Source organism: Schistocerca serialis, chromosome 7, assembly GCF_023864345.2.
Source record: "Schistocerca serialis cubense isolate TAMUIC-IGC-003099 chromosome 7, iqSchSeri2.2, whole genome shotgun sequence".
NCBI lineage: Eukaryota > Metazoa > Arthropoda > Insecta > Orthoptera > Acrididae > Schistocerca > Schistocerca serialis.
Genome location: NC_064644.1, coordinates 406336813 through 406480991, shown reverse-complemented (window position 1 = coordinate 406480991; position 144179 = coordinate 406336813).

The following is a 144179-nucleotide window of genomic DNA, read 5'->3' as shown; positions in this document are numbered from 1 at the left end:
CTTTTCACGTTCTGTTTGTTAAGTATTATTCAAATCTGTTGTTTTAAAAGCCATCAGTTCCGTTAAACTTAGGTTTCTCTAAGTGCCGTGGAATGACCACAAAATTCCAACTGGAGGTATTTTATTATTCAAGACTTGAAATATTTGGTAGACGAACGTGTAAACACCATTTTCAGCTGAATAACCATTCGGGAATCCTAACTGAGATATGCTAAGTAAGTAGTTTTTACTGAAATGTGAGACTGCTTTCGAATACATAACTTTTTGCAATATTTTGGAAAAAGATGTCAGTAAGGAAATTGGATGATGATTGTTTAAGTCATTTTTGTCGCCATTGTTATGACGAGATTTAACAACTTCACAGTTCAACCTCTCTGGAAAAGTCTGTGGCTTACTTGCCTTTTTGTTGGGATTTTCTACTCTTAAAACACAGTATTCTGTTGTCATTAATAAGCCTCACTGCTTTGTATGAACCTGCCGTTGGGGAGTAAGGCGTATTATTTATTGTCATTACTTGCTCGTCATGATCAGATAGTCGATTAAATACTGAGTACATATTAACTGTTTTAATCTAAACACAGTTTATAAAAATGTTATCAATATCTTTACAACAACACGACACTGGTCTAGGCAATCACGGAAGTAGTTCCGTATTTACCATGCCAACATCGCTCATTTTTCACACATGCTGCACTGTTTCGCCAAAAACATTGTTATTTATTAGCTGAAAAAGTCTTTTCAAAATCGGTCTTTGCTTTCGTACATTTCTCACCATTAGTATTGGTTTCATCCCATGAACTTGAAGTAATGATGATATCTGGTGAATTTTGCTTGGAGTAACATTATTGTTCTAAAATTGCTTTAAATTTCTTTAGTAAACACAAAGTTTTTTATAGTATAATGTAGAAATTAGTCTCTCTGGAAGTCCTGCCTGGCTTGTTGATGGCTGGCGATGGTATTGGTTGTTCTGGGAGTGAAGTTCATGGATACTTTTTTTTCTGAATCCTGTAGGTCTTTTTCTAATATGCAAGCTATGTTTGAATCATCTGATTTGCTATTTACAGAAAAGCCGTTCACTGATTGCCATACAAAGTCGTAGAGTAGTAGGTATGGAATTTTGAAAGGCGTTTCGTTAAAAATAACCAATCTTGCTGTTGAGTAGACGGAACGATTTTACCTAATTTGCCTCTCATTCTCGTCTCGAGGACACGTAGAAAATCAGGAGACAACATTTATGTCGTTTTTTTAATGTTATAATTTAATTTGATCACATAATACACTCCTGGGCATTAAAATTGCTACACCACGATTTGCTACAGGCGCGAAATTTAACCGACAGGAAGAAAATGGTGTGATATGCAAATGATTAGCTTTCAGAGCATTCACACAAGGTTGGCGCCGGAAGCGACACCTACAACGTGCTGACATGAGGAAAGTTTCCAACCGATTTCTCATACACAAACAGCATTTGACTGGCGTTGCCTGGTGAAACGTTGTTGTGATGCCTCCTGTAAGGAGGAGAAATGCGTACCATCACGTTTCCTACTTTGATAAAAATCGGATTATAGCCTATCACGATTGCGGTTTATCGTATTGTGACATTGCTGCTCTCGTTGGTCGACATCCAATGACTGTTAGCAGAATGTGGAATCGGTGGGTTCAGGAGGGTAATACGGAACGCTGTGCTGGATCCCAACGGCCTCGTATCACTAGCAGTCGAGATGACAGGCATCTTATCCGCATGACTGTAACGGATCGTGCAGCCACGTCTCGATCCCTGAGTCAGCAGATGGGGACGTTTGCAAGACAACAACCATCTCCACGAACAGTTCGACGACGTTTGCAGCAGCATGGACTATCAGCTCAGAGACCACGGCTGCGGTTACCCTTGACGCTGCGTCACAGACAGGAGCGCCTGCGATGGTGTACTCAACGACGAACCTCGGTGCACGAATGGCAAAACGTCATTTTCTCAGATCCAGGTGTTGTTTACAGCATCATGACGGTCGCATCCGTGCTTGGCGACATCGCGGTGAACGCGCATTGGAAGAGTGTATTCGTCATCGCCATACTGGCGTATCACCCGGCGTGATGGTATTTGGTGCCTTTGGTTACACGTCTCGGTCACCTCTTGTTCGCATTGACGGCACTCTGAACAGCGGACGTTACATTTCAGATGTGTTACGACCTGTGGCTTTACCCTTATTTCGATCCCTGCGAAACCCTACATCTCAGTGTTATACACTCCTGGAAATGGAAAAAAGAACACATTGACACCGGTGTGTCAGACCCACCATACTTGCTCCGGACACTGCGAGAGGGCTGTACAAGCAATGATCACACGCACGGCACAGCGGACACACCAGGAACCGCGGTGTTGGCCGTCGAATGGCGCTAGCTGCGCAGCATTTGTGCACCGCCGCCGTCAGTGTCAGCCAGTTTTCCGTGGCATACGGAGCTCCATCGCAGTCTTTAACACTGGTAGCATGCCGCGACAGCGTGGACGTGAACCGTATGTGCAGTTGACGGACTTTGAGCGAGGGCGTATAGTGGGCATGCGGGAGGCCGGGTGGACGTACCGCCGAATTGCTCAACACGTGGGGCGTGAGGTCTCCACAGTACATCGATGTTGTCGCCAGTGGTCGGCGGAAGGTGCACGTGCCCGTCGACCTGGGACCGGACCGCAGCGACGCACGGATCCACGCCGAGACCGTAGGATCCTACGCAGTGCCGTAGGGGACCGCACCGCCACTTCCCAGCAAATTAGGGACACTGTTGCTCCTGGGGTATCGGCGAGGACCATTCGCAACCGTCCCCATGAAGCTGGGCTACGGTCCCGCACACCGTTAGGCCGTCTTCCGCTCACGCCCCAACATCGTGCAGCCCGCCTCCAGTGGTGTCGCGACAGGCGTGAATGGAGGGACGAATGGAGACGTGTCGTCTTCAGCGATGAGAGTCGCTTCTGCCTTGGTGCCAATGATGGTCGTATGCGTGTTTGGCGCCGTGCAGGTGAGCGCCACAATCAGGACTGCATACGACCGAGGCACACAGGGCCAACACCCGGCATCATGGTGTGGGGAGCGATCTCCTACACTGGCCGTACACCACTGGTGATCGTCGAGGGGACACTGAATAGTGTACGGTACATCCAAACCGTCATCGAACCCATCGTTCTACCATTCCTAGATCGGCAAGGGAACTTGCTGTTCCAACAGGACAATGCACGTCCGCATGTATCCCGTGCCACCCAACGTGTTCCAGAAGGTGTAAGTCAACTACCCTGGCCAGCAAGATCTCCGGATCTGTCCCCCATTGAGCATGTTTGGGACTGGATGAAGCGTCGTCTCACGCGGTCTGCACGTCCAGCACGAACGCTGGTCCAACTGAGGCGCCAGGTGGAAATGGCATGGCAAGCCGTTCCACAGGACTACATCCAGCATCTCTACGATCGTCTCCATGGGAGAATAGCAGCCTGCATTGCTGCGAAAGGTGGATATACACTGTACTAGTGCCGACATTGTGCATGCTCTGTTGCCTGTGTCTATGTGCCTGTGGTTCTGTCAATGTGATCATGTGATGTATCTGACCCCAGGAATGTGTCAATAAAGTTTCCCCTTCCTGGGACAATGAATTCACGGTGTTCTTATTTCAATTTCCAGGAGTGTATCTTTTTAATCCCAGCACCTCGTTTTTTGTGTTTTCATTCTTACTATTCCCTTACATCCTGGCATTAATGGCAGTCTTATGTCACACCCTCCGTATCATTCACTCTCCAGTTCAGATCCTCGCCTTCGCTACTTGCGCCATGGTAAGATACTGGTATCATATTCACGAGGACGACAGCTCAAATACCCGTCTGGTCATCCAGTCTAAAGTTTTTTGTGGCTACTCTTAATCGCTTAATAGTGCGTACAGACTTGCTAGCCGAGCGACTCGTCACACGCTGCCCAGCAAGTTGCTCGCGCCGGCCGAAGTGGCTGAGCGGTTCTAGGCGCTACTGTCTGGAGCTGCGCGACCGCTACGGTCGCAGGTTCGAATCCTGCCTTGGGCATGGCTGTGTGTGATGTCCTTAGGTTAGTTAGATTTAAGTAGTTCTAAGTTCTAGGGGACTGATGACCTCAGATGTTAAGTCCCATAGTGCTCAGAGCCATTTGAACCACGTTGCTCGCAAGTCTCTGCGTTGTTCGCGAGCGACTCTAATTAGGCTGTTCAGTGTGAGACGCATGCTACAAGACTTGCTGTCGATTTTTCCAGACAACACCAAGGTGCTCTAAGGCTCATTGTAGACGGTGGGTGCCCTTAAGCTTGTGCAGGCTCTCGAGCAATAAGGCTGACAGGATGTTCAGTCGAAGATTTCTACCTGGGCGTCTCTTGCATCTCTCGCGGGAATATTGCACCTCTACATCTACATCTGAATCATACCCTGCAGCCCACGTAACGGTGTGTGATAGGGGGTACTTATGATACCGCTAACCTATTTCCCCTTCCCTGTTCCAGCTGCGAATGGCGCGTGGGACGAATGATTGTCGGTAAACCTCTGTATTAGTTCTAATTTCTCGAATTTTCTCGTCGTGGTCATTTCACGTGATGTATGTGGGAGGAAGTAATATGTTTCCCGACTCTTTCTAGTAAGTGCTCTCTCGAATTTCCAAGAACAAACCTCTCTGTGACGCACAACGCCTCTTTCGTAATTTCTGCCAATGGAGTTCGTTGACCATCTCTGTAGCGCTGTCGCGACGACTAAACGATCCCGTGTCTTCTCTTCTACCTGTCCTAGCAAGTAAAAATCCCATATTGATGAACAATACTCAAAAATCGGTCGAGCATATGCCTTGTAACTCACTTCCTTGGCGGATGAGTTACATTTCATTAAGGATCTTCCTATGTATCTCTGTCTGGCATCTGATTTTACTACTATTTGCTTGACGTGGTCATTCAACAAGGTCGGTCTGGATAGTTACTACTAGACATTTTACGGTAGATACTGGTTCCAGTAATTTGTTAGCAACAGTGTAAATGTACAGTACTGAATTTCTTTCCCTATATACTCGCGGTATGTTATATTTATTTACGGTCAGGGTCAACTGTCGCAGCCTCCACCATTCCTCAACCCTCTGCAGGTCAATCTACAAATCGATACTGTCTTCTGGCGTCACTACATTCTTGTATAAAATCGTATCATCTGTGAACAGATTTAAAGAGCTTCTGATGTTTTGTATTATATCATTTACATTAACTGTAAACAGTAGTGATTCTGTCGAACTTATTTGGGGTATTCGGGAAATTACCTTTACATCTGTCGATTTTGTTCCGTTAAAAGCGGCGTGTTGAGCAATTGCGGAATGGTCCCTCAATGATACGGCCGTCAACACTACATTTTGTTATAGAAGCTGTAACTGATATGTTTCATTGCTTGATGAAAAAACTAGATTAGGTCACGTTTTATTAGCTGTTCTAGCAGATGATATGACATGATTTAGACTGTTCTGTTTATCAAATTCTTCCGCATTCTGATGTGTGCCGTGTGCCCTGACGATACAAGGCACAGCCACACACAGAGCGGGCACCACACGTCAAGGCCAGGGTGCAGAGTGGAACAATATGCTTAGACAACTCAGAAGGCACACGTAATAGATACACAGAAAGAGAGATCCCTTATCATTTAGCTACAATATAGCAGGTCAGCAACTGGAAGCAGTTAATTCCATAAATTATCTGGGAGTACGCATTAGGAATGATTTAAAATGGAATGATCATATAAAGTTGATCGTCGGTAAAGCAGATGCCAGACTGAGATTCATTCGAAGAATCCTAAGGAAATACAATCCGAAAACAAAGGACGTAGGTTACAGTACGCTTGTTCACCCACTGCTTGAATACTGCTCACCAGAAAGAAATCCGGGGACATCAGATCCGGTGAACGTGCGGCCCACGGTATGGTGCTTCGACGACCAATCCACCTGTCATGAAATACGCCATTCAATACCGCTTCAACCGCACGCGAGATATGTGCCGGACATCCATCATGTTGGAAGTACATAGCCATACTGTCATGCAGTGAAACATCTTGTAGTAACATCGGTAAAACATTACGTAGGAAATCAGCATACATTGCACCATTTAGATTGACATCGATAAAATGGGGGCCAATTATCCTTCCTCCCATAATGCAGCACCATACATTAACCCGACGAGGTCGCTGATGTTCCACTTGTCACAGCCATCGTGGATTTTTCTCTGGCCAATAGTGCACATTATGCCGGTTTACGTTACCGCTGTTGGTGAAGGACGCTTCATCGCTAAATAGAAAGCGTGCAAAAAAATCTGTCATCGTCCCGTCATTTCTCTTGTGTCCAGTGACAGAACTGTACACGACGTTCAAAGTCGTCGCCATGCAATTCCTGGTGCATAGAAATATGGTGCGAGTGCAATCGATGTTGATATAGCATTCTCAACACCGACGTTTTTGAGACTCCCGATTCTCGCGCAGTTTGTCTGGTACTGATGTGCGGACTAGCCGCGACAGCAGCTAAAACACCTACTTAGGCATCATCATTTGTTGCAGGTCGTGGTTGACGTTTCACATGTGGTTGAACACTTCCTGTTTCCTTAAATAACGTAACTATCCGGCGAATGGTCCGGACACTTGGATGGTGTCGTCCAGGATACCGAGCAGCATACATAGCACACGCCCGTTGGACATTTTGATCACAATAGCCATACATCAACACGATATCGACCTTTTCTGCAGTTGGTAAACGGTCCATTTTAACACGGCTAATGTATCACGAAGCAAATACCGACCGCACTGAAGGAATATTACGTGATACCACGTACTTATACGTTTGTGACTATTACAGCGCCATCTATCACAAAGCGAAAAAAGTGGTCCAACTAAAACTTTCATATTTCTTTACGTACTACACGAATATGGAATAAAAATGGGGGTTCCTATTTAAAAAACCGCAGTTGATATCCGTTTGACCTATGGCAGCGCCATCTAGCAGGCCAACCATAGCGCCATCTGGTTTTCCCCTTTAAGCTAGACGAGTTTCGTTCTTTGTAGTTTTTTCGTTTGACGCATATTTCGTGAGATATTTGGCCCGGTCACTATCAATGGACCACCCTGTGTAGTTTCATATTCCTTGTAATGACTACTTTGCCAGGATAGGTGCATGTGAATATTGGCAAGTGCTAAAACCGTGGCTGACGGTATTATTAACGAGAAGGTCTTTGTGCCGGAAAGATGGTTCAGGGACGATTTGTACGAGTCTGAGGACGATGCGGATAGCGACAAATCCCAAGACAAATAAAGATCCTGAATATGTTACGGAACCCAAACGCACTTCAAAAGTCGTTGCTAATCTGGTAAGTGTGAATACTTTATTTAAGCGTGTAAACATTGTCGTGTTCCTTACGTGAATGGGAGATATGATATTGCGTGGAGAATTTGACAGAGCACTGAAAGATCTAAGGCGAAAAAAGGCCCCAGGAGTAGACAACATTCCATTAGAACTACTGATAGCCTAGTGAGAGCCAGCCATGATAATACTCTTCCCTCTGATAAGCAAGATGTATGACACTATATACGAGAGCATCTCAACGATTTATTTGATTAAGAAACAAAGGAATTACAGACCTTGGCTGTGAGCGAGAGGTGATTGAAGTCAATGGAGGAAGTTGAAAATTTGTGCTGGACAAAGATTCAAACCTGGGTCACCTGACTACTAGGCAGATTCTCTGACCACTGAACCATCCGGACTCTGTTTATTAGTTTGTTAGTTACATGTCCCACGGATCATTTTGCACAATAAATCGTAATGATGTGGAACGAGTCATTTGACATTCCCATCGCAAATTAATTTGTACGTATGGTTACATTCTGTACATTTAAAAGTTTTTTTTTCTTCAAAAAGAAAAAAATATATAAAGATTTGAGTTAGTAGTTCCTGCTCTACCACCTTTTACACATTACATTAACAGAAATTTCACTTTGCTGTCTGTCAGACGTTTTGTATCACTGGGTAAATGATAAAAAAATTTTGTTTCAGCTTTGTGCTCCTCCTTTGGGCCAGAGACAGCCATAATTTGATGTAATGAATGCCATTTTCCTTGTGTTATTGTAATTACGTATGTCATTGTCCATTTTGAACTGTAGTGGATTATTTACAACAAACTTCATGAGGAAATAAATATACTCTCAAGCAGCAGTCAGAATACCCGACCCCTTAACCAGATGTTTACAAGATGATTGTGGGTGAGCGTCCATGTCATTCTCACAATGAAAACTTTCTTTCATAAAGATGGGTTACCTCAGAACGTTAGTCCATATGGCATTATTGAAGAAAATATGCAAAATATGTCAACTTACTTATTTGTCTCTCCCTAAGATTTGCAATAATTCTGAGTGCAAATGTGGCTGAACTAAGTCGTTTTTGGAGTTCCAAAATGTGCTTTTTCCAATATAAATCGTCATCAATATGGATCTCCAAGAATTTTTAAGTTTCCATCCTACCTATTGTTTCCTCACCATGTGTTATACTTATCATTGGTGTAGTACTTCTAGATATGCAGAACTGAATATGTTGTGTCTTTTTAAAGCTGAGGGTGAGACCATTTGCAGAAAACCAATCAACGATACTTTTAAGAAATTTGTTTACCATTTCTTCCGTTTCAGTATATGTGCTTGGACTAATTACAATCTAAGTTACTGTCTGAAAAAAGAACTAGTTCTGCTTGTTGGATACTAGATGGAAGGTCGTTTGCATATGTGAGGAACGATAGTGGACCTAAGACTGAACTTTGGGGAACCCCATATGTGATTTCTCCCTAGTCAGAATTATGTGCCTGGAGAATATTGCTTGAATCATTAATTACAACTTTCTGCATTCTTTTGGTTAGCTGTGACATTATCCATTGGTTGGCTATACCATCAATCCCATAAAACGTCAATTTAACTAGGATAATGCTGCGATTCACACAGTCAGATGCCTTACAGAGGTTGCAGAAAATACTAACCGGCGTTATTTTAGTATTTAATGCTTGTATAGTTGGTGAGTGAACATATAAATGACATTCTAAATAGTGCAACCCTTCTGAAGTCCAAATTGTAATTTGGTGCCGATATTATTATTGCTGAGGTGAGATAGTATTCTAGAATACAACATATTCTCAAACATTTTGGAGAATGACGTCAGCAGTGAAACAGGTCGGTAGTTATTGACATCTTTCTCATCATCTCTCTTAAATAGAAGCTTAAAAACTGCATATTTCAGTCTGGAAAAATGCCTTGAGTTAGTGATGTTTCAGATAAGTCTGGGCTTTGTACATGGGAACAGATTTTTAGTACTCTATTGGAAAAACCTTCAAAACCAGATGAGCTTTTGTTTTTGAGAGTATGTATAATTTTCTTAATTTGAGAAAAAGAAGTTGGTGATACATTCTATGACTGAATTTTAAGAAAGTTACGTTTTCAACATACTGCAGTGATTTTGCTCTTGAAGTGTTTGTCCCTATGCTTTCTACTATGGTTTGATACAGGTTTGTTATCTGTGACTTATCATTTATAGCTCTTCCATTCAGTTCAATAGTGACGATTTCTTGGTCTTTTATGAGAAGTATTGATTTCTGACATTATGTGCATGTTCCTTGATTCTTTAATAACTTTTCTTATTAATTTTGAGTAATTTTTGTAGCGTGCAACTACTGCAGTATCCCTACTTGTTCTTGCCGAAAGGTATATTCCCCTTTTCCTTTCAAAGATACTTTACTCCCTCTAGTGACTCATGGCTTTTTACATGCCCGTTAATTGTCCTTTCTGATTACCTTATGCGGAAAGCTATTTTAAAATGATGATGGAACAGATTAAATTTTATGTTAACATTTGGTTCATTATAAGTTACATCCCAGGCCATCTCCAGTAACTGTTCTTAAAAACATTTGTCTTGCAGTCATTAATTATTCTAACTGATTTCCACTGAGTAGTATCCGTACTGTAAGGCGATATGTTATTTATCCTAACTAACTGTGCATCATGATCAGAGAGAGCATTTATTACTGGGAAAACAGTTATTTTCTTACTATGAGCTTCATCAAAGGAAATATTATCAGTTAGGGTCTGACTGTCTTCATCTACACGTGTTGGAAAGTTAATTACTGAAACCAAATTTTTGGATCCAAATAAAGGTACCGGATCACTTTTCTTATCAGAATCCTTTAGGAAATCTACACTGAAGTCAGCACAGGCTGTTAATAACTTGTTGCTGTCTGGCATATAGTACAGCAAGGAATCCAGATTACTCATAAATAGTTCAAAATTTCCCAGTGGGGTTCTATATACAGTTACAATTAAATGTGAACTATTTTTCAAAATTAATTCACAAGCACACACTTGTATGTGCTGATCGCTACAAAATGTGCTTGTCTCAAGGTTTTTTAACTAGTTTTCTGTCTTAAAGTATGTAACAACTCCTTTTCCCACGTTATTTCTGCATGAAAAAGCTGCAATATTGTAATCTTTTGTATACAACTTATGCACCCCTGTCGTTATGTGGTGCTGACAGGTGCAGGATGTGTGTCTTTTCAGAGCTCTCTAAATTTTCCAAACAAACTCAGAAGCTCATCTCATTGCAACTGCATGGACTACTCTAATACGCCTCCCGTCAGACGCAATTTCTCAACTTATCCACACCCTACAAATGTAGTGCACCTTGCCCAGTATCCTCATTACTCGCCCCATTTCGCCGATTCCCATAAGAGTTCGAACCTGATGTGCATCTACACTGAAGAGACCTTGAATAAGTATTCAAGTATTCAGTTTCTTGCTTTGCACAACAAGAAACGGTTTTCTCGTTTTAACGAGCATCATTTCGTTATTAGTGACCCTCCAAATTCTGGACGACCTTCAGGGTTTGCTGAAGATCGTTTAAACGCGTTAAACCACAACGATCAACGTCAGCGTTCTTGAGAACTGGCAAATGTGATTAAATGTGATCATTCCACCTCTGTGTGACACCTGCATGCAATGGGGAAGGTTCAAAAAACGGATGTATGGGTCCGGCAAGCTCTGAGCAAAAATCACTGAAATCAATGGGTGGCCATATGTGGAGCTCATCAACTGACGTGTGGACAACACCGACGATTTCTACCCTGTATCGTTACTAGTGACTCGAAATGGTGTCTTTATGCTGATATAAGGAAACGAAAGGAACGGCTGAGTCCAAACAAAGCAGCAACTCCCCGAACAAAACTCTCTGTGCATCTACAAAAGACAATATTATGCTAGTGTGGTGTACCACGAGTAGCTTCCCCAAGGTGTAGACGTCACTGCTTACATTTATTGTCAACAAATGAGACGTCTTGCAGATGGAATCCAAGAACAACGACCAGCAAGATTGCGTGAAGTAATGCTGTTCCATGACAAAGCCCACTCGCATTCTACTAGACTGACAAAAACACTATCGAGGTTCTGGGTTTGGAGGTCATTGCACGCCCACCTTATTCACCTGATCTTACACACCCAGATTTTCACCTTTTCCGCTCTCTGCGGAACAGTCTTCAAGAAACTTCCTTTGTGGATGAAAATGCTCCCCATACATGGGTCGGCGAGCTTTTCGCCCCAATACCATGTGATTTCTACAGTCGGGGAACCGCAAAGTTACACCAGCGTTTGTTGACTTGTAGATAGTGAAGAAGAATATATTATGGTTGACTAAGTCTCTGTTATGTTTATTAAACTTATGGAAAAACGCTACGAACTTATGCACCAACCCAATAAACTCACTGCGGTGCTCTAGCATATGATGCAATTAAATTATCATACCTACTACAGTTTTTTCCCCGCCTATGAAATGTGGAAGGTTTAAGAGTGACACCCTGTGCTATTATACTGGCGGCAAAAAAAGTAAAAATCACAGCACGAGGAAGGAGCTGAACGACATAAACGAAAATTAGTAGACATATATCTACGTCTGAAAGATGATTATTAACACCGAGCGAGGTGGCGCAGTGGTCATAGCACACTGGACTCGTATTCGGGAGGACGGCGGTTCAATCCTGTGTCCGGCCATCCTGATTTAGGTTTTCCGTGATTTCCCTAAATCGCTTCAGGCAAATACTGCGATGGTTCCTTTGAAAGGGCACGGCCGACTTCCTTCCCCATCCTTCCCTAATCCAATGAGACCGATGACCTCGCTGTTTGGTCTCTTCCACCAAATCAACCAACCAACCAAAGATGATTGTTCATATTTCGCGACAGTAGCATAAGAGAGATGTTGGTTGCATTAAATACACGTTGTAAGGGTCGTGAGTGTTAGCTACCTTTCAGATTGGATCTGGTGAGTTGGTGTTATCCAGGAATGGCATTATGATGACAAAGACACCATTATAAACACATCACTGAGTTTGAATAAGGTATCGTAATATGACTACTGAAGAAGCAAGTTCCTTCCGCGATATTACAGAAATAATTGGCAGAATGTAGACACTGTACAAGATTTCTGGCAGCTTTGGTCGTGAGAAGGCACATTCGCAATAAGATCGAGCTCCAGACGGCCATGTGGGACCACCAAGAGGGCAGACTATCGTGTTCGGTTCTAGGAACTACAGTCTGGAACCGCGCGACCGCTACGGTGGCAGGTTCGAATCTTGCCTCGGGCATGGATGTGTGTGATGTCCTTAGGTTAGTTCGGTCTAAGTAGTTCTAGGGGACTGATGACCTCAGAGGTTAAGTCCCATAGTGCTCAGAGCCATTTGAACCATTTATCGTGTTCGGCGTATTGCCCTGACGCATCGTACTGCCCTTGCAGCAGCAATTGGAGCAGCAGTTGGCACAGCATTGACACAATGAACTGTTAAAAATCGATTAATTCATGGGCAGCTCCGAGTCAGACGCGCTGTACCGTGCGTTCCTCTGAGCCCATACCACCGCCGTTTGCAACTTCAATGGTGTCAAGCGAGAGTTCATTCGAAGGCAGGGCGGAGGTCTGTTGTGTTTTCTGATGAAAGCTTGTTCTGCCTCCGTGCCAGAGATGGCTGTGTGTTGGTTAGGTCTGCATGCTAAACACGCTGAACCTACGCCTTGTGTTATGGTTTGCGGTACGATTTCGTATGACTCCAGGAGCACTCATGTGGTTTTCCCACACACCCTGACGACAAATTTGTATCCAGTCTGGTTCTGCTGCCATTCATGAACAACATTCCAGGGTGTGTTTTCCAACTGGATAATGTTCGTCCACGTAACGCGTTGTAACCTAACTTGCTCTACAGAGTGTCAACATGTGGCGTTGGCCTGCTGGAGCACCACATTTGTCTCCAGTACGACACATATGGGACATCATCGGACAACTCCATCCACAATCAGCACCAACTGTCTCCCTATTTATACATCTACATTTATACTACGCAAGCCACCCAACGGTGTGTGGCGGAGGACACTTTACGTCCCACTGTCATAACCTCCCTTTCATGTTCCAGTCGCGTATGGTTTTTGGGAAGAACGACTGCCGGAAAGCCTCCGTGCGCGCTCGATTCTCTCTAATTTACATTCGTGATCTCCTTGGGAGGTACAAGTAGGGGGAAGCAATATATTCGATACCTCATCCAGAAACGCACTCTCTCGAAACCTGGACAGCAAACTACACCGCGATGCGGTGCGTCTCTCTTGCAGAGTCTGCCACTTGAGTTTGCTAAACATCTCCGTAATGCTATCACGCTCACCAAATACCCCTGTGACGAAACGCGCTGCTCTTCTTTGGATCTTCTCTATCTCCTCTGTCAACCCGACCTGGTACGGATCCCACACTGATGAGCAATTCTCAAGTATAGGTCGAACGAGTGTTTTGTATGCCACCTCCTTTGTTGATGTACTACATTTTCTAAGGACTCTCCCAATGAATCTCAACCTGGCACGTGCCTTGGCAACAATTAATTTTATATGATCATTCCACTTCAAATCGTTCCGTACGCATGCTCCCAGACATTTTACAGAAGTAACTGCTACCAGTGTTTGTTCCGCTATCATACAATAAAGGATCCTTCTTTCTATGTATTCGCGATACATTACATTTGCTTATGTTAAGGGTCAGTTGCCACTCCCTGGACCAAGTGCCTATCCGATTCAGATCTTCCTGCATTTCGCTGCAATTTTCTAATGCTGCAACTTCTCTGTATACTACAGCATCATCCGCGAAAACCCGCATGGAACTTCCGACATTATCTACTAGAGCATATATATATACTGTGAAAAGCAATGGTCCCATAACACTCCCCTGTGGCACGCCAGAGGTTACTTTAACGTCTGTAGACGTCTCTCCATTGAGAACAACACGGTGTGTTCTGTTTGCTAAAAACTCTTCAATCCATCCACACAGCTGGTCTGATATTCCGTAGGCTCTTACTTTGTTTATCAGGCGACAATGCGGAACTGTATCGAACGCCTTCCGGAAGGCAAGGAAAATGGCATCTACCTGGGAGCCTGTATCTAATATTTTCTGGGTCTCATGAACAAATAAAGCGAGTTGGGTCTCACACGATCGCTGTTTCCGGAATCCATGTTGATTCCTACAGAGTAGATTCTGGGTTTCCAGAAATGACATGATACGCGAGCAAAAAACATGTTCTAAAATTCTACAACAGATCGATGTGAGAGATATAAGCCTATAGTTTTGCGCATCTGCTCGACGACCCTTCTTGAAAACTGGAACTACCTGTGCTCTTTTCCAATCATTTGGAACCTTCCGTTCCTCTAGAGACTTGCGGTACACGGCTGTTCGGAGGGGGGCAAGTTCTTTCGCGTACTCTGTGTAGAATCGAACTGGTATCCCGTCATGTCCTGTGGACTTCCCTCTGTTGAGTAATTTCAGTTGCTTTTCCATTCCTTGGACACTTATTTCGATGTCAGCCTCCTTACGCTAACTTTGACATCGTTTAGCTTCTGTTTGTCTGAGAGGTTTTGGCTGCGTTTAAACTTGCAGTGAAGCTCTCTTTGCCTTCGCAGTAGTTTCCTAACTTTGTTGTTGAACCACGGTGGGTTTTTCCCGTCCCTCACAGTTTTACTCGGCACGTACCTGTCTAAAACGCATTTCACGATTGCCTTGAACTTTTTCCATAAACACTCAACATTGTCAGTGTCAGAAAAGAAATGACAAAGACATCATTATAGCCGGCCGGGGTGGCCGTGCGGTTCCAGGCGCTACAGTCTGGAACCGCGTGACCGCTACGGTCGCAGGTTCGAATCCTGCCTCGGGCATGGATGTGTGTGATGTCCTTAGGTTAGTTAGGTTTAAGTAGTTCTAAGTTCTATGGGACTGATGACATTAGAAGTTAAGTCCCATAGTGCTCAGAGCCATTTAAACACCATTATAAACACATCACTGCGTTTGAATAAGAAAGTCTTATAGGTCTACCGAAGACGCATGTTCGTTCCGCGATATTACAGAAAGAATTGGCAGAATGTAGACACTGTACACGATTTCTGGCAGCTGTGGTCATGAGAAGGTACGGTCGCAATAAGATCGGGCTCCAGACGGTCATGTGGTACTACCAAGAGGTTCAAATGGTTCAAATGGCTCTGAGCACTATGGGACTCAACTGCTGAGGTCATTAGTCCCCTAGAACTTAGAACTAGTTAAACCTAACTAACCTAAGGACATCACAAACATCCATGCCCGAGGCAGGATTCGAACCTGCGACCGTAGCGGTCTTGCGGTTCCAGACTGCAGCGCCTTTAACCGCACGGCCACTTCGGCCGGCACTACCAAGAGGGCAGACTACTGTATTAGGCGTATGGCTCTGGCGCATCGTACTTCCCCTGCAGCGGGAATTGGAGCAGCAGTTGGCACCACATTGATACTTCATGGGCAGTTCCAAGTCAGGCGCCTTGTACGATGTGTTCCACTGAGCCCAAACCACACCCGTTTGCGAGAGGTCATTGGAAGGCAGGGCGGAGGTCTGTTGTGTTTTCTGATGAAAGCTTCTTGTGCCTCAGTGCCTGACGTTGCCGTGTGTCGGTTAGGTCTGCATGCTAAACGGGCTGGACCTACAGGTTGTGTTATGGTCTGCGGAGCGATTTCGTGTGACACCAGGAGCCCTCTTCTGGTTTTCCCACACACCTTGACGACAAATTCGTGTCCAGTCTGGTGCTGCTGCCATTCATGAACAACAAATGATTCAAATGGCTCTAAGCACTATGGGACTTAACATCTGAGGTCATCAGTTCCCTAGACTTATAGCCACTTAAACCCAAGTAACCTAAGGACACCACACACAGCCATGCCCGAGGCAGGATTCGAACCTGCGACAGTAGCAGCAGCGCGGTTCCGGATTGAAGCACCTATAACCGGTCGGTCACAGTGGCCGGCCATGAACAACATTGCACGGTTCGTTTTCCAACTGCCTTACAGGAGGTATCGTCGTGCCCGCACAACTGTCTACAAAACCATAGAAAACACTGAACTTACAACAACATCAGGAGACAAGAAGAATCGCATTCCAGTGAAGAGTGTTGCAGCCAACGCCCTCGTCGATGGACTCTGTGTATTTCTTGAATGTTCTCTTAATTTTAGCTTGGATATAAACGACACTTTCTCACATGGAAATGGGTGGTTTACCGTTGCCATAGTAAGAGGTGGTAGCGGAGTTCCTAGTGTACCAGGTCTTGAAAGTTTTAATGATAGAAATGTAATTGCCTATACTACCTATTATATGTTTGAAATTGGTAATAAAGATTTTGGTAAATCAGCTTACGACTCAACCTCTCCACATGTCTTGTATACTCGTAGCAAAAATTAATCAAAATGAGTCTGTATTTATTTGGGTTAAAGGTAAAGATGTATGTGAATATGTAAAATTTGTAGCTGATTGTACTGTATATTTCCATAAATAAAGATCTGTATCGTCAGCAACTAACCGGACAAGGGTACACCTAGAACCGGAGGCTCAAGGATGCAACAGTTTTGTTATGTAAACAGTCTTATCGCTTCGCTACTGTCTACAAAACCATAGAAAACATTGAACTTACAACAACATCAGGGGACAAGAAGAATCGCATTCTAGTGAAGAGTGTTGCAGCCAACGCCCTCGTCGATGGACCCTGCGTATTTCTTGGATGTTCTCTTAATTTTAGCTTGGATATAAACCACACTTTCTCACATGGAAATGGGTGGTTTACCGTTGCCATAGTAATAGGTGGTAGCGGAGTTCCTAGTGTACCTGGTCTTGAAAGTTTTAATGATAGAGATGTAATTGCCTATCGTACCTATCATATGTGTGAAATTGGTAATAAAGATTTTGGTAAATCACCTTATGACTCATGTTCGCCCACGCAACACGTTGTAACCTAATTTGCTGTATAGAGTGTCAAGATGTGGCGTTGCCCTGCTGTATCACCACATTTGTCCCCAGTCGGGCAGATATGGGACATCATCCGACAACTCCAGCGTCATCCATAATCAGCATCAAGTGTCTCCGTATTGGCTGACCAAGAGCAACAGACATGGAGCTCCATCCCAAAAACTGACGTTCGGCACCTGCACAACAGAATGTATGCATGTCTACACGCTTGCATTCAACATTCTGGCAGTTACACTGGTTATTAATGTAGGAGCATTTGACATTTGAAATGGGTTATCTCGTGTTTACATTAACCTATGATCTTACAGTGTTAATCTCTTCAATGTGTTACCTAGACAAATGTATTCTCGAAATTTTGTTACTCTACATTAATTATTTTTTGTGCTGCGGCATTTTTTTACCTTGGTGTATTTTATTCGCCCCGAGAATACCTGGATAGGCTGAGGTTCGGGGTAGTCCATTTGTAAGAAGCACGTGCGAGGTTCTGGGAACAGGTGTCGGGACTGTCCCTCCGGCTGCTGGGCGCGAGTAGCGGTACCAATTTGGCGGCGCGTCTATCGCCGGCGCGCACGGCGCGGCTCCGCTGCAGCGCACAGGTGCCGCGCCGCTGCCGCCGCGAGCGGCAAACCGGTCCCCGTCTCCAGGCGCAGCCTCGGCAGGTAGGCTTGCGTCACCGGCCGCCGCCTGCCGCAGTTCCGCGAATGATTTGCATCTGCAGCAGGCGAGCGCGTGCCGTGCGGGGCACTCGCGAGGTGGCCCGGTCCACGGCGGCACAGCCGGCGGCGGGGACCAAACACCCTTCCCAACTATTCCCCACTGGGATCCCCACCGCCGCATTACCATCTTACCGGTCTGCTCGCCCACTTGTCAGGAACATGGACTTAAATAGCTCTAAGAAAAAAAAGAGCCTCACCTGAAAGGAACTACCCGAATGGAATGGCGGAAATCGGTTTATGTGATGAACATCCACAGACTAAAAAATGAGTTCAATTTCATAAAAATTGTATAATTTTAGATTAAAACTGTGTCCCGGACCGAGACTCAAACTCGGGACCTTTGCCTTTTGCGACAAAGGTCCCTAGTTCGAGTCTCGGTCCTGCACACAGTTTTAATCTGCCAAGAAGTTTCATATCAGCGCACACTCCGCTGCAGAGTTAAAATCTCATTCTGGAAACATCCCCCAGGCTGTGGCTAAGCCATGTCACCACATATCCTTTCTTTCAGGAGCGCTAGTTCTGCAAGGTTCGCGGGAGAGCCTCTGTAAAGTTTGGAAGGTAGGAGACGATGTACTGGCAGAAGTAAAGCTGTGAGGACGGGGCGTGAGTCGTGCTTGGATAGCTCAGTTGGTAGAGCACTTGCCCGCCAAAGGCAAAGGTCCCGAGTTCGAGTCTCGGTCCGCCGCACAGTTTTAATCTGCCACGAAGTTTCATATCAGCGCACACTCCGCTGCAGAGTGAAAATGTCATTCTGGATGTATAATTTTAATTAATATTGTGTTTGTACTGGTTGCTGGTGAGGAGGAAAGTTAGTTATTAGTATTTTATTAATTATCTCATTCATAAGCAGCCAAGGATAATGGAATGTAGTCGAATTAAGTCGGGTGATGTTGAGGGAATTAGATTAGGAAATGAGACACTTAAAGTAGTAAAGGAGTTTTGCTATTTGGGGAGCAAAATAACTGATGATGGTCGAAGTAGAGAAGATATAAAATGTAGACTGGCAATGGCAAGGAAAGCGTTTCTGAAGAAGAGAAATTTGTTAACATCGAGTATAGATTTAAGTGTCAGGAAGTCGTTTCTGAAAGTATTTGTATGGAGTGTAGCCATGTATGGAAGTGAAACATGGACGATAAATAGTTTGGACAAGAAGAGAATAGAAGCTTTCGAAATGTGGTGCTACAGAAGAATGCTGAAGATTAGATGAGTAGATCACATAACTAATGAGGAAGTATTGAATAGGATTGGGGAGAAGAGAAGTTTGTGGCACAACTTGACCAGAATAAGGGATCGGTTGGTAGGACATGTTCTGAGGCATCAAGGGATCACCAATTTAGTATTGGAGGGCAGCGTGGAGGGTAAAAATCGTAGAGGGAGACCAAGAGATGAATACACTAAGCAGATTCAGAAGGATGTAGGTTGCAGTAGGTACTGGGAGATGAAGAAGCTTGCACAGGATAGAGTAGCATGGAGAGCTGCATCAAACCAGTCTCAGGACTGAAGACCACAACAACAACAACAAGCAGCCATATCACAGTCATCACAGTCGCTCAAGAAAGTTGTAATTTGGCTTTACTTGTTTAATCAGAATTTGACGATGACTCTCCTCGTCCGCAGTCTCGATGGTTCGAAGCGATCTGCAATCCTGTATAAATAAAATGTCTTGGTTTTCTTGCGTTGCGTAGTCAGTCGGGAAACCTCAGATCAAGCGGAAAGTTTGTTTTGATAGAGTTTAACTATCCGATGAAATAATGGAGCTGTTGGATCTAATAATTGCAGGTTCGTTTCCAATTCATCGGAAGCTCCCTTCTGATTGCCAACGAAACGACACCTCGATGCAAATTTCCAATTAGAGAATGCATATATAATGAAATTCCTTACACACCTTTGATGTAAATGCTCAGTATATATTTTCTTGAGTAGCATAGAATATATTTTCAATCTCTTTCTTCAAGTAATCTCGATAGCAAAATTACAATTACAATTGTGACTATTCGGCACGGAGAAGATCCTAGAAGACCTCTCAACACACCAGAGAGAATATTACAAAGAGTAACTATGCACTCATGGAATAGTAATAGTACTGTACTACTTTGCGCATCGATTCTGCGAGTATACAGATGGTCAAGTAGGAAACGTAATTTACTCATAGAATTGTGCAGGGATAGTTAGTAGAATATAAAGAGATATTACAATTGACTGATTTATTCAAGAGAAAGAGCTTCACAAATTGAGAAAGTCACTAACGCGTTGATCCACCTCTCACTTTATCCAAGAAGTTATTCGGTTTGCACTGATTGGTAGAACTGCTGGACGTCCTCCTAAGGGATATCGTACCAAATTCTGTCCAACTGGCACGTTAGATCGCCAAAATGCTGAGCTGGATGGATGCTCCAAAAGTTCTTAGTTTGGGAGAGATGTGGCGATGTTGCTGAACAAAGTAGGGCTTGGGTAGCACGAAGACAGTAATGGAAACCCTCGCCGTGTGTTGGCGAGCATTATCTTACTGAAATGTACTTCCAGGATGGTTTACCATGAAGGACAACGAAACGGGGTTTAGAATATCGTTAACGTAGCACTGTGCTGTAAGCGTGCTGCGGTTGTCGACCAAAGGGGTACAGCTACGAAAAGAAATGGCACCCCAGACCATCACTCCCGGTTGTCAGACCATATAGTGGATGACAGGCAGGCTGGTGTCCCACCGCTGCCCAGGGCGTCGTCAGACACGTCTTCGTCCTGGAATCTCATTGACTGGACTACGAAGACGCCTGGAGACGTTCTGGACGCCCTGGACAGTTGCGGAATACCAACCTCATTGTTGCCCGCCATACGGCCCGACAACCAGAAACGATGGTGTTGCTTGCCATACCATTTATTTTCGTAGTAGGACCTCTATAGTTGTCATCTGCGGCAGCCTGACAGCACATCCGTAAGCCGACGATATTGTACGCTCCGTTTTGTTGCCCTTCATCGACGCCATCCCAGGCTTACATTTCAGCCAGATAACGCTCGCCTACGTAAGGTGAGAGTTTCTACTGCTTGTCTTCGTGCTTAAAAAGCCCTACCTTGGCCAGCAACCTCAGTGGACCTCTCTCGGACTGAGAACAGTATGGTCAGGGTCCTTCAACCAGGTCCGGGATTTGACAATTTAACGCGCCAAGTGGACAGAATTTGGCATGACATCCCTCAGGAGGACATCCAACAACTCTATTAATCAATGCCAAGCCGAATAACTGCTTCCATGAGGGTCTGAAGTGTAGCAACGCTTTACTGACTTGCTCAGTATGTGACTCTCTTTCTCCTGATTAAATCATCCATTTCTTCTAAATTGTAATCATTTGTTTGTCTGTACACCTACGTTAAATCTTCATATTTCCATCCCGTTCAGGTAATTGCCATGTGATGCGCAGTTTTTTTTCCGTAGAGTGTATGTCAAAAAAGTAACAAAGATAGTGAGAAAATGACTTGCGAGCAAGTCAATGGTGTTACGCTTTTACATGCATAAACAAATAGGCATACACATAGACTAGTCTTTCACTTTTATATAACATATTTTAATGTAATTAAAAATAGTTCCCATCCACCGGTTCTGTCCGAGGTTTCTACAACGTTTCACTTGGCTGTAAGGCTAATGCATAACCGGAAATCTCTGAAAATCCCCAATTATGACACTCTGTACCCCACTACCAGCTCGTCTCGTAGCTGGCTGACAAGTCTCTTGCCTCTACAGCCGGCCACTGCCTGAAGAGCCCACTCTAGTGCTTAGAAAGAAACCGGACAAGTGCGAGTAATAGGCGCGCTCTGAAGATTCTGTCTAAACTTAATTGTGTATATAGTTAGGTAACCCATCCCAGAACCCGAGAATCTCGACTATTTCTACTTGTTATCGATATCGATACTAGCAAGACTATGGTCCAAGGAATTCCGAGACTTTACATACAGTTTTAACTTTAGGTTTATTTTTTTGTGTAATTTTACACTCGCTACTGTAACTTTTCATTGATTTTAATAATTTTGTTATTATCCCTTAGCTGGTAATATGCGACAAACCCGCACTAACATTAACATCCGTCTGGTAGACTCAGATGACCAAATTTTCCATTTTAGAGAATTTCGAAAATAAATAACAATTTAAATTGTTGATGTGATATTAATACTAATATATGTATTGTGTTTAAGTGATATACTGAAATACAATATATACAAATTACGAAAGAGAAGTATTAGTTTTTGACCTGAAGTAGTTGGTAAGGATTGGTCATTCTTACGCGAACGTCACAAAATTAAATATCAGTCTTTCAGATGAAATGGTTTCTAAAGTTGACACGTGTATCCTCAGGTACCTTGATCTATCTGCTATAAAGGAAAAAAATTAAAAATTTTCCACGCACATTCACGTATTTTCCCGAAGCACTGTAAGTATTTGTGTCTTTTCACATTTCACGCACTCGTATGCCGTCATTGTTTTCAGTGTTAGCGACATAACGACACTTTTTCCTCTTTTTTGCTTGTTGTTTCTTTCAGTTTTTGTCGGATAATCATCTCTCTGCACATCACCAAAAATATTTGAAACTGTTTTCCTGAGGTCATCCGTTAAGTTTGGAATCTGGAGGCCAGCTGCACCATTCGTTTACTTCTCAGCGACACGTGACGTATCCCTCCATCAGCAGCCATCCGTAAAGAATGAGACATCTGAAAAATAAGGTGTAGAACACGGAAAACTTACTCGTGGAACGTAATATCCGTCTACCGGACAGAGGAAAAGTCTTACCTTTAGAATAATATTCATCTATGAGACGATGTGGCTGACGAATGTGCGCGGATAGAACAATGATATCGCGGAAATGTTACGATGACGCCCACAAGATAACAAGTTCAACTCAAGAATGAGGTATACTTGAACTATCAAATCAAAAATGTTCCAAGTAAACGTTAAGAAATTTTATATCTGTCTATGAGATAGGTGTTACTAACTATGGGTTATATTAACATGAGCCGGCCGCGGTGGTCTAGCGGTTCTAGGCGCTCAGTCCGGAACCGCGGGACTGCTACGGTCGCAGGTTCGAATCCTGCCTCGGGCATGGATGTGTGTGCTGTCCTTAGGTTAGTTAGGTTTAATTAGTTCTAAGTTCTAGGCGACTGATGACCTCAGAAGTTAAGTCGCATAGTGCTCAGAGCCGTTTTTATATTAACATGCTACGCTAATTGGCTATTTTAGATGGATTGCCTTCGTCTGGTCTCATTCCTGTTGCGATTACTGGTAAGATTTGATGATGGTACTCTCCAGAGAATAAAACGGTACAGCCGTCGATAAGGTTAATGTCGTTAAGCAAATGTCGAGTTGTTCTGTGGAATGCATCAACGGTTATTTTACGGAATAACGGAACTTCATGCCAAAACAAAGTCCTGCATCAGTTACCAGTATTAGTTTGCTCTGAAACATTACAGATGCTGTACACGTCGGAGGCACACACGGTCAGGGAATGTTTGTACGTTGAACTTAAAAGACTTGCAAAACCAGCGCCCGCGTGGAGCGGTAGTCGAGTTGCCTTCACCTGTCATCACTAGAGGGCAGAGGCATATTTTTCACAGCTGCAGGGAACTTCATTGTAGTTCAGCCAATTAGCACAAAATATTTGTAAATTGTATACACGAACTTTATTCGTGAATCTCCCTGACTGCTACTGAAAACTCTCTCCGACCGGCGGTTCGAGTCCTCCCTCGGGCATGGGTGTATGTGTTGTTCTTAGCATAAGTTATTTTAAGTAGTGTGGAAGACTAGTGACCGATGACCTGAGCAGTTGGTCCCTTAGGAATTCACGCACATTTGAACATTTGAACTGAAAACCAAATCGAAATCTCTATAGTAGTTCCTGAGATTTTTGCTGGCTAACGAATGCAATGGAATTTCGTAATGGGAAAAAAAATATATTTTTTTTACCTGATACAATTAGAAATTAACAATTTTCTGATGTTTCCCTTTCCTTGCACTGTGAAAATCTGTTGTCGTATTTCATGATTCTAGAGCAAAGGGAAACATCCTATAGCTTTTGATGAGTGAGGCTGAGAATGTCAAAAATGAACTTAAGTTTTGATTCCATTGACATAAAAGGTTAAATGTTGTACACCACCAAGAGACCATCGACATTCGTATTTGAAATAAATTTCAACTTGAGACTTGTACCGTTATTGAGAAACAGGGGTTTTAACGGACAACACAGTGATGCTCCTCTGAAGAGCCAAAGAAACTGACACACCTCCCTAATATCGTGTGGGGCCCCCCTGAGCACGCAGAAGTAGCGCCGTACAACGTAGCATGGACTCGACATATGCCTCAAGTAGTGCTGGACGGAACTGACTCCATGAATCGTGCGGGGCTGTCCATAAATCCGTAAGAGTACGAGAGGTGGAGGTCCCTTCTGAACAGCACGTTGCAAGGCATCCCAGATATGCTCCACGATGTTCATCTCTGGGGAGTTTGGTGGTCAGCGGAAGTGTTTAAACTAAAAGGGTGTTCCTGGAGCGACTCTGTAGCAATTCTGGACGTGTGGAGTGTCGCATTGTCCTGATGGAATTACACAATGAATGGATGCGGGTGATGAGTCAGGATGCTTACGTATGTGTCACCTCTCAGAATCGTATCTAAGCATGTCAGGGGTCCCATATCACTCCAACTGCACATGCCCAGCACCATTAAAGAGCCTCCACCGGCTTGAACAGTCCCCTGCTGACATGCAGGATCGATGGAGTCATGAGGCTGTCTCCATACCCGTACACGTCCATCCGCTCGACAAAATTTGAAACGAGACTCGTCCGATCATGCAACATGTTTCCAGTGATCAACAGTCCAATGTCGGTGTTGACGGGCCCAGACGAGGCGTAAAGCTTTGTGTCGTGCAGTCATTAAGGATAAACGAGTGGACCTTCGGCTCCCGAAGCCCATATCAATGATATTTCGTTGAATGGCTCGCACGCTGACACTTTTTGATAGCCTAACATTGAAATGTGCAGCAATTTGCGGAAGGTTTGCACTTCAGTCATGTTGAACGATTCTCTTCAGTCGTCGTTGATGCCGTTCCTGCAGGATCTTTTTCCGGCCGCAGCGATGTCGGAGATTTGGTATTGATTCCTGATATTCACGGTACACTCGTGAAATGGTCGTATGGGAAGATCCCCACATCGTCGCTACCTTGGAGGTGCTGTGTCCCATCGCTCGTGCGCCGACCAGAACATCAAGTTCAAGCACACTTAAACCTTGGTCATGTGCCATTGTAACAGCAATAACCGATCCAACAACTGCTCCAGACACTTCTTGTCTTATATAGTTGTTACCGGCCGCAGCGCCGTATTCTACCTGTTTACATATACTATATTTGAAGACGCATGCCTAAACCAGTTACTTTGTCGCTTCAGTGGACAAGGGTTCCGTTTTTACCGACTGATGTACGGAACCTAAAAAACACAGAAACTGGAATATTTAATTAGGACATGCTGCTTACCTTTCTCTCTCTCTTTCAGCTGTGTGTGTGTGCGTTTGTGTGTGTGTGTGTGTGTGTGTGTGTGTGTGTGTGTGTGTGTGTGTGTGTGTGTGCGTGTGTGTGTGTGTTTCTGTTTGTGTGTGTTTGTGTGTGTGTGTATTGTTGTTCTCATACCTCACTAAATTACAAGGTCGCATTGTCGAAGCATATTAATTGGAGAGAGAAAACTGTAAACGTTCAATGCGAGTTTTCTTTGCTGTTGTGCTCTCGGTTCCGCGCTCCATGCGCCTAGGCTTGATCCAAATGTCAAATCCTCCATTTAGCCTGGGATGGTTTGAAGAGATAACACAAAGTTCTTGGTTAATGACAACAGCATCTTTAGCTGCGACAGAAATTTTGCAGGTATAGAGAAACGAAGAAAAATGCTAAAGGTCTTTATTTCCCAAGATTTACAAAGGATTGTTGAGTCAGCTAAAGCCGTGAAGTCATTTCACGTAATTTCAATGCATACAACTAACTTCTTTGATTTTAAAGATACTACCGAAACGCTGTTACCAATACAGGCGTGTTAGATCTCCTAATTCTGTATGATCAAAGTGTCTCATACTCATCTATCTCTAACAGCTATTAAAAAATGTAACTCTGAAACAGAAGCATGAAACCTGTCAAAATATTCAAAAGAGGAAAGACGATGACTGATATATGCCAAGCCGCACTTCCTCTGAAAGACCCGCCGCGTTCGGTAGCTGCAACACAGAAAGACTTGTTGACGATATCACCATTTCTTCCTCAACAGCACAGGGAGCTCTACGGTAAATTTTGCGACATATAATCCCAAGACTGGATCTGTCTAAGAAAGTCAGTACTGTGCTGGTTTTTTTCTTGAATCTAATTTTGTTACTCAATTGTGAGAAATACAAGAGAAATGAAAAATGGCTGTACTTGTATTATCTCAAATAAAACATAGTGTACGTGCAGGTATGTAACTGTAGATCATTAGTGAATAATTCAGTCAGTGTACCAAAATTACGAGCCTGAATGAGGTAATCAATAGTCACAGATATCTTCATTAAAAAAATTATGGCACCATGTGCCTAATAGGTACCACGGTAATTTACTTATTTTACGCTGATAGCAGCTTTATTTAGATTAACATGCCATTATCTAGACACCACAGTTATGCAATAGTAAGCAATTAGATGGCCTTAAATGCGTGGTTAATGATATGTGATTGATAACTGCTACTATTACTCTGATGAAATGTGCAGGATGATATCAAGCATTGCCATATAACAGAGCGGATAAATTATGACAATACATAGATCATAGCTGCGAACTATTAAGAAAATATTAGTGTGTCATGACTTCTAACGTACGTTGCTACTCTGGAGATTTAGTATAAAATGTGATGATTTGTAAATACATTTTGTATGGTAGCACATAGATGTTCTTTTCAGTAATATACTATGTAACTATAAATAAGTCCTACACAAACAGACAAGGTACTAGAAAAATTGTCAGATCTGACGATGTTAATCACTAATAATGATGATTAAACTATGAGTCATATCTGGATATGTACGCAAGAGAAAAAACATTAGTTGACACGGCCTTTCATGATGATGTTATCTGTGTGATTAGTACCTATATTACTTGCAGGGTTGGTTAGACTGGAATGTGACGGTCTGTGTAACCAGAAAATGAAAGTGATTTGTAAATGAATTATTGATGTTGTAACATATAGACACATTTTAAGTTTGTTATCATGTGTAATGTTAACAACGGTGAGGTACTGATCATCGATCTATTCAGTAATTGGTAACTCTTTGCATAGCCTTGAATGCTTCATTGAATAATCTTTGACCTACTGTGTTTTGTGGATGAGTACACCACACAAGAACTTCTATGAGGTTAAATGGACGTAATGTTACATATAAACAGCTGATATCAATGATGGAACAATGTACATGTGATGACTGTTATTCTAATTAAGGAAATGCATAGCTGAGACTGGTTTTGTAAGTACTTCATATAAAGTGATTTAATATGTGATGTTTTTAATGTTATTTCACGTGACAGCTGCATTCTTTTATTGTTACACACTTCGTTATAAGTGTTTTTGTTCTTCTTTGGTACAGTGGACCCGATTGTGGTCTGATTATAGTTCGGAATCGATCGTTTCTCATAAAATATACCGTTACAGCTGTGTATTGTACAATGCAGTTCTCAACAAAAAACGTAGCACTTCAGTACTAAAGGCACTTGAAACAAACAGTTTCTTATCGGCACACAGGAACAGTTTCCTGGTATTGCATTTAGAATATTTTTAGTAAATTACTTATTTTTTCATTTGTCTAATTATTTTCTGTAATGAAGAGATGGGCAGCATAATACTGTGGTATCAGAATGCTTCCTCAATTTTTTGGACACAAGTAAGTTATATACAGAAAGAGATACACTACTAAAAATGTGAAATCTGGCGCTTAGGACGTCTCCCATTTCCTCTTCACATCTATCCGACTTCGAGAATACTAACGCGATTTATTGGCTATCCGTTTGCCCTGCTATGACCTCAATTGACCCTTCAGGCTCTTCCTGCAAATTCTGCTACTTCGTGTTGACACAGGTGCGCATAGAGACCTCATTGCATTTCGCTGCAGATCTTATCTGTGACATGTTTTCCGCAGATACGAACTGAACAGCGATATAGCAGCGCTGCGTCGTTATCGTCGCAAATGATAAGTTCCTTTCCTGTTTACACTTCTCTTGCCAAATACCACTTTCCTCTTGCGTGACTCATCGATAACTGCCAATCGGCGCATTTATGTCATCAACAGATTTAAAGGAGTCAACAATTTTCTTTTTAACTGGGATACGCAGAACGAATCTTTCGGTTTACGGCAGGGTGTGTGCTGCTCTGAAACTTCCTGCCGGATTAAAACTGTATGCCGGAGCGAAACTCGAAGCCAGGAGCTTGTTTTTCACGAATGATAAGGATCTGATGTTCGTTTTCACACAGTTACAATCCGCCACGAAGTTGCATCTGGAACATCATATGAATTGCAATTTAACTTTTATCTTGGTAGTGGCGTCTTATTGTGATTGGTCACTATATTTTATTCTTTTAACGTAGTTTAAGCTATGCGCCACGCATCTGTTCATCTTTGTAAAACATTCATCATTTCATTTCTCTCAGTTCCGGCTGCTGCAAACAGTTACCGTTTTAAGCCTACAGAATATTTCATTAGTGGACAATCAATTTCACTCCGGTAATCGCTTACGAAGGCGAATGAAAGTCACATCCTTTACGGCTAAATGGAAACGTTTCTAAAACTCTGGAGTACACTGTCAGTATAAAGTTTTGCATCGTGTAATAAAAGTCCATATGATGTTTATTGAGGCTGTAACGACTGTTCTTATTGCACTGCAACTTAAACAGATGATGTCCCACTTGAGACGACGTTACGGCTATTTCGTTAGTCGACGAGCACGCGATTGTACGCATTATCGGATTCTTATTTTTAAAACTACTAGAAGGCGCAGTTTGTCTTGTGGTTACGTCAGAACCGTCATCACCTTCATCATCCATTCTATAGCCATTGCTGGATAAATGTCCCCTAAACTTTTCCAATAATTACAAAGGAAGATCGGGTTTTAACCTCCCGTCGACGACATGGTCACTACGTACGTAGTACACTTTCGAATGGTCGAATGGTGGAGAAGCAAATCTTAATACAATGACTTATGGCTACAACGTTTTACAAGTATTGACGCAATGTTAACCGTTCTCATTCAAATTGTTTACATTAGAAAGGGATTACTTAGTGAAAAAATAAGTAAGAAAAGAGACAGTACCACTGCGCGCTTTGCAATACTAGTGCACGCTCTGTATTCTCAAGAATGTAATTTAAAGAAAAACACCGTAATGCATTTTAACACTTACGAATGTGGTCTCGTAGGTGGCTGCCATTACCTGTGGACTAGCTAAAATAGATGATTTTTTTTAAAGCTGTTAATTCTTGTGTACAAAAATATAGTTGCAGTTTAAATTTTTTAGGTTCATTAGACTTTCTGCTTTAAAAGAGAAATATTTTAGTGTTGCCAGTGTTAAATCTTGAAAACGCAGGTGAAACTTCAATTTAAAAGTAATCTTCAGAGAGAGAGAGAAAAAAATGCGGAATTCTAGTCACCAAATATGTAAGCAAACACGTGAACTTCATGTTTATCATTCTTTTACAGCTAATTTACATCGAAAGAAACACACAGAACATAAGATAAAGCAAAATTTTTCATTCATAGTGGCTTAAAGTGTGACGCAAATTGAAATGTGGAGAGATACACAATCCAACGTTAAATCATTGTACTCTTATGTTCACATTCATACTTTAATATAGATGAAGGAGATCCTTTCATGACAACAAAACTTGTGAAAATAACACGCTTCATATACGCAGCAACTCACCTTCTAACAAAGTACAGCATTACTACAATTTTCAAGTGACGCATAATCTGAATCGTCATCAAATATTTTGTTTTTGTCGTCTGTAGATTCGTCAAGGGATTTGTAAATCGTCCTCTCAAAACTTCTCTCCTCTCCATCGTACATTTTAAACACAAAATTAACAGAAAATCACAACACGCTCGAAACAGAGAGGACTCGAGCGTCATCTACTGCCTACGAAACCAGAGAGAATAACAAATGTGTCAAAAACGAATTGTTCATGTGATACCGCTACTGTCATCTAAGAGGTCTGCAGACCTCACAGATGATTCTGGGAGCCGTAAAAATAAGTTAGAAACAGCGGAAAATAATCTTAACTCGCGTGACGTAATATTTGGTCTGGTACACATTTTCTTTTCCCGCAAGCGCTGTATTAATACGTCACCAAAACGCTAAATATTAACATCTTCCTGCAGATCATTTTCTCCTTGCTACGTTGAACGTTTGTTTCAACTGCTTTTAGATGTGAATTAGGTATATTATACAGCAAAAAACCGAAAGAGTGCGAATACGACTTGGTCTCCGAGGGTTCCGTACAAACCTAATTATGTATACGGGATGAAAATCACTTGAACCGACACCCTGTGGATGATTGCACCTGACACCAAAACAAAGATTTTTTGTAATGTCGTAACCACCTGTGAGTGTTTTTTAATCCGGCAGAAAGCGTAATTGCTCCCACCCTCATGCAGTTGCGCTTAACATGAGATCGAATCAGACGAACGTAAGAAACGTCCTTCATGAGCAATTGTTAATCCATTTCACTTACAGCTTGTGCACAACCTGAAACCGGATGATTATCCAGTCGGAGGACAATCTTCGCAGTGGTACCTGGAACAGTGTCAAATGCATCGTATGTTTCCGTCCTCCCTGCCGTTTACAGATAAAGCAACGTTCGGGTGTAGTGGGGTCTTTCACGTTTACAATTCCCATGTTTTGAGTGACGTTAATCCACATGCCTCACTTACTCGCACTCATCAATTGCGGTTTTACGTGAATGTGTGGTCATGTCTCCTGCCTAGGCCACTAAACGACAGGAATTATTACAGTTCCCTCGACAGAGCATTGCCAGAGTTGCTGGACAACGTGCCATTGCATGTGGCTCCAGCATAACGTGGCGCCCATACATCGATAGTTGAACCGACAGTTTCCAGAAAAGTGGATTGACAGTGATGGTCGTGTACTCGATTCCCTAATTTGACCACTCTGAACTTCTTTGTGTGACAAGCGATGTGCAACCTTGTTTGCAAATTCCTGTTAAATCAAAAAAGGATCTGGATGCTCGGACAGCAGCAGCAGTGGTAGGAATTAAGGATACTCCTGCAATTTTTGACCATGGCCAATCGGTGAAACTTCTATTTAGAAGTCAATGAAGGCATTTTTGAACCTCTACTGTAATTCAAATAACTGTGTACGGCTATCGTAGTTGTCGTGTGTTAATAAAGAATTAAAATTGGTTTGTGTTATGTTTTACACTCACAGGAAAACACATTAGAAAAAATGTTTTCGTTGTCCCATGCAGTCCCCCAGAATTTGTTAATTTAACGAATTATCATCCAGAGAAAATTCTCTGTGCCAGTTTAAAAAGTCGTCACAGGAAAATACGACATTAGAGAAAAATATTCAGTGTCCCGTGCAACCTCGCAGTGTTTTTCAGTTAAAATAATTTTCACCCTGTGACAATAGTTCATCCATCCGGAGAATCGAGAGTCTCAATCATTTTTCAGTGTTATCGGTATCGACGCTGCGAAGACATCTGTCCACGGAATTCCAAGACTTTCGAGGATGTATTAATTTTGAGATTTAGGTTAAACGTCCTGTGTGATTTCACATTCGATATTGTAATTTTTTATATATAGCCATGTAGCTATTGTTGATACACAAATGTCGAATTGTTTTTTGGAACCCTTCAATGGATATTTTATGGGATACTGCAACCTCATTCCAACACTGGGTGTGTAATAATGCATCAGTTACAATTATTACTTTCCTCTGAAACATTGCAGGTGGTGTACCTGTCGTAAGCACAGACTACCAGACAATGTTAGTAAGTGGAAACAATCGGCGTGGCGCGGAACCCGGGCATCCTTACGCATTTCATCGCATCACTTCCACAGCGTCCGAGGACTGCACTTCATCATACGTCAGTCAATTGGCACGAAATATTTGTAAATTACGCTACTGGCCATTAAAATTGCTGCCCCACGAAGATGACGTGCTACAGACGCGAAATTTATCCGACAGGAAGAAGATGCTGTGATATGCAAATGATTAGCTTTTCAGAGCATTCACAAAAAGGTTGGCGCCGGTGGCGGCACCTGCAACGTGCTGACATGAAGTTACCAACCGATTTCTCATACACAAACAACAGTTGACCGGCATGGCCTGGTGAAACGTTGTTGTGATGCCTCGTGTAAGGAGGAGAAATGCGTACCATCACGTTTCCAACTTTGATAAAGGTCGGATTGGTGGGTTCAGGAGGGTAATACGGAACGCCGTGCTGGACCCCAACGGCCTCGTATCAATAGCAGTCGAGATGACAGGCATCTTATCTGAATGGCTGAAACGGATCGTGCAGTCACGTCTCGATCCCTGAGTCAACAGATGGGGACGTTTGCAAGACAACAAGCATCTGCACGAACAGTTCGACGACGTTTGCAGCAGCATGGACTATCAGCTCGGATACCATGGCTGCGGTTACCCTTGACGCTGCATCACAGACAGGAGCGCCTGTGATGGTGTACTCAACGACGACTTGGGTGCACGAATGGCAAAACGTCATTTTTTTGGATGAATCCAGGTTCTGTTTAAGGGATCATGATGGTCGCATTCGTGTTTGGCGAGATCGCGGTGAATGCACATTGGAAACGTGTATTCGTCATCGCGATACTGGCGTATCACCCGGCATGATGGTATGGGGTGCCATTGGTTACACGTCTCGGTCACCTCTAGTTCGCATTGACGGCACTTTGAACAGTGGACGTTGCATTTTAGATGTGTTACGACTCGTAGCTCTACCCTTCATTCGATCCCAGCGAAAACCTACATTTCAGCAGGATAATGCACGACCGCATATTGCAGGTCCTGTACGGGCCTTTCTGGATGCAGAAAATGTTCGTCTGCTGCCCCGGCCAGCACATTCGCCTGACCTCTCACCAATTGAAAAGTCTGGTCAATGGTGGCCGAGGAACTGGCTCGTCACACTACGCCAGTCACTACTCTTGATGAACTGTGGTATGGTGTTGAAGCTGCATGGGCAGCTGTACCTGTACACGCCATCCAAGCTCTGTTTGACTTAATGCCCAGGCGTATCAAGGCTGCTATTACGGCTAGAGGTGGCTGTTCTGGGTACTGATTTCTCAGGATCTATGCACCCAAATTGCTTGAAAATGTAATCACATGTCAGTTCTAGTATAATATATTTGTCCAATGAATACCCGTTTATCATCTGCATTTCTTCTTGGTGTAGCAATTTTTATGGCCAGTAGTGTATATTTACAAAGCTTCCTCGTGAATCACTCTACCTCTTACGGAAAACGAAATCAAAATCCGTACAGTAGTTCCTCAGATTTTTGACAGGGTACCAATGTACACTATGTGATCAAAAGCATCCGGACACCTGGCTGAAAATGACTTACAAGTTCGTGGCGCCCTCCATTGGTAATGTTGTAATTCAGTATGCTCGTGTTCCACCCCTTAACCTTGATAATAGTTTCCACTCTCGCAGGCATATGTTTAATCAGGTGCTGGAAGGTTTCTTGGGGAATGGCAGCCCATTCTTCACGGAGTGCTGCATTGAGGAGTGATATCGATGTCAGCCGGTGAGGCCTGGAACGAAGTCGGCGTTCCAAAACGTCCCAAAGGTGTTCTATAAGATTCAGGCTAGGACTCTGTGCAGGCCAGTCCATTACAGGGATGCTATTGTCTTGTAACCACTCCGCCACAGGCCGTGCTTAATGAACAGGTGCTCAATCGTGTTGAAAGATGCAATCGCCATCTTCGAATTGCTCTTCAACAGTGGGGAGCAAGAAGGTGCTTAAAACATCAACGTAGGCCTGTACTGTAATATTGCCATGTGAAACAACTAGGGGTGTAAGCCCCCTACATGAAAAACACGACCACACCGTAACACCACCGATTCCGAATTTTACTGTTGGCACTACACACGCTGGCAGATGACGTTCACCAGGCATTCGCCATACCCACACCCTGACATCGGATCGACACATTGTGTGCCGTGATTCGTCACACCACACAACGTTTTTCCACTGTTCAATCGTCCAATGTTTACGCTCCTTACACCAAGCGATGCTACGTTTGCCGGCGTGGCGTGTGGATTACGAGCAGCCGTTGGACCATGAAATCCAAGTTTTCTCACCTCCCGCCTAACTGTCATAGTACTTGCAGTGGATCCTGATGCAGTTTGGACTTTCTGTGCGATTGTCTGGATAGATGTCTGCCAATTACACATTACGACCCTCTTCAACTTCCGGCGGCCTCTGTCAGTCAACAGACGATGTCGGTCTGTACGGTTTTGTGCTGTACGTATCACTTCACGTTTCCACTTCACGTTTCTACTTCACTAACACATCGGAAACACTGGACCTTGGGATGCTTAGAAGTGTGGAAATCTCGCGTACAGACGTATGACACAAGTATACCAAATCACCTTACGACGTGCGAAGTCCGTGAGTTCCGCGGAGCGCCCCATTCTGCTCTCTCACTATGTCTACTGACTATTGAGGTAGCTGATGTGGAGTACCTGACAGTAGGTCGCAGCACAATGCACCTGATATCAAAATCGTATCTTTTGGGGGGTATCTGGATACGTTTGATCACATAGTGTTAGTCTGTAATGTAAAAAAACTATATGCTAGAAGTACAAATTAATAATTTCCGGATTTACTTTACTTTTACTGTGAAACATTGTTTCTTGTCAAATTTTATGATAATAGTTCACCGGGAAGTACCCTGTAGGGTTTGATGAGTGAGTTTGGGAGTGTCAAAAAATGGTCCTACCTTTTTTATTACATTGTCTTAGAAGCTTAAATTTTGTACACCGCCAGGAGATCTAGGTCTTAGTGTGAAACACAAATTTCGATTTGCTATCTGTAACCGTTCTTGAGAAAGAAAGGGGTTGTTAACAGCCGGACAGACAGACAGAGTGACAATGAAGTGATCCTATAAGGCTTCCTTTTTACCGACTGAGGCACGGAACCTAAAAGTTACAACAATTCTCATAGAATATAGATTTGCTTTCTAAAATAAGACTTACGCGTGTATAACAAGAAATTACGATACTTATGTTAATAACTGCTTTTTTTCAAGCGTGTTGCAGATGAAAGTGATCTATCCAAAATTTTATTAATTAAGTTGTATATGTAGCAGAGCTAGATGTGAAATTCAACACTTGTCATTTGCTTGACTTTTTAATTAAAAGAAATCCAGGTTACACAACACGATGCAGGTACTTCCTGTCTATTGCACTATCATATAGCGTGACAGTTATTGATTATACGAAAAAAATAAATTAGTTACAAACTACGGGGTGTAAGCACTTTATTCAACCTATAATCGTCACTACAGATATTCGGATGATATGCCCGCCATCATTGGCGATGGTGGGGCGCAGACGAATACCTAAATTCTGTATGACCTACGGAAGTGTCGGACCATCGATGCTGTCGTTGACCTCCTGAATGGCTGTTTTCAGCTCAGCAAGGGTTTTGGGTTCACTGCTGTACACATTGTCTTAATACAGCCCCACAAAAAGGAGTCGCATACGTTCAGATCCGGAGAGTATGGCGGCCAATGGAGACCCCTGTCAGTCCCACGCTTCCTTCGACGGGGTCGAGCGCCGTCTTGCATGAACCACATCTTGTCGAAATTATGGTCATAGGGGATAAAATAATCTTCCAAAACCTTCTTGTACCGTTTTGGTAGTCACCGTGCCATCAAGGAACATCGCACCGATTATTCCGTCACTGGGCATTGCACACCACACAGTCACCCGTTGAGAGTGAAGAGACTTCTCGATCGCGAAATGGAATTCTCAGTCCCCCAAATGCGCTAATTTTGCTTATTGACGGACCCATCCAAATGAAAGTGGGCTTCGTCGCTAAACCAAACCATACAGCACAGCCTAATTCCCATCATACCTCGCGGCCAACCGTGCTGTTTGAAAGTCCTAACCCAAACCGTTCTGAACTTACATCGATTTGATTTAATATGGTTAAATTATTGTCACCATATATGTAGTCTCAAAACAGCGAGCCAAATACTCAAGGGAATGGCTTAAGTCATTTCCGTCTGGTATACACTATGACAGCTGAACATCTTATACGAGGTTCCTCCCTGGTCTTATTAACTCATACTAACTGATGTGTGCTTGTTACACCAGCACGAAGACTGGACCACGGTTCTTCTAATAATTTCCGGGTATGCAGCCGGATCCCGTCGACGTTCTGCCACGATATTTCGGCCCAGAGACGTCCGGCCATCATCAGGTGAGTACACAACTACTGAAGAGCCCAGGTGCAATCGCGGTATTTATGCCGAATCTCGCGTATGCGATATGTACTGGCATCCTACAGCGCATGCGTCAGGTGTTGACATGCGCGGCACAGCCGAGTAGTACGTGCTGCCCTCGGTGGTGAAAGTAAAAGATCATCTTGTCATTGAGTATCGAATGACGCCGTAGATTCCGCTGTGATTGTATAATTTTAATAACAGGATTCCAATTGCTGTTGCGACCTGTTCTACAGAAAAATATCTGGCCTCACTACTCAAGCCGTATGTGGGTAAGTGTTGCCACCATATACACTCCTGGAAATTGAAATAAGAACACCGTGAATTCATTGTCCCAGGAAGGGGAAACTTTATTGACACATTCCTGGGGTCAGATACATCACATGATCACACTGACAGTACCACAGGCACATAAACACAGGCAACAGAGCATGCACAATGTCGGCACTAGTACAGTGAATATCCACCTTTCGCAGCAATGCAGGCTGCTATTCTCCCATGGAGACGATCGTAGAGATGCTGGATGTAGTCCTGTGGAACGGCTTGCCATGCCATTTCCACCTGGCGCCTCAGTTGGACCAGCGTTCGTGCTGGACGTGCAGACCGCGTGAGACGACGCTTCATCCACTCCCAAACATGCTCAATAGGGGACAGATCCGGAGATCTTGCTGGCCAGGGTAGTTGACTTACACCTTCTAGAGCACGTTGGGTGACACGGGATACATGCGGACGTGCATTGTCCTGTTGGAACAGCAAGTTCCCTTGCCGGTCTAGGAATGGTAGAACGATGGGTTCGATGACGGTTTGGATGTACCGTGCACTATTCAGTGTCCCCTCGACGATCACCAGTGGTGTACGGCCAGTGTAGGAGATCGCTCCCCACACCATGATGCCGGTTGTTGGCCCTGTGTGCCTCGGTCGTATGCAGTCCTGATTGTGGCGCTCACCTGCACGGCGCCAAACACGCATACGACCATCATTGGCACCAAGGCAGAAGCGACTCTCATCGCTGAAGACGACACGTCTCCATTCGTCCCTCCATTCACGCCTGTCGCGACACCACTGGAGGCGGGCTGCACGATGTTGGGGCGTGAGCGGAAGAGGGCCTAACGGTGTGCGGGACCGTAGCCCAGCTTCATGGAGACGGTTGCGAATGGTCCTCGCCGATACCCCAGGAGCAACAGTGTCCCTAATTTGCTGGGAAGTGGCGGTGCGGTCCCCTACGGCACTGCGTAGGATCCTACGGTCTTGGCGTGCATCCGTGCGTCGCTGCGGTCCGGTCCCAGGTCGACGGGCACGTGCACCTTCCGCCGACCACTGGCGACAACATCGATGTACTGGGGAGACCTCACGCCCCACGTGTTGAGCAATTCGGCGGTACGTCCACCCGGCCTCCCGCATGCCCACTATACGCCCTCGCTCAAAGTCCGTCAACTGCACATACGGTTCACGTCCACGCTGTCGCGGCATGCTACCAGCGTTAAAGACTGCGATGGAGCTCCGTATGCCACGGCAAACTGGCTGACACTGACGGCGGCGGTGCACAAATGCTGCGCAGCTAGCGCCATTCGACGGCCAACACCGCGGTTCCTGGTGCGTCCGTTGTGCCGTGCGTGTGATCATTGCTTGTACAGCCCTATCGCAGTGTCCGGAGCAAGTATGGTGGGTCTGACACACCGGTGTCAATGTGTTCTTTTTTCCATTTCCAGGAGTGCACATCGAGCGCATGTAATATCGGATGATGAAATCCTCCACGCAGAATTAGAACACTTGGAGAAGGTTTCTAAAGAGAATGGCTACACTTCACGCCAAATAAGGAAGGCCAAGCGCAACTGTCATAACAAGAATCAACGCACTGAACACGATGATGACGACTATAAACCAACTGCACTTCTTCAATACGCCGGGAATGTGTCGTCGAAAATAGGAAGATTACTGAAGAAAAATAAAATCAAGATTATCTTCCGTCCACCAGCAAAGAGCCGGGCCCTGGTTGGATCCGTTAAAGACGATTTACAACTGAAGAAAGCAGGCGTCTACAAAATTGCCTGTGAATGTGGCTCTGCATATATTGGCCAGACGACAAGAACTATCCATGAACGATGTACAGAACATGAAAGACACACCGTCTGCGGCAACCGTCAAAATCGGCAGTAGCTGAGCACTATATTTCTTTGGGACATTCAATGGAATACAATGTAACGAAAATTTTAGCTCCGGTTTCCGGATTTTGGGATTCTGTAATCAAAGAATCAGTGGAAATAGGTCTTGCCGATAGTCTTATAAATCGTGACAGCGGCTTTCAGCTGGATAAAAATTGGAATCCTGTTATTAAAATCATACAATCACAGCGGAATCGACGGCGTCATTCGATACTCAATGACAAGATGATCTTTTACTTTCACCACCGAGGGCAGCAGGTGCAGCTCGGCTACGCCGCGCATGTCAACACCTGACGCATGCAGTGTAGGATGCCAGTACATATCGCATACGCGAGATTCGGCATAAATACCGCGATTGCACCTGGGCTCTTCAGTAGTTGTGTACTCACCTGATGATGGCCGGACGTCTCTGGGCCGAAATATCGTGGCGGAATGTCGACGGGATCCGGCTGCATACCCGGAAATTATTAGAAGAAGAAATACGCCGGGATAACTTCAGAAGTGGACCACGGTTTTTGGTCGCTGCGACGTTGCTGTTGGGTGAAAGGTACGCGACATAAGGTTTCTCGCGCCAGCCGATGAGACGGCAGAGCGACCGCTGCCCGCCACTGCACGCTGCCGGCAGACAAATTGTCCAGGAGGCGGCGGCGCCCTGGCCGGCGCTTCGTCAGTCGCAGCATTAAGCCGGAGCTTCCTGGCAAAGTGCAGCGTCATTCTCTCGGGCAAGCTTGCGTCCCGCTAACTCCAAGCCACTCTTCACATCTCTTACTGACCCGTGATAACGACCTGCAGCGGTTCATGCACTGAGCACAACATTTTTGGTGTCCTTAAAGTTCATACAATTTTAGAAACACTACTACTCCAATAGCTCATCTCAGTATCATGAGTGCGTTTCGCGAAGCGATCGCTATGTTTACGGGAGAACTGCATAAATTGTACTACCTTCGAGATTTTATTTATCGTACCCTAATTAGTAAGTTACAAAATTATTTAAACAATGCCATCCTCATCTGATGGAAGTTGTTCCTCGCATGTGATTTAAAGAATGTAAATTCCCAGAAAAATTAACACACTACATTCAGTTTTCTAAACTTTAACAAATGGTAAAAATTGAGAATCTGTTTTCCTAATTTGTATCAGTGGATGCATTAATTGTACCATCTTTATAAATTATGTCCCTGAGTTTAAATGTATGTATTAGTCCAAGGTTATGAAATTCCTCCATATTTTAGTTCTTACATCACAAATTTCAGATTGTACCCAGATGCGCATCTCTTCGTACGAAACAAATGGACGACCACAGATGTCTTTCTTCAGGGCTCCAAAAATGTGAAAGTCGCGTGACGTGTGTATGTATGTGTGTGTGTGTGTGTGTGTGTGTGTGTGTGTGTGTGTGTGTGTGTGTGAAGGAGGGGCGTGACTGTATGGAGGATCTATGGCGCGAAATGTGTGCAGAATAGAGGAAATAACTTCCTGATAAACTGCCCACCCAAATGTTGCCAAGGTTGTCTCGATTACGTTTTAGATGCTTAGCTGGAAGCCCTTGCACATCTTCCATACGGTCCCGATCTCGCCCTATGCGATTTCCTCATTTTTTGGATTCCTGAGGAAAGATATTCGTGGCCGCAGGTTTGCTTCGGACGAAGATGTGCACGCCTAAGTGCTATCATAGTGCCCTAGGCCATCGCAAACACTTTTCTATGAAGGCACTGTTGTGTTGTCTCACAGTGGGATAAATGTGTTAGTAGTTATGGCCAATATTTTTTGAAATAATGAACTGTTTACTTACTTCTTTTCCATCGCTCTCAGTTTCATTTGAGTGTCCCTAATATAAAGACAGCGACCCATGTTGGAACTAAGTGCCACCTGCCTAGCCTGTCCTAATTTCCGTTCTTATAACTTCACCTCGACAAGGAAACATACGTGGACTGGGATTTTCGTCTCGTACCTTGGCATCCCATTAGCTGTCGTTGCTACAACCCAATCCAGTCTCAGCGATATGTGGTGCAGTATAGAAATTATGCGATGTATTTATTCCGAGGATTTACTAGGGAAGGGCTACCGTCGGAACCGGATTAATTCTCTGCGCTACTGCACGAACAAAATCAGTCTACATAAAGTTCGCCAGCTTCATTTTAAGTCAGAGTTAAAACTGTCGCTACACTCATACCACTAATAAAGCCCTGAAGCATTTCAAATGCATTGCCAAGTTTTCGAGATCATATCAGTGTACTTAGACAACACAAGAGATATTGAATTTAACTGATGAAAGGAGAAAATATGAAAATGCAACAAATGAAGCAGGTGAAGTGGACACAAACATTTAAAAATCAGATTGACAGGACGTGCAAAATGACTAAACAGGAATGGCTAAGGAAAAATGTAAGGATTTAGAAGTATATTTCATTAGGGGAAATATAGGTACCGCCTACAGGAAAATTAAAGAGGCTTTACGGGGAAAGAGAGCCATCCGTATGAATATCAAGAGCTCAGATGGAAAACCAGTCCTAAGCAAACAAGGGAAGCTAAAAGTGAAAGGAGTATATAGAGGGTCTGTACAAGAGGGCTTTTCTTGAAGGCAACGTTATAGAAAGCGAAGAGGACGTAGATGAAGGTGAGCTGGGAGATTTGATACTGTGAGAAGAATTTGACAGAGCACTGAAAGATCCAAGTCGAAACAAGATCCAGGGAGTAGACGATATTCTGTCAGAACTACTGATACCCTTGAAAGGAATAAGCCATGACAAAACTCTTTCAGCTGGTGTGAAAGATGTATGAGACAGGTGAAATAACCCCACACTGCAAGAAGAAAGTAATAATTCCATTTGTAAGGTGTCAGGCAAATCCAACACCTTCCATGAAAACCCTGACATGATAAGCATATCCAGTAATATGTCACATAGCTCCGAATAAATCGTGACATTAAATTAACCAAAGTAATACGAGTAACGAGTGAGCAAAAGAAATACCACAGACTAACACAAGAATGCCTAAATGCATGTCATACCTTCCCACCGTGAGACAGACGCAGTTCCGAGGGGAGAAACGAGAACAGAAGCCGTGAGTAGAACCGTGTTAAGCTAGAAGGCCCTACGATAAGGGACGGACACCCACGTTTCCAGCTAACCGACAGGACCACCCCCCAGCCCATGTTAAAAGCTAGAGCCCTACAGAAGAACATTATAGATCTTACGATAACACTAAAAGGGCCACACTAGCCGCAAGTTTTAGCGTGGTACTTTTTCGCGTCTCTGTTACGTTGCAAACGTTAACAACATTGCCCCACCACGAAAAGTAACCGACAGGACCCCCCCCCCAGCCCATGTTAAAAGATAGTGCGCTCCAGAAGAACAGTATAGATTTTACGACAACACTAAAAGGGCCACACCAGCTGCAAGTTTTAGCGTGAGACTTTTTCGCGTCTCTGTTACGTTGCAAACTTTAAAAACAATGCCCCACTACGAAAAGTATAACGTTTCTCATTGGATAGAATTTTTGTAGGCGGAGCTTAAGGTTAACATTGAGACCCTGATTGGTCAGATGAAAACACAGCCAGATAGTTTTTTTTTAAAAAACCAACTTCGGTAGATTGTAGTAAGGAGAAGTTAGAAAAGAGTTGCTTCGGAGACGGCGAGCTGGATGGAGCTGCACCAGCCACCGCCCCCTGACGAACACCGACAAGGTAATGAACGCACGCGATGCCGCATTTTTGAGCGCATAAGGCTTCACTCAGAACTGCAGAAGTCTCATCTATTACATCCCCTTTTTACGTAATACTAGTGTAGATCGTCAATTGAAGCTCATGGTATTCACATTTGCTACGTAAGTTAAAATCTGAAACGCGATAATTTTTCTGTTATACGAATAATTATTGAGAAGTCACATCAGCCACTGTAATTTACGACAAGTTAGATAAGTAATTAAAGATAATTGAGGGTCACTGTAGACCATTTTGATAGTTTTCTCTTTTGTGAAACTTAATTTAAACCTAGATTATAGATGTAATATGGCATAGATCATCCTTCGATCCATTGTAGAACTTGGAAACCCATTCAGGGAATATTCGTTCACATTTTTGTTGAACGCAGTTGGCTTTTATCATCCTGTATTAAAACATTGCCTTTTATCAATAGTGCAATTTATAAACAATGTTTTGTGAGCAGAATAAAATTTCCAATGGTAAACTTAACTGCTTTTTCGACGTTATTTTACCAGCTAACTACAAATAGGAAAGCCTTGAATCCCTTCCACTAAATTTAGTTAGTATTAAGATTCTTTTACAGGGAGTGCAGTGGAGCTGACGCTGAAATCATTAAGTATTTGGTTATATCATCGCTAGTCTCACTGAACTCTTCTCAACTCTACATCTCATGTGTGGTCTGGCGTCTCCTTACCAGCAACAGGTCGCAGGTTCAAAGTAGTCAATTCCCTAAAAAACACGCTCAGAGCGTCGTTGCTCGAAAATGGTAGGGAAGCACGAGTTAGAACAACAGACACCACGCAGAATGTTAGACATTTCCAAAGAAAGCAGTTGCTGTCAGGTGTAAAAATTACCGACCTATCAGTTTAATAAGTCATTTTTACAAAATACTAACACGAAAGTAGAAGCATACCTCGGGGAAGATCACTTTGGTTTCCGTAGAAATGTAGGAACAAGCGAGGGGGGCAATATTGACACTACCACTTGTATTAGAAGATAGGTTAAGGAAAGGCAAACCTACATTTACAGCATTTGTAGACTTAGAGAAGGCTTTAACAGTGATGACTGGAACACCCTCTTTGAAATTCTGAAGGTAGCAGGAATAAAATACAGGAAGTGAACGCTGTTTACAACTTGTACAGTAACCAGACGGCAGTAATAAGTGTCTATGGGAACAGAAAGGAAACAGTGGTAGTGAAGGAAGCGAGACATGGTTTTACCCTATCTCCGATACTATCCAATCTGTTCATTCAACAACCATTAAAGGAAATAAAAAATTTAAGAGTAGGAATTAAATTTGACTGAAAAGAAATAAAAACTTTGAGTTTATTGACAACATTGTAATTCTGTCAGAGGCAAAAAAGGACGTGGAAGAACAGTTGGGCAGAATGGACATGTCTTAACAGGAGGTTAAAAGAGGAACATTAACAAAAACAAAGCAAGGATAATGTAATGTAGTCGAAAATCAGGTGATGCTGAGGGAATTAGATTAGGAAACGAGACACATAAAGTAGTAAAAGAATTTTGCTATGTGGGCAGGAAAATAACTGTGGATGGGCGAACTAAAGAGGAAATAAAATGCAGACTGGCAATGACAAGAACAACATTTCTGAAGAACAGAAATTTCTTAACATCGAACATAGTTTTAAGTGATGGGAAGTCTTTTCTGAAAGTTTTTGTATGGAGTGCTCCCACGTACGGAAGTGAAAAATGGACGACAAACAGTTTAGGCGAAAAGAGAACAAAAGCTTTTGAAATATGGTGCTATAGAAGAATGATGAACAGTAGATGGGTAGCTCACGTAACTAATGCGGAAGTACAGAATAGAAATGTGGAGAAAAAACATTTGTGGTAAAACGTGACTAGAAGATAGGGCATATTCTGAGACATCAAGGGACAGCCAATTTAGTACTGGAGGAAAGTGTGAGGGGTAAAAATCGTAAACGGCGACCAAGAGATGAACACAGTAAGCAGATTCAGAAGGATGTAGGTTGCTATAGTTATTCGGAAATCTCGCACAGGATAGAGTAGCATGTAGAGCTGCATCAAACGACTCTTAGGACTGAAGACCAGAACAACAAATAATAACCAATAGTCCGAAATACGTTCACCAGTAACATGCAGGCGTGGATCCAGCCTCTTTTCTGAGGGTCGGGTCACACTTCATTGCAGTCCCTTCCAATGTTTTCCCAAATTCATTCCAGGAGAATTTCGGAAAGCTTTCAAAAACTATGCTGTGGTTTACGTCTTTCTCTTTCTCTATCGAATAAAAAGACTACACAATGGAGCATATTTTTTAGCTGTATGATATTACTGGCAACTTACTTTAAATGCACAAGAAATATTATAAATAAAAGGCAGAAAATGAAATTTTTCTACCAAAAAAGAACGAAAGAATCTATTAACATGAGTACACAAATATAAAACTGTGTGCTACACACAACGCAGCAAAATGATATCCCTCGAGTGCAAGTCACAATTGGAACCACTCACTTCACGCAAATACCTAGGTATTTATGGGGATATGACATGTAATAACCATATGGGCTAAACCATAGATTAAGCAGGTGGCAGGAAACACTGGTAGGTTACCGAGAAGATGCAGTCTACAAAGGAGACTACAAACAAAACACTTGTTCGTGCCAGTTTAGAATAATGCTCCTGTGTGTAGGACACATGCCATATATGACTAACAGAAATACTGAACGTATTTAAAGAAGGCCAGTGCATATGGTGGCAGATTTGCTCGATTTACGGGGGAGCGTCACGGTAATGCTGAAAACCTTGAATAGGATGTCTTTTGAAGATATACTCCAATTATAACGCGAAAGGCTAGTAATAAAGTTTCAAGAAACAGTATTTTCCAAGAATCTTATAGTATATTACTCGCTTAGGGACCACGCAGAGAAGTTGCAACCGCTCTTTTATTTCGGCGGAAAAATAGAAATTACGATTCTTAATAATTATTCTATGTCATGAGACAACCTTTTTTTTAGTCTTCGTAGAATTTATGTTGAAATAAAAAGTGGCAAAAAGACTAACAATAGTGTAAAGAATGTGAAGCTGTCACTGGTGTATTGTTTTTTAATATATATAGTGATGTGAAACATGGTTTAAGCTCTTCTTTCTTCTTGATCTTTGCCTCTGGTGTAGTGCGCCTTGTGTTTTGTATCTGGTCTCTCGTCTGTGTTTGAAAGAAAGAAATTACAACGGTTCTTAAATCAAGTCACTTTCCTTCACATAGTACTTTATCTTAAGGTGTGGACGGTAATGACTCAAAATATGAACAGCTATTTCAATATAGTGGTAAAATATACGAAAAGGGGAAAGAATTCTTTAATCCAATATAGGTTGAGATATTCGCAGTTAGATAAACGGAGCATTCTTTTAAATGTGATTTACTGTGAATTGCGTTAATACAGCGGGACGAAAAGTATTCGAAAGACCTTACAACGAAGCGTTTTTCAGTTGTCACAGTTACCTACTTCCAAGATAAATAACTGATATCTTTGGATCTCAATGTGAACTAGTCGGCTATTACGAAGCTAAAATTATAGATTATGTAATTTTCATTTAAATGGGAAGACAAGAAACGTTCACTTATAGGAAAATGATCATTCGAGCCAAAAAATATAACTAACTAGAGAAAGCTTTCAAAGCTGGGATTAGGTGGTTGTACAGCTTCTGTCCGTAGAACTCTTTTGCATATAGTTCGTTGTAAAGTCATGCAGACTACAAGACTTTGACTTCCATCTATAACTCTAATTGGAGATAATATGTACAGAAGGCTGTACTTTCTTGCGCTGTTCTCCATTTTACCTAACGAAGTGCGACCAAAAATCGGCGTACAGTTTCGAGCTTACGGCAAGAGAAGAAGACAATATAAAGTTTAGACCAACTACAGCGTGAAAAGAGGCATTTAAACAATCATACTTCCCGTGACGCACGTATGAATGAACGAGAAGAGACCCGAACATATAACTTCCGTCATGCACTTATCATTGGCTTCCGGAGTATGTAGTTTATGTAGACGTAGACGCTATTAACGTTACATTTATTATGTAATCTGTCTCTGATCTTGTCTCATACGTCAGAGTAGGAATAAATGTGGTGAGTACAAATTGATGTCGACGTCACTAAGATGTGACACAGTACAGGCGAACTGCGAAGCACGTGAGCAGGGAAGTCATAACGCCGGTAGTCTACCGTCGGGTGCTCGCCCGGTACGCCGCCTAGGACTGCAGGCAACCCGCACAGCACACTTGCTGCGCGAGCAGCAGCCCCGTCAACACATATCCGCGCTTCAGTAAATTTAGCTCGGCGAATGAATGCATCCGCTTCCGCAACTAGTTGGCACCTTTCTTTTCAAAGCAATGGGTAGGGGGGAGGGGGGGGGAGCTGTGATAAACAACGACGCATAGTGGTCAAGAAATCAGTTTACGGAAATCCGCTTGCTGTAAGCTCCAAAGTATCCCCGGTGCAACGTACCGAGTAGGTGGGAGGAGGCGGTGGTGGGGTGGGGGAGGGTGAGGGGCAGTCGAGAGGGCCAACACTGTAGCACACACAAAGCGAATGCATACCATTTCAAAATGGAATAAGGATATATTTTAAACATCTGTTACAGGGCTGCCTAGAGGCGAAAGCCTGAAGAATGTTCCATCGTACGACACCCTCTCCACGAAATACATTTCGGGAACACAGAGAAATCATGTTATAGAGAAAGAGAAAAGTGTATAACACGAGTATAAGTGATTTGACTTCATGCATGTGGAGTCTGTGCTTCTGGAAAAAAGGAAGCGTAGGGTTTATCAACCCGTTGACAAGGAGGACGTTAGAGGCCCATGCTAGATCGATTTCTGGATTTTTATAGATTTACAAGTAAATGCAGCTTGGTCTTGAGGCACTATAGCTCTGCGATCAGTATGATACAGCACAGAAAGTATATCCGGATAATAAAATGCAGCATCCTCTTGTGTGGTCACTTGAAATTACAATCTTGTCACATCAAAGCATGCTCGAACATATTATCCAGATATGGCGCCAATCGCATAAATTTAGTGCCTTAAGTTGAAACCCTAGTAGGAAACAAACAAAAATAATACAGCTGAGTGGAGATTAGGGGATGTATAAGAATAATCTTTGTTCTCCAAAGTAAGGCGATTGCTTAATTTCAGCGGCCCAAGTTCCCTAAAGTGGGAAAAATAAAAAGCAGTATGTACTAACGTATCGTATCTGAATCAGTCTCCTTTCGCTAGTGATCATTTACAAAATGACTAAACTGAAAATCAAAAGGAGGCCATACGGATTGACAACAAAATCGTGTTACAAATTAAAAAGTTGATGAATTTTTCTGTGTAACACACAAAATTAACAAAAGACAAATATCACATGCAGATATTTCGGTAAAGTTTATTGAGCCTTCAAATGTAAGTTTCTGATTTGTCTCACACGGAAAGTTTACAGTTTATGTTACAGAGCCTATCATGTTCTTTTACGAGGTACGAATTTTCTGTTCACCAGAGTTGTTATTGTCTGTTAGTAGTGTTCTCTTGTGCCCAATGCGTATTGGGCCCACTGTTGCTATTTATTTGTTCGTTATAAATTCTCTTACGAAGAAGTTAAATACTGGGACTCTGTATTAATCATGGTACAAGTTATATGTGCGTAAACTTGGCCTAAGAGAGTTCCGTTATTATTACTGAAAAGCAATATCGTGATTTCTGAACTATAATCGAAGATAAAAATATTGGGTTTGTGCATAAGTTTGTTGCGTTTTTCCGTAAGTTTAATAAACACAACAGATATATGTAACAGAGGCTTCAGATGTCCAGAACAGAACTATATTCTCCTTCACTATTTACAACAGTCTGCCAACCCTGGGGTAACTTTTCGAATCCGCGTCGTAGAAATCACGTGGTTTTAAGGCGAAGAACTCGGCGAGTCGTATTCGGAGCACATTTTCATCCTCAAAGGTTGCAAGACCAAGTGAAGAAGTTGGGTAAGGAGTTACTTCCCGACCCAGCTCCTGTATGGTGTTTTTTTGTTAGTCTACCAGAATGTGGGGGGTAGTTACAGTTGAGTAACATCACTTCACACAGTCTTCCTTCTTGTTATTTTTGGATTGCGTCTATACGACGTTTCAGTTCTTGCCAATAAAAAATGGTTACACCTCACGGAAGCAATTCATAGTACAGCACACCGTCGCTGTTCCACCAGTGTATAACATTACCTTTCGCGGAGGCGCACAGGTCTTTGTATGGGGAGATGCTGGTTTCGTTTGGCTGAGCTATTCCTTTCTTATACATATGTTAGCAGGAAGACACCACTTCTCGTCACCAGTAACGGTACGGGATAGGAATGAATGGCTAACTGATAATGAGCAAGCAGAAAACACATATTGCTCATTCGCTGATTTTTGTGATTTTGGCTTAGAGCTTGAGGTACTTATACAACCGATTTTTTAACCTTCCCCATTTCATATAACTGTCACCGGATGGTGAAGTAATCACAGTTCATCGCATTTCTCAACACCCGAGTACACTGAAGTAGATCAATGCGGGTTAATGCTTTTAAACGATGTTCATCAAACCCCGAAGGTCTTCCTGGACGTGAAGAGCCACTTATGTCAAAACGATCCTCCTTAAAACGAGAAAACCTTTTCTTGTCTTCCTATGTCCAATCAAATTACCCCTCTACACGGCGCAACTGTTTCTGCCCTCGTTGCTGTCACCCCTCTTCTGAACTCAGACAGAAGTATAGTTCAGGAATGTTCCGATTTCTCCTGTTAGTGCTCCATTTTCTAGCGTCCACAGCTTCACTCTCAATTTACGAATGACAAAATGAAAATATGTACACTCAAATAGCAACAGTGAACTACAAATAAAAAAACAGTCCTCAAATAAACCTAAAGCAATCCGAATTTCAACATACAAAACAAAAATGCTTCGATGTTATTCAGGAACCTAATAAATGTCTACGATGACTTATGGCGATACTTTTAATCTTGTGATACAATATCCACGTAGTTGTTTACAACTTGGAAGAATACTTTTATTTCACTTCAGGTAAAACCGTTGTGGCATGGTTTGTATTGGCAGTTAATGGTAGGACAAAATCAAGAGCCTGTTATTGGTGACGAGTTTAAGCGCAATTTTTTTCTAATAACTATTTCGAAATTTCACCCACGTCAATCTCCACGACGCTCCCCTATATACCAGTCATTAAGGAAGATGATTTAATTTTAAAAAATAGAGAGGTATTCTTTAGTTACCAGCTTTGATCTATGGCACTGACTGACGGGCTATTCACGCGATACCGTTCACAGGTTGGTCAACGAGCAATCCAGAAATCCCTGTTGAGGATTATGAAGAGAGACAGATAAACAAACCAGCGGGTCGGGGAACAGACGTGCATTGAAGACTGTTATAGCTGTAATAAGGATGAAAAGGAGATGTGCCGAGAACGTAGCCTGAAAAACATAGATACTACGTGATCAAAAGTGTTGTGGCGTAACAAGCTAGCTACGCCACACTGAGAAGGGAGCCGAAAGGCACGCGTACACACACGCCAACTGGCGTCAAGTCTGGAACAGGATACGTTATGACTGCTATAAAGAAAATACGTAGCTTTGGAATATACTTAACTTTATTCTTTGTTGGTTTACAACGTTCTTCTTGAGACATTTATACGATAACTCTCAAACAAGGTAAGGCTAATGGCGCCTTGCTAGGTCGTAGCCATGGACTTAGCAGAAGGCTATTCTAACTGTCTCTCGGCAAATGAGAGGAAGGCTTCGTCCGTATTGTCGCTAGCAATGTCGTCCGTACAACTGGGGGGAGTGCTCGTCCGTACCTCGAGACCTGCCTTGTGGTGGCGCTAGGTCTGCGATCACACAGTGGCGACACGCGGGTCCGACATGTACTAAATGGACCGCGGCCGATTTAAGCTACCACCTAGCAAGTGTGGTGTCTGGCGGTGACACCACAAAAAGTATCCGGACATTCCAAAAAACGTATGTTTTTCATATTAGGTGCATTGTGCTGTCACCTACTGCCAGGTACTCAACGTCAGCGACCTCAGTAGCCATTAGACATCGTGAGAGAGCAGAATGTGGAGCTCCGCGGAACTCACGGACTTCGAACGTGGTCAGGTGATTGGGTGTCACTTGTGTCATACCTCTGTACGTGAGATTTCCACTTTCCTAAACATCCCTAGGTCCACTATTTCCGATGTGATAGTGAAGTGGAAACGTGGAACGACACGCACAGCACAAAAGTGTACAGGCCAACCTCGTTTGTTGACTGACTGACTGTTGAAGAGGGTCGTAATGTGCAATAAGCAGACATCTATTCAGACTATCACCCCGGAATTCCAAACTTCATCAGGATCCACTGCAAGTACCATGACAGTTAGGCGGGAGGTGAGAAAACTTGGATTTCATGGTCGAGCGTCTGCTCTTGAGCCACACATCACGCCGGTAAATGCTAAACGATGCCTCGTTTGGTGTAAGGAGCATAAACATTGGACGATTGAACAGTGGAAAAACGTTGTGTGGACGGATCACGGTACACAATGTGGCGATCCGTTGGCAGGGTGTGGGTATGGCGAGTGCCCGGTGAACGTCATCTACCAGTGTGTGTAATGCCAATAGTAAAATTCGGAGACGGTGGTGTTATGGTGTGGTCGTGTTTTTCATGGAGGGGACTTGCAACCCCTGTTGTTTTGCGTGACGCTATCACAGCGCAGGCCTACATTGACGCTTTAAGCACCTTTTTGCTTCCCAGTGTTGAAGAGCAATTCGGGGATGGCGATTGCATCTTTCAGCGTGATAGAGGACCTGCTCATAATACCCGACCTGTGGCGGAATGGTTACACGACAATAACATGCCTGTATTGGACTGGCTTGCACAGAGTCCTGACCTGAATCCTACAGAATACCTTTGGGATGTTTTGGAACGCCGACTTCGTGCCAGGCCTCAGCGACCGACATCGATACCTCCCCACAGTGCAGCACTCCGTGAAGAATGAGCTGCCATTCCCCAAGAAATCTTCCAGCACCTGACTGAACGTGCTGTCACCAAGGTTAGGTGTAGGCCAATACGATATCGAATTCCATCATTACCGATGGAGGGCGCCACGAACTTGTAAGTCATTTTCCCATAAGATTTCACACACATTTGAACATTTTTGATTGTCGTCCTGAAAGAGGAACCCATCACCCACCAAAATATTGACCGCTGGGATGGATAAAATATTTTGGGATCTCGTCCTGATGCTATACAAGCCTCAATTTCTCAACAGCGATGAGAGACGTCCGACGTCCGTATGACACTGGCCGAAAACATGGTTGACCCACTTGCCTGCTGAACCCGTGGGAGTACATGCCTGAGAATTGTATCGGTATCGGGTCGTTCCTAGACTTCTGACGACGATAACAAGCCAGACTACTACTGCACACGTCGTTGGAGGAACGGTGTCCCCACGAATGCAGTTCCTGTTCTCAATATTCCTAGTCCTCAGGGCTCCCGCAAACTGTAATTAGTAGGAAGCCAGTGTCAGCTAGTGTTATTGCTCTCAGGTGACCACCACTCACAAGCTGGACGAGGCAAGTGGCATAACTCGATTTCTCAGAAACTTTGCACTGTGAAAGAGGAACCAAAATAAGAAAATACGCGTCTCGACTTACCGTAGATATTCGACCGCTTCCGAGAAAGAAACGGGTTGTTTTCGACGTACTTTGAACGACTTTTAAAGTGCAATAACCTCAGTAGAAATGATGTCAATGGGGCTAGCGTTGCGGGTCTCGCTTTTGTGTCCCGTGTTAGAAACTCGATTACAGTTTTTACTCAATTTACTTTTTTTTTCATTTATCTACCCATGTTCGGAGAAGGTTATTACACAAATGTTTCTTATCAAGTTACGGGATACAAGGACGTTATATTAATTGTAAAATAAAACTTCCTGGCAGATTAAAACTGTGTGCCCGGCCGAGACTCGAACTCGGGACCTTTGCCTTTCGCGGGCAAGTGCTCTACCATCTGAGCTACCGAAGCACGACTCACGCCCGGCCCTCACAGCTTTACTTCTGCCAGTATCTCGTCTCCTACCTTCTAAACTTTACAGAAGCTCTCCTGCGAACCTTGCAGAACTAGCACTCCTGAAAGAAAGGATACTGCGGAGACATGGCTTAGCCACAGCCTGGGGGATGTTTCCAGAATGAGATTTTCACTCTACAGCGAAGTGTGCGCTGGTATAAAACTTCCTGGCAGATTAAAACTGTGTGCTCGACCGAGACTCGAACTCGGGACCTTTGCCTTTCGCGGGCAAGTATTCTACCATCTTTTATTTTTTATTTCTTTATTTTTTGTGGCTAATTAGAAAATTAATTAATTACGGAAATGAAGGAAACTGAAAATCCATCTGAGCTACCGAAGCACGACTCACGCCCGGCCCTCACAGCTTTACTTTCATATCAGCGCACACTCCGCTGCAGAGTGAAAATCTCATTCTGGAAACATCCCCCAGGCTGTGGCTAAGCCATGTCTCCGCAGTATCCTTTCTTTCAGGAGTGCTAGTTCTGCAAGGTTCGCAGGAGAGCTTCTGTAAAGTTGGATGGTAGGAGACGAGATACTGGCAGAAGTAAAGTTGTGAGGGCCGGCCGTGAGTCGTGCTTTGGTCGCTCAGATGGTAGAGCACTTGCCCGCGAAAGGCAAAGGCCCCGAGTTCGAGTCTCGGTCGGGCACACAGTTTTAATCTGCCAGGAAGTTTCATATCAGCGCACACTCCGCTGCAGAGTGAAAATCTCATTCTGTAAATTGTAAAATACATCTGCGTTTCACAGTTAGTGTGATGCATTTATTATGTAATATATGTATGTATGGTATTTTCAGGGATTACAGTCTTTTAATATTCTTTACTCTTGTTTTTCATTTCCATCTCAATTCTTATATTAATTCTTATATTTTATTGTTATGTTTATTCTTCAGGAAGATTTGATACATTCCCTTGGATGACACCGATCGTAGAAACATTCGAAACATAGAAATTCCGAACACCACGAGCGCCCTGAGAAGGCAAGTTTGCCACAGTGATATTTCTTCGTGTGAAGTTCGTTCGGGAAAGAAACGTAGCTAACACTACTGGAAATTTCACACATCGGCAATTATTTCACTGCAAACCAAGCAGAACGTATCCCGTTACTGACAACTGGCGGCTGCAGTTGATTATGAACCTAGATTCATTGCAGGAATCTCGCCGAAAACAATTTCAAATAATTTTGTCATTAATTTATTCATTAAGGCAATTATCGCGTTTCGAAAACGGGGCGCAAACAGACGAAACCAGTAATTCGGTTGAATTATGTGCTCGCTAAAAGCCACTTGAAGTAGGCTACCTCGAAAACTTTGTCGTCGTTTTCCCAGAACGCTCGGCTATCTACAGATAGCTGATACACGTGTTCACTAATTTTGCCCCTCTTCGACCGATCAAAGTTTCTGCGAAATCGGATTATGGCTCACGCCGCGTTCTCCTCGTCCGTGCATCTTCAGTATTTTGATGTGGTTAACTGTAGGGCTGCAATCGATGTTGTGTACATAATATCGATGGGGAAATTCTTGTGCTGACAACCCCACTTTCCGTAAATTGACAATGTGCGCTCGGTACAGGCTCCAAATGCCTCTTCGAGGAATTCTGCCAAACTGAACAGCGCGCGCAAGCGACACAGTTCCGTTCACGACTGGAGACACAGTGCGCTCTACCGAACCGAACTGGGAATGTTTGTGTTTCCAAGGCAGACGTATGTGTATGTAGTGGATTCTTTTATGTGTAACGAATCTAAAAGGGCTATTCGTTTGTTGAGGTCCATCCGTTCGCTAATTGGAGACCACAGCGATAATGTAACAGAAAATGTTTTATTTCCAACAGGTAGCTACACATTCCAGTTACCTCTCTACATAGTTGCCGCTCCTACTTAGACATTTGTCTTAGTGTTGTACTATCTCAGCGGTGGTATGCAGCTCATAGCCTGTGCCAGAATGTTGTCTTCATAGCCATCGTTTCATGGGAGCAGGGGTGAAACTCAGATGGAAGCCAAGTCCGGGCGGTATGTAGGGTGATCAAACACTTCCCATCGAAATCTGCAGGAGCCGCTTCATTGCCACTGCAGTGTGCGGCCGACGACTGTCATGAGAAAGGTTGTAAATGGCAGTTACGTTACGTGCTATGCATGAAATCAGGCGAGGTCTCTCACCAAGCATTCATACTTGGCGGGCAACATTATTTCCTGAGCATCTTCACGTGCTCCTCGTGCACTCAGAGCTGAAAAGAGCGACGTGACGTGATAGAGCTTGAAAGGGTCCTCTAGTCCCCTTTCATTATCATTTTATTTGCTTTCCAATGATACAGAACTCTCTGGCATACGTGAGTGAATGAATGTGGGTGTGCTTCATTTTGCTATACAGTGGTTTGGTTTGCTGCAGAGAGTCAGCGATGGTCGTACAGAATGGCCAACCCTTGTAGTTTTCAGGTAGGCAAAGGAGTTTGCTCCCCTTGTATGAAAGTTACCGGTGTTGATTTGGTGGCGGAAGCCTCATCTCTGGGTTTTCCTGGCCATTGGGTCGTATGGAAGACGTTGGAGTGTGTGAGAGGGTCAGTCTGCTTCCAGCCCGCCGAAGGTCTGCAGCCGAAGTCTCTTCGGAGAAGGATGAGTTGACTTAACCACGTGGCGCGTTGTCTCATAGCAAGAGGGGAGCTTTTATCTTTTGGTCTCGCGTTTCATCTCATAAAGATTGATTTTCTGGGTCGCAGCAAAGAATGCAAGGCTTTTGCAGACTTTCAGTTTGATTCCTAATGCAGACTTGACTTTGATCCCTAAGAGGAACATACCACAAAGGCGTTGCATATGTTGAAGCGCCCCCGGTTCAGTGTGAATGTTTGTGTGCCTGCAACGGCGTGTGTATACTTTCTAATCTTTTCCGAATCTTGGTAATCTTTACTCCTTTGTGAATTTTCTTTGTCTCATTGCTTTATGTCAGTTGGAAACAATCCACGTGGGTTAATATTAGAGTTTGCTGGCCCTCTGCCATTGTCCTTTGTTTATTCAAATGGGTTCACTGTAAAATGTTAGTTGTTCGCTACTGCGTGGTTTGATATTGCTAAAACTTGGCCACGGTAAAATGTTAATTGTTAGCGACTGCATGGTTTGATGTTACTAAAATTTGGCCACGGTACATGGAAACTGTCTGCGCGAACCACGTGGGCAGACGAGTCTGTTGTGAGACGTGTAGGAGACGTATAGCTTTTCACAAGCAATTGTACTTAGTTACCAGGCAACAGCAGCTGTATAGTTGCCTTACATTACTGTTTTAAGGAATAAATAATTTTACCTCCACTCTTATCCAGTGCACCGACGTTACGTCTCCGTTACCTACGCCATTTACCTTGTAGTTTCCTTGCTAGCCCATCCACGGCGTTTCCATGTGCACAGGTCCAATAATTAGTGTTCCCTTTTTATTTTAAACAAATGCTGTACAATAGATCTTGTTTTTAGTGATGTTGCTGCAAGCTGCTCTTACGCACAGTGTCCACGCATTCTTTACTTTATTTTAATATTTGATTCATGTGAACAATGCCTGGATCATATTAATAATTACACCCTATTCTTAATGAGTGACTTTATAATGAATGTTCTTTTTGAGTCTTTCTTATGAATAAATTAAGAAATTTTCCGACTCAGCCCAACCTCTCATTTGTCGTGTGGCTAGAGTTGGTGGCGACCCGATCTTTTACGTTGACTTAAATTTCAGATAACATTTTCTTATTCAAAGTGCACTTCATGCACCCTGCACATAGCGACCCTTTATTCACGCTACTTACAAGCTCTGTGCAAAGGTTCATCAGATCTAATTTTTGTTTTCATTTCGCGACCGATAGGACGTTAATAAACGAACAACTATTGTATTTCATTAAGCAGCCATTGCGTATCATTACTATGCCATTGTTTTATTGCCTGCTTAGTAAATATTAGTCACTTCCCTGTCGCACTGTAGATGGTGCGAACTCGCAGACGTGTCATTCTCAACCACTGACATAAAGTCATGGCAGCGGAGTCGTGTACATTGTACAGTCGATTGTTTGGAATTTGAACCGTAAAATGGGTCGACATGGAGACATAAAAGTATGGCAGAAGGGCAATACACATAGCCATGACCACACTGTGAATAAATCTGGTGAATCTTTTGATGTATGAAGGTGGACTGTTCAACGTTCCTACAGGGAACGGTGTGCACGGCATAATAACAGCTACTATAAAAAGATCATAACGGGCAGGGACTGGAGACATCAGTAAGAATCGATTTCAAACCTGGCTGGAATTGCTGCTGCCAGAGAATGCACGTCTGTTACAAATATTTTCAGAGGGACTTGCATACAACGAACATTTGTTGTCCATTACCTCGCAAAAAGGTCATTGGTCACTATGGAGCACAAGGCTGCACATCTTCATTGGTCTAAGCAACACAGAAACTACACAGTAGTTGACTGGAGGGGCCCACTACCGGTGGCCTTTTTTCGCATGTGTCGACTAGAGATGGGTCGTTCGCGAACTAACGGGTCCAAAGGAACAGTTCACCAAGATGAACGGAACGAGCGAGGAACGAATTCTAAGCAACGGTCTTTCATAGTTCACTATCGAGTTGTTGTTCGTTTCGTTTGCTGCGCACGCTAATTCTAGATCTGTTGCAAACCTTTTTGGAACTCTGAACTTCTGGCTCTTTTCATATTCTGTTCAGTGTCCACGACCGACAATTAAAATGTATTTTATAACTGCGTAAATCACATAAAAATTACGTGGAATGTAATACATACATCCTTTCAGGTAACAAAACGGTGTATCAGATTACGTCACTATTTCGATAGACAGCAGAAGAAATACTTGCAAGATTTTTTTGTTATTACACATGAAAAGGAAGTCGGCATGGCACACAAAGCCAGACCGACTTACAACCGAATGAAGCCCGCGCTCCGTAATCGAGTGTCTGGTATCACATTTTGTAAAGAGGATGTGATAACTTCTACAATATTATTTCAGTGGTACAGGGTGGCGCACGAAAACTCGGCCGCGAGTACTAGACTGCTCATTGTCGCCCACCAATCGTCATCTACTGTTTCGAAGTTGTTGTTTGCATTATCTTATTTTTTATTTCTTCACTGCCTAATTATTACATGTTTATCTATTCTGTTCGTAGCGGTCAACAAATCGTACGTAATTGGGTAGTAGTCTGTACTCGAAGCCGGTTTTTCGTGGTCCATTTTATATTATTTCACTGCGATCAGTCACATAACGCTACACTCGGCTAAACGAAAGGTTTTGCGGAATCACGAAAATTACAAGCGTGTGAGAATTCTGTTATGAATAAAAACTCTGTATTCCAGGGGAGAGGCAAGTGCCCCCTCTTGGCGCCTTCCATCTTCAGTCACCTATGCTACTAATTTTCAGTTTTTCATAAGAACCATTTACCAAGCACAAATGAACGGTGAACGAGTAAAAATGAACGGTTCCCAAAAAAGAGCCATCACCAGTGAACTAGTTCTAAGGATGCGCATCTCTAGTGTCGACACCTTGTTGTTTGAAGCATCGCTGAGCCCCGAGGATGACGTTGCAGTGCCCAACGCTTTTGCTTTTGCACCGTTACAGAGGACAGGTGTAGACACCTTTGAGCCAAATTCCACACTTATCAATGGAAGGCAATTTTGGGGTTTCGAAAAAGTGATCCTTTAAATGAATAGCGCAGTGATAGAAGTTTTTCAGTAAGATGCGGCAAGGAGAGGATATCAATCCTAACATATTTTTTTTAGAACCAAAACGCAGTATCGAGAAAGAAACACCCCCCCCCCCTCCTAACGATGAACGTGAACTACATTTTTAGATAAAAAATAAATGTAAATATCTTATCCACCAGAAATTTTATTGCCCACATCGAAACTGATATATATCCTGATTACTAGTATCGGTAAAGTTATAGTGCCATCTTCAGATCATCGTATACAGGGTGTAAATTTTAAGTTGACGAACCAGAATAACTCGAAAAATAAGCTTCACATGAATTCAGAGCTGATTATTTTCGGGGAGGACATCTGCTGGTGCTAAATTAGCCCGGGTTGGATGGGAGGCAACTTTAAAATTTCAAATGGGAACCCCCATTTTTTATTGTAGAATCGGATTCTACATAAAAAACTACGCACATTTTGTCTTAAACATTTGTTTTGATTCTTGCTAGTTAGCGCTGTAATTCAAGAAAATCCATATTCTCACTTTTGCATGAAAAATGGTTACGGATAAATAAAATAAATAATAAAATTAAAATAAAATAAAATAAAATTAATTAAATTAAGATAAATAATTAAAAGTTGTGTCCCTCATGACCACGAAACATACAAAACTTATCCAAATCTGCGGAAAAAATTAATATTTGGGTCAACATTTGTAAAACTCTAATTCCTCTCTCTCAAACCCACCCTACGGGGAGAGAGGGAGAGTTTCAGTTCTAGCGAATCAAAATTTACGAAGTAAATAAGTATTTTTTATTTATCCGTTACCATTTTCCACGCAAAAATGAGAACCTGTGTTTTCTTGAATTACAGTGCCAACTACCAAGAATCAAAACAAATGCTTAAGACAAAATGTACGTAGGTTTTTATGTAGAATCTGATTCTGCAGGAAAAAAATTGGGGTTCCCATTTGACATATTAAAATTGCCTCCCGTCCTACACCCAGGGGGCTGGTGCGGAGGGCTAATTTTAACACCAGCAGATGTACCCTTCGAAAATAATCAACTTTGGTTTCTACGTATTTTTTTCGTGTGAAGCTTATTTTTTGAGTTTTTCTGGTTTGTCAACATAAAATTTACACCCTCTATATGAATTATAGAGCGATTACATGTGGCACATTGGCATCTGGCCATTGAAAACATGGAGTACAGAGAAGACACTCCCATACAATACTAAATACAGTGAAATAAAAGACATATCTATATCAGCAAGGCGCATAGGCGTAAAATACATCAAACAGATATGTGTATGTTAATAACCTGCTGCGTATTGTCCAAAAAAATAAATGTTGACGAAATTCCTGACAATTATACATCAGCGTATAATTTCTGTACACCGTCTGAAGTATGTCGTGGAGCGGGAGACATCATCCCAAAGAAGCGACTGACGACGTCATTCTTCAGAGGTAAATGGCCGATGAACGTAACAAAATGTACGTAAAAACTGAATGATCGGCAAATCGATCTCAGGATGCTTCCGCTTAGCTGTGATGAACAAATAACGAAAGAACACGCAGAGGTTTGGTAGTTGCACCACAGAAGAATCTCCCCGCAACATTTTTTTTAGAGCCAGTGGAAAAAAGGAGAAGAACACAAAAAAAAAATTTTAATCAACGTGAGAATCAAATAGGTCAAGCATTACGATGTACAGTGATCAGCCAAAGCATTACGACCATTGCTCGCCGCGACGCTGGATGCAGCCTGTTGGTGTTGCGGGAACTTGACGCGGTAACAAAAATATGTAAGCGGAGGAGATACGGAAAGGGGATCACCCTAGCGAAGATTTGGACTGCAAAATGGAAAGTCGGCTGAGGCAAGTGACCTTCACAATAGATTATTATTACGCAAAGCCGATGAACGAGTATCTCGAAAACAATGGAGCTGGTCGAATGTTCACGTGGCACTGTCGCTATCATCTACGGAAACAGGTAGGACAGTGGAACTGCCACTAGGAGCTAAGTGGTTGGACGTCTACGACTCTTCACAGGTCGTGGGATTGGGAGGCTTGTCTGCTCTGTAAACAAGGATAGATAGTGATCTGTGGCATCGTTGCCGAAAGAGCACAATGCTGGTGCATGCACAAGTGTTTCGCAGCACACCGTTAATCGTACATTGTTGAACATGCAGCTCCGCAGTAGACTACCCATACATGTTCACATGTTGACCCTATGACATCGCCAATTACGATTACAGCCAACACGGGACCATTGGGATTTGATCTCGATCGATGGAGACGAATCAGCTTTTCGGGTGAATCACATTTTTACCGCTCTAGGTCAATGATCGTCTCTACAAACGCCGTCATCGAGGTGAACGGCAGCACGAAACGTTCATCGCGCCACGAACGCTGGCTAGTGGGAGCAGTGTTATGCTATAAGAGACAGTCTCCTGCGCTTGCATGGGATCTGTGGTAGGAGTCTAGGAGACACTGACAGCTGCGAACCACCCGTAACCCTTCACACATGATATCTACACCGAGGGCGATGTTATCTTTCAGAAGTACAATCGTCCGTGCCTCGGAGCCAAAACCGTGCTTCAGTGGTTTGAGGAGCGTTATGGTGCACACACGTTGATGTCTCGGCGACCAAATTCGCTTGATGTAAATCCTATGTGTAGACATCTAAAGCCGTATACCTCCACAACTGTTCGATACCTGATACGCAGAATCAGTGAGATATTTCGTCCCAAAGATGGACAAAAAGTTTGAAACTTCCCTTTCGAATGAAGAGAATGACAGTGCTGGAAAAACTCTTACGTTATTTGATACAGAACCAGCTGAGTAAAATTCAACGTACTCAGACAGTTTTCTCTTTACTTATTCTGATCATCACTAAACTGACATACAATATTTTAGCACAACGCAGTCTGACTTTCAATAATCCCTACAAAAGAACAGCCCTGACTAACAATAACTTATACCTTTCACGAATCACTTGCCTCAGAAAAATCTTTGTTACTCGAACTACTGCAATACAGCGAGCGCCAATACTGCCAGCTAAATAAAAGATTCTAACTGCTGAAGGCATTAACTACTGATAGGCATAGTTACCAAATGAAAGATTCTGATGGAGAACAAACAATATCCACCACTGCTGGTGGCTCACCTCCAACTGCCCAACGCTACGCGCTGTTCATATCCAACAGCCCAACACTACACTAGCGAATATTCCAACAATGAGTCCAACCAGCTACAGACTGCACACAGCGCAGTCAGCGATTTTCATACAGACCACTACGTGGCGTTACCAACATAGAAACCTAAACAGCCTACTTACAAGCTGCTAAGCAGGTGGTCATAATCTTTTGGTTCATCAGTGTAAATACAATTGACCTTTTCATCACGATATGTTCTATTTAAGACCAGTATCATCAAATGGTTCAAATGGCTCTGAGCACTATGCGACTTAACTTCTGAGGTCATCGGTCGCCTAGAACTAAGAAATAATTAAACCTAACTAACCTAAGGACATCACACACATCCATGCCCGAGGCAAGATTCGAACCTGCGACCGTAGCGGTCGCTCGGCTCCAGACTGTAGCGCCTAGAACCGCACGGCCACTCCGGCCGGCGCCAGTATCATCACAACGAAACTTACACACTTATGGTACAAGAACAGGTCAATAATAGACGCAGAAACATGGAAAAAAAAGAAGTACAATTCTTTCTCTGATGAAACAAAAAACTATCGGAGTTCTTTTTGCTTTTGAAAGCTTGGATTGGTAGCGATAATCTTTGGCCGACAACATGAATTATTTTATAGATAATGCGGAAAAGAATTTACGTAGCATTAGAATAATTACACACTCACATGTTTTTATAATTTAGTGTATGGTGCTTGAGTATTTATCATGGGTAATATAGGGAACGTTATAGTTCGTAGCAGAAATTCGCCTTGCAAACAGTATGAGAGCGTCGTGGCGCGCCGTGCCAACAGCTGCCTTGTGGTAGCAGCCGCTCCCTCCTCCGCTGCGGCTCCCGTGGAAGCTGAGACGGCGGCGTGGCTGGTCGGCATTTCCTGCCGGACATACCGCTCCGCCTCTGTCACTTCCCTCTCGACGCATCCAGTCCGCTACGTTCCCTGGAACCTTCCCAACTCTTTCACCCTCTGCTTCATCGAAATTAATTCGTTTACCACTACACTGAGCTGTGTACCTTCATTATTATGCTAGACAAATTGCAGAGATTATAAGAAAAGAACACTGAGTACGTGTTAGATGACGATCAGCTTGGCCTTACCTAAAAGTAAAGACACCAGAGAGGCAATTGTGAAGTTTCAGTTCATAACGGAAGCAAGATTAAAGAAAAGATCTGTCGACCTGGAATAAGCGTTCCATAATGTCGAACGGTGCAAGATGTTCGAAATTCTGAGGAAAATAGAAGTAAGCTATATGAAGAGACGGATAATATTCGACATTTACAAGAGCCAAAAGTGGAAGACCAAAATGAACTGCTCGGGTTAAAAATGGTGTAAGACAGGATATAGTCTTTCGCCCCTACTGTTCAATCTATACATCGAAGAACCAATGACGGATGTAAGAGAAAGGTTCAGGAGTGGAGGACATCAATGATACGATTCGCTGATGACATTGCTGTCCCTGGTGAAAGTGAAGAAGAATTACGTGAATGGGATGAACAGTCTAATGGGTACAGAATATCGATTAAGAGTAAATCGGAGGGAGACGAAAGTAAAGAGAAGTAGCAGAAGTGAGAGTAGCGAGGAACTTAACGTCAGGATTCATGGTCACGAAGTAGTTGAAGTTAAGAAATTCTGCTACCAAGGCAGCAAAATAACCAATGACGGACGGAGCAAGGAGGATATCAGAAGCACACTAGCACTGGCAAAAAGGGCAATCCTGGCCAAGAGAAATCTACTAGTATCAAGCATAGGAAGAAATTTCTGAGAAGGTACGTTTGGAGCACAGCATTCTGTGGTAGTAAATCATGGACTGTGCGAAACCCGGAACAGATGAGAATTGAAGCATTTGAGATGTGGCGCCACAGACGAATGTAGAAAATTAGGTGGACTGATAAGGTAAGGAATGGGGAGGTTCTGCACAGAATCGAGGAGGAAAGGAACATGTGGAAAACATTGACAAGAAGAAGGGACAGGATGATAGCACATGTGTTAAGACATCAAAGAATAACGTCCGTGATACTAGAGGGAGCTGTAGAAGTTAAAAACTGTAGAGGAAGACAGAAACTGGAATACAATCGGCAAATAATTGTGGACGTAGGTTGCAACTGCTACTCTGAGATGAGGACTTTGTCACAGGAGGGGAATTCGTGGCGGGCCGTATGAAACGTCAGAAGACTGAAAAAAATCTGCACTAACACCCCTGATGAGCCAAAATATTATGATCATGGTTATAATGGTCGCCTAGTCGTAGATATTGTTACAATCGCACTATTTCACTCCCATTTACGGAGCTTGTTAGCACTTGATGTTAGGTTGGCGCCATTAAAATGCATTGTGGTAATCGCTGCTGCTTGCTGGATCGCTGCTGTGTCTCGATGCTAATGCTGGCTCTAAATTTAGTTGTCTAGGGGTAAAAAGATGAGGTCCCTTGTTTTTCATGTGCTTTTGATGGTAAAAAATGAGCGAAACCAACAGATATTTAAATTTCAAATATTTATTACTCTGGTGGCCATCGCAATTCCACTGTCCACCAAAGACAATGACACAACACAAAGTAGCACTTCTTTTACATGTTCTTCGCAATGTTTATCCTCCTCGAACAATAACACACATACACTTTACCAAAGTATCATTCAGACTCCACTCCCGACCCTTCTTGCTGCTTGTATTTATAACCTTGTCAAAGAACTACTAAAAAGAGATATAGTTTATAAGTCACATGTACATCTGTTATCGCAATTTGTGCAGAAAAGTTATTAATTTAAATCGAGTGACATAATTTAACAGGTTATTAATATGACAGATTGGTTCAAATGGCTCTGAGCACTATGGGACTTAACATCTGTGGTCATCAGTCCCCTAGAACTTAGAACTACTTAAACCTAACTAACCTAAGGACATCACACACATCCACGCCCGAGGCAGGATTCGAACCTGCGACCGTAGAATATGACAGACAGATTTGTTGACTTGGCAGAATAATTCTTTGTTACAAAAAGGCCGTTTTTTAGAAGTTTGTCAATTGACTTCTTTAATTTGCATAAATAAGTAAATAACGTGAATTATTAAGAATTACATTGTTTTCCGTCTAAAATAGGAGTGTTTACTTGAATACTGAGTGAAAACGGTCCTAGTGAGCAAATAGGTTTCACTGGGTGATTTTTATTTAAGGAGATCCAAAATACGTAAGTTGGCCACTATTTTTCGTACTTCATATTAATTATTTAAGATGAACTTAGTGTTTTTACATGATGACATTTGCTGTATCAGTGATCAAGTGATATTAACTTTTGTGTGGGTCAGTTATTCATTATAATTTAATGGGTTTACTGTTTATGGAGACATGTTATGCAATCATTGTTAACATACAAATTAACTTTTCTATAATCATAAATACTCGTTAAACTGGTTGAATTTCGAGGGTATCGCATACTTCGGTAAAGTAAAGCCTTTAATAGGTTCCGTTACATGGTCCACTATCAGACTGAACGCCACGCGACGGGAAGGAAAGTACTTAAGCTCAGCACGGACGAATGATACATCGTTCTAACTTTGATATAGGCTGCAATGGGGAAATCCATTGACATGAGCTACTTTGGTAAAGGCCAGATTATTATGATTTGGCATCTGGGAACGAGCATACTGGAAACGGCGAAACTGGTCGGCTGCTCATCTGCTACTGTCGCGAGCGCCTGTTGATAGCGGGATGGTGGAACCATGAGCAGGCGCCTCATCACAGAACGTGAAATATAGAGGGTTGCCCACACTGTAAACCGCGATAGGCGGATATCTGTTGTTGATCTGACGGTAGTATACAATGCTGCCGCAGGCTCGGAGCACACCGTTCAACATATATAACTCCTCACTCCTCTCTTTAAGAAAGTCTTTTCTCGTTTATTTTTGCCACTATTAGACTGGAATATGGGAGCTTTATATAGAGGCCACGCTTCGCCACGAAAATAATCTGACTATATTGCTAATACCAACACGTGTCTCTTATACGTTGCAAATTTTAAACTTTCTTGCACGTAACACACTTCCATAACAATGCTGATTTGTATCCAGTCTCATTTAACGGTTACGTTGGTTTCACATTCACACTGAAGAAACGATTGCCACGTCGTGTTTCCATATTAGTTAAACAAGTAGTCAGTGATTCCAGAAGCCTTTCCATTTTACGTTCTACTCTCTATATGTTTCTCCACGACAATTGCTGATTCTCAGAAACGACACTGTGTCAACCATAAATATGTTAACTAATGCCGCACGACTTTTGACGAAATACGTAAAATACAATGATAATTAAATCGAAACCATTAGCTGCTGACAGATGTTGTTAATGTACATCAATGGGGACAGCTGAAACGTGTACCCCGACCGGGACTCGAACCCGGGATCTCCTGCTTACATGGCAGACGCTCTATCCATCTGAGCCAACAAGGGCATGGAGAATAGTGCGACTGCAGGGACTTATCCCTTGCACGCTTCCCGAGAGACCCACATTCCCAGCTGTCTACAACCTACATTCTTAGTGTTCCTAATAGATATTTGCCCATTCACTCATTACTCGCCTGTCCTGTAAGAGTTCGGGCAACTTTGTGTGCATTTGCACAGAAGATGGTCATTGCCCGGGTAGCCTTTAACTATATGAAGATGGTATCTGTTCCCGATACAGCGTCTGCCATGCAGGAGATCCCGGGTGCGAGTCCCGGTCGGGGCACACATTTCAGCTGTCCCCATTTTGTATATCAACAACACCTGTCGGCAGCTAAGGGTGTCGATTTAATTATCATTTCATTCTAGAGAAGCTGCACGGTCATCAATGGTATCTGTTCTTTCTGGAACAGATACCATCGTCATATAAGTAAAATACTTTTCTTCTACAAAGCGACGTAATACTTTTGACCATTAATTGCAGTTTCTACTAAACTCTGTACAGTACGGAAGCCCAATGCCGACTCTCCTCTCCACGCCAAGACGGGGTGTGACCACTGCAGCGCGAGCACTGTTGTTACTATACGCCAAGACAATGGTGGCCAGTGCTGCCAGCTTCCCAAAACTAAATAAGCTAAATGTTTCTACAATAAAAAGACAGAAAAAAATCTGAATTAAAACGTTGTGTGTTATTGAGTAGTTTTATTTTTTGCAATAATTTTATATCTAGGATGTGCATATAAAATATCAGCTCATTTTTGAAGACCAGGATATTTCCAAGCAAAAAATGTAAAATAAACAACGTCACGTGACTTTATTTCGTACAACTTTCTTTTTCTGACAGCTAAAATATAAATAATGTGGCTGCTAAGTATTTTCAGGACAAACTTCACTAAGTAATGTAATATTATATTATTCCTTGCACTGTAATACTACATTTTTTCTTAAACTTACTGACTACTGTTCCTCTCCTCAGTTCGGTCGCTGGAATAATGTCTATTGCGGCTGTGAACCGTATAATTTTTGTTTCATCCTGGACAAATCAAAGTCTGCTTTGCTTGGGACTCGTTATTGTGAGGTTGCGGTACTTTGTTGATGTCAGGTATGTTGCAACAGTGTTTCCAGTAACGCTCTCAGCTGTTCGCACGAGGATCACTCCAAAAGAAATGCACACTATTTTTGTAAAAATACAGTTTCCATTTTGCATGTGTGAAAGTTTTACAGTGTGTAGATACGTCCTCCCCACTTGTTTTCAAACTTAGTTCAATCTGTTCCCGTGAGTGGCGCCGTCACAGTATGTCTTCAAGATGGCTGCTACACTTGACGTTCGTCAGAAGCAATGTGCTGTCATAGAATTCCTGTGCTGTGAAAACGAGACAGTGGGAAACATCCACAAGAGGTTGAAAAAGGTGTATGGAGATGCTGCTGTCGATCGCAGTACAATTAGTCGGTGGGCAAGGAGGTTACGTGATGAAAGCGGGCAGTATTGAGGATTGTCCTCGCAGCGGCAGGCCTCGTACTGCACACACTCCAGACAATGTGCAGAGAGTTAACGAATTGGTGACTGCTGACACACGCATCACAGTGAACGAATTGTCACGCTACGTTGGGATAGGGGAAGGAAGTGTTTGCAGAATACTGAAAGTGTTGGCGTTAAAAAAGGTTTGTGCCAGGTGGGTTCCCAGGATGTTGACAGTGGCTCAGTGGCTCACAAAGAAACAAGAAAAACGGTATGAAGCGAACTTTTGGAACAGTACGAATATGATGGAGATGAATTTCTTTAAGAATTGTGACAGGTGACGAAACATGGCTCCATCATTTTTCACCAGAGTCGAAGTGGCATCATGCGAATTCACTCAAGAAAAAAAAATTCAAAACCACACCTTCGTCTGGAAAAGTTATGGCTACGGTGTTTTTCGATGCCGAAGGACTCTTGCTTGTGGACATCATGCCAAGTGGAACCACCATAAATTCTGATGCATATGTGACGACACTGAAGAAACTTCAAGCTCCATTTTGTGATGTTCGACCACATCGGCAAGAGCAGGATGTTTTGCTGTTGCACGACAATGCACGGCCACATGTCAATCAAAAAACCATGGAAGCGATCACAAAACTCGAATGGACAACACTGAAACACCCGCCTTACAGTCCTGACCTGGCTCCATGTGACTATCATCTCTTTGGGAAACTGAAAGACTCTGTTCGTGGAACAAGGTCTGAAGATGATGACTCCCTTGTGCAAGCTGCCAAACAGTGGCTGCAACAGGTTGGTCCAGAATTTTACCGTGCGGGTATACAGGCGCTGGTTCCAAGATGGCGTAAGGCAATTGAGAGGGATGGAAATTATGTGGAGAAATGAAAAGATTGTTCCTGGAGGATGTATCTACGCACTGTAAAACTTTAAAACATGTAGAATAGAAGATGGATTTTTAAAAAATAGTGTGTATTTGTTTTGGAGTGACCCTCGTATTTTGGAGTTAGCTTTTTGGTCTTGTGTACGTGTTTAGTGAGGAGTCCAAAACCCACACCAACATCTGTTTGGTTTGGTCTTTTGTGCTTTTTAATTCAATCTAATAATACATTTTCACGGGATATTAAAGCGTGTCTTGAAATCTTAGCTCAATGCAATTAATTTTCTTAATCAACATTGATTTTAATGTTGTCCTGTGGTCAACAAAAAACCATGAAAAGACCAAATTATTGTGAAAAGAGCCGTACGTCCGGACCCTAGCTAAATCAGTCATTTCACAGCTACATGGTACAGAAATGAAGCCAGAATTAGTTCTAAAAAAGCGGATTTGGAAAACACTGATGCTGTCTCGCAAAAAAGGCGCGCTTGGCTCTGAATGTTCCGGAAGCCAGCGATAAATTGTTGTTGTGGTCTGCCGTCCGAAGACTGGTTTGAGTCAGCTCTCCATGCTTCTCTGTACTGTGAAAGCCTGTTCATCTCCGAGCAATTACTGTAACATACATCCTTCTGATTCTGAGTACTGTATTCATCTCTTGGTCTCCCTCTACGATTATGACCCTCCACACTTCCCTCCAATACTAAGTTCGTGATCCCTTGATGTCTCAGAATGTGTCGTATCAACCGATCCCCCCTTCTAGCCAGGTTTACATCGTTCTATCCGTCAGGCCTTCTGACTGCGAAACTACTGTGCTTGTAACGGTTAATTTTGGATCGAAATGTCTACCAAATTAGTTTTAGCGTAACGTTTACGAAAGTCGTTCATTACACATGGCCACGTTAAAATTACTAATGTAAGCCCACAATGCGGTGCCGTAATAGCTGAATCAATAGAAACCAAAAAAAGGTCGAATATCTGGAATAGTTCGTGTAGTTGAAAATTTTTGTGCAGTGGTAGGAAGGAGTGCCACGAGCAACATAGTAGACATCTTGACTGGTGAAGGATGACAGTGGGATGGAGGAGCGTTTGAAGGTAATTTTTTACGTTTTTCTTGAATAAGTCGAAAACTGTGACCTCCAGCGGAAAGATATCCCAGTACAAAATTTAACTACGTTAAATTTCTTGCGTAAGGGTCCTGCTCATTTTTGCTGTAGGACTAATAGTTTGCAAGTAACGAATGAAAGAATACAAAAATCTCGCACCTGGTTTTTGAAGGCCAGATATAACATTGCAGGTTGCATAAAACGACAGCGGTAGCGGAAACTGAATCACCCTATACTTTCAGTTTTCAGTCATGCCTACTAAACACGCTATTATTCACCCATCACTGCGGGTTGCATAAAGCGATAGAAGTAGAGACAGCTGACTCACCCTAATTCGGAGGTCAGTCGTTCCCACTAGACTCGCGTTCTTTTATTCACCCATCATACAACATTTGGACTCTACAAACAAGGAAAAAAAATAGTTATGGGCGATACACAATTTACCTAGAATCCGTTATAGGTAATGGTGTGATCATTTCTGAATCTATGCTGCCTCGTCACCCTACAGCTTCTCAACTGCTCGGAGTATTACTGTAAGGGACGTATTTTTTTTAAATCTTCATCCGTTCATCTGATATGAGATTGTTGGTTCTCTTTCTCCATGTTATAGCTTTTTGTTTTTGTGGCAACGTAGATGTTTTTATGTTAACGTAAGAGAAGAGTGTATTGTCTGAGGTCTAACACCAAGATTGTAACATATCACTGTCGGCCTTGCTGTGGTTCAAAATGGTTCAAATGGCTCTGAGCATTATGGGACTTAACATCTGAGGTCATCAGTCCCCTAGAACTTAGAACTACTCATACCTAACTAACCTAAGGACATTACACACATCCATGCCCGAGGCAGGATTCGAACCTGCGACCGCAGCGGTCACGCGGTTCCAGACTGAAGCGCCTAGAACCGCTCCGCCACACCGGCCGACTCCATGATGTGGGATCTTCCTCTTTTTCATTAGGAATATCCCGTAGATGTAGCCTTTGTCCAGCATGATGGATTGATCTTCCAGCAAGCCGCATTAATTGCATTGTGGTTGAAGATACTAGGTGGGTTTTTCCCGGCCTGTGATAGAAATATCCTTGCAGGAAACAATAAATTCCAGAGGAGTCCTATTAACGGAGGCAGGAGAATGAGCTACGGTAGTGCCTGCATTGATCCTTATTCTGAAGCTGACTGTCTGAAAGGCCTAGATGTTAAAATGTTTTCAGGGAGCTGCAGAGAGCTCGCTAGGTCAGGGAGTCGGTCAACAGCCCTAGCGGGTGCAGGAAGCGAGTCCTCGCACGCTAGGGAGGAGGTGGTGTTGGATTGTATTGAATTTCTCTAAAGTCGGTAGTTAGTGATAAAAAAAGCTCTTTTTCAAATATAAACAGCCTAATACAAATCAAAGTGCTTTACCGTGGAGTGGCAAGTATTTATTTACAGCTCGTACAAAATAGATACGTGTTTAAAAGTTTTACTGTCCTTTAGAGTAGTCACTAGCATTGTGTATAACCCGTTGCCAGCGATATGGAAGTCGTAGGATACTCTTAGCAGTTGGAGCGGCGCGGTCTGTTGCCCGACGAATTTGTAGCAGTTCTGAAGCGAGGTGAGTGCAGTAGGTGGTACAACACTAAGCAGTCCCATCAGTAAAACAAATCGCTAACAGCTTTCACTGTACGTGCTCGAGCATTGTCCTGCAAAATGATGGTCAGGTCCTGCAGAAAGTGTCACCACTTCTGTCTCTATGCTGTTCTTTTTTGGAACACAACCTACGAGCAGCTTAGAGACAGAAGTGATGACACTTTCTGCAGGACCTAACCATAATTTTGCTGGACAATGCTCATGGGGCTGGTAAGTGCTATACCACCTACTGCACTCTCCTGACTTAAGCCCTCATAAGTTCAACTCGATTTTTAAACTGAAGGAAACACTTCACGGCATTCGCTTCAGAACTGCTACAAATTCGTCGGGCAATAGACCTCGCCGCTCGAACTGTCAACACAACTGGCGGTGCTAAGAGTATCTTACGACTTCCATATCGTTATACACAATGCTGGTGACTGCTCTTAAGGGCAGTAAGACTTTGAAACACGTATCTATTTTGTACGAGCTGTAAATAAATAGTTACCACTATTAAAGCTCCAACCCACATACATGCTGTCGACAGAGCGTTGGCGGCATGTTGCTTGTGGGTGTGTCTCTGGCGTCTCCAGTGGCAGGGGCATTTGCTCCAGTGCCTTCGACCTTCGCGCTTAATCTTTACAGACCGGTGTGCCGGCGACAGCTTACGCCAGCACAGAAACAACTACAGACCAGGTAGGCCACATCCTTGACTGACAGAGACTGTGGTTGTAAAAGAACAGAAGAAATGAGCGGATGGAATCACTCGCCAATTCCAGACTGCTACCAATGGTCCAGCTACCACAAATACTGCCTGTAGGCACTTCAAAAGAGTGGTGTACATGATAGAGCTGCTCCTGATAAGCCACACATTTCTGCAATCAGTGGTAGGTGACGCTTGAGGTGGTGCAAAGAGCAACGCCCCGCAGCAGTGGACGATTGGAAACGAGTGATTAATCACGCCACATCCTGCGGCTATCCGATGGCAGGGTTACGGTTTGGCGAATGCCTGCAGATCGAAACCTGTCATCGTGTAAAGTGACGCTTCTGCGGAGGGACTTTTAAGCAGCTTTTCGCAGGTAACGAACAGGCTTACTGAAAATGTATGTCCTTTCTTGCAACGCTCTGCGGTCTAAGATACGTGTTTCTAGTAATTAACTGTCACAGATGTTGTAAGGCTGAAAAAACTGAAACCAGTCGATTTTTAATGATATTTTGCTTTTCCCCATCTTCAGATGGCGATTACACCTATATACAGTGTGTCCCATTTATCTTTACCACCTTAAATAATTGTTTGTCCAGACGCAAATTACAAAATGTTTTGAGCAAATATTCTTTAGCCGCTAGGGGGACCTCAATCAGCATGACAGCCTTCGTTGTAGCTTTGTTTTTTACACAGATATGAACAGCGGTATGACTTTTTTAAATGGCACCCTGTATTTTTTGCTCGGTAGTTCATCTCCTCTCCTAAAGACCTATTCAAAAATGTATCACAGTGTACCATTACGTAACACAACAATGACTTTGAGTCCGGGATCACAAACTCGCCCACTTGCTGGAGTTGTCAGAAAACAAATAAAAACCAAGTAAAAACATAACACAAAATTGACTTTGATTCCCCTGTACCATTGCCCAGGACTAGACCATTCAAAGGTGCTCAAAATGGTGACCCTTGACACCGATATACTGGTGCACTCGTTGAATGAAAGAATTATTTACTGATTCCAGTGTAGCCTGCTGAAGAGAATTACAAGCAAGCACGATACGTTCCTGCATGTCCTCTGGAGGTGTTGGAATATTGCGATACACAACGTCTTTAATGCATCCCCAAAGAAAAAAAGTCCAGAGGATTTAAATCAGGAGCCCTTGCAGGCCAAGTAACTGTTCCTCCTCGACCAATCCATCTGGCAGGATACCTTAGGTTCAGAATACGACGTGCACGCAAGGCATTATGTAACTTCCTGGCAGATTAAAACAGTGTGCCCGACCGAGACTCGAACTCGGGACCTTTGCCTTTCGCGGGCAAGTGCTCTACCAACTGAGCTACCGAAGCACGACTCACGTCCGGTACTCACAGCTTTACTTCTGCCAGTACCTCGTCTCCTACCTTCCAAACTTTACAGAAGCTCTCCTGCGAAACATGTCTCCGCAATATCCTTTCTTTCAGGAGTGCTAGTTCTGCATGTTTCGCAGGAGAGCTTCTGTAAAGTTTGGAAGGTAGGAGACGAGGTACTGGCAGAAGTAAAGCTGTGAGTACCGGACGTGAGTCGTGCTTCGGTAGCTCAGTTGGTAGAGCACTTGCCCGCGAAAGGCAAAGGTCCCGAGTTCGAGTCTCGGTCGGGCACTCAGTTTTAATCTGCCAGGAAGTTTCATATCAGCGCACACTCCGCTGCAGAGTGAAAATCTCATTCTGGAAGGTATTATGTGCTGGACATCCATCGTGTTGATACCACGTAAGTATTCTGGTTCTTAGCGGCACTTAATTCAGAAGAGGAGGAAGAATTCGTCTGAGGAAGTTGGCATACGCTGTGCCGTCTAGACTACCATTGATGAAATAAGGGCCAATAATTGTAGTACCAAGCATCCCACACCAGATGTTAACTCTCCATTGACGCTGATGTTCCATCTGTCTAAGCTATCGTGGGTTGTCGCTGGACCAATAATGCATGTTCCTTGTATTTACCTGTCCTTTGTTTGAGAAGGAACGTTCATCGGCAAACAGAACATTGGAGAAGAAGTTCAGGTTGGCGAGGATTTGCTGCTGTGCCCACTGACAGAACCGTAAACGATTCTGGAAATAATTCCCATGCAATTCTTGATCTAGGTGTACCCGGTAAGAATGGAACCGGTGACGTGTAAGAATACGATGTACAGTGGTTTTAGGACTGCCAATCTCGTGTTCAAGTTGTCGTGCGCTCGCATGTGGATTCATAGCAACGGAAGCGAGAGCAGTAACTTCGGCAGCTTCGTCTTTGCGAGTGCTACGACGATTGCGTTGCCGTGGGTTGAAACTTCCCGTTTCCTGAAGCGTCGCAACAAGACGAGAAAACATCCGTCGGGGAGGTGGGTTCTTGTGAGGATATCGCTCTCTGTACAGTTCCGCTGCCTACGTAGCATTTCGCCTACCTTCAACAACAATAATAAATGAAACGTTATGTCGATGCAGTGAGTAGGATCGACAGCCTTTACTGTATGCCTACTCTACACAACAGTATTTAAAAAGATTAAAGTACTGTACTGAATGTACCCGTACATAGGAAAACAGTATTGCAATTACTGTTCTGCTAACTTAACATTCCCCTTAGATGAGTAGCATTTCTACCTTCTCTTTGTTGTTGTACATTCCACTCACACAATTCTTCAACTGACGATGGTTGCCAGAATGACGGGTGTGCATTCTACTTATGTTTACATTAGTCATCTGTCAACATCAGCACGTGGATGTGTTCCATTAGCCCGAGTACTTGCACTAAGCGCTGGAAGCGTCAACGTCAATGTTGCGTTATGTAATTAATAATGTTGTGTTTCAGTGAATGGAACACTATGATACATTTTTGAATAGGTCTTTAGGAGAGGAAATGAACTGTCGAATAAAAAATGCAGGGTGCCATTTAAAAAAGTCATACCGCTCTCCATATCTTTGTTAAAAACAAATCTACAACGAAGGCAATCATGCTGATTGATGTCCCCCTGACGGCTAAAGAGCATTTTCTTGAAACATTTTGTAACTTGCATCTGGACAAACAGTTATTTAGGGTGGTCAAGATAAATGGGACACTCTGTATACTTATAAGGATATTCGTAAAGGTAACAGCAAAATAAACTACCATAAAAAGTGACTCATCGCACTTCATACAGTCTTTCATTGTATCAATAGTCACACAGTACTAACATCCAACATGGACAAAATAATATTTAATATGTGTGTTTGATTTTTTAAAATACGATTTATTCATAGGAGGGACGATGAATGGAAGTAGCTGTTTGCCATTTGCCATCGTTTTCGCTGCGATGCGTTTGTATTCGTCGTCCAACAATACTGATTTTGATTCTTAGAATCCCTCAAGAGGAATGTCGCAATGATTCCTTAGAAAATACATTAACCGACTTCGTGTCATTTCCTGGGAACACCACGAGAAGGTAGTGTCTCTTCGTCTCCCATTGAACTTACTTACAATGTCTACAAGACTGGCAATGAATTTGACGTGAATTATACTTCTTTTCAGTATTTCCAATGGTTGTGACGTTCTCTACTTCAATGTAATTTCACTACGTAGGCCACACAAGTAAAACACCACTAAGTGATTAGGTCTTAGAACAGTCCCAGCTGGCCCACAAGGCAGTAAGAGGAGTCATCTACCATCGTGGGACATGTCATCAGCAAGTAGACAGCCTCACCAGCAGTTGTTTCCATTTTTTTTTTTTCTAGGGATTGAGTCCCTCAAGGCCCACACCGGCGTAATGGCAAACTCAAAACGTCAAAACGTGTACTGCCATCTCTGCATAAGGGTTAGTTTTCACTAAAGTGAGGTGTCGCAGTATGTGGGTACTGCGATGTTTGCTTATGTCTGATTAACTTTAACCGTTAATAGGCACTCATCTAGAGATAGATTGGGTCGAAAGTCCAACGAAGGGTAGCGGTTTGAAGGGGTGAGGGGAAAAAAGTGCCAAGGCAAGAGCCAGGGGAAAAAAAACCTCTCTGATAGTAGGTAGAGTGGTAAGAGCAGTAGCGGATGTCTTAGTGCCTCGACAGGTCATGCAAGGGTGGGCTTTGTTGGTAGTGGGTATCATACAGGTCGATACCTTTGACGCTGTGCGGTGCTGTTACTCGGAGGCTGGGTGCCGGTGTTGATCTCTCCGTCAGCGTCAGCTTACCTGTAACAGTTACGTTCATCATAGTTTGTGTCCGATAGGTCATATCAGATGCACAGTGTAGGGTGATGTTGGCGATTTGTTTGCGTCATTGTGCGAGGTTGTCGGTTTCCCTGCTATAGCCTGTTGGTCGGCTTTAATAGCAACTGGCACATCCAGTCAACTTGCTGATATACTGGAGGTTGCCGTCGTTTGTCGCTTGTTGGTGTGTTAGCTTGGCAGCCATAGGTGGTTATGCCGTAACTAGTAAATGGTTCAAATGGCTCTGAGCACTATGCGACTTAACTTCTGAGGTCATCAGTCGCCTAGAACTTAGAACTAATTAAACCTAACTAACCTAAGGACATCACACACATCCATGCCCGAGGCAGGATTCGAACCTGCGACCGTAGCGGTCTCTCGGCTCCAGACTGCAGCGCCTAGAACCGCACGGCCACTCTGACCGGCCCCTAGCTAGTAGTGTCTTTAAGTTGCAGTGAATGTCATGTCTTTTAATTCCTGACATTCTTCTTGTTTTCCATCAAAATTTATAATTAATTAGTCAAACTGACTGCTGTGTTACTCTGTGTGTTCTGCAAGACTTTTTACTAATGAAGTGAACTTTCGATATTAATGTATTAAATTGTCGTCCAGTTCCATCTTTCAGAGACGTTGTTGTGGCGATGGCGCCTTCCACTGCAGTTCCAAATATCTCTTGGCGTATGATGGTTATCGGGTCACTGGCCACAAAATAGTTGTAGAATGCCTCACGCTTTTGGTTTTCAGGCATGCTGTGCTAAATACACCGCCACGCATCATACAATATTGTCCAAAGTTTCGTGCGGATGTGTGAGAGCGGAACATATTCTTATCAGACAGCGTATTTCTTCGCTTTCCTTATATCGGGGAACAAAGGCCAGAACACTGAATTATTTTCGGAAACGTTGATTAAAATGGTAATTACAACTTGTAAGTTATGTTCCAGGGAACCAACTTCTTAATGGACGTTAGAAATACCGGTTCCATCATGAGAGGCGCAGGATGCATCCAGACACGTTGCATTTGGCAGCTCAACGTCGACTTCGCTCTGGACACCTTCTCTGGTTTTGGATATCAAGGAAGAACGGGCTGTCATTCCCCACAGTCATTCAGGTACCCCCTTGAATGTGTCCCTAGCACAGTTCAAACGGTCATTAAGGTGAACGGGGGACACACCCCATAACCCCATATTAATGTCCACTAATAGGATACACATACTTTTTATCAGATAGTATATATCTGGATGGCTGAAAAATAGTTAGTTTGTGTTAAATGCATCTGGAACTGCAAATGTGGGCAACCATCAGTTGTGTAAACGAATGACGACAATGAAACTTTGTGCCAGACCTGGACTTGAACCGTGACTTCCCGCACCTCGCGAGTTGTAACTTTATCGTTTGGCTACCCGAGCGTGACTCATGGTCAGACTCATACATATGTCGTCAGCCATGTGCCTACGACCTGTACTAGTACATCAACTACGTTTATTCACGTACAGGGGCCAACCTACAGCTGATGGTTGTCCATATTCGCAACTGTGAACGCATTTAATGTATTTCTTAACAGCCGCAGTCGCCTCAGTGCCTGTTACTTCGGACATGCATGCATTTCAGAAGGAACTTTGCATCGTAATTCGGAATAACTCAAGCACTGCAATATCGTATTTATCAACCGACACCGGGCATGTGACTTTCAAGGGGGTATATATAACGGGTGTACGAGTACATGTTGTGGACAGATGGTAGACGGCATATGGAAGTTTAGCTCTGGCAGTAAGTGGTGCTTGGGTAGCGACGCCCGCACACGATGAGGGGAAATCCGGGTTCGAATCCCGGTCCGGGATAACGTTTGATTGTCGTCATTCCATTATGTAACTGATAATTGTCCATATTTGCAATTGCCATTGCATTTAATGTATTTTAAAAAGGTTGTCCTCACCGCAGTGCCTGTTCCTTCGGACATGTATGCATGTCGGAAGGAAGTTTGCTTCGCTATTCGGAATAACACAGGCGCTGCACTATCGTAGGTAATTAGTAATCCCCTCATAATCCACTCACTCGGAACGTGACCCCATCGCCGTAGCTAATGAGCCTCCTCACTCAGTCTAGAGAGGTAAGGAAGGCTGCATCCACGTCCGTACTCGGCGAATTACTGTGAAGTGTGTGCCAAAATGTACTTCTTTATTTTATTGCCTTCTTGTAAATAGTCCTTTCGTCAAGGGACCCTTTATTACCGTTAAAGTGGACGACGTTGTGAATGAGGTGTAATTTTTGAGACAAAAGGTCTCCTTATCTTTTTATTTTTCGTCAGCATTTAAAATATAGCTCTGCTCCAGTGTGTTCTTGCACACTGCTGCCATGATGATGGATGCTACAAGTTGTTTTACTTTTCTTGATGAACATCATATAAGGTCTTTTCAACACACTATACATTCTTTCAATTGCTCTTCCAAATCGTTTGTCGACTCTGACAGGAATTATATTATCATCAGCAAATCTCAAAATTTGTATTTCTTCTTCCCGAACTGCAAACTTGTTTCCAAATTTCTCCTTGGTTCCTTTCGTAGCTTGTTCAATGTACAGACCGAATAACAAGCGGATTAGGGTACAACCCTGTCTCAGTCCCTTCACAACTACGGCTTCCCTTTCATGCTCTTCCATTCTTATCACATACTCCTACATCTCACCGGACGCCAAACTGATCTGCCAGTGTTCCCAGGTCTCTTCCATGTATACAGTCTTCTTACATGATTCTGGAACCAAGTGGTAACGAGTATTAAGTTGTTGTTGTTGTGGTCTTCAGTCCACAGACCGGTTTGATGCAGCTCTCCATGCTACTCTATCGTGTGCAAGCTTCTTCATCTCCCAGTACTTACTGCAACCTACATCCTTCTGAATCTGCTTAGTGTATTCATCTCTTGGTGTCCCTCTACGATTTTTACCCTCCACGCTGCCCTCCAATACTAAACCGGAGATCCCTTGATGCCTCAGAACATGTCCTACCAACCAATCCCTTCTTCTAGTCAAGGTGTGCCACAAATTTTCTTATCCCTAATTCTATTCAATTCCTCCTCATTAGTTATATGATCTACCCATCTAATCTTCAGCATTCTTCTGTAGCACCACATTTCGAAAGCTTATGTTCTCTTCTTGTCCAAACATTCATGGCCATACAAATACTTTCAGAAACGACTTCCTGACACTTAAATCTATACTCGGTGTTTACAAATTTTTCTTCTTCAGAAACACTTTCCTTGCCATTGCCAGTCTATATTTTATATCCTTTCTGCTTCGACCATCACCAGTTATTTTGCTCCCCAAATAGCAAAACTCATTTACTACTTTAAGCGTCTCATTTCCTAATCTAATACCCTCAGCATCGCCCGATTTACTTCGACTACGTTCCATTATCCTCCTTTTGCTTTTGTTGATGTTCATATTTTATCAACCTTTCAAGACACTGTCCATTCCGTTCAACTGCTCTTCCCGGTCCTTTGCTGTCTCTGACAGAATTACAATGTCATCGGCGAACCTCCATAGATTTTAATTCCTACTCCGAATTTTTCTTTTGTTTTCCTCTACTGCTTGCTCAATATACAGATTGAATAACATCGGGGCCGGCCGGGGTGGCCGAGCGGTTCTAGGTGCTACCGTCTAGAACCGCACGACCTCTACGGTCGCAGGTTCGAATCCTGCCTCGTTATGGATGTGTGTGATGTCCTTAGGTTAGTTAGGTTTAAGTGGTTCTAAGTTCTAGGGGACTGATGACCTCACCAGTTAAGTCCCATAGTGCTCAGAGCCATTTAAACTAATAACATCGGGGATAGGCTACAACCCTGTCTCACTCTCCAACCACTGCATCCCTTTCATGTCCTTCCACTCTTATAACTGCCATCTGGTTTCTGTACAAATTGTAAATAGCCCTTCGCTCCCTGTAATTTATCCCTGCCACCTTCAGAATGTGAAAGAGAGTATTCCAGTCAACATTGTCAAAAGCTTTCTCTAAGTCTACAAATGCTAGAAAGTATTAAGTTGTGCTCTGTGAAAAATTCTACCTGGTGGCTCCCTCTTTCATTCCTTTCTTTTCTTATTATAGAATTTCAATCACCCATTACAATTATATTTTGGTCTCCCTACTTTATATGAATCATTTAGTTTATGTCAGCACACATTTTTTCAGTATGTGCGTCATCCGTGGAGCTAGGTGTCTAATAAACGTGTTCTGGGTATGGGTGTTGGTTTCGTGTCTATTTTAGCTACGATAACGTGTTCAATAAGCTGGTCATCATAGCTTACTCACATTCCTATCTTCTAAGTCATTATTAGGTCTACTGTTGCATTCCTCCTATTTGATTTTGTTTTAATAACCCTGTACTGACCTGACCAAGAGCTCTCTGCTCTTCCTGCCACCACACGTCGCTAATTACCTCTGTATGTAACTTCAGCCTACATGTTTCGCTACTTAAACAGTACCTGTAGTCGAGGGACAATATTGTGAACAGCACTGTACAGCATATCAGTAGGTATGGTGAGAAATTGCCGTCGGATGTTGTCTTTTAGCATGAGGTCGGATGATCGTGGCAGAGTTGCGTCCTCAGGTAACCCTTCAACCAATAATCACACGGATTGAGCTCCTGGGACCTGGGAGGCGAAGAGTGGCAGAATTGGGTGCTCAGCACGCGATCCTCATCAAACGATGTGTGCAAGAGATCTTTCAAACGTGTACCCATATGTGGTGGAGCGCTAACCTGCATAAACGTCGTACCTTCTATGTGGTGATTATCAGCCAGGGTAGGGGTGATGTGATTCTGTAGCACCAGTCACGCTAACGGTTTGAACAGCAGCACCCCACCACATTTCCTCGAAGAAAAATGGTCCGATCATGACTGATGTGGTAAATCCACATCACGCGGTGATTTTCTCCTCATGCAGTGGAGTTTCCACGACGGTTCTAAAATTCTCAGTAGCCCATATCTGCGGTTGTGAGTGTTGACAGACCCTCGGAGTGTGAAATGGGCTTCTTCAGCCCACGACACGTTAGACAAACAATCGTTGTCTTCCCCCATTCTTTAGGCTGCCCACACCGCAAATGCTCTCCGCGTCACAAAATCGGTTACTAACGCTCATGACGACGCTGGATTTTATAGGGATTGCATTTGAGGCTACGCATTAGTGTTCTCCAAACAGTATTGCGTGGAATGCCGGTGCGACGTGCGACTTCACGAGCGCAGACTTCACCATGCTGAAATGAAATTGCTAAAGTATCTACCTCGTCGTGGACTCTCCGAGCAGCAGTAGCACTTGTGTCTGGTCGTCCACCACGCGGCCAGTTGTCTAAACAACCCGCGGTTTCGAAGATCGTTATCATTTTCTACGCAGGACGTTTACCCGTTCGAGTATCCTTCTTATGGCGACAGGATCGAAAAGCTGCAGCTGCAAATTTTCCATTCTGATTGAAAGCTTCACCAACTGTGCCTTTTCTGCAAAAGTCGACATGCCGCCAGTATTGGCGCATATAACTCCCTCTCTCACTGCTGCTCATTTCAGATACGATTCTGATGCTGCGTCACTAATCCTCCTTTCAAGACACTGTTCAGCTGCTCTTCCAGGTCCTTTGCTGTCTGACAGAATTACAATGTCATCGGCGAACCTCAAAGTTTTTATTTCTTCTCCATAGATTTTAATTCCTACTTCGAATTTTTCTTTTGTTTCCTTTACTGCTTGCTCAATATACCGACTGAATAACATCGGGGCCGGCCGCGGTGACCCAGCGGTTCTAGGCGTTTCAGTCCGGAACCGCGCGACTGCTATGGTCGCATGTTCGAATCCTGCCTCGGGCATGGATGTGTGTGATGTCCTTAGGTTAGTTAGGTTTAAGTAGTTCTAAGTTCTAGGGGACTGATGACCTCAGTTGTTAAGTCCCATAGTGCTCAGAGCCATTTGAACCATTTTTGTAATTTGAAGTAAAACAAAATTTTCCCCAAACTTTGATCCGAAGTGCGGACTCTAAGTTGGCAGACCGCTTTCCAACAATTCCTCTGAACTGTAAGCTAGGTATTGTTTTCAACATGGGTAGAACAATGTCGTAAAGATACCTTTTAAGTTTCAGCTCTTCTCGAGATTTATTCTCGCAGAAATACAATTATTATACGCACGTATAGAGTTTCGCTTTACTAAATAACTAAAATACTAGTCCACAATCTGGACAACCTTTCATTACTTGATAATCTTTTCATACTTTTGGGTAACAGTAATGTAACAATGTTTGAATGATATTTCCGCCTTTTGACTGTACAAACTTCTTTATTTCATATAACTGTAATGATTTCGGCCTTAAGCTATTATTAAGTACAGCAATGGTGGGCATAATTAGACTTTGTTAACTGAAGTCATCGTCAAACTCTACTGAACTGGAGGTTCCAGAGAGTAGATAAGTAAAAACTAGCGTAGGTTGTAAGTCTCACAATCTACGCTATTCATCTTTGACCACCAGTCAATCAATAACTTGCATAATATATTTTCAGACAATGTTCACTTCACATGTTACTGCTGTACTGATGTTCATTCTGTTATTCAACTGTTTCATGGCTGGAAAGCATGTTCGCTACCTGTCTGCCATATATTTAGGTGATTTTGTACTTATCTTTGTAGCGGGACACCCAGTTCAGTAGAATCTGACGATGATTTCACTTAACAAAGTCTAATTATACCCGACGTTTGTGTACTTGTTAATGGCTTAAGGCCAAAATCATGATAGTAACATAACAATAAGAAGTTTGTACAGTCAAATGCTGGAAATATCATTCAAACTTCCATTCCTTCTTCTTTCAGTAAATCTGCCCCCCGACTGGAATCAGTTGGACGTCCTCTATACCTCTCTGTCCTGAACATCCTCCTTCGTTCACTTGCAGCTTCTTCCCCTCTTCACATCTGTTAACATTCGAAACCTTCTCCTTCCTCTTCTCGTTTTCCTTCTACTTTTCCCTCCACGATTCTCGGTAGCTGACCACTCGTAGGTAATAAATGTCCCATCGAGGATGTTTTCTTCTTCTGTATCATCATCATGAAGTTCTTCTCCTTTCCTACCCTTCTCAGCATATCTTCATTTCTCATCCTGTCGATCCATTTCACGTTCTCCATTCTTCTCCATAGCTACATTTTATACTCTCGAAATAATTTTGTTTTTTCTGTCTGACTATCCACGTTTCGGTTTCATAAGACACCACACTCCACCAAAAACATTTAGGCAACTTCTTCCTTAAGTGTAATGTGGATGCTTGTGCCTGTCAACAAATCTTTCAATCTCTCGAAAGCTCTCTTTCCCATGGAGATTCTGCGTCTCAGTTCCTCTGTACAACTGTCACTGGAAGTTAGCAAGTTTTCAAAAAACGGGAATGATTGAACCTGTTCTAATACCATTCCATCTAGTGATATATTAATCGCGTCGTCTTTTTTTCGATTCACATCACTCTGGTATTGTGAACGTTCAGTTTTATTCCAAATTATTTACTCAGTTTTACAATATTCTCCATCATTACTTGGAGCCGTTCTTCAGTTTCTGCTAGCAGAGTCGTATCATCAACGTACTTGATGGTTTTTCCATCATTTTGATTTGCAGTTCCTTGTATTGGCCGTGTTTGCAGTTAAAATTGTTGGATGTGAGGTCCGACAGTTACGCAAAACACCGTTTTTCTCAGTACCCAAACATGTTTCGGCACTACTGTGCCATCATCAGTGGGTTTGCGTTTTTATTTATTCTGCAATGTGAACATTTTTTGTTAAATGATGATAAAATTATGTGCATTTTAGTTCAAACAACAGATCGTTTCTTTTTATAAACACCTTTACATTTGGTGTGCATGAATTTTCTGGATCACGTGTGTGTTAATTACAACAGGTAGCTTGTCATCTGCAACCAAACTATGTTGATGAGAATCTTTTTTTTGCTGGGAGTTAACCTATGTTCTAGAATGTAATTCAGTTTTTCGCGATGTTTTCGCGCCAATATTCGTTTTTACTTACGTTTTAGTGTGGCAACTACTTCCATTCTCCGCATAATGCTGAGGCGTTGTGATGCACACGTAACTATAAAAAGTATTTTTCACAAATAACGTAGTAAAACACTTATCACTTTACCAGAACACAGTGTGATTGTGGTTTGTTATGTGTCCCAGCCCAGTCAGTGTTCATTTGTTCACCAGAGTTTGGTTGCAGATGACAAGCTACCTGTAGTAATTAGCACACACGTGATCCAGAAAATTCATGCACACCAAATGTAAAGGTATTTACAAAAAGAAACGATCTGTTGTTTGAACTAAAAATGCACATACATTTATCATCATTTAACAAAAAATGTTCACATTGCAGAATAAATAAAAACGAAAACCCACCGATGATGGCACAGTGGTGCTGAAACATGTTTGGGTACTGAGAAAAACGGTGTTTTGCATAACTGGCGGACCTCACATCCAACAATTGATGGTTTTTATTCTTTGTCCACGTAGCACAAATTCTTTTGATTTTTCAGTCCCGCAGAGTCACAGAGTAAAGAATGGACATAGGGCAGAGAACGCCGAGCACAACACGCTGTTACAGACATCTCACAATAAACATCATCTCTGATCATATCGCACAGAAAAATTTCTTAGCGATATGCAAAGAGGTGGGAAAAGTCATGGGATAGCAATGAGCACATATATGGGTACAGATGGCGGTAATATAACGTTCAAAAGATATAAAAGGGCAGAGCATTGACGGCTCTGTCGTTTGTACTCAGGTGATTCTTGTGAAAAGCTTTCCGACGCGATTACAGTATGGCCAAACGACGGGAATTAACAGACTTTGAACGCGGAATGGTAGATGGAGAAAGATGCATGGGACATTCGATTTCGGCAATCGTTAGGCACTTCATTATTCAGAGATCCACAGAGTGACGAGTGTACCGAGAATACCAAACTTCAGGCATTACTTTTCACCACTGACAACAGAGTGGTCTACAAACTTCACCTAATGACCGAGAGCAGAGCTTTTGAGCAGACTGTCAGTGCTAACAGACGAGGAACACTGCGTGATATAACCGCAGAAATCAGTGTGGGATGCAGTACGAATGTATCCGTTAGAACTGTGCAGCGAAGTTTGACGTTAATGGGCTATGGCAGCAGACGACCGACACAAGTGCCTTTGGTAACAACACGATATTGCCTACAGCTCCTCTCCTGAGCTCGTGACCATATCAGTTGGACCCTAGACGAATGGGGGACCGTATGGCCTGGTCAGATGAGGCCCGGTTTCAGTTGGTAAGGGCTGAAGGTAGTGTTCGAGCTTGGCGCAGAACGAAGCCGTGGACCCAAGTTGCCAACAAGGCACTGGGCAAGATGGTGGTGGCTCTATAATGATGTGGGGTGTGTTTCCATGAAATGGACTGGATCCAGTGGTCCAACTGAACTGGTTATTGGGGGGGGGGGGGGGGGGGGAATGGTTATGTTCGGCTACTTGGAAATCATTTTCAGCATTTCATGGACTTCAAGTTTGCAAACAACGATGGAATTTTTATGGATGACGATGCGTCATGTCACCGGGACACAGCTGTTCGCGATTCGTTTGAAGAACATTATGAACAATTCGAGCGAATGATTTGACCACCCAGATCGCCCGACATGAATTCTACCGAACACGTATGGGACGTAATCGAGAGGTTAGTTTGTGCACAAAATCCTCAAGCGGCAGCACTTTCGCAATTATGGACGGCTATAGAGCGAGCATGTCTCAGTATTTCTGCAGGGGACTTCCAAAGATTTGTTTTGTCCATGCCAAGTCGGTTGCTGCACTACGCCGGACGAAAGAGGACCGACACGATATTAGGAAATATACCATGACTTTTGTAGCCCTATTGTTCACTGTTCGGGGAAGATATAAGAAATGAAAGTGAGCAGAAAATGACGAAGAGGGAGACCAAGAAAAATGGGCAGAAAGACTGCGTGTTAAAGAAGGGAGGAGAAAGGAGGAAGGTACGAGGCGTGTTTTTTAAGTAAGTACCGTTTTGAAATTAAGAAAAGACGTGCTAAGATATCTCAATAATTTTATCTTTAGACGAAACCCTGTACCTTAATCTACGCACTGACGCCATTACAGTCTGATTCTTCCTTGTTTACGTTATGTACTGAGTGTTTAAGATGCCTCCGATAATCGTGAGTCCCGCCGACTGTGAAGTACATGGCTGTTATAAGATTTATTAGTACTAAAGGCCTAAATGCGATCGATATTCATCGTGAGATCTGTGCAGTTTACGGAGAAAACACTATGAATGATGGAATGGTAAGAAAGTGGGTGAGAGCATTTGAGGATCGCCGCACAAATGTGCATGATGAACAACGGTGTGGGCGTCCTTCAGTCGTTATTGAATGTTTGGTCCAGGAAGTGGACAATAAGGTGAGAGAAAACAGACGCTTTACGATTTACTCCTTGCGGGATGACTTTCCTGATGTTTCTCGTAGTGTTTTGTATGGCATTGTGGCAGAGCACTTGAATTACCGAAAATTATGCGCATGTTGGGTACCGAAAATGTTGACGGATGTGCACAAAGCCAAACGTTAAGACAGTACATTGACTTTCCTTGAGCGGTACCACAACGACGGTGATGATTTCTTAAGCCAAATTGCTACAGGCGATGAAATATGGGTTGCCTACGTAACACCAGATGCAAAGCAACAGTCCGTGGAAGTTTAGCAAGGGCATCGTTTTGATGCAAGACAAAGCCCGTCCGCATGTGGCGAACCAGACCAAAGATCTAATCACATCTTTTCGATGGGAGACTCTAGATCATCCTCCGTACAGCCCCGATCTTGCGCCTAGTGACTACCATCTGTTCCTGGACTTGAAGAAATACCTGGGCCGTCGGCGTACTGATGACGATGACGAAGTCAAAACAGTGGTGATGCAATGGTTAAGCCGGCCGGGGTGGCCGAGCGGTTCTAGGCGCTACAGTCTGGAACCGCGCGACCGCTACGGTCGCAGGTTCGAATCCTGCCTCGGGCATGGATGTGTTTGATATCCTTAGGTTAGTTAGGTTTAAGCAATTCTAAGTTCTAGGGGATTGATGACCTCAGATGTTAAGTCCCATAGTGCTCAGAGCCATTTGAACCATTTTTTTTTTGCAGTGGTTAACAAGTCAGGCGGCAGACTTCTATGAGAAGTATATTCAAAAACTGGTCCAACGTTATGACAAGTGCCTCAATATTGACGAAAATTATGTAGAAAAATAGATTAAGGTACAGGCTTTCATGAAAAAAATAAAATTTTTGAGATAGCACGTCTTTGTTTTATTACAAAACGGTACTAACTTAAAAAAATACGCATCTTAGGCTTGTGTTCAAAACAAACCAGGCTAGCGGCTGGAAACTGCGCAAGAAGATGGTGGCATCACTTATCTCAGTTCGTATGTGCGAGCGGATTCTCGAGAACTCTGATAATGTAGGCAAATGTGCGCCATTTATCATTTCCGCGAATTATCAGGTCCGTCATTTTAGACACTTCGTCGTGCTACCCGACTATCCCCTACCAGACACTAAGACTGGGTGAAGAGGAACACGCGGTCCTCACGTGGCGACGCCGCGTTTGACTGTGGTTTTAGCGCGTCCCCAGCCAGCCGGGAGACGGCAGGTGTCGGCGTAGCTGAGGTGAGGCGTGGCGTGGCCAGGTTTTGGCACGGCGCCGAGCGCCTGGGCGGGCCGCGGGGTCATTGTTCCGGCGGACGGGCGCGCGGCCGTGTGTGTGTGAGAGAGTACAACGACGCGTGCGGAGTCGGAAGGCGTCGCCGGCCCGGGCCCAGCCACGGGCCTGCAAGAATGCAGTGTTGTCCTCTCTTTGTGCGCCAGAGGACGGCAGGAGGAGGGAGGGGGGCGGTGAGGAGAGGTGAGGAAGCGCGCGTGGGCCGCATGCCCTCCGCCGTGCGCTCCGGTCGGTTGCGAACTCGCAGATTGGCCTCGGCGGCCAGGTGCACTCAGCACCAAACGGGATGTCCTTTCCTCCTACAGTAGCGCAAATTAGTATAAAGGCTGTGCTCCTACGAAATTAAGAAACAATGTGTCTACCATACTACACTACTGGCCATTAAAATTGCAACACCAAGAAGAAGCGCAGATGATAAACGGCTATTCATTGGACAAATTTATTATACTAGAACTGACATGTGATTACATTTTCTCGCAATTTGGGTGCATAGATCCTGAGAAATCAATACCCAGAACAACCACCTCTGGCCGTGATAACGGCTTGATACGCCTGGGCATTGAGTCAAACAGACCTTGGATGGCGTGTACAGGTACAGCTGCCCATGCAGCTTTAACACGATACCGTAGTTAATCAAGAGTAGTGACTGGCGTATTGTGACGAGTCAGTTGCTCGGCCACCATTGGTGAGAGGTCTGGAGAATGTGTTGGCCAGGGCAGCAGTCGAACATTTTCTGTATCCAGAAAGGCCCATACAGGACCAGCAACATGCGGTCGTGCGTTATCCTGCTAAAATGTAGGCTATCGCAGGGATCGAATGAAGGGTAGAAAAAAATGGCTATGAGCACTATGGGACTTAACTGCTGAGATCATCAGTCCCCTAGAACTGAGAACTACTTAAACCTAACTAACCTAAGGACATCACACACATCCATGCCAGAGGCAGGATTCGAATCTGCGACCGTAGCGGTCACGCGGTTCCAGACTGTAGCGCCTAGAACCGCTCGGCCATGCCGGCTGGCATTGAGGGGTAGAGCCACGGGTCGTAACACATCTGAAATGTAACGTCCACTGTCCAAAGTGCCGTCAATGTGAACAAGTGGTGACCAAGACGAGTAACCAATGGCACCCCATACCATCACGCCGGGTTATACGCCAGTATGGCAATGACGAATACACGCTTCCAACTTGCGTTCAGAGCGATGCCCCCAAACACGGATTCGACCATCATGATGCTGTAAACAGAACGTGGATTCATCCGAAAAAATGAAGTTTTGCCATTCGTGCACCCAGGTTCGTCGTTGAGTACATCGTCGCAAGCGCTCCTGTCTGTGATGCAGCGTCAAGGGTAACCGCAGCCGTGGTCTCCGAGCTGTTAGTCCATGCTACTACAAACGTCGTCGAACTGTTCGTGCAGGTGGTTGTTGTCTTGGAAAAGTCCCTATCTGTTGACTCAGGGATCGAGACGTGGCTGCACGATCTGTTACAGCCATGTGGATAAGATGCCTATCATCTCCACTGCTAGTAATACGAGGCCGTTGGGATCCAGCACGACGTTCCGTATTACCCTTCTGAACCCACCGATTCCATATTCTGCTAACGCGACCAGCAATGTCGCGATACGATAAACCGCAATCGCGATAGGCTACAATCCGATTTTTATCAAAGTCGGAAACGTGATGGTACGCATTTCTCCTCCTTACACGAGGCATCACAACAACGTTTCACCAGGCAACGCCGGTCAACTGCTGTTTGTGTATGAGAAATCGGTTGGAAACGTTCCTCATGGCAGCACGTTGTAGGTGTCGCCACCGGCGCAAACCTGGTGTGAATGCTCTGAAAAGCTAATCATTTGCATATCACAGCATTTTCTTCCTGTCGGTTAAATTTCGCGTCTGTAGCACGTCATCTTCGTGGTGTAGAAATTTTAATGGCCAGTAGTGTATTAAGAAAGACATAAACAATCATGACGGAATTACGTAGTTTCTTTCGTAATAAAAGTAACAATATAAGATGTTGACTTTCTTCGATGGAAATTGGTATAAAGGCACTCATTGTCCTGTTGTGTCATTGCATTGTTAGTATTCGTACTTCGTCCAACGTCTCTTCTTCCTAATTATCGCAAAAGTTCCCTTCGGCTGTGTTTGTTAGAGCTATTAGTTCTTGCGCTGAAATTGTCGTCAGTCTCCTCATATCGCACTTTTCAACTCACACACGGCCTCAAATTGCCTTCCACTGCGTTAGACACGCCATGCAAGTACGCTGAAACGCCAAAGAAGCTGGTATAGGCATATGTATTCGAATACAGAGATATCCAAACAGGCAGAATACGGTGTTGCGGTCGGCAACGCCTATGTAAGACAAGTGTCTGTCGTAGTTATTAGATCGGTTAGTGCTGCTACAGTGGCAGGTTATTAAAATTTAAGTAAGCATGATGGCGGTGTTGTATTCGGAGCACGAGCCATGGGACACAGCATCTCCGAGGTAGCGATGAAGTGGGGATTTTCCCACAGGACCATTTCACAAGTCTATCGTGAATAACAGGAATCAAGTAAAACATTAAATCTCCGACATCGCTGCAGCCTGAAAAATATCATGCAAGAACGGGACCAACGACGACTGAAGAGAATCGTTCAACGTGACAGAAGTGCAACCTTTCCACAAATTGCTGCAGATTTCAATGCTGGGCCATCATCGAAAGGGACTTTCGGAGCCGAAGGCCCACTCGTGTATCCTTGATGCCTGCACGATATAGAGCCTTGCTTGGGCCCGTCAACCCCGACATTGGACTATTGATGAGTGGAAACATGTTGCCTGGTCGGACGAGTCTCGTTTCAGATTGTATCGAGCGGATGGACGTGTACGATCCTACAGAAAATCTTATGAGCCCATGGACCCTACATGTCAGCAAGGGACTGTTCCAGTTGGTGGAGGTTCTGTAATGGCGTTGGGCGTGTGCCGTTGGAGTGATAAGGGATCCGTGATACCTCTATATACGACTCTGACAGGTGACACGTAGGTGGGCATCCTTTCTAATCTCTTGCAATTAGTCATTTCCACTGTGCATCCCGACGGACTTGGGCAATTCCAGCAGGACAGAGCGACACGCCACACGTACAGAATTGCTACAGGGTGGCTCCAGAAATAGTCTTGTGAGTTGAAACACTTCCACTGGCCACCAAACTACCCAGACACGAACATTATTAAGCATATCTGGGATGCCTTGCAACGCCCTGGTCAGAAGAGATCTCCTCCCCCTCGTACTCGTACAGATTTATGGACAGCCCTGCAGGATTCATGGTGTCAATTCATTCCAGCACTACTTCAGACATTAGTCGAGTCCATACCACGTCGTGTTGTGGCACTTCTGCGTGCTCGCGGTGGGTGGGAGGCTACAAGATATTAGGCAGCTGTACCAGTCTCTTTGGCTCTTCATTGTATTTCGCAGAGGTTTTCTCGGGTTTCATATCCGGTTTACGTGTTTGCCAGGACGAGACATCGATATCTTTATCGTCAAAGTACTTTTTGGTTGTAGCAGAAACATGGACAGAGGTCTTTCCTTGTCGAAACATTAGGCTTTCGTTCCCTAGGCCCTCATACATTCTAATCAGTTCCGTCTCTAGCACCTCAGCGAACATGTTAGCGTTCATTCTAGTGTTCAGCCAAGCACTGCATGATTTACCTTTAGCGCAGAAGGTTGCTCAAATCGTAACATTTCCGCCGCCAAAATATCTTCTCATTCTTATCTGCTACATTCTTCTCAGCTCATTCCAATAACACTGATATCCATTCCGCTCATCTAAATTAGACTTCTTCTCAGCACTGAAGATCACTTTATTCCATCCTGAAGTGCATGACATACGTTTTTCAGCAAACTCCAATCTAGCGTGTTTATGCTTGGGCGTTTAAGCAGATTTCTACAGTCTTTTTTTGGCTGCAAGGTGCTTGTCACGTGGTAAAATTTGTCGTACACGTCTAAAAATTGTAAATCAGCAACATATTGAGAGATATAACGGTTTGGCCCTTACTTTGAGCAAAAGGAACCGTTTCGATGCCTCAAATAATTTTCTAATTAGCCCATACTTAACGTTCTGTCCATATCGCTCATCCAGTCTAATAAATTTATCAATCACTGTACATGGTCAGTTCAGATTCTTGGCGACTGGATGATGTGAGAGTCCCATTTCCTTGTTCGTACAGATTTTGGCTTTTTCATATTATGGTAACTGTTTACCGCGTGGCATTGTCGCAAACTTGGTTTATTTACACACGACCCACTGTCACTGGTGGCGTTCGTTTCTTGTCTGCAGTAACGGCACGTATGCACACACTAACGTCACACAGAGCCACTGCCTTTATATTGAGTTCCACCTTCTACTACATGAATCGTTGATGTGTTGTTATATCTGTACTACTGACATCAAATGCGATACCATCTGACTGAATTTATCGGTGTACTGGATCCCACATTATTACACAACTATTCCAGCCGACAAAGTTAATCCTCCTACAAATCCACGCGTTTATACTGATTTCCACCATTGTAGCGCACTCGGACACATCCGTCCGCTCTAGAATCCTGGAAGATGTTCTCAACTCAAATGTAATGAGCAATCTCGAATGGAATGTACTCGTTAATGTACACCAGCTCTGATTCTATGCGGGGACTTAAAAATGATGTTACATATGCTGTCCCACGCTAAGACTATCATACAACGCGAATTGTCAAAAGGAAGTAGATGGTGTTGAACAATAACCACCGCCAATCACAACAAAAGATGATTTTAGTTAAAACACAACCGGATGCAGGCTTGTGCCTATCTTATGGTGCTTCACATTCATTTACATGTTTCCATACTCCATATTGGAGATAACTCTTTAAATAAAAAACATTGAATAGTATTCAATGAACTGTGTACAAAGTCAGACCAACAGGCATTACATGCATTGACCAAAAAAGGATAGTGCATTGAGAATGGCTAGTTTCTAGCTGAAATCTAGATATGCCAATAAAAATTCCAAAGGACGACTGACAGCTGAAATCTATTATTTACAAATCAAGATGACATATCTGTCAAACTAAAATTTCTGACACGAACGACAGTAATGTATGTAGAATAAATCTGTCAATTTCAGCGCATGTTGGAAGCACTGCCTAATTTGTTGCCAGCTACATCCAAGGGTGCAAGGGAAGTGACGAAAAAATGATAAAAATGCAAAACAATGCAAGTTATTCCGACATATCCATACAACTTGAGATCATGAGATGGCCTTCTAAGCTAATGGAAGATGCAAAATAGGTATGTGACTTTTGTATGTGGTTTCTTATTAACCATTAGGGCTATTCTGAGTATATTATGGTTACATATATGTTTGTTTTGCTTTTGTGAAAGAGGCCCACAAGCGAGCGTAAAGGAATCATTTTCATTTAGGTAAAAGGTTAAAAAGAACTTTTGGATGAAACTCTACTTGTGAAATTAGTGGAATCTTGGGGTGTCTCAAACGGTCTGGTAGGAAAATATCTGTGTTACAAAGTGCACTACATTTACTGTGTTGTTAATGTGGTTGGTGGAGAAGTAGATGTGCAGACTTGAAGCAGGAAGGAGGATGAGAGTGAGTGCCAAGTTCTAGGCAATGACGTCACTAGTCAACACCATATGCTGACAGAAGCACTCTTTGCCAATCAGCTGCTTTTGTGCTATCCAGGTGACAGTTGAAACTGGGACACTGAGCAGTCCTCAAGAAGCTTCTGCAGTTTGACCCCCTACCAAGTGGCAACCGTTGAACCTCAACCATTAGATCCTGTTCGAGACACTTCTGCTTGACATAGAAAACCAACATTTTCCATAGTGTCAGAGCTTGACAGCTGTACATAAACCATCATTGGTAGAGCTGGGTCACAACATGGCTTTCTGTCTGTACCAGTCGACATTGCTTTCACGGTGCAGCTGCCACCCCCACCACCACCAACCCCACCACCACCATAACAGTGGTGATAGGGATGCAAACTGCCAACTGCTGCCTGAACAACCACGCACCGGCCAGCCAGCAGCCCTAAATCCAGATCCCCACTCTCCACCATTCAGATCTGTGTTCATCACCCTGCCATCCTTCAGTCGTTCTGGGCGAGCCTGCCTAGTCCCAGCTGTTGGTCAACGTGTTACTGACCAGTCTGCCAAATTGCAGAGGTAGCAAAGCTATGCATTGCCACACATGAGGATCATCTGTCTCGGCGAGTTTGTGTCTACATCCTCAGGTCTGATGGTCTATGTCCGCCACCCATCATCTGACTGCTGCAGACAAACTTCTCTACATTTATTAATAATTATAAATAAAGTTTTTAGTAACGAAAAGGCTCCCTTCATTGTGTGCCCCTCCCCCCACTTTCAGCAGAGTGGCACTCAGCCATGCCTTCCTGTTGAAACCGCTACAAAACTCTGCCGCCTCATTGTATTATCATGCCTCAGAGGTGTAAGACGCTACATTGTTAAATTCTGTTAATTGTCAGTAATGATCAGATAGTCCTTTATCAGTGGGCTGTTTCTGACTGAGAACTATCTATAAAAATTTTATCAATCAGGTTCCACCTATTTTGCTCCAAGCAAGTTGAAAGGTTTACGAACGAAATTAAATTCAAACAGCCAAGTAATGATTCCAGGCCACTTTCCTTACCATAATTCTTTAAGAAATCTACTACGCAATCTTCAAAAACTACTGTTTCTTCTTGTCTGACAGGCAGCTCAAAAATGGATCTACACTTGCTAAAAGATTCCTAGAGGGGATATATAGACCTACAGGAGAAGCATTCTGCAGTAACAACTCAAGATACATGAACTACATGCCGGCCGCGGTGGTCTAGCGGTTCTAGGCGCTACGGTCGCAGGTTCGAATCCTGCCTCGGGCATGGATGTGTGTGATGTCCTTAGGTTAGTTAGGTTTACGTAGTTCTAAGTTCTAGGGGACTTATGATCACAGATGTTGAGGCCCATAGTGCTCAGAGCCATTTGAACCATTTTGAACTACACACGAACTACTCGTTTAAATGTTTTTGATTTTGTGTCTAACTTTTTGAGATATTGTGACTCCTGCTTTTTCCAAGTTCACTCTACACGAAAATGCTGCTAATCTCTAACCCCTTACATTTAACTTCTCTATCCCCGTGATTTCATGGTCTTCAGACAGGCGTAGACTATCCACCACTTCAGAATTTTCCACATCCACTATGACAAACAAAAAGCTCTTCTATGTTGTTTTCCAGCCACCTAATGTTCTGATGCAACAAACATTTTACTTTTCTAGAAACTGTTACAAATATCGTGATCCTGTTCTGTTTTAATTTCTTTCAAGATTGTCTGTCTATAGCGTGACGCTAACCTAAATAATGTACCCAGTAATCAAAAGGATTTTGGCTTGTGGGATTTTGGCTTGTGTGATTGTGGTCCCCTCTACACTTTCTGCAAGATGCTCGACTAAGCAGGCCATGGTCCGTGAATAGCCATTTGCCAAGTGCAGCAACCGCTACAACACATATACGAGACCTCGTTTCAGCGAAAATCAATCCAATCAGCTCTTGGTTTACGCAACTGAGAGCTGTATTAATCCAGCCTGGGCATGAGGCTGCGTGAGTCCAGAAACCCCTCACACATATGTGGTGTTGCTGCTCCTATTTCTTCAGGTCACTTTTAATACTGTACTCTAACTTGCTAGCCAGGATCCTCTTACTATAGATATCTGATCTCCTTCATCAAAATCTATACACAATGTCCCTGTTCTCTAGCACTTTTCTAAACTCTCCACTAAGTTTCACGATGCTTCTGGACGGGTATCTTACACCTAGCTTCTTCTGTAGGATTTGACCTACACTCCTCCTGTAACTGCTGTGCAGCAACATTAACATATGCCTGACTAAAAATCCGATGAGTTCCTCTAGGATCCATAGTGCCAGCCATGCACCTTTGTTGAGCACGTTAAAAATGTACGTGTCAGAAACTTTGAAACCGATTCAACCCTGAGCTGCTCTAACGCCTATGGGTTAGGTAACCCATTCGACACCTCTTAGGTGGGGTTTGCCTACCTTTAGGCGCTACAGGGCAGTTTCCAATGGTTGCATTTTGTGCTTGACAAAGAAGCGTGGGTGACACCGAGGCTGTTGCCGCAATGGGAGGTCTTAGAGGGTACGTTTACCGTATTTTGTAACCCATCTTAAAGCTCACATTAACTTCTGAGCTGAGGACTTTTTCTCGAATTTGGCGACACATTGATGTTTCAAGCATTGCTGAGCCAGAAGGTGACAGCGTGCCATGCTTTTGCACCATTACAGAGGAAGATGTGGAAGACAATTGCGGGCTTTCGAAAAAATGTTCCTTTAATTTCGTTACGCAGTGCACAGCAAAGTAAGAACAAGTGATGACGTGCCCTCCAATGGGTTGCGTAGCAAGCCGGCTGACGGAAACACGAGAGTGTAAATGCCGCAGAGATATTCAGTGAACGTATGTTTTAGATCGCAGAAGACACGAAACGAATGAGAACTAAAGTAGTACGATATTTTTATCAACAATATTAAACAAATATTAAATAAAGAAGAGGCGTTTTAACGTATCCAAAACAAAACGTAGCGTTCCGCACTATTGGTGCTGATGTCAGAGCGCTTAGGGTGTGCAACCAACCACCACGACTGACAACTGTCACATAGAATACTTTCGAGAAGCCTGTAACTGTCAACTGACAACATACTTATAATATTTTGAAAATAATTCGGTCTGGTTTTGTACATAGTAAGATTTTACTGATGGAAGAAAGCTGTCCAGAGAATCACTACTGCTGCCTTCATTGAATATAGTAATTCCTGGCTGTGTGAGAAGAAAAGAACATACTTGCTTCTTAGAATAACGCGGAGATCTCAGAAGACATGTTTGGAAAATGCTGCGAAGGGTACAAGTTCAACTTTCTCCTGTACGGAAGTCTAGAGTCTTTGGTGATGTTGTTACAAGGAGTTGCCGCTGGTGTTGATGCTGCTTGTTGTGGAACGCCAAACTTAAATGGTGCAGCTGCACCGAAACTTTTAAATTTAGTAGTTGATGATAATGATGTTCATCAAATAGGGAAAAATATTTAGTGGGCACTCCTTTGGATATGAGGATATTATTTACACCAGGTGCTGAAGAAATGCATTGTAACTATAATGAAATTACAATGAAATGAATACCCCTAGCTGCATACAGGCGTTGATATAAGTCAACGGGGACAGCTGAAAATGTGTGCACCGACCGGGACTCGAACCCGGGATCTCCTGCTTACATGGGAGACGTTCTACCCATCTTTTTTTTTTTAATTCATCGTTGATCTCATTTTGTTCTATTTTGCTCGTTGTATATGATCGAGGCGTACGTCTCATGACACCTGTTCAGGTTGTTCGTTGATCCGTTCACTCAGTTTTTATTTTTTTATTATTACAGACGATAGCTAAGCCTTCTGACCGAACACGCTGAGCTACCGTGCCGACAACCATCTGAGCCACCGAGGACACAGAGGATAGTTCGACTGCAGGGACTTATCTCTGGCACGCCTCCCATGAGACCCACATTCCCAAGTTATTGTTCCGCACTATATTCATAGTGCTCCTGCCCATTATACTCATTACTCGCGGCTTCTTGCCGATTCCCGTAAGTGTTTGGGCACAGTTTGAGCATGCGCACAGAAAAATATAATCAAGATAGTCAAATGACCGGTGAACCATGTATATATATATATATATATATATATATATATATATGAAGATGGTATCTGTTCTTTACAAACAGTGCCCGAACACTTTCGGGAATCGGCAAAAAGCCGCGAGTAATGAGTACAATGGGCAGGGGCACTACGGATGTAGTGTGTGGACATTAAGTTGGGAATGTGGATCTCACGGGAGGCGTGCCAGAGATAAGTCCCTGCAGTCCCACTATTTTCTGTGTCCTCGGTGGCTCAGATGGACAGAGCGTCTACGATGTAAGCAGGAGATCCCGGGTTGGAGTCCCGGTCGGGGCACACATTTTCAACTGTCCCCCTTGACTTATATCAACGCCTGTATACAGCTAGGGGTATTCATTTCATTGTAATTTCATTGTAACGAGCTGCATGGTCACCGATATATAACTATAAAGGGTTTCTCACTTCTTGAAAAATGAAGTAAGCACAAGATTTAATAGAGATAGAGGATAGGGGGGGACTGACATATGTCACATCTGTGTTTATATATGTATATTTTACTTTTCGAAAAAGTTCTTAAGTAAAGGGAAATTTTGTTGGTACAGGAAGGAAATCAAAGACGTGTGCTCATGAAACAAGCCGAGACATTTGTTTCCGTGTTGTGAGTCGTCGGGCCACTGAAGTGTGGCTGCCGCCCCTGGGTTGGGGAGCGCCTGTGCTTCCGCAGACTAGGTGCTCGCCGCGCCGCCTTCCTGCTCGCAGCTTGGTTCCAGGAAGCCCGGGCCGGCGCGGCCAAAGCGAATGACCTTCCCCGGCGACTGCGGGCTGCCCCGGCCCGCCTCACTTAGGATTCCCGCGGGCGGCGCGCCGCGAGGCGCGAGGCGTGCGTGCGAGCTGCTAGCTCACGCCGCTCCCTCACCTCGCCACGCCTCACCTCGCCACACCTCACGGCTTAAACGCCACCGCTGTTCTAAATCTGCTCTGATACGTCTGCTGTTCACACCAGCATCGACTGCATACCCGTAATAGGGACAGGCCCCAACGTCATGTAGCACCCGTGGTCGGAAGGAGAACAGGCTGATCCGCCCAGAAAAGTAGTGCGCAACGACATATCAGTAGGTGCATAAAAATTCCTTCGTAATCAGGCGTTTCGGCAGGATCATTGATTTTCGACGGTGAGGAAAACGTTTATCTGCAGGGAGTCTAAAAGAAAAATGTTCAAATGTTTGTGAATTTCTAAGGGACCAAACTGCTACTAAAACTAACTTCCGCTAAGAATTTTATTCACATGAAGTGCTGAGTGCTATTGACAAGGGATTAAATATCGATTCCGTAGCCGGCCGGTGTGGCCGAGCGGTTCTAGGCGCTACAGTCTGGATCCGCGCGACCGCTACGTCGCAGGTTCGAATCCTGCCTCGGGCATGGGTGTGTGTGATGTCCTTAGGCTAGTTAGGTTTAAGTAGTTCCAAGTTCTAGGGGACTGATGACCTCAGAAGCTAAGTCCCATAGTGCTCAGAACTATTAGAACCATTTTTTCGATTCCGTATTTCTGGATTTCCGGAAGGCTTTTGACACTGTACCTCACAAGCGGCTCGTAGTAAAATTGCGTGCTTATAGAATATCGTCTCAGTTACGTGACTGGATTAGCGATTTTCTGTCAGAGACGTCACAGTTCGTAGTAATCGACGGAAAGTCATCGAGTAAAACAGAAGTGATTTCTGGCGTTCCCCAAGTTAGTGTTATAGGCCCTTTGCTGTTCCTTATCTATATAAACGATTTGGGAGACAATCTGAGCAGCCGTCTTCCGTTGTTTGCAGATGACGCTGTCGTTTATCGACTAATAAAGTTATCAGAAGATCAAAACAAACTGCAAAACGATTTAGAAAAAATATCTGAATGGTGTGAAAAGTGGCAGTTGACCCCAAATAACGAAAAGTGTGGAGTCCTCCACATGAGTGCTAAAAGGAACTCGTTAACCTTCGGTTACACGATAAATCAGTCTAATCTAAAAGCCGTAAATTCAACTAAATACCTAGGTATTAGAATTATGAACAACTTAAATTGGAAAGAACACATAGGAAATGTTGTGGGGAAGGCTAACCAAAGGCCTCGTTTTATTGGCAGGACACTTAGAAAAAGACCTACTAAGGAGACTGCCTACACTACGCTTGTCCGTCCTCTTTTAGAATACTGTTGCGCGGTGGGGCTGACGACTCACGGAGTACATCGAAAAAGTTCAAAGAAAGTCAGCACGTTTTGTATTATCACGATATATGGGAGAGAGTGTCACAGAAATTATGTATTATCGTGAAATATGGGAGAGAGTGTCACAGAAATGATACAGGATTTGGGGTGGAAATCATTAAAAGTAAAGCGTTTTTCGTTGTGACCAACTTTCTCCTGGGAACGCGAAAATATTTTTTGACACCGACCTACATAGGGCGGAACGATCACCACGATGAAATAAGGGAAATTAGAGCCCATACGGAAAGATATAGCTGTTAATTCTTTCCGCGCGCTATACGAGATTGGAATAATAGAGAACTGTGAGGGTGGTTCGATAAACCCTCTGCCAGGCACTTAAATGTGATTTGCAGAGTATCCATGTAGATGTAAAACACACACACACCCATGCCCGAGGCAGGACTTAAACCTCCAGCGGGAAGGGCCTCGCAGTCCGTGACATTGCGCATGTAACCGCTCGGCCACTCCGCGCAGCAAGTCTAAAAGAGAGTACAGTATTTTGCCAGGTGCGTTCAATAAGTAAAGCAACACATTCTTTCTGGAAGCAGGTTGGTTTCAATTAGGGTTCAAGTACACCATACTATTCCCCACTCTTGGCTGAAAAACAGTATTTTTCAACCTAATCTCGTTCAGTGCGACGGCCTTACGCCACATTACTGGGAGGCCTGTTATGCCTACTTGGTACCACTTTATGGTCGACGTCGGAGCCAACGACCTGCTGCATCAATAACCTCCCCACCATCTACTTTCTGCTCCCTGTGGAGCGCGTCCTTCATTGGGCCAAACGGATGGAAGTCGGAAGGTGCGAGATCCGGGCTGCAGGGTGGGTGAGGAAGAACAGCCCAATGAAGTCTTGTGAGCGCCTCTCATGTGCGCAGACTTGTGTGAGGCTCAAAAATGGTTCAAATGGCTCTGAGCACTATGGATCTTAACTGCTGTTGTCATCAGTCCCCTAGAACTTAGAACTACTTAAAACTAACTAACATAAGAACATCACACACAACCATGCCCAAGGCAGGATTCGAACCTGCGATCGTAGTGGGCGCGTGGTTCCAGACTGTAGCGCCTAGAACCGCTCGGCCACTCCGTCCGGCTTGTGTGAGGCCTTGGGTTTTCTTGGAGAAGGAGAGATTTCGTTTGCATTTTTGTAGCGACGAACATGCTGAATTCGTTTTTTCATATCCTGAGGGTATCACAATACACTTCAGAGTGGATCGTTGCACCTTGAAGCAGGACATCAAACGAAATAATCGCTTCAGAGTACAAAGGCGGTCACCATGACTTTACCCGCTGAGGATGTGGCTTTGAACTTTTTTCTTCGGAGGAGAGGTGGTGGGGCCCTACTCCATGGATTGTTGCTTTGTTTTCGGTTCGAAGTGATGAACACATGTTTCATCTCATGTGACGATGTTCGCTAAAAATTGTCACGATCAGCCTCGCAGTGCGCAAGCAATTCAGCACTGATGGTCCATCGTTACTCTTTATGGTCTTCTATTAGGCGGTGAAGAACCCAGTGGGCACTTACCTTTGAGTACCCCAACTGGTGGACGAGTGTGTCAGCACTACCCACTACGAACAAGACGTCCAGTTGTGCAGCAAGGTGTCTGAGTATGATCCGTCGATCACCTCGAATGAGAGTGTCCACACGTTCCAACATTGAAGGAGTCACAGCTGTGTGCGGTCGGTCGGCACGCGGGAGATCGGACAGGTTTCCGTGGCTTTCTTGCAATCATGACAGACGCCTCGCTCAACGACTCACCGTGTTGTTGTTCACAGCCAGCTATCCGTACATATTCTGCAAGCGCCTATGAATATCTGCGACGCTCTGGTTTTCCGCCAAAAGAAAGTCAGTGACAGCTCCCTGCTTGGAACTCACCTCCGTTACCGCCGCCGTTTGGAAGCTATGTGTAGTGCCGTCACCTACCGGAACCTCATGAAGCTACGGAGGCTGAAGCGGATTTATTCCACCATATCCTACAAAAAAATCTGCAGTTTTTTTCCCGATACTGGCAGAGCTAGAAATGTGTTTCATTACTTACTGGACGTCCCTTGTAGTGTGAAAACCAGTCACTCCAACTCCTGATTGTTTAAAGAATCAAACTTCCATGTATAAAACAGCTTCAAACGTCAGATCACTTTGCAAACGAGTTCACAAGTTAAATACGTGACGCTGAAGTTGAAAGCGAGAGAAAGTTTATAAAAGGTTTGAAACTGTGTTTAAAAAGTCGCCACGAACTCTCATTATCAAATGCTGGACAACTAAAGCCTGCGCGAAGCGCTGCGTTTTATACAAAAGCTAGCTTTTCTCGTATCTTAATGTACATCGCGTCGTAAATTCTGAAACATGTTTTAAAATGGTATAATTCTTGAGGTAAATTCAGCGGTATATATGGATACTGTCTACAAAATGTGCTACGAATATAAGTAGCAAGAAGTAATAAATTAGAACATTATGCCTGATGCTGAAATTTTACTACACGAACAGCGACCATGTAAAAATGTTAAAATGTTTTTCTTTCATCGTTTTGCAGGCGGTGTTAGCGATCAAAAGTTTCCTAAACGTTTTAAATCGTGCATATTGTAAAGCGCTCGCATTCTTAAATACTGGGCAATTTGCGCGCCATGAGTTACGCTGCCGCAGGAATAGTACACACTTTCTAATTGCGATACTTATCTTAGTGTGTTAAACTTTAACATAAGATTACAGCTACACTCCTGGAAATTGAAATAAGAACACCGTGAATTCATTGTCCCAGGAAAGGGGAAACTTTATTGACACATGCCTGGGGTCAGAGACATCACATGATCACACTGACAGAACCACAGGCACATAGACACAGGCAACAGAGCATGCACAATGTCGGCACTAGTACAGTGTATATCCATCTTTCGCAGCAATGCAGGCTGCTATTCTCCCATGGAGACGATCGTAGAGATGCTGGATGTAGTCCTGTGGAACGGCTTGCTATGCCATTTCCACCTGGCGCCTCAGTTGGACCAGCGTTCGTGCTGGACGTGCAGACCGCGTGAGACGACGCTTCATCCAGTCCCAAACATGCTCAATGGGGGACAGATCCGGAGATCTTGCTGGCCAGGGTAGTTGACTTACACCTTCTAGAGCACGTTGGGTGGCACGGGATACATGCGGACGTGAATTGTCCTGTTGGAACAGCAAGTTCCCTTGCCGGTCTAGGAATGGTAGAACGATGGGTTCGATGACGGTTTGGATGTACCGTGCACTATTCAGTGTCCCCTCGACGATCACCAGTGGTGTACGGCCAGTGTAGGAGATCGCTCCCCACACCATGATGCCGGGTGTTGGCCCTGTGTGCCTCGGTCGTATGCAGTCCTGATTGTGGCGCTCACCTGCACGGCGGCAAACACGCATACGACCATCATTGGCACCAAGGCAGAAGCGACTCTCATCGCTGAAGACGACACGTCTCCATTCGTCTCTCCATTCACGCCTGTCGCGACACCACTGGAGGCGGGCTGCACGATGTTGGGGCGTGAGCGGAAGACGGCCTAACGGTGTGCGGGACCGTAGCCCAGCTTCATGGAGACGGTTGCGAATGGTCCTCGTCGATACCCCAGGAGCAACAGTGTCCCTAATTTGCTGGGAAGTGGCGGTGCGGTCCCCTACGGCACTGCGTAGGATCCTACGGTCTTGGCGTGCATCCGTGCGTCGCTGCGGTCCGGTCCCAGGTCGACGGGCACGTGCACCTTCCGCCGACCACTGGCGACAACATCGATGTACTGTGGAGACCTCACGCCCCACGTGTTGAGCAATTCGGCGGTACGTCCACCCGGCCTCCCGCATGCCCACTACACGCCCTCGCTCAAAGTCCGTCAACTGCACATACGGTTCACGTCCACGCTGTCGCGGCATGCTACCAGTGTTAAAGACTGCGATGGAGCTCCGTATGCCACGGCAAACTGGCTGACACTGACGGCGGCGGTGCACAAATGCTGCGCAGCTAGCGCCATTCGACGGCCAACACCGCGGTTCCTGGTGTGTCCGCTGTGCCGTGCGTGTGATCATTGCTTGTACAGCCCTCTCGCAGTGTCCGGAACAAGTATGGTGGGTCTGACACACCGGTGTCAATGTGTTCTTTTTTCCATTTCCAGGAGTGTATTAATGAGTGCATTATTACAACATTTGTAAATTTTGAATTCGGTCGGTCAAAGTATGTATTATGGAAAATCAAATTTTTTGCACCTGGAATCCGTTCGATAGGCAACCTGCGACTAGTACTGGGCACCAGGTTAGCCATTTCGTAATACAGCATGTCATCATTTCTCCATCTTCTACGCCAGCGAACCAGGTACGTTCCTTCTCATCGGCCTCGGAGGAGTGTAGTTCCACCTACGGCCGCCACTCATTGACGAGACAATTACGCGAGTTACGAGGGTGATTTCAAAAGTTCTGCACGATGCCCATGCGCGACCGTTACGAGGGAGTGATCAAGTTGAAATTCGTGTCAGTTGTGAACGAGACTTTAGGTGTGACGATCGTATGTGTGTTTGCCGGTTCAGGTGGCTGTGTCGTGAGCAATTTTGTACAGTGAACCGAGAATCGCTGTGACCGCTTTCACCGGTGGCCGTGCGGTTCTAGGCGCTTCAGTCCGGAACCGCGAGACTGCTACGGTCGTGGGTTCGAATCCTACCTCGGGCATGTATGTGTGTGATGTCCTTAGGTTGGTTAGGTTTAAGTAGTTCTAAGTTCTAGGGGACTGATAACCTCAGATGTTAAGTCCCATAGTGCTCAGAGCCATTTGAACGGCTTTCACTCGTTTACAGCAGAGTCACTGCAATTCGATTTTCAAGTCGTCTATCTTGAAAGCTTTTCAATTTGTTTCTCGTAAATTTGTCATCACTTGGGGTGGCAATATCAGTGACCCGCACTTTCTTTTTCTCCACGATTGTGACGTCTGGTTTGTATTGTTGCAGCGTTCGATCTCGCTGAAGTCTGGAATGTTCGTTTTCGACAAATTTTTCTGGCTTATGTTAAGTTTTTCTTTTCTTTTTTGGCAATGGCAGGTGGTAATTTTGGCACAGATTCCAGTGCATAATTTGTAGTCTTAAGATGACTTGATGCGAGTGTTGTCTTCATCATGGACTACTCGTTTTTGTTTTGGGAATTTAGACCTATGCTGCCAGTTTATTTTTGAAAGTAACGAACAGATGATATTTTTTGGAGCCCATTACACAATAGGTGTCGCAGATCAGTTGGTGTCCTTTATGTATCTTGGTATTTCATTTCCTGATACCACACACATCTTGGAGCCAAATGCCATCTCAGAGGGTAGTCTCTGTGAGGGAAAGAAACTCTTGGAATATGACATAATTTTAGGCTTTGTGTCTGTGGAACTACAGCTATATACTGACTGCAAACATTAGTCTCAATAGCGTTCATTTTCTGTCACGCCCGCTTTCGGTCAGAAAAGCAGTACCAGAAAACTGTTAAAGATAAAGAAGGGGGAACTGAATTTTCCGTCGGTGAATGGCAGAACACATGAACAACTTTCCTAATGTTCTGCAAAATATTATTTACTTGGTCTTTATAAAAGTCTCCCTCATCCGCAGTGACTGATTTCTGACTGAAGATATTACTTTTGTATTTTACAAATTCTAGAATTTTATTTTTAAGAGTGAAAAATAAATAAATATTTTTATTTGTTTTTTGTGACCAGATTAATAATATTTTGCAGTCTTTATCCAAGTGCTTCATGTGTAATGCTATGAAGAAGGATCATAAGACATAAACTAACAGCATAGTAGAAAATGTGAAAAAATGAATGTGTCTTACAGCTGAGGCCGCAGCGATGTGAGTTCTGAAAAAATACCGAACGGTATCTGCCAAGTGCTGAGCAGAGGTGTACTGAGTAATGAAATGAGTTCAAAACGTATATGTTGACAGACCAACAGAACCCAAGTTTCTAGGGAGCGTTAGTGAAGGAGAAAGTTATAAATACGTCGCTTTAACTAGAGTGTGGGCCGTTCTCTGAGTAGAAATGTAAGAAGAAGTGAATGCAGCAGCAGATGCTGTCTCAGTTAATTACAGGTTGCTCTCTCTTTCCTCACATCACCATCCACTACCCTACAGCCAAACCAATGTCGTCCTCAAACCGAACAGAACTCCAGTTTTAGAGAGAAGGAAATGGAAATAGAGGTGACAAAAGTTCAGACAATGCCGCACCAGCAGGCAAACGGCGAGGTCTGCACAAACAGACAGCAACTGGTCTCCCGTGAGCGCAGAGGGTGCAGGTAGCATTGTAACACGTCGCTACCTGCCAACAGCCCCGCCCGGGTCACGGGAGCGCGCAACTCCTAACAAAAGGAGTTCCCAGTTGCCGGCTTCGTGCCTCACACTCTCCCCTGCCAGTTCCACCGTCCATACACGTGGCCTTAGTTTAGCGGGCAAGTGATGACCTCATGCTGTACCCATCGTTACCACAACTTTGGACTGAGCGCGGACTGGTTTAGACACTCGACTCTCATTTGGGGAGAGCGGCATTCAAATCCCTTCTGCACATCCATATTTAAGTTCCGTCTATTCGTTAAATCGCTTAGGTACACCTAAAAATGTATTCGCGGTTACTTAATAAAACATCTCCATCTGGAAAACTGATACAGCAACAGTATACACATCATTTTTTAATAAAACAGTCTTGGTTTCGAAAATATCGCTTTAGTGACGCGTTTCGCTTTTGTGTCGCATCATCATTACTGAGCGATGTGGCGCAGTGGTTTGTACACTGAACTTGCATTCGGGAGAACGACGTTTCAAGCCCGCGTCCGGTCATCCTGATTTAGTACATGAAATAAATTCGCAATTGCGAATAACGACAACCATAGAATAGAATGAAGACAATGAAAGTTTGTATGGGAGCGGGACTCCAACTCGGATTTCCCGCTTATAGCAAGCGGTCGCCTTACCATTTTGCTATCCGTGTACGACCCACATCCAGAGGAGGATGCTAAGTTCACCGGACTTGGATACGATGTGACGTCATTATGACGTATACACGCTACATCGAAAACGATAGAAACCGTATATCGACTATTCGACTTTTGTGAACTTTCGAGAGGTTGTGACAGGGTAGCGCTGTGCTCTGCACCATTCGTTGACATGTGTTTTGCGTCCCTTGCGTTTAAATCGTGTATTGTACTGTGTTTATGTCCTGTGCGTTGTTTTTCGTTTGCTCGTCTCTAATTATGTGTTCAGCATTCGAGAGACTAACGAGAGAAAATCTGAAAGAGTTCAGCATCGATGACGACAGGCAATTGCGTGGTTATTGTGAATCTCAAGCAGAAATTGATGTACTTCTGACCCAGCTGAAGTGCGTCGGTTATTTGTACTCGGAGAGAAGAAGCACTCAGCAGCCAAAATCTTTAGATGCGTCAAGACACTAACCTTTCGTTAAGATTACATTGAGAAATCCACTTCCCCTCGTATTTCATCTCCGGTCGACGATTTTTCTTCAACAATGCCTCATATTTTTCTTTTTAAGTTCGAAATTCAATCATTCTACACACCAGTCATTACTGGACACTAAGGTACCTGTCTCTGCGGTCCGAGTGTAAAATTACTTGGAATTGTGGTTGATAAAAGACTATCTTGGGATGGACGTATAAAGTACTTAGCTAACAAACTTGCACGAGGTCTCTTTCAGCTATATAAATTAAGAAAAAAAAGTCAGCAAGAGTATGCTGCTACAATCTAATATGTACTGACAAGACCAATTGTATGAAACCATACTAAAATATTGATAATAAATAAGCGTTCAATACAACAATCACACAATCTAATCTGGTCAGGACACAAGAAGACTTCACTTTTTTACGAAACGTGTTGTCCGTGGTGTTTTCAAGGCCACGGTCAGGAATATTTCTATTAATATCCAGCTCTTTTACTTTTATTTTTGCGAAATACATATACGCTGCCACACTGAGCTGTTATCAGAATCGCACGTGTCAAAACAAACCACTAGCTGACGACAGTTTAGAATCTCGAACGTTCGTAAAAGTCGATAGGTGTGTTAATCGACTGAAGCCTGTTACGTCATAATGACGTCACATCATATCCAGGTTGGGTGAACTTAGCATCCTCCACATCCAGACACAAACTTCTGTATGACGTCAACCATACGTCTAGGATCTGTACTCGCACATCCATTATGTACAAGTATATACCCCTACATGTCAGACATTGTATTTCCTTTTGACATACATGCATGTCCAAAGGAACTGTACCGAGCGAGGTGGCGCAGTGGTTAGACACTGGACTCGCATTCGGGAGGACGACGGTTCAATCCCGCGTCTGGCCATCCTGATTTAGGTTTTCCGTGATTTACCTAAATCGCTCCAGGCAAATGCCGGGATGGTTCCTTTCAAAGGGCACGGCCGACTTCCTTCCCCGTCCTTCCCTAATTCGATGCGACCGATGACCTCGCTGTCTGGTCTCCTTCCCCGAAACAACCAACTAACCAACCAAAGGAACTTCGCATCGTAATCAGAATAACACAGGCACTGCAACATCGTATTTATCTGCCGATACCGATTTTCAAGTACAACGTATGACCTGTACGGGGATATACATAATGGATGTACGGGTACAGGTCGTAGACGCATGGTTGACGACATATGGAAATGTTGGTCTTGGTTTTGCGGCGTGCGTGATAGACACCTGGTAAGGCAACCGCTCGCGATAAGCGAGAAACCCGGGTTCGAGTTCCGGTGCGGCACAAATTTTCATTGTAGTCATTCCATTCTAAAGCTGATGGTTGTCCTCATTTCCAACTGCGAATTCATTTAATTTATTTCATTACGGCTGCAGTCGCCGCAGTGCCTGTTCCGATGGATATGCATTCATGTCTAAAGGAACTTTGCATCGTGATCAGAATAACACAGGCACTGCAATATCGTATCCTGATTTAGGTCTTCCATGATTTCCCTAAATCGCTTCAGGTGAATGCCGGGATGGTTCCTTTGAAAGGGCACAGCCCATTTCCTTCCCCATCCTTGCCTAATCTGATGGGACCGATGTCCTCGCTGTTTGTCCCTCTCCCCCCCTCCCAAAATCAACCAACCATCAAATCATCTTAAAAAAGAATAAAGGGAAAATAATAGTTAAGTAGGATCCTGTCATACATGGCTGTAATAAAATATCCAAGGAAATTTTTTTCGTATCATGGATCTTTGGTTTAGGTAAATCGTTTTTTTTTTCTGTACGTTAGTCAATGTATTTTTTGATTCTGCCCTTCCTGCCACGCGGTATGCAGAAACTCCCTTTGTTTATACTAATTTAATCGTGGACGCCTGCTTTTTTACATTTCACTGGTACTCCCCCTCTTTCTTTCTCTAAATCATGACAATTCTTTTGTGCCCGCTTTTTACAGATATACCTACCTCATATTTTAATATTCTAATATTTTTACGCTTTTACTTTTTACATTTTACTTGCCAAACAGAGTTTTATCGTTGTAACTTAAGTTTACGCTGTGATACTTGCATATTTTACTGCACTTTCTTCTTCTTGTGGCCCACATCGCTTGTTATCGCGTGCTGGTAAACGCACAGCCTCTTGCTGCACTACACAAATTTTGTTCTTTTAAATCCTTTTAATTTTTAGTGAATATCCCGTCCCACTCATTATTTTATTGTTGTTCTTCATCCATGGCGCTTCTGCAGCATAATTTTATAATTTTTATTATAAATATTAGAGTGTGAAAACCGTTTATGAGCGCCACCTGCGAACGTTCACGCCACTTAACTGTACACGGCGCTCGGTCTAATGCTCAGGTGTACAAATGCTCAGCGTCTTCTACTGTGAGATTTGGTTTTCATTGCACTTTGTTTTGTGAAGCAAGATGTATCCAATTCTGCAAGCTTGGACTTACCGCTGCGCCATTGCAACTTCCGCCATGATTGTATCGGAGGTATTGTTTTGATCGTATTTTAGCACTTTATCTGATAACTACGTCCTTTATTTTTTTATTTTAAAGGTTTGCTTATCAGTGCGTGTTCATTGCCCAGGTGTATGCCCTGGTTAGCTCGACCTAGACGTATGTTTATCCCATAGGATAACAGTTCTACGTATGTCTCTGACTCGTTGGTCCGTAAAAATTTCCTTAAGTATTTTATTAGATCCGTGCATGACAGGATCGCCGCGCGGAATGGTCTCGCGGTTAGAGGCGCCATATCACGAATTGCGCGGCCCCTCCCGCCGGAGGTTCGAGTTAGAATGATAGGACCATACCTTAACTTTCATTTTCCCTTTATTCTTTTTGTCGATGATCTGACGATACCCTCCAAAGGAGAAACGCACCATTAAAGCAATATTTTCGCAACCAAGACTGTTTTATTCAGAAATTTAAAAAAATGCGCTTATTTGTCCAATCCAAACATATACTTCACTCTGATGACTTCTTCGTCGATGACGCGTGAGCTCTGATCTTCCTTCTTTTTGTGATAACATTCAAGTTTCTTTGCAAAGAATAACGAGTAATCTGGGTGTTACGTCATGTCTCTAATAGTTAAGTAAAAGTAAGTGTTGTTACCGTGGCAGCGTGGTAGACGGTAGTCGATTCGTACTACGTGATTCATTTGTTTTTATTTAGTAATAGTGAGTTTGAAGGTTAGTTTTGTCGAATATAGATCGTATTTAATTGATGTTTGCCTTCTGAAGTACTTCCAAGAATAATTTGTTCAATACTACCGGATCAAAGATACTTTCGGTACACAACGGATCAATACTTGCCACTGAGGGTATTGAGAAAGTTATTGATATTTCTTCAGACTCCACACTGAAATTGAAGTTCGTTCCCTCATCAGTGCTTGAGTTTTGGAGCTTGGTGAAACAGGTGTATTCGCAAAAAGTAGGTAACAAGGCCCTGCGAGTTGTGATACCTTCTGCAACGTATTGCAGCTTTGGCAGTCATCAGCACGAAATATTGATCGTAACTGAATGTGGAGAAAGACATGCGAGTTGCAACCTCAAATTTTGTGCGGAGATTTGAGAAACTGATGAAGAATCTAGCTCGTCTTTCTTATAGATTTCGTTGCAAGAATAAAATAGACAAACATTAAAAGTTGATTGGAATGTGTTATGTCAATAGTTAATGATGAAATAATTACTCTTATTTTTTCGAAATTTAAATTTATTTACCGCACACTTTCAGTCGGATATCATGTGCGAAAGGAGCCATGGATGTTTATGTTCACGTCAGGGGAGCTGTGGATTCAAGAAGTTTGAAAACCAATGAACTAGGAGACTGCAGATAGCAAAAATGTCCGATCCGCTTCTGCCTCCAAAGTGTCGTCAAAGCAGGTAGACCTCGTTGACAGGAGTTTCGCGCGGAATCGAGGAAATCACAAGGCTATCGGATTTTGTAATTTTATATATTTATGATACATGAGTTTAAGAACTCCAATATACCCCTCTCAAAGCAGTACGATGCATCTCTTATTCGCGAGAAACTCGACTTTTAAGTTTTTCAGCCACGTTTAGTAGACTGACGTAAGGTAGGTACATATTTTGGCTAACAGTGTGGCTCCGTGGTGGAGTGCTCGTTCGCTTTGTGGGGGACCTGGCTTCGAATCCAGGTGGAATCAAATTTTAAAACAAAGGTGCACGTCCTTCGAGCATTTTTGTGAAGTGTAGAATACACAAAGCGGGCGATACTGGTAATCACTAGATCGGGTCTCGTTTTCGGACATCATTCTTTTGTTTTATTCTTCGGTTCGAATAGCTAAGGCATTTAAATATAAAGTTCATGAAATATATGCTGATTAACGCATAGAATTGTCATTTTTATGAAGAATGCATCTCTTCTTATTTATGATTATGTACTGATATACTGCACGCAAAAATCCAGATTTCGCTGCAAGCAAAAATTCTTAATTAACGATTACTAATCAATATTGTCTAGTTGAAAAATCGCAAATTACATTTTTCCGTCTTTTTGTATTTTATGTTTGAGGTAAATGCTTAAAGAACACGCATCTTTGTTTAAAATTTGGTTCCTCCAGCATTCTGATCCAGGCGCTCCACGCAACCGTCCAGCACACAAGCACGTGGCCACACTGGTTGTCGGAAGGACACCACCGTAGTTTAGCTTATTAAAAATTGTAAGGAAACTGAAAAATCAATTTTCTCAGTATTTTTGAGAGTTGCATCAAACTGCCTTGGCCGAGGTCAGAGGTATCGCTTCCCGCACTACAAATATAAAAATTTACAAAAGTCTGATTGCCGCAAGCGAAACACTGATAGTGGTGAGTGGACACTTGGAATTTACATCGTGCATATTGTTACTACACATGAAACGTATTCGCAATTGCGATTATGGACAACCATCAGCTATAAAAGCGAATGGCGGCTTTGAAAATATGTGCCGGACCTGGATCTACCGCTTTTTTTTTTTTAAGGGGTGGACGTCCCATAACGCTTCTTCAACTTCATCGTTGATCCATTAACTCAGTTTTTTTATTACAGAGGGCAGTTAACCCTCTGACCGAACACGCTGAGCTACTGTGCTGGATGTCTTTTAAAAATTGTAAATTTGTGGTAAGATCTTATGGGACCAAACTGCTTACTTCATCCGTCCCTAAGTTAAACTAACTTACGGTATGGACAACACACACACCCATGCCCAAGGGAGGACTCGAACCTCTGACGGGGGGCAGTCGCGCGGACCGTGACAAGACGCCTGAGACCGCGCGGCTACCCCGCGCGGCCGTTTCGGCCATCCGTGCACGACACACGGCCAGACTCAAAACTTTTATATACCGTTGTTCGTACTTCTGCACTCTTACACACTGTGTAATATGTAATTCCTGTGAAAGGGGGGGGGGGGGCATTGAAACTGAAAGTCGCTGCCTGGTATCGGTAGATAAGTACGATATTGCAGTGCCAGTGTTGTTAAGAGGTGCGGTGCAATGTTCCTTCGGACACGCACGCATGTGCAGTGCTCGATGCATCTCTGATGAAACGATTCATCGTATTTCTTAACAAGACAGCCACTCTAATATTGCAAGTCATTATTCTTGTGAGTTATGGTTGACAATGTTCTAAGCATCAACTTAAGCAAGTTATTATTTCTGTATTAAAAATTTAATGTATTTTATTGTTTTTGTTACTAAGTACTAGGTAACTGTGGTTCGTTATAACTGAGTAATAGCACAATATGGAGGGGAGGGAGAAAGTAAAGCCGTCGGCACACGGACCGTGCTGTTGAACGTTAACTCTGAGCGTGCCAAGTTCAACGCGCTGCTGAACGCTCAGGAACGATGCGACTTGTGCGTACGGTACGTGCGTCCCAAGGTGGTATACGCGATGGCAACGCACTCCAGCGGCAGTTGAGGGATGTTTCTAGTTCGTAAATCACACTGTTTACTCGACGGGCGCGCTTAAAATTCCCACGTTAGCTCCAGTAAAACGCACATTTCCTCCATCGTCCACGAAAAGAAAAATACCATGTCCAATCAGTAAGGACACAGGCTTATAAAAGTGCCATTACAAATCATGCAGTACAAATTTGGAATACTTCTCCGCATAAGATAAACATTATTTCGTCATTCCTACATTTTACTAAAACCCCAAGGTCAGTCTTACTTGGTCACTGTTTCTGCCCAGCAGCAGAATCTTTGCAACATGTGAATTACGAAGCGTAAAAGAAAAACTAGCAAAAATGTTTATACAAGTAGCGCAAGCTGTCCGGTAGATTAAGTCAATCAAACAAAGTCACCCCTCCAAAAAGATGAACTTATATTTACATAACATGAAATATTATAGTATATACTTATATTAAACTAATAATAAAGTATCACAACCTAATAAAATGCGAATGTTAGGAAAAAGAACTTGGAGGTGTGAAGACGCGAACCACCGCCCCACCAAACTACTCTATACAGGTCAGTGACGCTACGCGTTAGGTTTTTTTTTTTTTTTTTTTTAAGTCTCATTTTGTTCTCCTTCGTTCGTTGCATTGGCTCGGGGCGGACGCCGTAAGACATCCGTTTCATTCGTTGTTGATCGGTGCACTCAGTTTTTTGTTTTTTATTACAGAGAGCAGCTAACCCTCTGACCGAACACGCTGAGCTACCGTGCCGGCGCTACGCTGAGCCAACAACACATCTTTTAGATCAAATTATAGTGTACTAGGCGTTGCTGAAATCCGTAATCGTAGCTATGTTACTAACTGCAATATAATTATAACAAATTGTACCAAGAACAATACGTTTTGGGTGGATCTTCAGTGTGTCACTGCCTTCAAGTTGCCTACTCTCATAATACACACGTTACAATAATTCTTTTGCCACGAAAATGATGTTTCTCATTATTGTATTGGAACTAATCACACAATTAACAACAGATTTTCCAGTGATTCTCAATTTACTGGTGCTCAGAAACGGCAAATACCATATACATATATGCTTGAAATGAATGCCAATATGGCGCCTCACAACTCTGTACTGAAGGGAGACGGCGTGCGTGTGACGTAGGTGGCGTTGTGCCATCTCGTTGGTCAACGCTCGGACGCACGCTCAGAATATCTGACATGCCAGATATTGCTCTGCACGTTCGGAAAGACTCCCGAACGTGCTATTCCACGCTATGACGTCAGAAACTTGGCACGCTCAACGCTCGGATGCACGGTCCGTGTGCCGACGGCTTAAGGGTGGCCCATCGATTCCAGGACCCAACCCCGTATCCATATCTGGACCCCCTGGCTCTGGGTGCTTTCGTTTAAAAATCTTCCTTGAGGTGGTGGTGCAGTACAAGATTAAAAGCAGGGATGCAAAGCCTGAGGACTTCGCGGACATCCTGTTGAATCGAAAAACACTCGCCCAGTGACTACTGCGTGCACTGCCAGAGCATGTTAGGAGGTAAGGAAACTCGTTTCGTCTGTACACGGTACAACAACAAGAAAATTGACTTTCAAGCTCGGTCGAGCAGGGATTTGTCACTTTCAACTGATGCAAGTAGCCTTGACCTGCGCGACAAGCAGTCGCCTGCCCTCCCCCCTCGTGGCTCCCAGAGTGCGAAAAAATGCTGCCCCGCGTGTGGATGACTGCAGCGTTGCGTGTCGGAAGCTGCGGAATGTTGCGCCCAGGCCGAACGGCAGCGACGGGCTGCATTGTGGAGAGCGATCGGCCGTGGGAGCGGCCTCGGAAGGCAGCGGGGGAGCGTCCAACGTGCATTCCTCGCGGCGGCCACAAAGGCTCGTCAGCGGCCATCATCTCAGGGCAGAGCACGGCCAGGGGGCGACCGCCCGCGCCCCGGGGGTTCCGACGCGCCACCCACCCTCCGCCCACTTTCAGCCTGACCCCCGCTCAGCTACAAGCAGCAGAGCGCCACCTCCGTCACCGTGTCCTGTCCAGCTCGCTGCTGACGGCCGTTGTTACCTATAAGCAGACCTACCATCAAACTCCCATTATCCTTTTTCGCAGATACTACAGTGGCTAGTTACACGACCAGCTACAGTTTCTCACATCAACTCTCCTACATTATGAGTTGTTGTTATCGTCTTCAGTCTGGTGTGGTGCAACTTGGCCCTGAGCACTATGGGACTCAACTGCTGAGGTCATTAGTCCCCTAGAACTTAGAACTAGTTAAACCTAACTAACCTAAGGACATCACAAACATCCATGCCCGAGGCAGGATTCGAACCTGCGACCGTAGTGGTCTTGCGGTTCCAGACTGCAGCGCCTTTAACCGCACGGCCACTTCGGCCGGCGGTGTGGTGCAGCTCTCCACCCTAGTATACTGAGGTGACAAAAGTCATGGAACAGCGATATGCACAAATCCAGACGGCGGTAGTATCCCGTGCAAAAAGTAAACTGAAGCGAGAAAGAAACTCATATAGTCATGCGTATTCAAATACGAAGATATGAAAACAGGAAGAATACGGCGCTGCTGTCGCCGACACCTATATACGACAAGAAGAGTCTGGCGCAGTTGTTAGATCGGTTACTGCTGCTACAATGGCAGGTTATCAATATTTAAATGAGTTTCAACATGATGTTGTAGTCGGTGCACCAGCGGTGGGTCACAACATCTCCGAGGTAACGACTGAAGTTGGGATTCTCCCGTACGACCATTTCACGAATCTAGCGTGAATATCAGAAATCAGGTCAAACATAAAATCTCCGAAATCGCTGCGGCTGGAAAAAGATGCTGCAAGAATGGGACCAACGACGACGGAAGAGAATCGTTCAGCGTGACAGAAGAGCAAGTCTTCAACAAATTGCAGCAGATTTCAATGCTGGGCCATCAACAAGTGTCAGCGTGCGATACATTCAACGAAACATCATCGATATGGGCTTTCGGAGCCGAAAGCCCACTCGTGTACCCTTGATAAATGCACTACACAAAGCTTTACGCCTCGCCTGGGCCCGTCAACACCGACATTGAACTGTTGATGACTGGAAGCATGTTGCTGGGTCGGACGAGTCTCGTTTCAAATTGTGTCGAGTGGATGGACAGGTACGGGTTTGGAGACAACCTCATGAATTTATGGACCCTGTATGTCAGCAGGAGACTGTTCGAGTTGGTGGAGGCTTTGTACTGGTGTGGAGCGTGTGCAATTGGAAAGATATGGGACCCCTGATACGTCTAGATACGATTCTGACAGGTGACACGTACGTAATCATCCATCTGATCACCTGCATCCATTCATGTCCATTGTGCATTGCGAGGCAATTCCAGGAGGACGATGGGACACCCCACACGTCCATAATTGCTACAGAGTGGCTCCACGAACGCTCTTCTGAGTTTAAACGCTTCCGCTGGCCACCAGACTCTCCAGACATGAAAATTATTGAGCATATCTGCAACGTGCTGTTCAGAAGAGATCTCCACCGCCTCGTACTCGTGCGGATGTATGGACAGGCCTGCAAGATTCGTCAATTCCCTCCAGCATTACTTCAGACGTTAGTCGAATCCATTCCACGTCGTTTTGCGGAAATTCTGTGTGCTCACTGGGACCTTACACGATATTAAGCAGGTGTACGTTTCTTTCGTTCTTCAGAGTGTAAAAGGGCAGTGCATTGGCAATCATTCCTTCCCTACACAAGCAAATTGTGATTTCTAAATCAATCTTTCCAACCCGTCTCCTCTACCTAACAAACCAGAAAGTTAGCTCTACAAAACGGCGGAACGCTTCCTGAAATCATAACCAGATGCCAAAACCGCCATCCCATACATCACGAAACATATCTCCAGAAGTCAGATGGGGAATGCCCTAACGCGCCACAGAAGGATATTATAGATAAGGAGGAGTGGAGCTGTAATGTGCACTCAGGTGATTAATGTGAAAAGGTTTTCTGCTATGATTATGGGAGCACGACGGGAGATAACAAACTATGAGTGAGGAATGGTAGGTGGAGCTAAACGCATGCTACATCCCGTATCGGAAATCGTTACAGAATTCAATATTCCGAGATCCATATTGTCAAGAGCATCCCGAGAATACAAAATTTCAGACTTTACCTCTCACCACGGACAACGCAGTAGCCGACGGCTGTCACTGAACAGCCGAGAACAGCGGAGTTTGCCTAGAGTTGTCAGCACTAACAGACAAGCAATACTGCGTGAAAAAAACGCAAAAATCAATGCGGGATGCAAAGCGAACGTACCCGTTAGCACAGGGCGGCGAAATTTCGTATTAAGGGTTATGGCAGCAGACGACTAACGCTAGTACTTTTGCTAACAGCGTGACATCGCCTGCAGCGCCTTTCCTGGACTGATCACTATATTAGTTGAACCCTAGATGGCTGGAAAACCGTGGCCTGGTCCAAGAGTCCCGATTTCAGTTGGTAAGAGCTGATGGTAGGGTCCCACTGTGGCGCAGTCCCCACGGAGCCATGGATCCCAGTTGCCAACAAGGCACTGTGCAAGCTGGTGGTGTCTCCATAATGGCGTGGGTTGTGTTTACATGGAATGTACTGAGTCCTCTGGTCCAAATGAAGCGATCGTTGAATGGAAACGGTTACGTTCGGTTATCTGGGGACCATTTGCAGCCATTCATCGACTTCATGTTCCCAAACAGCTAGATGACAATGCACCATGTCACCGGACCACAATTGTTCGTGATTGTTTTGATGGGGCATAATAAAGGGGTTAGTTTGTGCACAAAATCCTGCACCGCCAACAATTTCTCAGTTATGGACGGCTATATAGGCGACTTGGCTCAATATTTCTGCAGGGTGCGGAGGAGCGTGTCGGTCTCTCACTATCCTTTAAACAATCAGGCCGCCTACCTGAATAGGTTGGTGGCCTCTCCCTTCACTCTACGATGGTGGATACTGGTTTCGCCGACATCTTACATATCTTTTAAGTTGGTTTATTACCTTTAAAACACGGAAAATGGCTATCAACTCATTATTTAATATCCCGACATCAATTATCCTATGTTACTGTCTCTGTTACAAGTTCACATCTGAAAGCAGCCAAAAGATATTTACCCCGACCTGATATTTTGAACGTCCTAAACAGTCATTGACTCACGATTACTTGCGAGTTACCACATTCAGCCGTTCAGTAGGATTCTTGTAAGGAACTGCTCGCCATAATGTCTCGTAATCTGTCCGAAACACGCCACGCGGAGTTTATGTACGACATAAAATGTTCACAAGCGAATATCTCCTATATAAATCACTCACAAACCCCAAACTTTCACAAAATACTGCATACTGTAGACGCTTTTCGTCAACGACGCGAGAACCGATCAAACTCGCGAATTTCTTCATTTTGGTACAAATGTGATCAGCGCGGTTTAACATAGGTGTTTACCAGAAGATGGCTCCCGAGCGACTACATCGACTCATAGATCTGAGGCAGAAAGCCCTACTCAGATGCCAGGGAAGGGTTGAATTCTTGTTGGTTAATATGTTAAGCAGCCGATCAGATCATCTGGAGCACTTCTATACCCCCATACTCGAGGTATTTCTAACTTCAGCTAATCAGATTACCGTAAGTAATTTAGACTAGAAATCTTTTAATTCCGAAACAACATAAAATTTAATGAAGAAAAAACACGATTCCTTTCCACAAAATAAATGACTAGTAAATTTAATACTCAACACCTGTTCTGGCTGTATTTCACAAAATGAATCTCACTTGGATATACGTCACAACTTCCCCTATTGCACAACAACTTTCTCACGCATACATTTACGTAGCTTTAATAAAATATAGCATTCTCACTTTATGTATGTTCCTTATTCACTCTCTCAGTCTCTCCAAAACACTCCCACAACCAAAACACGATGAAATAATAATTTCCTAAAGTACTTTTAACTATGTCAGAAATCTGTGGTAATTAACTTAAAGAAAGTTCCATAAAATTAGATTATATGAACTTATGCTCTTGGTTGTAGATTCAATTGATACTAGAATACATTACAGTCCCTAACTCATTTCACAATGTCAGCACAGTTATTGTGTGTTTTAGGTAAACATTTGTATCTCCGAATGAAATTTTAACAGTATGGTTGTGTTATCCATAGAATTTGTTGTACTAATTATGAAAAAGATAGATTAATAATTTATAGAACTTCTTCAGATTCATACGAGAGTATGTGTAACGTACTGCACGCTGCGTTAGGCAAGTACACAGCTCGTTCGGCCAAGTAGCCAGGGTCAGATGTGCCAGCGTGAAGACCAAAATCTGCTGTCCACCCGACTCCATGGTAAGCTACGCTTTCAATGCAAGATGACAACTCGTCATAAATTGCAGATCAATATCCCTAACTTCTGTTTGCTGCAGAATCCTTGAACATATTCTCAATTCAGTACAATAAACCTTCTAAGTGATGTTCGCAAATCAGAATGGTTATAGAATGCATCACTCGTGTGAAACTAAGCTTGGCCTTTCCTCACATGATGCAGAGAGATCTGTGGATGATGAGCAACAGGCAGATTCTACATTTATAGATTTCCGGAAAGCATTTGACACGGTTCCCCATTGTAGGCTGTTAACGAACGTAGGAGCATATGGAATAAGTTCACAGATATATAATGGAACCCTGTACGTTTCCTTGACGACGAGTATTCATCAGAGATTAGGTTATCGTCAGCAGTGCCCCAGGAAAGTGTGATAGGACCGCTTTGTTCTATATACACATAAGTGATTTGGCGGACACGGTTGGCTGCAATCTCCGACTGTTTGCTGATGATGCTGGGTGTACGGTAAGGTGCCGAAGCTGAGTGACTGTAGGAAGATACAAGACGACTTGGCCAAAATTTGTAGTTGGTGTGATGTATGGCGGCTAGCTCTAAATGTGGAAAAAATGTAAGTTAATTTGGATGGGTGGCAAGAACAAACCTGAGTTGTTCGGATATAGTATTAGTGGTGTCGTGTTCGACAAAGTAAAATCGTTTAACTATCTGGGCGTAGCGTTGCAAAGCGACATGAAATAGAGCGAACGTGCGAGAGCTATGGTAGGGAAGGAGAACTGTCGACTTCGGTTTATTGGGAGAATAGTGGGAAGGGGTGGTTCACTTGTAAAGGAGACTGCGTATAGGACGCTGTGCAACCTGTTCTTCAGTACTGCTCTAGTATCAGGCCAGATTGAAGGAAGACATCGAGGAAATTCAGAGGCAGGCGGCTAGATTTGTTACCGGTAGGTTCGAACAAAGCATAAGTGTTGCGGAGATGCTTCGGGAACTCAAATGGCAATCCCTGGAGGGCAGGCGACGTTCTTTCCAAGAAAATTTAGAGAACCGGCATTTGAAGCTGATTGCCGAACGAGTCTACCGCTGCCAACATACACTGCTGGCCACCGTAAATGCAACACCCTGAAGGAAGCATCCGAATCAAGTGAAATTTACACCATGGGTTTGCAGCGATGAGATATGCAACTGATTAGAATTTCAGCGCAGACGCACATCACGCGCGCCTGTGGCGCCACCTCATAGCGCCATTTAACGCTTGGCGATTTCGACGAGTGTACGTTCGGCACGTGTGTTTACCTTGTGGTTGTTTCACAAGACGATCAGTTATGCCTCGTAGACAACAGCGAACATCGTTTGATCAAGTATCCGAGTTCGACAGAGGAAGGATAGTGGCTTACCGAGATTGTGGATTATCATACAGAGAAATCGCTAGTTGTGTTGGACGAAACCAAACAACTGTAATACGGATATGTGACCGTTGGATGCAGGAGGGTACGACGGACCGACGTGGTCGATCGCATTCACCTCGGTGCACCACTGCACGTGCTGATAGGCAAATTGTGCGCATGGCAGTGACGGATCGCTCAGTGACATCCCGAACCATAGCACAGCACATTGCGTCTGTAACGCATCATCCAGTGTCTGCGCGTACCATTCGACGCCGTTTACAGCAGAGTGGTCTGTCCGCAAGACGTCCATTGCTTCGTCTACCATTGACGCAGAACCACAGACGTCTTCGTCGCCAATGGTGTGATGACAGACGGATGTGGACGGCAGAATGGAATGACGTTGTCTTTACTGACGAGGCACGCTTCTGTCTGCAGCACCACGATGGTCGGATTCGAATGTGGAGACAACGTGGAGAGGATGCTGGACAGCTGCATTATGCACCGCCACACTGGTCTTGCACCGGGTATTATGGTATGGGGCGGTATTGGATATTACTCTCGCACGCCTCTAGTACACATTGCCGGTACTTTAAATAGCCGGCGCTACATATCCGAGGTGCTGGAGCCAATTGTCCTTCCTTACCTTCAGGGCTCGGCCACAGCCATATTTCAAAAGGATAATGCGCGACCACACGTGGCACGCATTGTCCAAAGGTTCTTCGTCAATAACCAGATTGAATTGCTTCCCTGGCCGGCTCGCTCTCCGGATCTTTCGCCGATAGAAAACATGTGGTCCATGGTTGCTCAACGAGTGACCCAGATTACATCCCCAGCTGCCACACCAGATGATCTTTGGCAACGTGTGGAAGCTGCTTGGGCTGCTGTACCCCAGGAACACATCCAACGTCTCTTTGACTCAATGCCGAGACGTGTGGCAGCGGTGATCTCCAACAATGGCGGCTACTCTGGCTACTGATTCTGGCAGGAACCACATGTCACAGACGTCTGTAAACGTAATCATTTGATACTTGGTCAACATGTTATCTACAAAATAAATTTTGTTGTGCTACCTCTTGTCTTTCTTGGTGTTGCATTTACGGTGGCCAGCAGTGTACATCGCACGTAAGGACCACTAAGATAAGATACGAGAAATTGGGGTTCATACCGAGGCATACAGGCTGTCGTTTTCCCCTCGCTCTATTTGCGAGTGGAACAGGAGGGGAAATGACAAGTAGTGGTACGGGGCACCACCGCCACGCACCGTTGGTGGCTTTCAGAATATCAATGTAGATGTAGATGAATAATCTGCTAAGTTACAAGGGAACTTCCATCGACTTGTTGAGTCCATCCCACGTCGAGTTGCTGCATTACGCTGGGCAAAGGAGATCCAACACGGTATTACGAGCTATCCCATGACTTTTGTATGCTCAGTGTATGTCCTGTGAAACCCTCTGTATTTCTACATTACTACTGCAGCCTACTGTGTGACCGAAAGATTCCTATACCCATACACTATCTGATCTAAACAGTCCAGACACTCCTCTGTAATGCGGAATTGACCATTGGATGCCACGAGAAGCGGACCCACCGATAAAAAAAAGGGGGGGGGGATTATTCTCATTACGCATCCAGTAACGACGGAACGTGCTCGTCACGAGAGCTCAGTGACGTCCAACGTGGACTAGTCACTGGATGTCACCTGAGTACCAGGTCCATCAGGGAGAGTTTGAAACTTCTAAACCTGACAAAATCGACTGTTTCTGATGTGAGCGTGAAATGGAAACGTGAAAGGACAAGCACAGTCATGACGCTTCCAGTGTGTGGTTGTAAAAAATCACATTAAATCTGAGAAAGCAATCACACGTGTTCCAGCGTGTTACCAGCAGCCTAGCGAGCACAATCAATAACTGTGAGTAGGAAGTGAAAAAGACTCAGCTGTATAGCAGCTCATGATACGCTGTACATTGAGAGGTGGCATGAGCACCCTTTCATATTTCTTTCTTACGATTTTCCTCTCTAATTGCATGCAGTGAAAAGTCGCTATTCCTTCACACGCGGACTTCCCACACAGCGTCTCTCGTCACCCGGGTGGTCCGGTGATAGGCGGGTTCTGCTGATCTGGAAAGGGTTAAGCCGACGGGTGTGAGGAAGTCGAGTGAATGCTTTGCAGACGCCGACATTGTCAAAAGACACGCCCAGAGGGGTCTGAAGTAGCGGCTGGGCTAGTGGTTCCGTTACTTCGCAGAATCTTAGCGAAAACACTTTCTGGCGGGCTACCAGCGAGGCGTGGGAATGACTTGTGTACCCAGGCAGTTGTGGCGTGAAAATTCCCGCGGTTTCTGCAAAATAGTAACTGTGATTGGCTGGCTCAGGGCACAGCTCCGTGACGTAGCAAAATCAGCGCAGAAATTGGTGCCAAGAATCTCCATTGGTGGAATGGTAGTGCTCCGGCAATGGAGTGGAATTTTCCGCCGGTTTTCGAGTTGCTGATTGGAACGTTTAACCACGGTCACTGTCGTGGGGGCGGGAATGTTGTGTGTTCGGCCTGTGCGGGTGCTCTAGGTAGTCGGCTCTCGCCTTTCGGTCGAGGACGTCGAAGCAACCAGCCATCGCCTCCGGTACGCCAGATCGTGTTCTGGCAGTTAAGAAGACAGTTTGGTAATGTATGTCCGCAGCACCGGCAGATAGGGATTTTCCTAGGTGATAATCAGAGCTCAGCAGAGCGCGCCTGTTCGTCTTTTTCTAACTTTGTTGTGTCTTGAGTAGCAGCAATTAATGTTGGGTTAGCTGTGTGTCTCTCTTAAGATTTGAGTGGCAAGGAATTGGCTCCACATACCACTTCATCATAAACCTCACAATCTGGTTTAGGGACAACTTCACCTTCACAGCGTTTGTTTGAGTAATCAATTTGAACCAATTTGATGTATTATAAATGTTTCATGTGGTTTTGTTTATTATTTTGTGTTTAGTCTTAATAAATCATATTGTTATTTTGGACAGAACTTTCATTCTGTTAATCGGTAGAGCAACCCATCATTTCTCACTACGTTAATGAAACCTTCCTTTATTTAACTTATTTATCAAATTAAATTATTGCAGGTGCCAAACTCTTTTCTACTCCACTTGCAGGGTTGATTACAGTCAGTTCGCGTATATTTTTTTTATCCTTGTGCAACAGCAAAAGTCAGAGTTAGAATAGGGGGGGCTTAGAGCATCATTTACATATGTAGATTCTAGAATTTAGTGTTAAATACACTGCTAGCCCCGGCACCTCGCAACATTTCTGCAGTAAACGCTAAGCGTCGCTAGAGGTGATTTAAAGAGTGACACCGACGCACAGTGAATAACTCGAAAGGGGTCATTTGGAGCAATGTATCACGCTATGCCCCGCGAATATGTGATGAAAAAGTTTGGGACTGGCGAATGCTTGGAGACGTTACCTGCCATGATGTATAGTGTCACCAGTGAAGCACGGAGAAGACGATGCTACTGTGAGTGGAAGTGTTTTTCGTTGTCAGAGTGTGCCCCCATTATTGTGCTTAAGAAAACGATAAATGCGGGAGGATATGAGCATATTTTAAAGCATTGTATACTGCGTACAGTAAACTAACAGTTCGGAGGCGACAGTTATATTAGCAGGAAAATTCAACCAACCATAAAACAGCACGTGTGAGGGAGTTCCGACCTAAACCCAATGGAATGCCTGTAGGATGAGTTACAACTTCAGATTCGCTCCAGATTCCAGCGTACAACATCCCTACTTTCTCCGGTTTCGGCTCTTGAGGAAGAATAGGCTTCGATTCTCATAGATCTCATTAAGTGTCAGCAGCAGAGTTCAAGTGTTGAAGCGGTGAAATGTGGGCACACCACATATTACTGTGTGCTAATAGGTATCTGGACACATTTGAGGAAGTAGTGTACGTCACTACCAAACATTGTATAGTGGAGTATCGTTGTATCCAGCTGATCTACAAGTACGCCATCGTAGCTTACACAGAGATCTGTGCATCTCTGTGTCCTCCCCGACATCTTACAGAGCATCTCAGATGTTATGCTTCAAAAGGCTTCCACAACACTTCTGTGCAGTTCTTGATTAGCCTTCTACCATCATTAAGTCACATTGGACTTGATCATTTCCCGCAATAAATTTTCTGGCGTGTTAAAATGCTTGCTGTGTGGTAGTCATTTTCTTAGGGTCGGAGGTACAGCTTGACCATGCGCAGTACAGAGGCCTCGAAATTCTTCCTCAAGGAACTCACGCACCTGACTAGTAAAAAGGGTACTGGGACTCCATCCTGCTGTAAACACACCTTATCCATGATTCCCTTGTCTTCGTCTTGAGGTGTTAACCTCGTTTCTAACATACCCAAATTCAAATTCCAATTCGCATAACCTCAAAAAAAAAAAAAAAATAGTATGTCGGCCCATGCAAGAGCCGGGTTCTTCCCAGCTGTTGCACGTAATGCGGATATTACATAGGCCAGAAAACAACACATATAATGAAATCAGTAATACAGCTGAGCCAGACATAGCATTTGGAAATTGTGCCAAAAGTTCATAGCAGGCAGCAATTCGTTGGTCCATGGCGTTATCAGATAATGATTCACCTAAATTCTTTCATTTTCAAATGGTTTTAAAGTGATCATGCAGTGTTGATCACGGTATTTGTAGTTCACCTGCTCTTTTGCCAATGAATACCAGTATTTCCTTAATTTTCCACAGCCAGGGGACTTACAGGGACTTGGTGCACACGCTGCATATCCATTTGACCTTGCTTGCTGTAGCCAAGCCTTGGTCTTCCTTTACAGTTTTCACAACTTTCGATTTTCCCACCTAACCTACAGCGTCCCGCAAAGGCAACACGTTTCATAAGCTTCTACTCTCTTCTTATGCAAACTGTTTATCATCTACATTTTACTTCAGTTCAATGCCACACTCCAAACAACATCTTCATAAAAGACTGCCTAACTCTTAGATTTAGCCGGCCGCGGGGGCCGAGCGGTTCTAGGCGCTTCAATTTGGAGCCACGGGGCTGCTGCGATCGCAGGTTCGATCCTGCCACGGGCACGGATGTGTGTGGCGTCCTTAGGTTAGTTAGGTTTAAGTAGTTCTAAGTCTAGGGGACTGATGACCTCAGATGTTAAGTCCCATAGTCCTTAGAGCCATTTGAACTCTTAGATTTCTATTAGATAATAAATTTCTCTGTTTCAAGAACACTTTCCTTGCTATTGCCAATCTACATTTTGTATCTTTTCCACTTCGACCATCGTTAGTTAGTTTGCTTCCTAAATGGTGAAGCTCATTTACTGCTTCTGATGTTTCATTTCCTAATATATTTCCCTCAGCATAGCCTGATATGATCCATTAAACTAATTTTACTTTTGTCGATGTTCATAGAATAGCTTCTTCAAGTGTCGTGCTTCCAACACATTTTCCAAATCCTTCGCTATTTCTCACAGAGTTACAGTGTCAACAGTAAACTTTAAATATCTGTATGTCGATCTTTTCAGCGATGGTTGTGGGACTCGGCTTTCGCTACAGGATGTCAAACCAAACACCTAATTTCCAAACTTACTTTATTTGGTTACCAGTTTCGCCTGTTTGCTACGCTATCTTCAGGCCCATGACCGACGTGTAGGAAGATTGCACCTCGGTTCTGGTCAAAACAGGGGCATAATTCAAAAACTGATATCTGTAAATTGTGGCTATAGTGATCACTGCAACCATCCTGGTCAGGGGACTGAAGATAGCGTAGTAAAAAACTGGTAACCAAGTAAAATAAGTTGGGAAATCAGACGGCTGAAGTGTATTTGATTTGACATCCTGTAACCTATAAAGTTTTTATTTCTCTTCCGTGAATTCTAATTCTCTTTCCAACTTTCCTGTTGGTTTCCATTAGTGTCCTGCTCAGTGTAGGGTCTAAGTAACACAAGGGATAAGCTACAACTAGCGTTGCCAAGTGTTCGGCACAACTAAGGCTCGTTCTACGAGGATGAATAAGGAGATATACGATAGAGTCCTGCATGACCGAGTACGCGAGCACAAAATACGAGATGGGGCGAGCACACCCTAACTGGATAGGCTGCCCGCACTAGTTCTCGTGACCGAGCATAGAAGCCGTGACCGAATACGTAGCACGTTACTTCAAACACATTACACGTGTCATTATCCGCGTGAGACTGCAGCCAGTACGGGCTTCTCATTTTTGGTCTCTCTCTCTCTCTCTTTCTCTGTAATCATGCAGTGCGAGGAAACCAGTGCAGTAAGCAGTAAGACGTAAGATTGAAATCAATGTTTGCACGTTGAAGAGACGGGAAGGTCTAAAAAGCCAAGTACGGAGCATATTTTTGTTGGTTGTAGACGAAAACAGTGCGTCTACTGGGTACGTATCGTGCATAAACTGCTCCACATTATTGTGTTCCCAATCGCGAACCACTCTTTTAAAGAAAGACAGTTGCAAGAAACCTCACAAAGATACAGCTCCTTCAGGAATACCGGCAGTAATAAAAAAATAGTATTACAGCAACGTGTGTTTCATTGTGTGCTAAAGATATGAGACCTGTTTGCGGTGAAGGTTTCAGAGAACTAGGCCAAGAATTAATACATCTAGGTGCGCATTATGGAAAAGTTAACGTGGCAGATGTCATGCCACATCCCTCTACTATAAGCAGACATGTCAAAGAACAAGCTGATGCAATACGAAGCAGTATAATGCCTTCTGCTATTGCGGAAGTTATTAATAAAACATGTGCTGCGACAGCTGATATGTGGACTGATTCGCATAATCAGGTGCACTATTTGACGCTTACATTTCATTAGATTAACACAGATTGGTCTGTTCTGATCAATGTTTTACAACAAAATTCCCGAACGTTAGGAAGACGGGAGTAAATATTATAAAAGAAAGTGCTCTATGAATTTAGCTGTGTAACGTACCCGTTCTTGGAAACGTTACTTTTGTATTAAAAGAGAGAGAGAGAGAGAGAGAGAGAGAGAGAGAGAGAGAGAGAGAGAGAGACGCGTTGGATTTGTACAGTACAGAGCAGCGAGCCGTGGCGAGGCGAGGTGAGACGTCAGAGGTGACCGGTCGTGCTCGGTTATCCGCGTGTCCGGAATCCGGACATCAGACATGGCGCGAGTACGTGACCGAGCCGAGTCGTATGGGGCCGGACACGAGCGGCTCGGTTCCCCCGTCAACAGGCGAGCCGTGACCGGTCAAACATGGAGCGTTGCAGCACTCTAATATACGACAAGAATGTGTTGATGCACCAACCAATGATATTATAATGTCTGTATCTTACATTTTTCTTCGCAGGATGAAGGATCCTAACAGACAATGTCACGCCCATATCACGCACAATGTGAGCGAGGGAAAGTAGAATTACATGCGTCGCTGCTGCCCTTGAGTTTGCCTGCGCTGTACCTTCTCTAGGAAAGCTTGTCGTGCGTGATTTCGCAGGTGACAATGTTCGCTTTGTTAGTGAGCGGCGGATTCCACTGTATATTTTGTTTAATGAACAAGTTTTAGTTTATTTTGACATAAGATTGTCTGAGGAAGACGACTGAGCAGTTACGAAGAATTCAGTCTGTCTTGTAAAGTAAGTCACACTGCCAGGATTACCTGACTCTTTTCTAAATTTGTCCGGAGCCTTAACTGATCTTCTCCGAGGTGGTCTGCTACAAATTTTTCCATTCCAGTTCGTAAATACAGCTCCTTGTCCACAATCACACTTCACAAAATCCATCTGTCGCAGTTTCTATCGATGGCGAACTCTTTCCAGCAGCAGTATAGAAAATTAAGTACATCACCCAACCAGAACGATTTCTTGGAATACTAACGCGATATAAATACTTCCAGCATGTTTTGGGACCAAATTATACTAACTCGTATACATGGCAGAGGAACTATAAATATGTTTACATATTTAATGTATTACTATTTTCATTTCAAGCAGATGTCCTAGATAACTAAACAATAATTGGGCAATAATACATTACAAACAGACTCATATGATATGTATCATAAAGGACAGCGTGTTTAAATGAGGTTTGGCGCACCTCAAACGGATAACTGAGTCATACTGGAATTTTTTCAAATTTGCTACGTCGCTTTTGAAATCATACATCATTGTAATCAGAATAGGTAACCACTATTAATCCAAAATACGCTTAAGCACAAAGAGCACATTTACAAAAATTTATTCTTATTAATTATCCAAGGACAACTGTTATCAGTGGCTGATTTTGCGACTGCGGGTTTATTGTATTTGTACAATAGTGGGACGGTCTCAGAAGGAGCTTACTGAATTTTTCACACGCTTAGTGAGAACACAACGCGTATTTGTGGCTTTCGTAAACTACATGTTTCTACCATTTGAGTTCTTTAGGTGTCAACTTAACCAAACCTTTGTCAAATGTAATTTGAAAGTTTCTTAAAAGCTCATGAAATGTTTTGTTTATTTACTGGGTTTAGACACGTAAGTTGGTCGTTTAAAAAACTCATTATTGTGTTTTGACTTGAGTTTCACTTAATATACAAGAATATTCAGCAAATGTAAAGTGTAAGTTTACAGGATTTTGATAACCTAGCTCCTAGAAGTGTCGTGGCAAACGTCTCAAAGGACAAATTTGATGAAGCCACACTAAAGACAGCATGGCGTCCACGGAATCACTGCTGCAGATACGTGGACGCTACATTCATGGTTGGTTGGTTGAATTTTCGGGGAAAGGACTGGGAAGGAAGTCTGCCGCGCTCTTTCAAAGGAACCATACCGTTATTTGACTGAAGTGATTTAAGGAAATCGTGGGAAACCTAAATCAGGATGCCCGGACGCGAGTTTGAATCGTCGTACAGTGTGACTACATTCATGGCTTGGCAACATGATGGTGATTCTCTAGACGAATGTCATTCCATTCATAGTTTTGGTCAACGTGAACATTATTGCTTCATGTCTTTCTCAGCGGCAGGATTAATGGCCGAAGCTCAAGACCAAAATAGTGCTATAGTGGTTTGAGGAGCGCGACAGCGAACTCACGTTGATGTCTTGGCCACAACAGTCGCCAGATTTGAATCCGCTGGAACACATCTGGGTTACTACCGGGTGCGCGCCTCATCCTACAAACCACTAGGGAAATGCGTCACCTGTTAGTAAAGGGTTGGTGCTACAAACCTCCGTAAACATATCTAGGACTTTCCGAATCCATGTCACGCAGATTCGCAGCTGAATTGCTTTCGAAAGATCGACCAATCCGTTATTAAGTAAGTTAGTTAGTCTCGCGTTCCATACAGCATTTGAACTATATTTTTACCGAAATTATGTCGAACCAGTCAGTTTACACGACATTCGTACATGATTAGTGTTAACATTAATGAAAACATTATTTTTTAGTCCTACTCATGTAACTATAATTAAAAACTCTAATTTTGTTTATTTATTTGTTTATTTACAGACAGTTTTTAAATGGAAATTAGTCCATGGAAGAGAAAGAGCTATCCAGAAGAAATATTTTGGACTAGATTAAAACTTACTTTGCCACCTGTCACACATTTTATATTACTGGGAAGATGATCGAAAATTTTTGTTGCTGCATGTTGTACTCCTGAGACACTGACGCCTTTCATAATGAGTAATACAGTTAGTTGTAGATATGGTCACCACTGTTCTTCTCGAATTGTGATGGATTATTTATGATGAATTTCATTGGCGAATATAGGTATTTCGAGGTGGCAGTTAAAATACCTATCTCCTTGAAGAGGTAAGTAATGGCGACCACGGCTGAACACCACACATTAATTCACAATGATCGCCTTTATCAATTAATACATTCTAAGTGGTGAGTAAGCTAGAAAATTATTCCGTAAGACACTGTTGAGTGGAAATACGCAAAATCTGTCGAGAGGTGAATTCTTTTAACACTAGCAATTATACGAAGAGCAAAAGCGGCTGTGCTTAACTGTTTGCAGAGCTCAGCAATATACTTCTTACAGTTCAAGTTTTCAGCACCATGTACACCCACAAATTCTGCCCTATTTACTGACTCGCGTTCTTGTGGTACATCAATTGTTTATATGAATGTTTGTGTACACACCTTAATATAGTGCGTGTTTTTCTTTTCTTTTCTTTTTTTCAAAACTTAATGAGAGTCCATTTTCAGAGAGATTTTCACATAATAATTCTTTGAAAACATCATTAACAATATCTTCGGCCCTGGTTACTCTACTAGGATTTATTATAACACTAGTGTCATCTGCAAAAAGTATCAATTCTGCTTGCTGAATATCAAGTAGAAATTCATTCACATATTCGAGTACAACGATTAGGAGTGGAGCCAAAATTGAACCCTGTGGGAATCCTTTTTTATATCTCCAAGTAAATAAAATTTTCTACCCTTCCAACAGTGTATGAATATTTCAGTTCATTTTGCATTCAGTTTGTTAAGTATTCAAATCAGGTGTCTGTAAAGGCATCAGTTCCATAAAACTTGAGTTCTGCTAAGAGTGTAACCTGCTCTACACAATCAAGCAGGTGGTTGTCATAGCGTTTTGGCTCATCATGAGTTTGTATGTACATACACATGTGTAGGTGTACGTACAAACATCATACACATATACATATCTGTCACATACACGTGGATCTATTATTCGAAACTTCTTCGTTAATCACTAACTACAAAACAGGATAGTCCATTGCATTGTCCACCGTGTTGTCTAGCCAAACCATACCTTAAACTAAAGACTAAATAAGCTGATTTTTGTTTTCTTTTCGAGTACAGAAATATTATTTTCGGGTCTGAACATCCCAAGAGATGTAGATAAAAAAAGATGCTGGTAAAAACCGAAGAATCACATGGACCATGAAAACCACGCTTTGATATTTTATCCTATATATTTCAGTGTCTTTATGCGTATTTTACTTTCTATTTCATTCATATGACGGACATGAAAAAAATACCTATTTCACATTAACAAACTTTCCTTTAAATTATTAACACTACAAGTTAAAGGAAAGTCTTTTATTTTCGAAGTAGGGGGTCTAATATTTTGATGGCTGTTTTCTTTACTTGTTCATTGCAAGAGAATGGTGAAATTATGGATGATGGAGTACACCCTTGTGCATAATGTGGTATTAATCCGTGATTATGTAACACATGTGATCATTCATCACAATTAGTTTTCCATACAATGTTCTTTATGTATTGTCACGGAAATGCAGGTGACTTGAGGATGGTCACTTGGCCCAAACTGGTTGTCAGTAAGTACATTGCAACAGCTTTTGGTGGTTTCATGGAGCTGTTGATTAAAAACTATTTGAGGCGATGGCTCCTGCTTAGCAATAGGACACCGTTCAGGAAAATGGTACAGATATTCTTGTGTTAGGGAAGTAACATGGGATTAAACTGGGACCCTGAAATGTCTGTATAGCTTCTCAGCAGCACACGACACAGGAATCCACCGTCCAATCAATTACATCCGTTTGCTTATCTTCAGCACTCCCAAAGTGAGCTGCACTTTTAGCAAAACAATGTAATGCCCCATCGGTACCGAATAGTATCACAATGGTTCGAGGAACACTCTGGGTTGTTTCTACAGCTTCTCCCATCCCTCTGACTCACCCCCCCCCCCCCCCCCCGCGCGTCCGGCCATCCTGATTTCCCAAAATCGCTCCAGGCAAATGCCGGGATGGTTCCTTTGAAAGGGCACGGCCGACTTCCTTCCCCGTCCTTCCCTAACCCGATGAGACCGATGACCTCGCTATCTGGTCTCTTCCCCCAAAACAACCAACCAACCTCCCTCCCCCCCCCCCCCCCGATCTCCCCGCCACCAACCAACAGTGATCTAAACTTGTTCCCATTGAGCAGCTTCAGATCGCCATATCGCGAAAAGTGCACACCTTGGATCCAGTTTCAGCCTATCACCGAGAGGTGTCGGCGGTTGTTGAGCGATCGTGAATCAGCATGGCTCCGCAACACATGTCAATGGCAGTTACGCTCTACTTCAGTTGTAAAATTTTCCATTTCCAGGCAGTTCAGCCCTCGTCCTCTTCGGTAGTGACCAAACGAACTGTCAACAATGATATTAGAAGTCAAAGATGCTCCCGCCTTACCAGCCTTCAAATACTGCTAGTATCACGGTCCCCATCGAAAACCATGCTCTGGAAGTAGTAAATAAATACAACATGTAGGGGATAGGCAAAATAATATGAACAGTGGTAGTAATGGGATGGTTATATTTTACGGTCAACAAAGCGGGTAAGGCACGTGTCGCGCTGGACTGAGCGTGTTCATTACGGACTAGGCATCACTGCAGGTTGTTTGCAAGTAGTGCACATTTCTTATTTGCATTCAGAGGCCGAGGTCGACGTGCAATGAAAGACCTAATAGAGTTCCCGATTAGCTGGAGCAACAGTAACCAAGACAGCCAACTTATCGAATGTTTCAAGAGCAACTGTTTCAACAGTCGTGACAGCCTACACAAAACATGGAAAGACATCACCGTGTAAACATAATACTGGACGCAAGTCAAAACTGTATCACAGAGACCGTTGTACGCTAACACGAATTGTGTCAAAACAACACAAAACTACGGCAGCTAAAGTGACTGCAGAGCTCAATAGCCATCTTCGAGACCCCGTATCTATCTGCTGTCCGCCGAGAACTCCATAAAGCGAATATTCATGGACGAGCTCCCATGCCGAAAGCATCAGTGACGACAACTAACGCAAAGAAGCGTAAAACATCGTGTCAGGAGCATAAATCCTGGACGGCTGATCAGTGGGAATACGACATACTGTCCGTCGAGTCAACGTTTTCGATATTTCCAACATCTGGCCGGGTTTACGGCTGGAGAACACCAAAAGAAGCCTACAAGCTTGATTCCAACGGTTAAGCATAGAGGTGGAAGTGTAATAATGTGGGCAGCCATATCATGGTATTCTGCTGGTCCCATCATTACTCTCAAAGGCAGTGTTACAACCGACGATTACGTGAACATTTTAGGTGGTCAGGTACACCACATGATTCAAATGTTGTTCCCCAACAATAATGTCATATTTCAGGAAAATAATGCATCCATTCACACAGCCAGTACAGGCTGGAGCATGCAACTTAACTGCAGCGTCTTCCCTGGCCAGCATAGTCCCCGGACTTGACCATTATCGAACCCTTGCGGGCGGTATTGGTGTGCAGACTCTGGAACAGATTTCCACCTCCCTCGTCACTACAGGAGTTAGAGTGGCATAACATTCCACTGGAGACTATACAATCATTACATGCCAGTATTCCAAGAATAATCGCAGCTGTATTATGGGCAAATTGGGGTCCAACGCCTTATGGAATGGATCACATTCGGGAAACTTGGTGGTTACGTTCTCTGCAAACCAACTATTCCTGTAAATTTAAAGAGGGGGGACTATGACACGTGAAACCCGAAAGTAATAACACAAGGGCTCGGAACAATGACAAAAAAATTATCGCCAATCGTCTCCAGAAAGCAACGCTTGGAGTATGAGAGACAGGATCAAGAACGAAGAGATATGGGGAAAAATGATGGTCTATGACATTGTCGAATGGATAGCGACACCGATGTGGCGTTAGCCAGGAACAGTTTGAAATGGACCTAAAAACTGATGCAGTGGCGTCCGTAGGAGTCAAGGAGAAGTGTTGCGTGTCCTGTGGAGACTTGGAGAGGCGTCATTCAAGAACATGGGGGGGGGGGGGGGGGAAACTGGATCCAGACTGCCAAGCAATGATCGACATGGAAATTTTTGGAAGAAGCCTATGTCCAGGAGTGGATATTTAGAGGCTAAAGAAGAAAAAGATAGAAGAAGAAGGATACAGTCATCGTAGTTACTCAAGTAACATGGAAAACAAAGTTGGGGTTGTTGAGTCTACATCTACATCTACATGGTTACTCTGCAATTCACACTTAAGTGCCTGGTAGAGGGTTTACCGAACCATTTTCGTACTACTTCTCTACCATTCCACTCTCGAATGGCGCGTGGGCAAAAGGAACACATAAATCTTTCCGTTCGACTCTGATTTCTCTTATTTTATTATGATGATCATTTCTCCCTACGTAGGTAGGTGTCAACAAAATATTTTCGCATTCGGAAGAGAAAGTTGGCGATTGAAATTTCGTAAATAGATCTCGCCGCAAAGAAAACCGCCTTTGTTTCAGCGACTGCCACCCCAACTCGCGTATCATATCAGTGACACTCTCACCCCTATTGCGCGATAACACTTGCACTTTTTCGATGTCCCCCGTCAATCCTACCTGGTAAGGATCCCACGTCGCGCAGCAACTTTCCAGCAGAGGACGGACAAGTGTAATGTAGGCTGTCTCTTTAATGGGTTTGTCGCATCTCCTAAGTGTTCTGCCAACAAAGCGCGGTCTTTGTTTCGCCTTCCCCACAATATTATCTGTGTGGCCTTTCCAATTTACGTTGTTCGTAACTGTAATTCCTAGGTATTTAGTCGAATAGACAGCCCTTAGATTTGTGCGATTTATCGTATACCCAAAATTTATCGGATTTCTTTTGGTACCAATGTGGATGGTCTCGCACTTTTCTTTGTTTAGTGCCAATTGCCACTTCCCGCATCGTACATAAATTCTCTCTAGATCATTTTGTAATTGGAATTGATCGTCTGATGATTTTACTAGACGGCAAATTACAGCATCATGTGCAAAAATTCTAAGGGGACTGCTCAGATTATCACATAGATCATTTATGTAAATCAGGAACAGCAGAGGGCCTATGACACTACCTTGCGGAACGCCAGATAGCACTTCTGTTCTACTCGATGATTTACCGTTTATCATTACGAACTGTGACCTCTCTGAGAGGAAGTCACGAATCCAGTCACACAACTGAGTGGATACTCTATATGCACGCAATACAGGATGTTACAAAAAGGTACGGCCAAACTTTCAGGAAACATTCCTCACACACAAAGAAAGGAAATATGTTATGTGGACATGTGTCCGGAAACGCTTACTTTCCATGTTACAGCTCATTTTATTACTTCTCTTCAAATCACAGCAACAGAACGTACCAGCGTGACTTCAAACACTTTGTTACAGGAAATGTTCAAAATGTCCTCCGTTAGCGAGGATACATGCATCCACCCTCCGTCGCATGGAATCCCTGATGCGCTGATGCAGCCCTGGAGAATGGCGTATTGTATCACAGCCGTCTACAATACGAGCACGAAGAGTCTCTACATTTGGTACCGGGGTTGCGTAGACAAGAGCTTTCAAATGCCCCATGAATGAAAGTCAAGAGGGTAGAGGTCAGGAGAGCGTGGAGGCCACGGAATTGGTCCGCCTCTGCCAATCCATCGGTCACCGAATCTGTTGTTGAGAAGCGTACGAACACTTCGACTGAAATGTGCAGGAGCTCCATTGTGCGTGAACCACATGTTGTGTCGTACTTGTAAAGGCACATGACGTGATTGCACAATTGCGTGCGGATTCTCGTCAGCCCAAACATGTTGATTGTGAAAATTTACAATTTGATCACGTTGGAATGAAGCCTTATCCATAAGGAGAACATTTGCACTGAAATGAAGATTGACACATTGTTGGATGAACCTTTCGCAGAAGTGTACCCGTGGGGGCCAATCAACTGCTGATGGTGCCTGCACACGCAGTACATGGTGCGGAAACAACTGGTTCGTTCTGGAAATCTGTCTCGTCGGCCGAAGTGGCCGTGCGGTTAAAGGCGCTGCAGTCTGGAACCGCAAGACCGCTACGGTCGCAGGGTCGAATCCTGCCTCGGGCATGGATGTTTGTGATGTCCTTAGGTTAGTTAGGTTTAACTAGTTCTAAGTTCTAGGGGACTAATGACCTCAGCAGTTGAGTCCCATAGTGCTCAGAGCCAGCCAAATCTGTCTCGATACAAACGTACCGTGCCAAGGGTATTGCCCCGTGCTAATCCATACATCAAATGGGCATCTGCCAACTCCGCATTTGTAAACATTGCACTGACTGCAAAACCACGTTCGTGATAAACACTAACCTGTTGATGCTACGTACTGATGTGCTTGATGCTAGTACTGTAGAGCAATGAGTCGCATGTCAACACAAGCACCGAAGTCAACATTACCTTCCTTCAATTGGGCCAACTGGCGGTGAATCGAGGAAGTACAGTACATACTGACGAAACTAAAATGAGCTCTAACATGGAAATTAAGCGTTTCCGGACACATGTCCGCATAACATCTTTTCTTTATTTGTGTGTGAGGAATGTTTCCTGAAAGTTTGGCCGTACCTTTTTGTAACACCCTGTATATGGCTGCAGCACCCTGACGTTGCTCATCAGTCGCCTGTGCTCTGAGGCTACAACAGGTTGCAGTAATCCGCACTGTTACAGAGTGGAACAGCCGTCTCAGGTCGCGAGTGGGGTGAGGGCCTGGTTTCTATCAAGCGGGATGTAGCCGCCCTCATCAGGTTGGCAGGTCGCTACCCGCTGAGCCTCCCTTCCCCTTCCGGGGCGACCTGCCACTGGATGCAGATGCGGCCTTTGTCGCCGGCGCTGGGGTGCGCGCCGCGACCGTTGCGCGGCTTTGTGATGGGGGAGCCGTGCTCCACGTGCAGACGCCACACCTGTAGGCGCGCCGCCGCGTGGCGTGGGAACGCGCCTACCTGCGACCGCCACTGCCACGGCGTCAGCACACCTGTTGCGCTTGCAGGGGTTCCCTGCCTCGTAGCGCAGGTGTGTGTTTTGCGCTCGCGGCGTCGTGGCGGTTGCAGGCGGCCTATGGACCACTGGGCGCCAGCTGCCACTGCCACAGTAAACGGGAGACGTGTAGGAGAGTGGGTGTACAGTCACGCTAGTGTGGCCGTGAGACTCAAAAGTTCCTTTCGACCGTGCTCGGAGCTTCCGTGGGGTCGCGCGAACTCGAGGCCACGGCCAGATGCGACTCTCACAAGAGAACCTCCCCATCGCACCCACCTCAGATGTAGTTATAAGTTGGCACAGCGGAGAGGCCTTGAAAAACTGAACACAGATCAATCGAGAAAAAAGGAAGAAGTTGTGCGGAACTATGAAAAATGTGGTGTCACCGCCAGACACCACACTTGCTAGGTGGTAGCCTTTAAATCGGCCGCGGTCAGTTAGTACACGTTGGACCCGCGTGTCGCCACTATCAGTGATTGCAGACCGAGCGGCGCCACACAGCAGGTCTAGTCTAGAGAGACTCCCTAGCACTCTCCCCAGTAGAGATGGGCAAACTGAAACACGTAACTGTTTCGAAACAAATGAAACAGTAGAATGTAATGTTTCGGTACGCTGTTTCGAAACAGTGAAACAGCTTGTGTTTTGTAATCTAATAAACCAACACATTTTATCATCTTGAATGTCTACTGTATAAGTATGTCCATGTAAACACAAATGAGGTGCGTGAGCGCTAATCATATCGCACTCAACTGGCTGAGGTCAGCGATAGCTGAAGACGGAAGAACCACCACGAACGGAACTGGAGATGGGAGCAAACTGCAGAAACAACGGATATGCTACTGGGATTCCCATATTCCGTTAGTATGGGTAATATACCCAGCCTGCTAATTTCCATGCACAAAAGGGACCATTGTGGATAATACGCACAGTGACTATAGACTCACAAATAATGCCAAATAATTCGAATAAATAACAAAATATAACAGAAAAAAATTTTGTCTTTCAAGGTGTTTCGAACCGTTACTGTAAATTCACCATGCTTCCCAGCCCTACCCGTTCACCATTACACTATCAGTGATATGCCAAACAGATTGCTTGCAATTATACCTACATCAGATTTATGTATATGTCTAATAACTGTCACTCTACGCCTTTTTTTATTCAAAATGTTCTAGGCTTACTTGTGTTTCTTAATATGATTACTGTACATGGACAGAGAATCGTATGTTATAAAAAAAAGTGTAATTTAACTGAATGATTTTCACATATTTATTATTTTGAATGTGAATAGTATGCGTTGTTTCATTGTTTGGTTAGTGTTTATAAAGCAGATGTTACGCCATTTTGGAATAGGAAAGTCAGCTAGAAACGAAGCTTTATTTTCGGATATCTTGAGCTTCATGCTATTACTTGTCAAAAAGATTTCGACACTCTTGAAAGTGTTTCACGATGTGGTATGTTGTGTTTCAGTACCTGCACCGAGCCCGAATCTCGCCCGACACAGAGCGGAATGAAACATCACTGTTTCGATACATTTAGTCAGTTCCAGGCACAGGTGGGCTGAAACAGCCTTATTTTGAAACAACGATACAGTTTCTGCGTCTGGCTCGAGATCGAATCTGGTCCGGTTATCCGAGACAGGGCGGAATGAAACACCACTGTTTCGAAACAGTGAACCACAGCCTTTCCGAAACACTGAAACAGTTCCACGTATCGATACACTGTATCGAAACATAGAAACAGTGGCCAAGTCTGCTCCCCAGTAGTACACCGACTTTACTAGCGATGGTTCACTGTCTACATACGCTCTCATTTGCAGAGACGACAGTTTAGCATAGCCTTCAGCTACGTCATTTGCTACGACCTAGCAGGGCGCCATATTCTTCAAGAATGTATTCTGAACAGATACTATTGTGAATCAAGTACCGTCAAGAGCGACGTTCATCATTTATGGGTTAAAGTTAAGTATCAAACTAATTACGTCCGCTTTCTGAATTCTAATTCCTTGTCATGTTTCAGAGATTAGCACACTGGACTCGCATTCGGGAGGACGACGGTTCAATCCCGTGTCCGGCCATCCTGATTTAGGTTTTCCGTGATTTCCCTAAATCGCTCCAGGCAAATGCCGGAATGGTTCCTTTCAAAGGGCACGGCCGACTTCCTTCCCCGTCCTTCCCTAATCCGATGAGACCGATGACCTCGCTGTCTGGTCTCCTTCCCCAAAAAAACAACCAACCAACCTTGTCATGTTCCAGACCTCACGTCAGTATAGTCCTTCCCTCCTCACGCCAGACTGCGTGAGCTAAAACGCGTGCATTTCAACCTCCATTAGTAACACGGTGTTGGCTCTTCTGCCAACACAACCAAAAAAAAAAATAAAGGAAAATATACAAACTGAGTAGTCCATGCGCAAGATAGGCAACATAAAGGACAGAACGAGCTCAGGAACTCCGTGGTCCCGTGGTTAGCGTGAGCAGCTGCGGAACGAGAGGTCCTTGGTTCCAGTCTTCCCTCGAGTGAAAAGTTTACTTTCTTTATTTTCGCAAAGTTATGATCTGTCCGTTCGTTCATTGACGTCTCTGTTCACTGTAATAAGTTTAGTGTCTGTGTTTTGCGACCGCACCGCGACGGTCTACACGCGGAAAAATTTGAAAACGTTAAAAACATATGTTTTGACAGAGCACAGGGAAAACTGTGCGACTGTGAAACTGTTGCATTCATTTGTTGCAGTTTATGTGATAAACTCTTATGTTTTCATCACTTTTTTGGGAGTGATTATCACATCCACAAGAAAACCTAAATCGGACAACGTAGAAGAATTTTTTACCCATTCGCCAAGTGAACAAGTTAGGTGGGTCGACAACATATTCCTGTCATGTGACGCACATGCCGTCATCAGTGTCGTATAGAATATATCGGACGTGTTTTCCTGTGGAGGAATCGGTTGACCTATGATCTTGCGATCAAATGTTTTCGGTTCCCACTGGAGAGGCACGTCCATTCGTCTACTAATCGCAGGATTTGGCGGTGCGGTCGCAAAACACAGACACTAAACTTATTACAGTGAACAGAGACGTCAATGACCGAACGGACAGATCATAACTTTGCGAAAATAAAGAAAGTAAACTTTTCACTCGAGGGAAGACTTGAACCAAGGACCTCTCGTTCCGCAGCTGCTCACGCTAACCACTTTTTTTTGATCTCATTTTGTTCGTTAATGTTGGTTGCGTTTGTTCGGGGCGGACGTCCCATGACACCAATTGAAGTTCGTTGTTGAACCATTCACTTAGTTTTTTTTTAATACAGAGGGCTGTTAACGCTCCGACCGAACACGCTGAGCTACCGTGCCGGCTCTAACCACAGGACCATGGCGCTCCTGATCTCCCACTGTCCTTGATATTGCCTATCTTGCGCATGGACTACCCAGTTTATATATTTTGCTTATTTTTTTTCATAGTTCCACACAACTTCTTCCTGTTTTCTCGATTGATCTGTGTTCAGTTTTTCAAGGCCTATCCACTGTGCCAACTTATAACTAAATCTGAGGGGGGTGCGATGGGGAGGTTCCCTTGTCACAAAGGCGCCACACACGAAACACGGATCGCAGCAGTGCGATTTCAACCAGTATGGGAGGCTACACACTAGACCAACGAAGGCCAACGAACGACAGACACTGGATTCTGCCGAAAGCTGGTCGCCAATGCATTGGCGTAGGCTTTTCATCCTCACTAAACGAAGGGGCTGGGACGAAGGAATTCTGTCGTGTGCAATCGCAGTTGGCACTGATAATTTGCCGACGTTGCTCCCGTTTTGTTAGCGTTTTAAAGTAGCGTTTTAACTACAATTTCACCTTCCGATATTACGAGGGAAGAAGAAGATTTTCAGTCGTCGCATTTGTCGTACGTGCAGCATTTATTTTAGTGCAAGAAGGTGATCATGATAAAAAGAAGAAGAAGAAATGACGCCGATGGACGACCTCTCTTTTAAAAAGTAGGGAGCACTGTGTTGGCACAACATTGTCTGTATTGAATATTGACTACATCATAATTTTTTCTGTATGAAAGCTACGAATTTCGAATTATTATTGAAATTAGGCCACAAAATTTCCAAAGATGACACCTGTTTTAGAAGAGCTTTGAGAGTTGTACCAGGAGCAGGAAGATTGTCACTCCCAGGTTTTCCGTTTGTCTTTGTCGTTCGCGGTGAATAGGTTTCAATAAAGACTACATTTTGTTTTTCATATCGTCCACATTCCATTCTAAGAGCTCAGTTGTTTCCCTCCAATCGTCTCATCTTTTTAGATCGTTTTTATAATCGCAGTTCTTGGAAACATTCCCACTCACGACTTAACTCTCTCAGCTTTAATACTCTCTCGATATTCCACTCTACAGTCCAGCATTTTTAGAAACAATATTACACACCCTTAGAGAAAGTAGGCATTACCTGCAAGGGGAGCAGCGACTGCTGAAATTAAATATTGCAGGACAGCGATTAGACTCACTGAGTGAGTTTTATTGACCGGTTTCGCTCTTTTAGTTTAGCAGACAACTACTGTACTTTAAACTGTAAATTACAGTATTTCTGATGATGCTCTTGTTAAATTAAAAAGCGAAATTCGTCAGTAAAATATATAAAGTGCGTCTTGTAGCTGTCTTGAAAAAGTTAAATACACACCCGTTCTAGAGACACAGCAAACCTCAACGGAACCAACGACCGTTCGACCTGGTGTCCACAGTAGGAGAGGGTTCCCAAGCCCAACCAACCGCCAGCGCTTTGACGTTACCGCCTGCTGTAAACCGTCCTTACAAATCAAGCAAAAAGTGAAATGGTCGTGTGGCACTGATGGTCAGTAGGCGACGTCCGGAGAAGTTCGGCCGCCAAGTTGGAAGTAATTTCAGGCGACGTCATATGGGGCGACTTGCGAGTTGATGATGACATGATGATGAGGACAACACAACACCCAGTCCACGAGCGGAGAAAATCTCCAACCCGGCTGGGAATCGAACACGGACCCTCTACTTTATAGGCAAATACGTTACAACTCACCTCAGCAGATGGACAGACATCAAGCAAACATCGGCCAATGAAGAGGTTGACTGTCATTCGTTGGCCTTACCTGTCTACGAGCCTTAATACGAACGCCACTGTGTGAAGAAGTTCTGCCACGGAAAATGAACTGCTGTGTTTAGCAGTAGCTAGGGTTGCCAGGTGTCTGCCTTCAGTCGGAGGTGTGCATCTTTTTACGGTCGTGTCCCGCCAAATATATACATGTCCGGCCTTTCCGCTTTTTGATAGGCTTTTTAGCGATGAAGTAGACTAGTAGAGAATGTAAAAATAAGACCCGATCCTAGTTCACGACGTAAGCGCGAGGACGAAGTATGAGGAGGAATAAGGAGACAATCTGATTGTAATGACCAAAGTTATTGAATATCTTTTCGTTTTCTGTCCCAAGAGGAAAGTTAATGATTATTTCGTTTACTGAAGAACTCTTCGTTTAGTTTCACATAGGATGATCTTAGGTAGAAGACTGAGTAATTAAGAACGCTGAGCACGTAACTGTTATCATAATTGTCAAATTTTAAGGCTTTTTACTTGTTGTTTTTCTTTTAATTTAACCACTTGTAAGGTTTATGCCGCAAATGATTTGAAGAAAACGTTTGAAAATATCCAGCTGATTCTATTCCTATTTAAAACAGGTAACCCGGCTTTGAGGGCAAAATGTCCAGCTAATTATAATGCCAAGTACGGCTTCTCTGCTTTTGGGCTTGGCAATCTTAGCAACAGTTACAATTGACCACCTTATCCCCACGAATGCTTGCACAAAATAAATAAAGAAATAGAGATTGTAACTTATCGAACTTTTTTGTAACGCTTTTCTTGAGAACTAATTTTTCTCTGGCGCTATGTGCGTCGCGTACGTATTTCAAGTGTGCTAATACAATTCGTTTTTCACTTATTAGTCCCCAGTTCATTATTCGTTCGTTGGTTGTTTAGTTCAACTACAAGTATTTGCACAATTGGTTTCGCCATTTCGTTGTGTCTATAGAAATGTTGTCGATAGCAGCACTGCTGATTACCTTTACTCTTGTTATAAATTGTAGAGGAGAGTTAGAGTATGAGAAATGACGCCCGCCCGGCTAGCCGTGCGCTCTAACGCACTGCTTCCCGAGAGGGAAGGCGTGACGGTCCCGGTGCGAATCCACCCGGCTGATTAGTGTAGAGGTCTGGTGTGGTGGCCAGCCTGTGGATGGTTTTTAAGGTGGTTTTCCATCTGCCTCGGCGAACGCGGGCTGGTTCCCCGTATTCCGCCTCAGTTACACTATGTCGGCGATTGCTGCGCAAACACTGTCTCCACGTACGCGTACACCATAATTACTCTACCACGCAAACAGTGGGATTACACTCGTCTGGAATGAGACGTTCTTGGGGGGTGGGGGGTGGAGGGGGGGGGAGTGGTAGGGGGGTGGAGGGGGGTAGGGGAGGAGGGGGCGACCACTGGGGGCCGAACCGCGCAATAACCCTGGGTTCGGAGTGGGGCGGCGGTGGGTTGAGTGAACTGCTGCAGCCTGTTGTAGGGTTGTGAACCGCTGCGGGCCTACAGCTGGACGAATGCTCTCCATGGTTTCTAATATATATATGAAATGACAAATGACCCTCGTATAGCTGATTAATAGATTTGCCCTGAACATTTAAATTATAATGTCCATTTAATACACAGTACGTTATTCTGACTGGAAGTTAAACACCCGCCAGGTTAGCTGAGAGCGCTAATGCGCTGCTTCCTGGACCCGTGTAGGCACGCCAGCCCCGGATCGAATCCCCCCCCAGCGGATTAACGACGAGGGCCGGTGTGCTGGCCATCCTGGATGTGGTTTTTTTCCACATCCCACTAGGTGAATACTGGGCTGGTCCCATGCCCCGCTTCAGTTTGAGCGGCGAATAAGTCTCCTGGCCCCGACGGGCTCCCTGTGGAGTTTTATAGAACTTTTCAGTATTTACTGGCTC